The 127564-nt window shown below is 45.4% G+C and overlaps 3 protein-coding genes and 1 long non-coding RNA gene across 14 annotated transcripts in view; 3 read left to right on the top strand and 1 right to left on the bottom strand.

Moving 5' to 3' along the window:
• Positions 1 to 7065: 7065 nt before the first annotated feature.
• Positions 7066 to 81150, top strand: Ppp3cc (protein phosphatase 3 catalytic subunit gamma). 4 transcript variants are annotated; one of them, XM_021181836.2, is made up of 14 exons: positions 7068 to 7346; positions 31133 to 31330; positions 31886 to 32010; positions 41552 to 41663; positions 50897 to 51042; positions 52616 to 52755; positions 56911 to 56988; positions 57069 to 57163; positions 61278 to 61403; positions 62529 to 62597; positions 72913 to 72994; positions 73553 to 73650; positions 78103 to 78132; positions 79882 to 81149. In XM_021181836.2, the coding sequence occupies exons 1-14, from the start codon at positions 7298 to 7300 to the stop codon at positions 80079 to 80081; spliced, it is 1548 nt and encodes a 515-aa protein (XP_021037495.1). In that variant the 5' UTR covers positions 7068 to 7297; the 3' UTR covers positions 80082 to 81149. The 4 variants fall into 4 exon arrangements, with proteins under 4 accessions (XP_021037497.1, XP_021037496.1, XP_021037495.1 ...); XM_085828746.1 differs by lacking the exon at positions 7068 to 7346 and adding an exon at positions 7381 to 7507; XM_021181838.3 differs by lacking the exons at positions 78103 to 78132; positions 79882 to 81149 and adding an exon at positions 74029 to 75183 and having other exon boundaries at positions 7066 to 7346.
• On the bottom strand, positions 42091 to 90462 carry LOC147001909 (uncharacterized). Of its 4 annotated transcripts, none has more exons than XR_015044678.1 (5): positions 90341 to 90462; positions 50808 to 50987; positions 50213 to 50389; positions 49794 to 50102; positions 42091 to 42901 (listed from the first exon to the last, which is right to left on the bottom strand). It is a non-coding gene; the product is annotated as an uncharacterized LOC147001909 (long non-coding RNA). The 4 variants fall into 4 exon arrangements; XR_015044677.1 differs by having other exon boundaries at positions 42091 to 42951; positions 49794 to 49954; XR_015044676.1 differs by having other exon boundaries at positions 49794 to 49954.
• A 229-nt stretch (positions 90463 to 90691) lies between these two features.
• On the top strand, positions 90692 to 118367 carry Sorbs3 (sorbin and SH3 domain containing 3). 3 transcript variants are annotated; one of them, XM_085828745.1, is made up of 21 exons: positions 90692 to 90825; positions 94948 to 95092; positions 95341 to 95413; positions 96805 to 96998; positions 98993 to 99056; positions 102475 to 102513; positions 102935 to 103028; positions 104487 to 104577; positions 104791 to 104877; positions 104979 to 105032; positions 105748 to 105834; positions 106294 to 106355; positions 106867 to 107009; positions 107241 to 107293; positions 107379 to 107425; positions 107599 to 107713; positions 111202 to 111327; positions 113042 to 113350; positions 114056 to 114156; positions 114406 to 114512; positions 117614 to 118367. In XM_085828745.1, exons 1-21 carry the CDS (start codon positions 90722 to 90724, stop codon positions 117673 to 117675), a joined length of 2157 nt encoding a protein of 718 aa, XP_085684871.1. In that variant the 5' UTR covers positions 90692 to 90721; the 3' UTR covers positions 117676 to 118367. The 3 variants fall into 3 exon arrangements, with proteins under 3 accessions (XP_085684871.1, XP_021037489.1, XP_021037493.1); XM_021181830.3 differs by having other exon boundaries at positions 95296 to 95413; XM_021181834.3 differs by lacking the exon at positions 90692 to 90825 and adding an exon at positions 92427 to 92630 and having other exon boundaries at positions 95296 to 95413.
• Positions 118368 to 121130: 2763 nt separating this feature from the next.
• Positions 121131 to 127564, top strand: part of Pdlim2 (PDZ and LIM domain 2) — a 13249-nt gene continuing 6815 nt past the window's right edge. For 2 of the 3 annotated variants that reach the window (XM_085828743.1, XM_021181942.3), the window contains exons 1-5: positions 122028 to 122147; positions 123536 to 123630; positions 124349 to 124500; positions 127086 to 127155; positions 127259 to 127410. In XM_085828743.1, coding sequence (XP_085684869.1) covers positions 123538 to 123630; positions 124349 to 124500; positions 127086 to 127155; positions 127259 to 127410 — 467 coding nt within the window. In that variant the 5' untranslated portion in view covers positions 122028 to 122147; positions 123536 to 123537. Of the gene's footprint in view, positions 121216 to 122027; positions 122148 to 123535; positions 123631 to 124348; positions 124501 to 127085; positions 127156 to 127258; positions 127411 to 127564 lie in introns of those variants that run through there. The other variant, XM_029469364.2, reaches the window with a different exon arrangement.

Raw genomic sequence — 127564 nt, 5'->3', positions numbered from 1 at the left:
TGGTAGCTCTCAATCATCTGTAATGGGAGCTGGTGCCCTATAAATAAAATAAATAATTCTTAAGAAAGGAAGGAAGGAACAAAGAGAGAGAGAAAAAGAAAGAAGAGAAAGGAAGGAAGGAAGAAAGAAAGAAAGGAAGGAAGGAAGGAAGGAAGGGAGAGAGAGAGAGAGAGAGAGAGAGAGAGAGAGAAAGAAAGAAAGAAAGAAAGAAAGAAAGAAAGAAAAAGAGAGAGAGAGAGAGAGAGAGAGAGGGAGGGAGGGAGGGAGGGAGGGAAGGAAGGAGGGAGGAAGGAAGGAAGAGAAAGAAAGGCAGGCAGGCTTGTTTGAGTCTTTGTTTCTAAAGCATTCTTCAGTCTTCGGCTTGTCCTTAGCTGAGATTTCATGGCTTCATATAAGTAGAAACTGAAGCCAGGTTAGTTTCACAATGCAGTAAGAAACAGTGACTCCCTGTGCTTTTGTTAAATTAAAAGGGCTGCTATCATTTATTTCTTAGAGGTCATTAATTAAGATGTATGCAGTGCTTAGGGACATACTCTAAGTCTCACAAGCCCTGGGATGGCAACCTAAATTTAAAGTAATTAATAAAAAATCCAGTGAAACATGAATCCCATCTGTTTTTTCGAAACAAGGTTTCAAAATACAGCTTACTCCTCTCCTAAGCCCTTTTTGTTTGTTCTCTTTTTGTTCCTTCTTTTCTTTATTTGATTTTTTAAAGACAAAATCTAGCAGAGCCCAGGCTGGACTCCTACTCAGTGTGTAGTGGGAGATGACCTTGAACTGATCCTCCCAGCTCCTTCTCTAAAATTGTGGGCGTATATACCTGCCATACCCAGTTCTGGTTTTGACCTCTTGACCCTCCTGCCTCAGCTTCTAGGGGCGGCTGTGACTACAGACATGCACCACCACAAATAACTGAATGTTAATCTTTGTCATTTCAAATGTATTTGCCAATTTTGTCCCATGCAGAAAGTAGTAAGAAAGAGAGACACGGGTTGTGGTTAGCTCAGCGAACCTTGGTTGTTAGAGACAGGATCTCACTGTGTAGCTCCCTCGGGCTGGCTTAGAATGTGCAATCTTTTTTTTTTTTTTTTTTTTTGGTTTTTCGAGACAGGGTTTCTCTGTATAGTTCTGGCTGTCCTGGAACTCCCTTTGTAGACCAGGCTGGCCTTGAACTCAGAAATCTGCCTGCCTCTGCCTCCCAAGTGCTGGGATTAAAGGCATGCGCCACCACCGCCCCGCTAGAATGTGCAATCTTTCTCCCTGTTTCCCATGCTAGAAATACAGCTCTCGCCTTCATTTGTTTTTTGTTTTCTTCCTGTGTATCCCATATTGGTCTTGAACTCATGATGTAGCTAACACTGGCCTTGAACTCCTCCTTCATCTCCCAGTCTCAGCCATTTAGGTGCTAAGATCATACTATAGGAGCACACACAGATACACACACACACACAGAGACACACACACACACACTTTTAATTTCAAAACATCATCTCATTAAGTCATCCAAGCCTTCCTTCAACTTACCTTGTGCCCTAGGATCTCTTTGAACTTTCTAGTTTGCCTGAGGCTCCCAAGAATCTGGGATTATAGGTCTGAACTAGCAGGCTGGTCCCATTCTTACATTTTATCACCTCATGTATTCTTATTCTTGTTTCTGTGCAGTGTGTGTGTTGTATACATGGGAATGTATACACATGGGTGCCAAAAGAAGACATTCTTATATTGATCTGTTGTCTCCCGCTGAACAAGAGCTTGCCTGCAGTTTGGGCTAGTAAGTTCCTAGGATTTCCTGTGTCTACGCCTCAGTGTTGAGGTTTTATGTAGCATGCCCAGATTTTATATGTTAGAAATTTGAACTCAGGTCCTCATGCTTGCATAGCAAATTCTCTAACCCACTGGGCTGTCTCCCCAACCCTTGATTTTTTTTTTAATTTGATTTTTTGGGGTTGTAGAGATAGGAACTCATCTTGCTGGGTAGCTTTGGCTGGCCTAGAACCTCCTGTGTAATAAGCCTCAAATTTGTGGTGATCCTTCTGTCTCTACTCCTCAAGTGCTGGGATTGCAGCCATACACCACTATGTCTAAAAACATCAGGAACTTTTTTTTCTTTTTTTTTTTTTTTTTGGTTTTTTGAGACAGGGTTTCCCTGTGTAGCCCTGGCTGTCCTGGAACTCACTCTGTAAACCAGGCTGGCCTTGAACTCGGAAATCTGCCTGCCTCTGCCTCCCAAGTGCTGGGATTAAAGGCGTGTGCCACCACTGCCCAGCTCTGTTTGACATTTTTTTCAACTTGTATTGCCCTGCTGGTTTTTGCTTTTTGCCGATGTTGTTGTTTGGTTTGGAGGGGGTTGGGTTTGTTTTTTGAAAGGCTATTCTTTATCCTGACACATGAGATGCAAATACTTCCTCTTAGGCTTTCTCATTGTGTTTATCTTTTTCAAGTAGTCACACATAGTCGTCTTTAATTACTTTAATTACTTTTGTGCTTAGAAAATCCCTACCTGAAATCACTGAGTTGGTTTTATATAGGGAAGTGTGTGTGTGTGTGTCTGAGAAGTAAATCTAAGATTTCTCGCATGGGAGGTAACTCCTGAGTCTCATCCCTAGTTCCATTGTCTGTCATTCTGGCACTGAAGTTCCAGCTTGGGGCCTTGTTGTACTAGTCAAATGCTCTATTACGGACTTGTTTCGTTTTGTCATCTGAGACTGGATCTTACCTGGCCAAAGCTACTTGCTAAGTAGCCAGGAAGTCCTTGAACTACTGGCTCTCTGTGCTAAGACTAGAAATGTACACCACCACACCTGACTGGACTGAGTTTATTTTGTTTTGTTTTGTTTTTGTTTTTCAAGATGGGTTCTTTGCTCTGCATAGCCCTGGCTGTCCTGGAACACTCCATGTAAACCAGGCTGGCCAAGAATTCACAGAGGTCCACCTGACTCTGCCTCCCAATGACTGCAATTAAAGGTGCGCACCACCACTGCCTGGCTACATTTATTTTGAGTTGATAAATGTGCACATGAAAGGAAGAGATCAGCATCTACTGGCATTCATTAGGGCGAGATTTTTCATGCAGGATAATTTCTTAATTTTATATAGATTTTCCCCCCTCTCATGGTCTTCATGTAACCACCTCCTCCCTTATAAAAACAAGGGTGAATTTGTGTCGTGTTAAAATTATATCTTAGTATTTAAAATGGAAACACAAGTTTTCTTGAGGGCTGGGGGAGTTGCTCAGTTGGTGGAGTGTCTCATTAGCATACACAAGGCTGGACTCCATCCTTCGGCCACATAAACTTGGTGGTATGCCAGCACTCAGGAGGTAGAGACAAGGAGAATCAGAAATCTAAGGTCAGGACTTTGAGATACTCGGTGGATAAATCATGTGCTAACAAGCCTGATGGCCTGTGATCATTGCACAGGACCAACATTAAGGAAATAGAAAAACAACTCCTGCAAATTCCATATGTGTGCAGTGAGACTTGAATGTATGAGTACATATGCAATAAATACATGTAATTCAAAATCTCAACAAAGGTCTGGAGAGATGGCTCAGTGGTTAAGAGCACTGACTGCTCTTCCAGAGGTCCTGAGTTCAATTCCCAGCAACCACATGGTGGCTCACAACCATCTGTAATGGGATCCGATGCCCTCTTCTGGTGCGTCTGAAGACAGCTACAGTATACTCATAGACATAAAATAAGTAAATCTTTTTTTAAAAAAAAATCTCAACAAAATAGATTTATAAATAAGTCCAGGGCCTGGAGAGATGGCTTAGGACTGGAGAAATGCCTAGCGGTTAAGAATATGTACTGCTTTTGCAAAGGACCTGAGTTCAATTCCTAGCACCCATGTTAAGTGGCTCTTAACTGCCCATAACTCCAGCACCAGGGATAGTGTCCAACATCTCTGGTTTCTGTAGGCAGTGGCACATACAAATAATTTTAAAAATATAACAATGAGTCAGGCATGGTGGCACACATCTTTAGGTCCAGCACTTGGGAGGCAGAGGCAGGCAGATATCAGTGAGATGAATATGTGTGTGTATACATATACATATATATATATATATACACATATACACATATACATACATACATACATATACATATATATTCCTATTCCTTATGGCTTGAATATGAGGCATATTTCTTTTTTTTTTTTTTTTTTTTTTTTAAGATTTATTTATTTATTACATGTAAGTACACTGTAGCTGTCTTCAGACACACCAGAACAGGGAGTCAGATATTGTTCAGGATGGTTGTGAGCCACCATGTGGTTGCTGGGATTTGAACTAAGGACCTTTGGAAGAGCAATCGGGTGCTCTTACCTGCTGAGCCATCTCACCAGCCCGAGGCATATTTCTTACACCTTGAACTCACACACCACACAAGTCTCTTCACAAAGGACTGTGACCATGACATATAAGCTGAAATAAACCGTTTCCTTCCCAAGTTGTTTTGGGTCATGGTGCTTTATTACAGCAAAGAAACCTAACTAAGATAATATCCCAATCGTCCAGTTATACTTCACTCAGACTCTGTGTACAAGAGCATATGAAATTATTTTAAAAGGAGGTAACTTTGTTATTCTACTAAGCAATGAGCATCTTATATAAAAAGACCAACCTAGACACAGGATATAGTCTCCACCTTTAGAGTCTAATGGAAAAAGAACTACATAATAAATATTCTGATCCTCCTGCCTCCACCTTCTGAATGCTAAATTTTTTATGTCATGGAGGTGGTTCTAATTTAAGATCCAAGTAGGTAATCCAGTGTAATGGCACACAACTTTAATCACAGCACTTGGAAAGCAGAGGCAGGTGAATTTCTGTGAATTCGAGGCCAGCCTGGTCTATGGAATGAGTTCTAGGACAGCCAGAGCTACAAAGAGAAACCCTATCTCGAAGAAAAAAAAAAAATCCAAGTAGTTGATAGACTTTCCATAACTAATATTGAATAATCTATTGTTTCCTTTTGGGTTAGAGTTTCCCAAAGCTTTTTGGTTTTAGCAATCCTGTGGGTGTTAGCATCTGTTTCCATGTCTGTTCAATGGAGGTATAGCACTCTGACTGCTTCTTAAATAGAGAACTCTCTTAAAATATCACAACTGTTCTCATTGTGGAAGCCTGAAATCAGACTCCGTGAAAACAAAACCAAATTCTATTTAGTCTCTGAAGGGCTCCTGCCTCAAGTGTGCCTTACTGTGAAAGATTAGGTCAAGACAACAGGAGACAAGGTAGGGTCTGATTCTAGTCCATATGCTAGACCTCCTTTCTGTACACAAATCTATATTAGGGGAGACTTAGTCTTGACCCTATAGTCTCTTAATTACCCCACAGTACTTCCTGCAATGCCTGGGCAAGGTGGTAAATAGCAATAATCCCATCATTCGGGAGGTGGAGGCAGGAGGATCAGTAGCTCACCGTCATTCTTGGCTATGTATCGAGTTCCAGGTTAGTTTGAATGACATAAGACCTGTTTCTAAAGACAAAACACACAAAATCCCCAAACCAAGCCAAGCCAAACCTTTCTACAATGATGAAAATGTCTTATCACATTCAATAATGCAGCCAGCACTTGAAGTTTGGCTAATACACAAGAGGAAACTGAACTACTAAAATTTAATTTACAGTGCCACATGTGCTTACTTATTGGCCATTGTAGTAACTATGAAGACTGGTTGGCCTATAAATTGTACATGTTTCCTTGGATTTAAGTTTCAATATTTCATTATCATTGCTAAAAGAAAAAAAAATTAAAATACTTTTTGCCTGGCCAAGTCCTGTCCTCAGTGAGAAAGAGGCTTCTAATTAAGGATCGATAATGGCCAGTTTTTAACCTAAAAATAAGCCAGATTGTGAAACTTGACTATGGGATTGCAAGTTCCCATCACTGCAAAAATAAAACAAAATAAAAAACATATGAGGAGGGGGCTGAGGAAAATGGCTCAGTGAAACACCAGCATGGGGTTCTGTTTGAATCCCCGCATTCAAATAGAACCTGGGTACAACCTCAGCGTTTGTAACTTCAGTGCTATGGGGGAAAGGGGACAGGCAGAGGGACAGGTGAGAGGATTTGCTGGCCTTCCAGTCTAGCAGGCATGTCAGCTTCAAGTTTAATGGAACCCTGTCTATTAAATTAAAGGTAGGAGCACTAGAGGATGGCACCCTACCTCGACCTCTGGCCTCCATATGTGCTCGTATGGGCCAGCTCACCAGCACACACAAATACAAACACCTCGTGCATGCACACACACCTACTCCACACCACACATACATGCTCACGCACACTCACACACAGCGCGCGCGCGAGCGCGCACACACACACACACTACACAGGATAGGGAGGCAGGTGCGGTGTCACTGTACCACAGTGGAATAGATGCGTCCAAGTAGGCAGGTGACAATATAAGGGGACATCGGTTAGAAGTCAATTCCCTTCCTCAAGGAAGCCTGGGCTAGCGTCCCAGAAGGCAGTGCGTGACTCTGCTGTCTCATGTATGCAGAAAGGGAGACACCGCTTCTCAGAAACGGGGTTCCACCCTCCCAGGTGCTGAACTGGAGTAGGATGGGCGCGGAGGTACTTGGGCTGCTAGATACAAGCTGTATGCAACAAACATGAAGTTGACAGGGGTTTCAAAGTTTGGGGGTTGGTGAATGGGAGAGGGTAACCTGAGAAACAGGGTAGAATGGTTAATTTCCAATGGAGACAAACTGGGTGGAGGACCCCAGTGGTAAGGAGAGAGCGTTCATGAGAAGAAGATAGGGGCTCTCTCTGATGGATGAGAGGGACACAGACTCGGTGGCAGCCACCAAGAATCAGGACACCTGCCTGGTCCCAAGGTCGCAGCTGCTTCCGCGGTCCCAGCGGCTGGTTTGAGAAGCTACAGGTCAGGGTTGGCTGTCCAGAGCATTTGCCCCCTGCGAGGCGGACGGCGGTCAGCAGTGAATCCGGAGCTGAGACCCGAGATCCGCGCGTGCGCAGAGCGCGGCGGCGGCCCGCGAGGCCGCCGGGAAGTTGTGAGCGCGGAGGCGCGCACGCGGGGCCCCAGCCGCGCGCAGCCGCGGTCTCCCTAGTTGTGTCCCTCAGCCGCGGTCGCCGTAGCTCTCGACGCGGTCGTCCCCGCCGAGCCGCGGGCGCCGCCGCAGGGAGGGAGCGGCGCTGCGGCCGCCGCCGTCCGAGGACGCCCCGTATTCCGGGGCCCGGCACGGTGGCTGCCCGCTCGCCGAGCGCAGCCCGCCTAGGAGGAAGGCGGCGGCTTGCGTCCAGCGGGCCGCCGGAGCCGGGAGGAGACCATGTCCGTGAGGCGCCCTCAGTTCTCCACGACCGAGCGCGTCATCAAAGGTGCCGAGCGCGCCGCGGGGAACGGCCCTCGCCGGGCGACGGCTCGGGGACTCGAGGAGCGGGGATGGAGGCAGCGGCGGGAGGCGCTGCAGGGCGCGGGGAGGACCGGGCGGCTGTCCGCCGGCGTCCCCGGTGACTGCTGGACGGGTACCTAGCGGGAGGTGGGTAGAGCGACCGCGCCCGCCATCCACTCCCGAAGCATCCAGGCGGTTTCTCCTGATTCCCCATTTTTTTGTCTCTCATCTGGGGACACCGTCTGGGGTTGTGTGAGCAGGGAGTTCGCTTGACTCACCCAAGTCATGCCTTTCCTTAGGCTCAGCTCTTTTTTGACAGCTCCTTACCAAACCCTTTAAAAAATTATTTTTGAGGGGTGTGGTGGGTATACTGTGCACGTTTGGCTCACTTTCTCTACATATCCCAAGTCATTGCTTTTATTAAAAGAAACAAGATGATAGTGACACAGTCTTCTTAAAGGGGCTTACAAGTTTTGGCTATAAGGACTTGGTGAATAATAATCTCCCAGATGTCTCTCATTATATCTGATATTCATTGTTGTTCTAAGGAAACACGAAAGTGTTTCTAAATCTTCTGAGTTTATGATATAGTTTCTGCCCTTTACCCAAAAGGACCTGTCTAACATAACCACTGATTCGTATGCTTCTATTGTCCGACTTCTAAGACCCCTCCATAATAATAGTTGGTTTGAAAGCACTGTTTTCTAAGAAGGTGCTATGCATAGACCAGTTATTTCTGAGTGAGGTGGTTTTCACCATAGTGGGAAAAAACAACTAAAAATTCTTTCCCCATTTCATTTTGATATTAGGAGAAAGGAAACTAAGATTAGTAATGATAATTTTTTAAAATAAGGGGGAGTCTATTGAGTGCTCAGAGAGAGGAGGATAGTATTAGTGTCATAAATGTTATCTGCCTTGGCAGACAGTAGATGGTGGTACTTTTGAGACTTATTTCCTCAGAATTTGGAATCATTAGAGATTTAAGTCAATTGTTCATAGAATGGACTTAGTCCTTTAACAGCTAAAGTGTCATGACCATCTTCGTGTAAGGCTTTATAGCATTTAAGCCATGAGGAGGATCTGAGCCTCTTAATACACAGGAATCACTTCTACAACCTTCCCTGGTGAAGCAAGGTCATCCTGGACATTAACTTCTGAACTGTACGGGTAGCACCGGCCCATGCAAACTAACTGCGCAAGGGCAAGGGTGTTGGCGGGTTCCTCCCACGTTAAAATGACTTCTCGCCACTCTACCATTGTAGTGTTTTGTCTTTCTTTTCCTTCCCATATTTTTCTCTTATCAAAATATGCCTATTTCTCAGCTGAAGTAGACAGGGGAACCAGTTAAACCTGAATCCCGAGTCAAGCCAGGATAAATGAGGTCTGCGAGAGGCTTACTCGGCGCTCTCCTCAGACCCGCAAGAATCTCAGAGTCTAATCTCCTTTTGTACCAGCTTATTTTCACCAGATTGCATCAAGGACATTGTAAAATGACCGTGTCTTACACTTAAAACGGAAGTGAAATGAAAGGCACTTGAAGTACAGGTGTGTTTACTTACAGCTGAGCGAAAACCATCGATAGTCTGTATGATTGGATACCAACTTGTTCTTTAGCAGAATTACATATTAACACATGCTGTGTAGGAAAGGACCGACTCGTGTCGCTCTGTGTGTGAGTGACTGAGCAGAGTTTTATTCTGTTGTCCAGCCAGGCAAATTCGTGGTTATTTCACACTGCAGAGTCTGCAGTGGTACACACCCATTTTAAGGCTTGGGGGGGTGGGGTGGGGGAGGGGCACTCTCTCTATAGTCCTGGATACCCTGGAGCTTCAAAGATCAGGCTGGCTGCACACCCACAGAGCTCCTGCTACCTCTCCCTCCTGAGTGCTGGAATTAAAGGTGCATGCCACCACTGCTCACCATTTTGTCTTTTTAAATAAGATTTATTTTATGTATATGAGTATCGTGCCTGCATGTACATATGTGTACCATGTACATGCCGGTAGCTCTCAGAGGCCAAAAGAGGACTGGATCCTCAGGAACTGGAGTTCCGGGCTGTTGTAAGCTGTCACGTGGGTGCTGGCAACAGGGCCTGAGTCCTCTACAGCAGAAGCAAGTGCTGCTCGCCAGCCCCAAGCCTAAATCACTTTAATAAAAGGATCTCAGATACTTGCAATGTGTGACGTCATCTCACATATAAAAACTTTAGCATAAGCACTTGACTTCAGCAGTGTTGGATTCTGTGTAACATTTTTCTTGGGTTTCCCAGAGTTGGAAATAGTTTTAAGTCTCTTACCAAGTGGGGTGTGAGGCCAAGCATGGTGGTAAATGCCAGCAGTCTTAGCACTGGAGAGGTGGAGGCAGGAGGATCTAGAGTTCAAGTTCCTCTCAGCCCAAACTGAGTTCAAGGCCAGTCTGGCAGCTCACGGTCCTGATTTTTTTTTTAGATTTATTTATTATTATACATAAGTACACTGTAGTTGTCTTCAGATGCACCAGAAGAGGGCGTCAGATCTCATTATGGGTGGTTGTGAGCCACCATGTGGTTCCTGGGATTTGAACTCAGGACCTTCTGAACAGCAGTCAGTGTTCTTAACCGCTGAGCCATCTCTCCAGGCCACGGTCCTGATTTTTAAAGAGAAAAAGAAAAAGAAAAAAAAAAAAGGAAAAGGAAAGCAAAGCAGAGCATGGCAGACAGGACTGAGCAGGAACCGTCCATTGTCTCGGGCTCCAAGCCCCGAGCTGATGCTCTCTTGTCTGGACAGTGATCTGCATTCATTCACAGCTGCAAAGCTTCACCAGAAGTGATGCCACACCTCTTATTTTTGGTCCTGTTATTTCCTGTTCACTTTAATGCCTGCCTAATTGTTTTGTGTGAGCAAATCTTGGAGAAGAGTGAGCGGGTGGGCGTGATTGCATTTTAAATGTCCTTTGAATGCAGCGTTCTGAAACTAAAGGAGGTAGAAACCGTGCTTTACTCCTGCTTCTGGGCCTTGTTTGAGGAGCTGCCTTTTGTGTAGGTATTAGTGGCTTTGTTGTTGTTGTTGTTGTTTGGTTAGTACCTAAAATAAAGGGTTTCACTGTATTTTTATCCTTTGGTTGTGAGCCTTGGCCTTTAAGAGAAGAGCTCTCTCTCCAGCCCAGCTTGCCATTATAATATTGTTTGTTTGTCTGTTTGAGACAGGGTCTCACTGTGTAGACATGGATGGCCTAGAACTCACTATGCAGATCAGGCTGACCTCTGCCTCCCAGGGCTTCAATCAAAGACATTCAACACCACACTTATTACTTTGCTTTTTTATTGACACTTTTTCTGATTAATAATCTCATCTGTAATAACTTTCTTGTCTAGGTCATATAAATGACGTAACAATTGTGGAAATGTAAGATAATATTCAGAACCATGAGAGCAGTTTTATCATCAATCCCCTGCCCCATCATCTTGCTCTATAGCCCTGGCTGGGCTCCAAACTGCTGTAGTCCTCCTCAGTGCTGTGATTACAGGCGTGTGCCACCCTACCAACTGCACACTGGATCTCCAGCTACGTCGAAAGTGGTTAGTAGAGAACTCGTTAGCAGCTGAAAAATGGCAAGGGTAGGAAGCGATGGAATTATAATGAGATTGAACAAACACAAAACAGCCCTCGTCCTAGTCAAGATCCTCCTGTTCTGAAATACAGGGGTTATGGGAGTGGAATCCTGTCCTGAAGGATGGAGAGTGGGCTTCTGTCCACTGTCTGGTGGCTAATTTCTTCTGCAGCGTATTTTATGCTTAAAACCTCTTAGAATTTCACTAGTTCACTAAGCGTTGTTAAGTGTCATCTACAGTGTACCCTAACTGTCCGTTAGTTTCTCTGCTTTGAAAGTCATGCGTTGCCGGGCGTGGTGGCGCGCGCCTTTAATCCCAGCACTTGGGAGGCAGAGGCAGGCGGATTTCTGAGTTCGAGGCCAGCCTGGTCTACAAAGTGATTTCCAGGACAGCCAGGGCTACACAGAAAAACCCTGTCTCGAAAAACCAAAAACAAACAAAAAAACAAACAAACAAAAAAAAAATTAAAAAAAAAAAAAAAAAAAAGAAAGAAAGTCATGCGTCTGAAGCTCTAGAGCAGAGGCTTTGAGCTGCGGCGTTGCTGCTGGTATCCGCAGCAGAGAACTAGGAACTCAAAGAACTGAGTTATGAAATCTTTTTGTTTGACCTCTCCACCCCAAAATTTTCAAGTTTCTTTTCTTGTTTGGGGATTTTTTTTTCTTTTTCTATTCGTGTCTTCCTCTTTTATGCCATGAGAGGTTTTATGTTTTTTTTTTTTCTTTTAAATGTAGTCGAACCCTGCAAATCCTGAAACTTGGAAGGCAGAAAGAAGAATAAAAAACTCTTCATGGCTGAACCAGCTGCTTTTACTACTCTCCTGTATTCCCATGTTGTGGGAATTTTGAATTAAAAAGAAAGCAAATCACACACGTCAAAGCGTTCATTAGACAGATTTTATATTTTAGCATAAAGGTTGTAGTTTGACCTAAAGGCTCCCATGAAGGATGCAAAGGGCACGGGCACCATTTAAAAGTCTTTCTGCTCCTTCACTGGCACTTTAAGTTTTCAGTGGGGGCAGCACAGTACCAATCTTGAGCAACATCTTCATATGTGAATTGTCAGTGTGAATAAGACTACAGTATGTGCTCGAGCTTGCCAGCAGGGTTTGGTTTGTGCTTGACTTGCAGGTGTAGTCAATAAACTGAAAACCCTAAGACACCTGAAGTTGTTGCCACTGAGATTTACATTGGAACAGAGCTCAGACTGCTGAAAGGACAGCTACTGAACACTTTTCTTCTTTGAGAGTGGATAAGGTGTTCTTTTTCGCCTGTGTTATTGATTGTGGCCAAAGCTTTATATTAGACATTTGATGGCACAGCTTTCTACAAAGCAGTGTATTACTTGTTTGTTTGTTTTCAGTTCTGGGGATGGAGCTGCGAGTTCTTTGCATGCTGGGCAAACACTGGGGCACTGAGCTATGTCCCCAGTCTAATAACCTACGATCACATTTTACTATGAAGTCTTCAAATTACCAGATGAGTTGAGAGGGAAATGCTAAGGGCTCAAAGTGGCAAATAATTAAAGCCCTTCTTAGGCCATACTTGGGAGTAGAGATAGAACACTTTTTCATTAGGGTGACATTTTTGGAAAAAAAAATGAATTTTTAGATGTACATCTGTGAGAGAATTCTCAGCTAATTGTGCCACTTGTAGTCATTTTGGAGTGTTGCTGCTACTTAACGGCCAGATGACTAACGGAGGTGAAAGCATGTCTCAGTCCATTACTGCCTTCATGGTACAACCACTTACAGGAATCTCTGATTACTTCCTGTCCTGCCTACCACTTGGCTCAAGTGACCTGCTAACAGTCGTTTAGCTCTTCTCCTTTTCACTGGGGAGCCAGTCCTACCAGATGAGGTGAGCTGGACTTTTGGCTTCTGAGTAACCTGCTCCATCTCCTCCCTCTTCCCTGTCTGTTGAATGACCTCTTGCTTCAACTGTCCATTCACCGTGCTGCCTCCAGGGCCTGTGACTAATGTAAAGGACTCTTCTACACTCAGAATCTTTCATGAGTACTTCCTGCCTAGAGAATAGGTTCTACATTGGTGAACAGTAGCACCCTGCAAGCTAAACTGATCTAACCTTTCCACTTCCTCTTCAGCATTGCACATCACTATCTCCAACCTACTTAACCACTGCCTGTAGGCCTCTTGGGTGGTTTCCATCTGTGAAGAATTTGTCCTACACCCTGCCTCATCCATTTATCTTTCAAGACTGAACTGAGAGAACTTCTGTTATTTTTTTCCCTCTATTAGATGGCTGTAAAGAATAATGGTTTTATATCATGGGCTTCAAAGTCAGATGTACCTGGATTTGGATTCTTCCTTTTAGTAGGTAGCTGCATGACCATGGACAAACCAGTTCGACAGTGTGCTTGTCTAGAAGAAGGCTTATGAAGACTAACTTATATGGTAATAGGAAAGATTAATAGACTGTCCAAAGTGCAGTGGCAGGCACATGGTAGGTTCTGTATATGTGTTAGATGCTGCTTGCTTGCTTGCTTGCTTTCCTCCCTCCCTCCCTCCTTCCTTCCTTCCTTTTCTGAGACAGGGTTCCTCTGTGTATCCCTAGCTTTCCAGGAAACGCACTCTGTGGACCAGGCTGGCCTCGAGCCCAGAAACCGCCTGCCTCTGCCTCCCGAGTGCTGGGATTAAAAGCGTGTGCCACCACTGCCCAGCCTAGATGCTGCTACCACCACCACCACCACCACCACCACCACCACCACCATTGCTGCTGTTATTTCCTGTGAACTCCTACTAACAATTTTACTGCTTTACAAATTTAAAAACTGTATTTATTTTCTATGAATCTATAAATGTATGAGCATTTATCTGCATGTATGTATGTGCACCATGTGTGGCCAGAAGAGAGTGTTGGGTCCCTTGAAATGGAGTCACAGATTTTTGAGCCACTCTGTGGGTGCTAGGAATTGAACTCAGGTCTTCAACTGAACTGCAGACGCAACAAGTGCTCTTAACCACTGAGCTTTTTCTCAGACCTAGTTTTTAAAACATTTGGGCTTGTTTTCCTGCTGGAAGTAGTATACATAGTTCAACGGTAGAGTGCTTACCTGGTATTCATAAAACCCCGTTCATTCTTCAGTTCTACTCTCCTTACTCCCAAAATATTCCACAATAAATTGTTCTTTTCAAGGGCAATACTTGTGTATCCTTAAAGCTGAGTGCGGTGTCTAGCACCTGACTGGGTGCCTAGGGTTTAGGTGCAATTGTAAGAAACTTTAGGTTTTGGATAATAGTATAGGAAAGAGCATGTGCTCTCCTCACTGTAACCTCCTTGGCTTTGTTAGTTACAATACAAGCTAGAACTGTCCTCAGCATTTATATGGAATAATGTATGTGAAGCACAGTTCCCTTTGTAGGACCTTAGTGAATGCTAGCACTTATGTAATAGCTTAAATCATTCACTGAGGTGTGTAGTTCATTGTAGAGCTTGCTTAGCATATTTGAGGTTCCAACCGAAGGTGTGTGTTAATTGTAAATCTTGATGAAAATTACAGGAAACCTGTTCTTTGTAAACTGGCCCATGAAATAGTTAGAGAAATCTATTGTTTTCCAACCTTAGTCTCCTTAGCTTTGTAAAGATTTAAAGAAATGATGAAATTTCCTTTTGTAGTATACATAGAATTTTGGAAATCTGTCTATTTATAAGCAAATATTGATGGATTCTTACTATGTTGAACAGGTTTTTAAATACTGCTTAGAATGTACTCACACAGTATAGCACTTGATAGCCTCCCCAAAATGTAACAGAACATTAGAGCCATGGAGCTGCCTGTGACTAATGCCCATGAGAAAGTGGATGACTAAATTAGACCACATCTGGTGTGAAAGATTTGCTCCCACACCCTGTAAATTGATAATCTCTTAAACTTTATGATCAGAGGTTAAAGAAATGAGACTTAATTTGTGGTTTTCTATGGCTACCTAGGTTTTGTAGAAGTTTAAAAGTAACATGGGGTGGTTTTAATGGGTGCAATTGTAAGAAACTTTAGGTTTTGGATAATAGTATAGGAAAGAGCATGTGCTCTCCTCACTGTAACCTCCTTGGCTTTGTTAGTTACAATACAAGCTAGAACTGTCCTCAGCATTTATAAGGCATAAGGTGGGTTTAGCTGTACAGAGCTATTATAAAATTATTATCATTATTATTATTATTATTATTATTTTGTTGTTGTCACTGTTGTCATTGTGTGTGCAGGTGCATGTGTTTGTGGGGTGTATATATATATATATCTGAGGTTCACATCTATGTAGAGGCCAGAGCACAAGCTCAGGTATTCTGAGACAAAACTACTATCAACCTTCTTTTTTTTTTTTTTTTTTTATTATATGTAAGTACACTGTAGCTGTCTTCAGACACTCCAGAAGAGGGCGCCAGATCTCATTGTAGATGGTTGTGAGCCACCATGTGGTTGCTGGGATTTGAACTCTGGACCTTTGGAAGAGCAGTCGGGTGCTCTTACCCACTGAGCCATCTCGCCAGCCCTACTATCAACCTTCTTGGTAACAAAGTCTCTCTTTGGCATGCCACTTACCAAGTAGGCTGGACTGGCTTGGTCAGTGAGCACTAGAGAGCTTCCCTAGTCACACACAGAACTTCACATGAATTCTAGTGATCAAACTGAGGCTCTTGTGCTTGCAAAGCAAGCACTTATTGACTAAACCCAGGTCGGTTATTTTGACTATCCTGCATTGCTATGCAAAACATGGTATCACTGTAGAAGTTATTGCTTCTGTGATCTGGAGCTGCCTCAAAAAAGTAAATAGTACTAGCACATGACCCAGAATTCCTCTGCTGGTATATACGCAGAGAAACCGAGTCATTCTGACGCAGGGATGTGTGGACTCCTGGGTTCAATGCAGGGTTATTCACAAAGCAAGTTATAGAGTCAGCATAAGTATCCATAACCATAAAATTTACACACACAGTATGCATTCATCTTTAAGGGGGAAATCCTGTCATTTCTGACAACATGGATCAATCTGGAGAACAAAATACTAAGTGAAGGACAACTACCGCAAGGCCTGCCCTCCGTGTGGAATTTAGTACCGTTTGTGAGAGAAAGGGGACTCTTCTGATGTGTGTTGCATAACAGGACAACTGAAATAAATTAGCAGTGTTAATTTATGTGTTTATTTGTTAGTGGTGGTAGTAGGGGTGCTCACCCACCGGCCAGGCCATGCTTTTGGAGGTCAGAGGACAACTTGCAGGAATCAGTTCTTTCCTACCTTGTGGATTTCTAGAGTGGAACTCAGGTCATCAGGCTTGGCAGCTAGAGCCTTTACCTGCTGAGTCATCTTGTCAACTCTTGTCTTTGGCTTTTAGAGACAAGATCGTACTATGTATCTCAGACTAGCCTTGAAGTTGATATCCTCCTGCCTTCTCTTAACTCTGCCTCAAGTGCCAGAGGTGTATACAGGCATGCAGTCACAAAGATGGGAGACCACTTCTAGCAATCCCAGTTCTTAGACAGACAAACACCCTGTCTAAACAACTTCATCTACCCAATATCCTGTAACACTCAAATGGGACTTTTTAAAGATCTGTTTTATTCTGTAGGTGCCAGTAAAGTCCAGAGAGGGTAGTGAATCCCCTGAAGTTAGAATTGTAGATGTTTATAAGCCACTCAGTGTCGGTGCTGGGAATGGAACTTGGGGCCTCAGCAAGAGCAGTATGCATTCTTACCCACCGGTCCACCTCTGTAGCCCCTGCTTTATATTTTATTTCTTCTTGAGGTGGACTCTCATTAGGTTGCCCAGGCTGGCCTCAAATGCATTATCCTCCACGTGTATAAAGTACTCTTAAGCCCTCTAGAAAAAAATTACTGTTACTGTTGACTGTCTGAGTGAGTGATTGGCTATGCCCCGGGGGCCTGGTCAGCTACTTTGTAGCTGTTCTTTGACAGTGAATTCTGTGAGCATCAGAACAGGGGGAATGGTCTCTAAGAGCTCCCATCAGATCACTGAAGTAAATTTCTTATTCCAGTAAGTTATGAAAGACTACAAAGAACATGTAATCTTCAGTATCTAATCTAACCTCCTTAGCAGTAAATAGCTCACTATTGGAAAGACAGGTGACTAGATTAGGAAACAAACATGCAAATGTAGGGCCGGCTTGCTGGCTTCAAATGGAAAGGAAGCAGAGTTGTTTGTGGTGAATAGACATAGCCATTTAAATCAACCCTACTGTCCCATGAAGGTAAGAACATACAGTAATCTAAACATTGTTGCTATAGGCCAGTAGCTTTTCAGGTTTATCTTTGTACCTTAGGCTTAAAGTGGTCATCTCCAGTGTAGCCTTTTCTTATTTTTTCAGGTCTAAGTGGATTTTACGCTGTTTAGGTGCTGGGTGTTTAGTATAGCAACATGCCAGCCTGAACTTGGTGGCAAAAAGGTTGTAGAATTTCTTTCATCGTGCTTTAGTTTACGAACTTAATTTTAAATTTAATTTTCATTTTGATAATTATATACAAATGTTACAAGAAAATGTATAGAGCCCCCCCCCCACCCCTCTAAGTCCCTCTTTGCCACAGTCTCAATTCTTTTTTTTTTCTTTTTTAATATTTTTATTAGGTATTTTCCTCATTTACATTTCCAATACTATCCAAAAAGTCCCCCATACCCTTCCCCCCACTCCCCTACCCTCCCACTCCCACTTTTTGGCCCTGGTGTTCCCCTGAAGTGGGGCATATAAAATTTGCATGACCAATGGGCCTCTCTTTCCACTGATGACCGGCTAGGACATCTTTTGATACATACGCAGCTAGAGACATGAGCTCTGGGGGGTACTGGTTAGTTCATATTGTTCCACCTATAGGATTGCAGACCCCTTTAGCTCCTTGGGTGCTTTCTCTAGCTCCTCCATTGGGGACCCTGTGATCCATCCAATAGCTGACTGTGAGCATCCACTTCTGTGTTTGCTAGGCCCCGGCATAGTCTCACAAGAGACAGCTATACCTGGGTCCTTTCAGCAAAATCTTGCTAATGTATGCAATGGTGTCAGCGTTTGGAGGCTGATTATGGGATGGATCCCTGGATATGGCAGTCTCTAGATCCTTTTGTCTCAGCTCCAAACTTTGTCCACAGTCTCAATTCTTAAATACCATCACAGTCCTATATGTTAAACAACAGGGTGACATTGGCATAAATCCAGAGGTGGCTATTTTTATGATGCCGTGCTATTTGTGTATATGTTTGTGCCTGCATGTGTGTCTCTATGTGTGTGTGTGTGTCTGTGTGTCTATGCCTTGCCTATAGACCACCACAGTGAAGGTATTTATCAGTGGGTTGGGAGCCTGGCTCAGTGGTAAAGGGCTTGCCTAGCATTTACATATGTAATAATAAAATGCTATTCAACAGTGCCATCAATATAAAACTTCTTGCAATATCTCTCCTTTATAGCAGCACAAATAACATTCCTCACCAAAAATTCATCTTTATAGTTCTAGCATGAAACATCTGTAAATCTGGTTTTATTAAGCTTTTGCTTCATGAGTTGGAAGTACTGTAAGTAACATAACAGAAACTGACAGGTGGTTAAAAGCTTGGTTTCCTGTGGAGTTAGAAGAAATCTTGAGGGAACACAAGGGTGCCTTGCCCACATTCTAGAGAAGTTTTCAAAGCCCTGGTTAATCTAAAAATGTAACTTGAAAAAGAATATACAGTACAGTACCATTTATGTAAAAAAGATATTGGTGTAAAACTTCAAAATTCACATGACTAACAAAGTCTATAAACATAGGAAGGGTACACTGTCTTCAGGTTCCATCTGACCTGTGGGGGGAAGGAAGAGGTAGGAAGGGTACACTGTCTTCAGGGTCCATCTGACCTGTGGGGGGAAGGAAGAGGTAGGAAGGGCACACTGTCTTCAGGGTCCATCTGACCTGTGGGGGGAAGGAAGAGGTAGGAAGGGTACACTGTCTTCAGGTTCCATCTGACCTGTGGGGGGAAGGAAGAGGTAGGAAGGGTACACTGTCTTCAGGTTCCATCTGACCTGTGGGGGGAAGGAAGAGGTAGGAAGGGTACACTGTCTTCAGGGTCCATCTGACCTGTGGGGGGAAGGAAGAGGTAGGAAGGGTACACTGTCTTCAGGGTCCATCTGACCTGGGGGGGGGGAGGAAGAGGTAGGAAGGGTACACTGTCTTCAGGGTCCATCTGACCTGGGGGGGGAAGGAAGAGGTAGGAAGGGTACACTGTCTTCAGGGTCCATCTGACCTGGGGGGGAAGGAAGAGGTAGGAAGGGTACACTGTCTTCAGGTTCCATCTGAGGTAGGAAGGGCACACTGTCTTCAGGTTCCATCTGACCTGGGGGGGGGGGAAGGAAAAGGGAGGAAGGGTACACTGTCTTCAGGGTCCATCTGACCTGTGGGGGAAGGAAGAGGGAGGAAGGGTACACTGTCTTCAGGTTCCATCTGACCTGTGGGGGAAGGAAGAGGGAGGAAGGGCACACTGTCTTCAGGTTCCATCTGACCTGTGGGGGAAGGAAGAGGGAGGAAGGGCACACTGTCTTCAGGTTCCATCTGACCTGTGGGGGAAGGAAGAGGTAGGAAGGGTACACTGTCTTCAGATTCCATCTGACCTGTGGGGGAAGGAAGAGGGAGGAAGATAGATTAGTATGGGTTGGGTTTGGTTTCCTCTTCATTGAGATGGGGCTGGAGAGAAGACTCAGTGGTTAAGAGCACTGGCTGCTCTTCCAGAGGTCCCACGTCTGATTTCCAGCACCCACATCACACAGCTCACAACTGTCTAACTCCAGCTCCAGGGGATCTGGTGCCTCAGAGGGGCTGGACTCATACACTCCCACATACATATGATTAAAATTAAAATTTTGAAATGGGTTTGGAAAGATTGAATATTTTATATTTACACAGTTGTCATGTGGCATTTATATTCTTTGCTGTTCCACTTTATGTCAAATTGTATTTTAAAAGTAGTTTATTTTAAATATCCTTAGGAGGGCTGGAAAGATGGCTTACAGGTTCATATCACTGGCTGCTCTTACAGAGGACCCAAGTTTGATTCCCAGCACTCACGTAGCAGTGGTTCACAGCCAATCACAGCCCAGCTTCAGAGGATCCAGCTCCTTTTTCTGACCATTGTGGGCTCCAAGGACACCCAGAGTACACATGCATACCTCATACATACAAAATAAATGTATTTTATATACGTGTGTGTGTGTGTGTCTGGAAATTTCCTTTTCTCCTCTTTAGTATATCTATTTTTAATTTTTTTGTTTTGTTTTTTCGAGACAGGGTTTCTCCATGTAGCCCTGGCTGTCCTGGAACTTCTTCTGTAGACCAGGCTGGCCTTGAACTCAGAAATCCACCTGCCTCTTCCTCCCAAGTGCTAGGATTAAAGGCGTGCACCACCACTGCCCAGCTTTATTTTAAATTTTTGTACAAGAGTTAAAGGATTTTCTTTTTTTTTTAATTTTATTTATTTTATTATATATAAGTACACTGTAGCTATCTTCAGACACACCAGATGAGGGCATCAGATTTCATTTCAGGTGGTTGTGAGCCACTATGTGGTTGCTGGGATTTGAACTCATGACCTCTGGAAGAGTAGTCAGTGCTCTTAACCACTGAGCCATCTCTCTAGCCCCAGGATTTTCTTTTACTATAATAAATGACTTTGGAGCTGCCTAAAGCTTAGGGTTCTGTGGCCATCACTAGTTGTCTCCTCTCCTTGTAGACCTACATGCTTCACTCTGTCTGTCTGAGCACGGCCTGTAGTTTTCTACACATGTGTATTTCACATTTGTGTTTATAGTTTTTGCTGTTGTCGTTTTGTTTTCAGATAGACTCTTAGGTAGATAGTTGGCTTTGTACTTGCTACATATGCCAGGTTGGCTTCAAACTTGAGGTGATCCTCCTGCCCCTGTCTCCTGCCTCTGCTTTCCAAGTGCTGAGATTACAAGCATGTCTGTACGGTTGTACGTGGTCTTTTTATCTTGTTTATGTGAATTATTTTATCTTACTCAACTAGAATGTAAAGAGGCTCCTGTGTTAATCTTATATATGCCGCATGCTACCACACAGTGAGATAGATAGTAGTAGATAAATATTTACTTAACTATAATGTAATTATTTCTTTGGTTAGTATTTTTCCCTTGGCATTTTAGAATTTTTACTTTAAAAACCTCTCTAGCTCATTGTCTACCAAAGATTCCAGAGCTTCACTTTAAACAAATATCACTGTTACTGAGAAGTCTAGTCTGGGTACAGACACATAGATTCATTAGGTATGTAGTGTTTATGTTAGTAAATCTTGCCAGCCTTTTAACAGGATGATACTGATGACTGGACTTGAACTGTTAATCTCCCGCCTGCTGTAGGAGATAGAGACTTCGATGTCTAAGCTTCATAAAGAAACGGGGTGTGTGACCTTGCACACCAGCCGTCCATAGCTCTTCTTAGTAAGGAAGCAGGTGATGGTAGTTGTGGCTAGAGCATTTCCTCAGTGCTTGTTGCATTTTTGTTGGTTTGTTTTGAGACAGAGTCCCACGTAGCCCAGGGTAACCTCTAGCTGTGTAGCTGAGGTGGTTGAGCCAATCCTTCCACTCTTAACCATGCCTGATTAAGTTTGTTGCTTTTAAATAAAATCAAGGAGGTCAGCAATCTGAGTCTGGAAGTGAGTGACAGAAGAATAAAATGCCCCGCCGCTTCAGGGAAGAGGGCAGTGGGCTTGGGGCCTGTTGCACATAACCAACATTGACACCATAAAGGTGTCATGTGGTTTAGTATTTTTATCTTGGCTCTTGGTTCTCTCTTTCAGACTAGAGCTTCAAGTTTCTTACAATATTTTAGTGCAACTCAGGGGTGAAGTGTGTTAAAAATAACTTGATAATAGTTGATATCCTGGACTTTTGTTTCAGTCTCTGAAGAATTGGATGCAAGTCAGGTTTATGATGTCTAACCCTTCCCTCTTAATGTATTGTGTATGCTTCCTTTTTTTTTTTTTTTTTTTTGGTTTTTCGAGACAGGGTTTCTCTGTGTAGCCCTGGCTGTCCTGGCACTCACTTTGTAGACCAGGCTGGCCTTGAACTCAGAAATCCGCCTGCCTCTGCCTCCCGAGTGCTGGGATTAAAGGCGTGCGCCACCACGCCCGGCTTGTGCTTCTTTTAAGACTAGAATTCTTGGAGGTTTATCTAGAACTGTGTCAAATCCCGTTTCTTTTGATAACTGCATCTTGCATCTGTTCTGTCTGCATAGTTACTGCTTACCTCAAACTTGCTGATTGATCTCTCTGGTTATCTTCATTCCAGCCCACAGCAGAATGCTCTGATTTGTGTATTAGGAAGAAGGGATCTGGGAGATGGCTCAGTGGGCAAAGTGCTTGCTATGCAAGCATGAGGGCCAGAGTTTGATCCTAGCACTCCTGTGGTACCTCGTGCCTGTACTTCCAGTGCTGAGGAGGTGAAGGCTGGTGGGTCCCTGGCATACATGCACACACCCAAGGAAGCCAGAAGAGGGTGCTGGGTCCTTTGGAACCTCCCTATTTGGGTACTGGGAACCAAACTCTGGTCTTCTGAAAGTGTTCATAACTACTGAATCATCTCTCCATCCCTATCTGTTCATTTATTTTTTTTAAGACAGGGTCAGACTTGGAGACAGACTTGCTGTTTAGTCCAGGCTGGCCTTAAACTTTCTCATTCATTCTGCCTCTACCTCAGCCTTCCCAGTGCCAGAGTTACAGTGTATGTCACCATTCCTGACTAGGAGAATTTGGGGTGATGGGAATGCTTCATATATTGATTTTATACACACACACACACGTATGTATGCATGTATGTATATACACATATACATATATACACACATACATACATAAATACATACATATATACACATATATATGTGTGTGTGTGTGTGTGTGTAAAAATTAGGCCAGACACAACAGTGGGTAGCAGATAGCTTAAACATCAATAAATTCATCTTTAAAATGTGGTTGTGGAGGCTATACAATAAAGTTAATGCAGATTTCATGCAAATGACTTACTTTGGTTAAAATGAGATTATGGAATTGATAGGCTACTGAGAAATTTAACTGAAAATCTGAAAGAAAAGGACAAACAGCCCCTTGGTAAGTGAGATTAATAGTTTGTTTTAGAAAGATAAGATGTACTTTTAAATATTGTCTAGGTTGAAATGCCTTCTTTTAAAAGGTATGCTTAGGGAGAGCACTTGTAATGTGTATGATGGGGTTCCAGATAGCTTTAATATGTGAGTTTATTTTTAGTCATCTATATTTAAAGAACTGTAAAATTAGCCATATGCATGAAAAGTAGGTAAAAGATACCAAAGTCCTCACTGATGATTCATGAATGAGCAGAGTAGACTGGCCAGTAAATACAAGCTTACAGCTTGCAGGTACATTATTTCTTTATTAGCAAAGCAAATCAGCAGGGAGCCTTTTAATATTTCACAGCAGCAGACTACCTAGGTGATCCTGGCTCTGTAAATTATATTGTTATCAGTATTTATTTGTATAAGAAAATTTGAGAAGCTTGCTACTAAATTAAAATATCTACAGTATAACTGACTGTAAAAACTGTATTTCAGCAACACAGGTAATTATGTTTATTTTATTAGGTTACCAGTGGTCATTTTAATTGGGAGGCTTCTAAGAGATTTGTGTATTTTTTTTTTTTGCTCCTTAATTTTAAAAAATAGTTTTCTATTCTCTATACTGTGTGTGTGTGTGTGTGTGTGTGTGTGTGCTTTGCGTGGTGGTGGGATCAAATGCAGAGCCTTGAATATGCTAAGCATGAGTTCTACCACTGAGCTGTATCCCTAGCCCAATATATAATATCTGTGATTTTAAGAATTCTTTAGGGGCTAGAGAGATGGCTCAATAGTTAAAATCTCTTACTGTTCATGCATGTATACACACACAGCGTTGTTGTTGTTGTTGTTGTTTTGAGGCAGCATCTCTTTATATAACCCTGGCTATCTTGCCTCTGGTGCAGGGATTAAAGGTGTGTGCTACCACCTAGAGCTTTAGTTTTCCTTTTGAAACAGAATCTTTCAATAGCCTTGAGCTCACCAAGCAGGTTATGCAAACAGGACAGTATGCTCTGGAACCCTATCTCTGCCTCTAAGGCACTAGGATTATGTGTGCCAACCTTTTTTATATGGGTTCTAAGAATTGAACTTGAGACCTTGTGCTTGAAAGGCACTGAACCATCTCACTAGCCTTGTGGTTTGCTTCAGTAAGTTAAAGAGCTCAAGCTCACTACCACCTTGAACTGCTTTATAATTTTCTAGTCTTACAGAAATTGTGAATTTTCCTATCTTCTGACATCTGTCAATACTCTCATTCATAGGTAAATTCCAACTGAATTGAATATTAATAGTATTACTGTTCATTGACAAGCTTACAATAGAGTGAAACACAAGTCTAAAGTAATGTCATTTTGACTTAATAATGACTATATTATATAATTTTAAAAGGTATTTAGCAAGAATTCATATCCCTTTCATCAATAGCTTCCTTAAAATATAAAGCCCACCACTGAAGAACACCAGGAACATAGTATAGTGAAAAATAAACTTTATTTAGCTTATTGTAAAAGGTATTTTCACCCCCTAAAAGCTGTGAGCGTGTCGAAAGGAGTCAGAAAGTCTGCAGAAGGTATACAGGAGCTGAGGTCAGGTTAGTAGTCTGCTCAGGGTGCTTCCAATCTAATTCGAATGGTTTTGCTGAGTGGTTTTGCTGTAATTCTGCACAGGCTCCCTTGAAGTTGTAGATCAGTTTTTGGACTGGGATACTGAATGTCTGGGGCCCTCAAAAAGCAGTGCTTGAGCTTGGGTGACCTGGACTGTACAGTGGTGTTTGCTTTGGTTCAGTTTCTCTGCTTGCAAGTCAGTGGTTTGTGGCTTCTGTTTTCTTTCTCTGTCTCCACCTCTGATCATTCTTTAGTTAAACCAGGGTATTTACCACTTAAGGGAGGTAAACCAACGAGATTTTAATAGGTTGTAAATGCTTATCAAGCCATTTGTGATAGATATTTTGACCTCAAGCACTGGCCTATTTCCTGGATGGTGATTTGTTCTGCCATCTGGTTGACAGAGGCAGCACAGTGGCATTGAGGGATCTGGAGATGACACACTGGGTTATCCCATACAGAATTTGTATTTAGTTTGAAATAATGTTCCATATATGTCCTAATCAGTTTGGATCTTCCTTTTTATTTGTTCATCTGCTTGTTTTGTTTAGGGAAAAATATTACGTGTGTGTGCTCATGATGTGTGTGTGTGTGTGTGTGTGTATGCATAGGCACACCTGGGTGCCTGATGTGTGGGGCATGATGTGTGTGCATGCTTTATGTATGCATGCATGGGTGTGGGACATTCATGTGGAAGTCAGAGGACAACTGTGTGGAGGCGGGGCTCTTCCACCTTCAAGTGTGTTCCTGAGATAGAGCTCTGGTCACCAAGCAGGAACATGAAGCGCCTTTACCTGCTGAGACATCTTACCAGTCCACAATTGCTTACAATTTGATTGTCATTGTTTACCTTTACAAGTGTCTGAATAATAATTCTAGTATTTAGTGATGGTCAAGGGTAAAGGTCTTTGTAGTACTAACAATAAAGGAAGGGTGGGAGCCTCTTGACATTCTAGAATCTTGACCCATAGGGACGAGAACAAGATAGACAAGAGATTTACTTTTTTTGCTTGCTCAGTTATCTTTCTCTCAAACTCTTAAAAAAGAAAAAAAAAGGTTAGACTTATTTCACATGTTTCAGGCAGAGAGATTCAGAGGAAAGTGGGTATTGTCTGAGAAGGAAGCAGTTATAGGCAGGCACTCATCATGTACTGCTGCTAGGATAATAACAGTTGTCAGGTTTTAGGTAGACATTTGCCACCTGGGCAGCAGCAGGAGAGTGTGTAAACAGAGTTGTTAGACGTTGCACCGCTCTAGTGTTAAGTTGACTCCAGTGCCTACAGTTGCCGTTGACTTAATGTGTTAGAGGGAGGGTCTTGTCTTAGACATGAAGCTGAAGGCTTTGCTTTGGGTTTTGATCACCTGTGATGTATGTTGTGGGTTGTTGTGCTTACTTTGTTTTATGAATCATCGTGCAGACAAGTTGTGGTTTCTCTTTTAATTTTTTGAAAAAAAAAAAATTGATGATTTACATCGTATGTGCTTTGGTGTTTTGCCTGCATGTGTATGGGTGTCAGGCCCCTGGAGCTGAGGTGACAGATAGTTTTGAGGTGCTATGTGAGTTCTGGGAATTGAACCCATTTCCTCTGAAGAGCAGCCAGTGGTCTTAACCTTTGAGCCACCTCTCCAGCCCTTAAAGATGTATTTTATTTTATGAGTATAAGTATTTTGCCTGAATGGATGCACAATACACATGCACCACATGCATGCCTAGTGCAATGGGTCCCCTGGAGCTAGAGCTACAGACAGTTGTGAGGAGCCATGTGGGTGCTGGGAATTGAATCCAGGTCCCCTAGGGAAGCAGCCAACACTCTTAACCATTGAGTTATCTCTCCAGCCTCTCTCTTTTAATTTTAAAAGACAGCCAGTGTGAGTTTCTTGTGTATTTGTGGGGTAAGGGGTTCATCTCATGGTAGAGCTATACTTCATGCTCTGTGTGACAGAAGAGTGTCTCTGTAGGCTGGCATGCCTGTGACCCTTGCATTGTGGAGGCAGAGAAGGAAACCAATGCAATGTTAAAACTAGCCTGGTCTGTGTTCTGAGTTTAGGCCATCCAGGGCTATAATATCAGGAGACTCTACTCAAAAGACAGTCAGAAAAGCAAACCACCACCAACCGATCAAACCAAACCAAACCAAAGAGTAAGTATTCGTAATTACTGAAAAGCTGGAAAAAGAACATTTTGACTTGAAGAATTAGTCAAGGGCCTGTATTAGTTTTCTCTCCTTTTTCAGATAGGGGTAGACATTAGTGGGTATTGAATTTAGAGCTTCACTTATACCCGGCAAGCACTCTACCTCTGACGGCCTTTTCACTTCCAGTAAATGGCCATAGTGCCAGCGAGGCTCCAGCTCTCACAGGCATACGCCACTCTTGGCTACGGGTGGAAGCCGCTTTACTTCCCCTTGAACCTGGGAAGCTTGAGATGCTCGAATGGTCTGAGTTGGAAGTGATGTGATGTGGCCAAGAGGCTGTTCTTTCCGGATGCTTGTCCTTGGAACTCAGTCACATGAAAGGCCACCTGCGGGTATTCTCATCTGATGACTGCCCTGGGCTGTCTGAGCTGAGGGGTTTGGGGGAAATGGAGGTGGGAGGATGGGGGGGGCAGTCCTGCTGTGCCTTCTCTGAGCTCATAGTACTGAGTCTATACATGAGAGAGCCTATACATAATTATTGTTTTAAGTCACTATGTTCAGGGTAACAAATCAAAGATTGTGGGAAAGAAATATACAAGGAGTTTAGCAGAGGGTGGTCATGCTAGAGCCTCAGCTCTTGGGAAGCTAAAACAGGATTGTCTAGCGTTCAGGGCTGGCCTAGGCTACATAGAGATGCTGTCTCAAAAGCAACAGCAATACAAGGATGTTGATAACAATATTAACTTATACCAGTAAGTAAAAATTTTAAGTAGTCTACTTAATAGTAAGAAAATAAGGGGCTGGAGAGATGGCTCAATGGTTAAGAGCACTGACTGTTCTTCCAGAAGTCCTGAGTTCAATTCCCAGGAGCCACATGGTGACTCACAACCATCTGTCATGGGATCTGATGCACTTTTCTGGTGTGTGTCTGAAGATAGCTGCAGTGTACTCATATAAATAAAAAATAAGTTCTTAAAAAAGTAAAATAAAGAAAATAAATAAACGGATACACGTTTTCCTTAAAGAAAAGATCTGTCTTCAAAAGAAAACAGTCAGTTCTGTTATAACCAATGTCAAAATGGTCCCAGTGTACACACATGTAAGTAAAGATGATTAAGAACAACAACAACAAATTGTAGGCCTGGGGAATATAGCTCATCAATAGAGGCTTCCTAGAAGGAACAAGGCCTTGGATAGAGCCCCAACATTGCCAAAATCTAAAAGTCAGCAAGATTTAAAAAAAAAAAAAGGAAGGTTCCAGGTGAGCTGGTACATAACTGTAACTGTGTAAGTATCAGTACAGCAATGCTTCAGCTGGTCTGTGAGGGGGAACACCCTCATTATGTAACTTTTAAAATCATGGCTTCAGATTGCTTAAAACCTTCCTCTTTAGACCAGTTTGATTTTGAACAACTAGAAGTATACAGATTGAGCACACAGTATTAAAGCTGCCAGCCCCTCCCCACTGCCTTCAGGCTAAGTAGTCTCTGGGCTTCTTATTTTCTCTGTCTCTGTCTCAGGCTTTTCTTTTTTAAACTTTAAATGTTGAAACTTAATCCCCAGCCCTCATGCATGCTCCGCCAGCCCTCTTGGATCATGCTATACACTTCATGAATCTTAACTGCTTTTATGATCTTATAGGGACTTAAAAGATTGGTTTTGCTAAGAAGCACCAACTCGTCACTGTAGGTGCACAGTAACTAAAAGCTGAATAAAACATTGGCATCTGTGACTTTATTTTGTCTGTCTCTTCTGTTATGTTAAACTTCAGGTCTGATTCCTGCTCAGCTGCACATAGACATATTAATTACTTAAGGAGTGTCCATCTAAAAACTGCTAATATAAAATTTGTTAGCCTTAAATTTGCCTAACCTGTCTGTAAAATACAAGAACGAAGACACAGGAATCTAAGGTACTTTTTTTAAGTTCCAGAATTTTGTAGGCAGATCACACAGTGATGTTACTACTCTGCCAAGGAGGAGCAATTATCCCATGAAGGAAACTAAGGCAGATTCCTTATGCAAAAATAATCTCTTGATGAGAATTCTATCACCCTCCTCAAGCAGTAAAGACTCTTATGTAGCCAGCAGGACCTTGCAGGATCAACCAAAATAATGGTCAACTTGACCATCCTGGTCAAGGTTAGCTGTTTATCAGTCAGGCAAACACACCAGCTGTGCAACACCATCCCTTCTCCTCATTTCTCTAAGACTCAGAGTTCCTTCCAGAAACTCAAAAGCAGATCTTAGGTTACCAGACTTTTCTGTACTTCCTAGTTCAGCCTTGATTTGTCTCTTCAATTGACATTGGAGACAGGTGACCAAACCTAGTCTATTGTGAACCTTCAGGTCAGGGATTTTGTCCTAAACTCCTACAAAAATCTTGCACATCAGCTTTCTATTTAAATATAGACCTTTTACTACATCATCATCATCATCATTTTCTTATGTTAAAACACATCTCTCACTTCAAAGGAAATAAGAGCCATATATGAGTGACCATGGTCTTTGCTGTGACCTGACATTTGACAAATAGCAACTGAAGAAGGAATTGTTTGTTTTGGTTCCTAGGTTGAGGTTGTAGTATATAATGGTAGGGAAGCAAGAGTGGCTCCAGCTGCTGTGGCCCTGGGTGCCAGCCCACACGATCCCCTCACTCTTGAACTTTGCTTAGCTGTAAAACCATCACCACGTGGACAGTTGTGCTGGCAACTCAAGATAAGGCTTGGGTCCCTTCTGCAGATATCGTAGCCTCTGTGCCCGTGGTATCTGAACTGGGAAACACTTTCTCTAGGTGGTTGATTTTTGAGTGTGGAACCCCTTCAGCTGCATTCTTTCTTCAGCCCCTTCTTTCAAAAGATTTTCTACTTTAATAAACTGGGGCTATTGAGTCCATTTCCTGTTGGCCCAGTACAAATGGGAGGGTCTTCTTTAGTGATGCTAATCTCATACAGTAGAGAAATAGGGTAATAGCCCCACTTCTCAGTACCAATTTTCATATAGTCAGGGTTTTATAGAAGAAGCAAACCAATAAATGTGCATATTTCTGTTATAAAAGGAGATGTATTAGGTTGACACATGTAACAGGGCCCAGTGGTGACCGTCTGTATGGTGGAGAGCCAAGAACCCTCTAGTTGCTCTGTCCATGAAGCTAGATGCTTTACATAGTACCAATCTGGCACTGAGGCCTGGAGCGCCTGAGAAGAGGCAGTGCTAGGAAGCTGAAGTAGCAAAAGATGCCCCTGCTGAGAAGTCATGAGGGAGGCTGCAGGTGCACACTACCTTTCCCTTGGACCCCTTTATTCTGGATTTCCTGTTGGAGAGTGCCCACTGACTTTGAGAATAGGTTTTATCCCCTCAGTAAGGGCCCTCTGGAAGCACCTTCACAGACATACTGAAAGGTCTGTCTTTCTGGGTGTTTTTAAAGTCTTCAGATTGCCGAGATGAATAACTCTACACTCCAATAACATTTCAGCATGGAAGAGGTTATGTGGACTTTTTATAGTTGCAGGAGGATCAAGATATGGAGCCGGGCGGTGGTGGCGCACGCCTTTAATCCTAGCACTCGGGAGGCAGAGGCAGGCGGATTTCTGAGTTCGAGGCCAGCCTGGTTTACAGAGTGAGTTCCAGGACAGCCAGGGCTATCCAGAAAAACCCTGTCTCGAAAACCAAAAAAAAGAAAAAAAAAAACAGATATCGAGTTATCAGGTTACAACAAAGTTAATAAGTCTTAGATGCTATATGAATGAGATTCTTAGCTTTGGGGTTGGTGGAATGTAGCAGCCTGCTAAATTAATTCATTTCAAAGGTTTGCCTCATAGTTGAGAGTTATGAGAGGTCAAGCATTGAAGTGGATATTAATGGCTTCAGGGTCCTATGTTGTCCAGTTTGCCCTTCCACTATCTTTGTGTCTGAGGATGACCTGGAATGTCTGTTCCAGCTGCCTCTACATTCCAGGTGATGATGGGATTCGAAGTGGGAGCCACCAAGCCTGCTTTGTGTGATACTGGGGGTTGAACCCAGGGCTTCGTCTATTCAAGGGAAGTACTCTACCAACTGAGCTCCTTCTTCAGCCAGCTGTTTCACTTAGACAGATGTATTTGTTGCATTCATTTCTTCATCTATTCATTCAGTGGATGTGTATGGATGTAGTCATGAATGTACAGACAACCACATGACTTGAACTGTGACCATTTTAAAATTAGAATGATCAATTCTGCTACACAGCTTCTTAGACTTTTTCACATTCTAAGACTGTGCAGTTATGATTGCTTATTAGGCTTAGTTTATTTTAAGAAGTGTGACTGTGCTTAAATGTTATCGGTACATTTAAATATTTGAAATTATGTTTCTCTTCCTAGCTGTCCCCTTTCCTCCAACCCGGCGGCTAACTTTGAAGGAAGTTTTTGAGAATGGGAAACCTAAAATGGATCTTTTGAAAAACCATTTAGTAAAAGAAGGTCGGGTGGAAGAGGAGGTGGCCTTAAAGATCATCAATGATGGGGCTGCCATCCTGAAGCAGGAGAAGACCATGATAGAGGTGGAGGCTCCGATCACAGGTATGAAACACATGTGTATGAAATGCACACGTGTGCGTGGCAGCCCTTAGGTTTGTGATAGTTTGAGAAATGATTACCAAAGGCCAACTGAAATGAGTGTGATAAATATTTCTCTAATTTTGAAGCAATCTAGGGATTTTGACTTTTGTTCCTTAAAAAACAACATTAGGGTCTGAAACTTGGTGGCTAAGAGCACATCCTGTCTTGTAGAAGACTGGAGTTTGGTTCCAAGTATCCATATTACATGGTTCAGAGCCACTGTAACTCCCAGCTGTAGGGAGAATCCCACACCTCTGGCCTCTATGGACACTTGCACTCAGCTACACACACCCCTCTCCCCAGACAGATGCACACATACACACAAAATTAAAAATAAATCTTTTTTAAAAGAAGCATACTCTTAACTGCTTCATATTGACAATAGGGGTATTGAGTTCTGATTGAGTAGCTAAGTATACAGAAGAGCAGTGAAAAGCAAAGTGATTAAACTGAAGTCCTGTTGCCCTGATGCTTCTTCCTAACGCACAGTTTCCACCTCATGTCTTTCTTGCCTAGTGTGTGGTGATGTTCATGGACAATTCTTTGACCTGATGAAGTTGTTTGAAGTTGGGGGATCACCTAATAATACTCGCTACCTCTTCCTGGGTGACTATGTGGACAGAGGCTATTTCAGTATAGAGGTAAAATTAACATGGCTGTACTGCCCCTATTGTATGATCTTCTAACAGATCTGCTCTCCATTCCTTAGTAGAAAAGATTAAGATATGAATGCTGATAGAATTTATCCACTTTATTACCTTTGACATTCAACTAATAGAGAAATGCTTTATTTTTTCAAAAAAATCTATCCTTTTAACCTGTAGAAAACCTGTTATATGGAAGGCTAATTAAGCTAATTTTGAAAATAGATATTTGCTAAGGTTTTCTCCTTAAAGATAACTGTCTAGGGTATAGAGACATACATAGCTTTTCATTCTAAACAATGTCTGAGCTAAGTACCTTAATACTGCAGCCAACGCTTAGGTTAACTTCCTGTGGGAACTAGGCACTGCTGGCTGAGCTACTGCAGGAGGGACTCTGGTCCCGTTGCACATGGCTGGCATTAATGTTCACTAGAAGGCAAAAGATGAAGTGAAGCCAATAAAAACTGACAGTTTACCTTTATGTTTTAAGAATTAAATGATGGAACATGAGTAGGATTAAAAACAGGTATGTGCTTTTGTGGGTGAACATAAAATGATTTTAGGGCCCAATACAAAGGCTTGAGGACCATGTAATTATAGCACATCTGTGTTTACGATGTGCTTCACAAATAAAAGATCCTGTGTGAAGAAGTCTTCATAATCAAGTTTGTAATATGCCCTAGAAAGAATAGGGGGTGACAAATTCTGTAGTGCTTTAGTGCTTTACACTGTGTGCTCTTCATAGTGTGGGGATTTCACTGTATTGGCTGCTCCTGGTAGAGAAAGGTCTCCTCCTCTTTCTCCTCTTCCTCCTCATCCTCCTCTTCTTCCTCCCCCTCCTCCTCATCCTCCTCTTCTTCTTCCTCTTCCTCTTCTTCCTCCTCTTCCTCGTCCTCCTTCTCCTTTTCCTTCTATTGTTTTTAAATGTAACTCAACTGTCTGACTCAGTTTTCAAAGAAGAGTCAGTTCTGAAGACCCCAGAAGAATGAACAACAACATATTTTTATTTTACTCTTCAGTTAAGTAGCAGTATAGGGAGCTAGAGTGTAAGTCAGTGCCAGAGTTCTTGTCTAGCATGCCAAGCCCTGATGTTAACTCCTCACTCTGAAAAAACGGTGTGTGTGTGTGTGTGTGTGTGTGTGTGTGTGTGTGTATAGAGTAGGCATTCTAAGTCAGAAAAGTTGAGTTTTATCTGTTACTACCCCAGACTCATTAGTGCCAGATTGAGAAGGACACGGGATACTGCTATAGACTATGACATTTCCCTGCTGAGCCTTGTCCTGCTGCTCATGCTCACAGTGAGCTCCCATGGATAGCCTCTGGGCAGGGACTGGGATGGGTGGAAGGCACGCCTTGAGATGTGTCACTGAAGACCTTGCCTATTGCAGTCACGAATTGACTGCAGGGCTGTGCACTTCAGTAGATAGTGCTAATGGGTGGGTGTTTAAAAGTCAGAAGATAAAGAATAAAGAGTGTTTTCAATTATCTATTCATTGTTTTACTTAATTAAATATATTTTTGTTGTTTTGGGCTTTCTCCTCCTCCTCCTCCTTTTTTTCTTCTTCCTCTTCTTCCTCCCCCTCTTCTTCCTCTTCCTCCTTCTTTGTATTATTATTATTATTTCTTTTTTTTAAAGATGTATTTATTTATATGAGTACACTGTAGCTGTCTTCAGACACACCAGAAGAAGGTATCTCATTACAGATGATTGTGAGCCACCATATGGTGGCTGGGAATTGAACTCAGAACCTCTGGAAGAGCAGTCAGTACTCTTTAACTGCTGAGCCATCTCTCCAGCCCTATTATTATCCCTTTACATCCTGACCACAGTTTCCCCTCCTTCCTCTCCTTCCAATCCCTTCGTTTTTGTTTTTGTCTAAGTATTTCCTTTGGTTTAGGTTGGCCTCAGAGTTGCTGTATATCTGAGGATGACCTTAGTAAACTTCCGATCCTCTTGTGTCCATGCTTCCATGATCCTTACATAGTGCTGAAAATTGAACCCAGGATTTTGTGCATGCTAGGGAGATACTCCACCAACTGAGCTAATCCCTAGCCCCAGGGACAATGTATTAAACATACACTTTAGTGCTGGAGAGATAGCTCAGCAGTTAAGAACACAGCCTGCTTTTGCATAGGACCTGGGTTCAATCCCTAGCACCCATATCTTCAAATGGCTCACAACCATCTTTAATTCTTGGTCCAGATGATTCTGGCCTCTGTGGGCATATGGTCTCATGTGCACACAAGAACAAATATACAGAATCTTTAAAAATACAATCTTAAAACAAATAGGACAAAATATTTTCTAATTATTATGACTTACCGTTAATTAAAAATGGGACTTTATAAAGCTTTAATTTTAATTTTATTTACTTTAAGTGGTAGGGATTGTCCCAGTGTGAAATCTACCACTGAGCACTATCCCCAGGCTTGGATTTTTGTTTTATTTTGGAGGCAGATGTCTTTGTGTTCCCCAAGTTGGTTAGTTGATCTGTCTTTCCTTCCCCCCATCCTTACCCCACCCCCTCTCCATGGTTTTTCTCTGTAGCCCAGACTGGCCTGGAACTTGGTTGGTCATGAATTTCTGCTCCAGTCTCCCAAATAGCTGAAACTACAGTCATATGCCCTCCTCTAGCTCTAGTTCCTGGTTTTTAAATAGTTTCAATTCATTGACTCACATTCTAAAATCCACAGTGAGTTTTGTACCTCTATGCTATTTCCAGGAAATTTCATGTTACATGGTTTTCCCTCCTTTATTAGTATATTCCTGAGTAACAACTTTATAGCAGGCTGTAGAATCCACTCTAGAATGAGATTCAGGTAGAGGTAACTCAGCAGTAGAACACTTGCCTAGAGTTCCATCCCCACTTACACACAAAGAGAGCAAGATTCGTGTTCCCTGGAGGAGCTAGCAGTCCTATAGTACAGGCTCTCCTTTCAGCGGGTCTTCTAGTATAATAGACGTCTTCCTATAATCAGCAGTAGGAATCTTCATATTAAGACCTTTCCCAGGAGGCTAGTGGATGGCCAGTGGAGAAAAGCATGTACTGTTCTTGCCCAGGACCCAAGTCTGCTTCTTAGCACAGATATCAGGCAGCTCACAACTGCCTATAACTCTAGCTCCAAGGGATCCAAATAAGTCTCCTTTGGGCACTTGCCCTCATGTGCACATACTTAAAAACACAGGCATATACATACACACATAATTAAAAATAAATCTTAAAGACCTAGCCAAGTCTTCTAATATATAGTAGGCATTCAATTTTAATGAATATTAATGTAATTTAATTGTAGTTTGCATTTGACTTTGTTATTATTTTTTTTTACTTGATTGGTTTTTCTAAAATATAACAAATGGATTGAAGGTTTTAGATAACAGCGGTGGTCTAATTGTTTTCTTTTTAAGATTTTCACTTATTTTTATGGGATAAATGTTTTCCTGAATGTATTCAAGTGCATGCCTGCTGTCCAAGAAGGACAGAAGACAGCACCAGATCCCTGGAACTGGAGTTACAGGGGCATGGGACCCTCCATGTGTGGGAACCAAGTTCAGGTTCTCTGCAAGAGCAATAAATGCTTTTCACTGCTGAGTGGTCTCCAGCTACCACTCCTCCCAGGTTTTTGAGATAGCATCTTATTTAGCCAGACCTGAAGCTTGCTAACTAAGGCTGACCTTGGACTCCTTAAGTGCCTGTCTCCACTCCCAGGTGCTGGCTGACATCGTAAGCATAAACCACCACGTCCAGAGTATGTTTAGCTTTTGGATGCAATCATTTTTATTATTTTCAAGTTTTTAATTTGTGCGGGGTGGTGGGGGGGAGGAAGAGGGGAAGGGAAGGAACTCGGGAGGGAGGGAGAGAGAGAGAGAGAGAGAGTCCATTTATGCAATGCATTCTCTTGGAGCTCGATTACAACAGTTTTGAGCTGCAGATGGCTGAGTTGGGCAGTAAGCTCAGGTCCTCTGGAAGAACAGCAAGCACTCTGAGCGCCTCTCCAGCCCCTGTCTTTTTCTATTTTCCCCTCTGGTCCCCCCACGCCATCGCTACATACTGTACTCCTGAACTATTCCCTTACCCTGTCTTTTTGTTGTTCTTTTAATTTTTTTCTTATATGTATTTTTTTAATACTGTAAGTCCTTTTTAGATTTAATCATTTATTTTATGGGTATGGGTGTTTTACCTGCATGTATGTCTGTGCACCATGTGTCTGCACACAGAGGCCAGAAGAGGGCGTCAGATCTCCTGGGATGGGAACTACCTGTGATTGTCAGCCACCACATGGAATCTGGGACCTGAATCTGCTCACCTACAACAGAAGGACTGCTAAGCTGTCCTCCTAGCCCCTTGTATGCATTTTTAAAAAGAAAATTAGCACAATAATGGATATTCCTTCTATGATTCTTTTCCATTCAACATCATATTAAAAACATTTTTGTCATTAATTTTTCTATGATGATACATTAGTGGCATAAAGTCCATGGCTTGCTTTACCGTTCCTTTAGTGTTGGGTAAATAGGCTTATAGAAGGTTGCTCACTGCCTTTCCCCCTCCTCCCTCAGGAACAAAACCCCTGTTTTGTTCCAAAAAGTAGGGCTCTGGTGGCAAGGGGAACTTTCAGACTCAAGAAAGGAAGCCTTTTATCCCAGGCCAGGGAATAATTTCTGATTGTTCTGACCTTGTTAAAGTAAATCCTGCCACTTGTGATCAGCCTCAGGATAAGCACAGGCTCATTCTGCCTGGTGATGCAGAAGACAGTTCTCTGGTGCTATTCTTGGCTTTTGTGTGCTTGTCTGCCCTATGGACAGCTTCCTATGTGAAAAGACTCTTGGGAAGAAAGGTAAAGCTTTGGGCTTTGCCTTATTGTGTTTGATGCAGAATCTCACAAAGCCCAAACTGGCCCTGAGTTCATTGCATAGCAAAGGGTGACTCTGAACACCTACCTTTGTCTTCCCCAGGCAGCCGGTGCAGCCTAAAGCTTTTGGACATCTATTCCACCCTGTCAGTTAAATGTGGATGGGTGTCCCAAGGCAGCCATTTTATGGCTGTGAGGACTGTCCTGTGAATCACAGAGGAATGAGTAGCAAGAGCGGGCCTGGTTTCTGTGACAGTGTTGAGGCCATCACTGAACATCTGTGTCTCCACCTCTTATTTAATTAGAATGCTAATTGGCTTTGTGGCTGTGTCTTAGATTTTAATTTTTAAATTATATTTTCTGTGTGTGTGTGTGTTTATATGCATGTCTATAGAAGTCAAAGGACAACTTATAGGAGCCAGTTGTCTTCACTATGTGGGTCCTAAGAGTTGAACTCAGGTTGTTGGGCTAGCAGTAAATTCCATAACCCACTGAGTTATCTCTCAGGCCCAGCTAATTAGATTTTGTATCACTATACTGAAAATGGCACAAACTTATTTTCCATTTTTTGCTCTGTACATTGCTGAAGTTAGTGTCTTGTAGAATATTCCTTGAATTTACAAAGATATTTTACTGTATGGGGTGGATGGGGTGGGTGTATATGCTGCAGTGTTCAGAGGTCAGAGGACACCTTTGTGCAGTTTGTTGTGACTTTCCACCTTTATGTGAGTGCTCTGATTGAACTAAGGCTCACAAAGCAAGCCCTTTACCTACTGGTCATCTCATCCAAATACATCGTTAATGGCATGACAGACTTTAAATCAGATTCTTAAATGTAAGTTCTTGATTTTCTACTGAGAATCTTGTATGCTAGTTTCTATATAATTTGTTTACCATCTATGAAATTGAAATCAGTAAGGGATAAAGGGAGATAGGAACAACTAATTTAGATGGATCACTCAGGGCAGGCCTTTCAGAGATGAGGATATTTGGGTAGAAACGGGAATGACCTTCAAGAGAAAGCACAGCTGAGTGGGAGTCCCTTGTGCACAGAGGGCACAGAGAATGAAAGCTCAGTGACAGGGACAGCCCAGACAGTAGCAAGGCTGGGCGGACGGGGTGGGGCTGAACCACAGAGAGGGAGGAAGAGCTGCTGCAAGCAGACAGACAGACTGACAGGCAGACCTTGCAAACCATAGTCAGGGAGTTTAGATTTGTTCTGGGTGTGATATGAAGCACCTACATTGTTATTTTAATTGCTATTTTTTTCTGATTTGGGAGGCTTTGGGAGGAGTAGCACTGCCATATTTGTGTCTTACAACAATTACTCTGACTGTTAATGTAATCTGGGACTGCTGGAGCCTAAAGACAGGCACAGAAACCCCAATTAGGAAGATTATCTAGTATATATATATTATCTGGTATATGTCAAGTCCTTGGATCTAAAATGCTTGAGACCAGGTGTGCTTCTCCAGAGGTTTTCAAGTATTGAAGCATTTGCATAGATTTTGCCAGAGGAGCATGCCTTATCCAAGAGTAAAATCTTGGAAGTGCTCCAGAGGCAAATCTTTTGGAGTATCGAATTGGCATTCACAGAGGTTCGGATTCTGGAGTATCTCGGATTTTGGAATTTGGTAATCAGTCTGTGATATGGATAAGAGATACCAGTAACAGATTAGGATGGACAGATGGAGAGATAGACAGATACACAGACACAGACACATACAGACACGCAGTCTCTCTCCTCCTCCTCCTCCTCCTCAGATAAATCTAAAGGAGAGTACCCACCTTATCTGCACTCAAGGGTTTTCACCCTTCCTGTTTCCTCTATAGTGTCAGGCTTATTAAACTTTCCCATGTTTCTTAACTAGATAAGCATGCATTTCGTATACTCCTGACTTTATAAAGGGCAACATCCCATACTCTTTTCTATACTCTTTTTTCATCTAACTCAAAATGACTCTGAAACAGTTTACATGGTTCTTTCTCATTCCTTGCTATAGTGTCGTGGCGATGCTTAGCATGTGTGTGTGTGTGTGTGTGTACGTACATACGTACGTACTTGTGTTCATTGTCGGTATTTTACTATGATAATGTTGTGAACTTTTGCATTGTCTTTACCATGCAATTTACGTCTTGTCTTGTCTTTTGACAAGGTTTCTCTGTGTAGCCCTGGCTGTCCTGGAACTTACTCTGTAGAGCAGTCTGGTCTTGAACTCAAAGATCCTAAGTGCTGAGATCAAAGGCATGCACACCATCCAGCTTTTTTTTTTCTTTTTAGATTTGTTTTATGTATGTGAGTATTGACCAACATGTACGTGTGCAGCCCATGTATGTGCCTGGTAGCCCAGAGGTCAGAAGAGGGCATCAGGTACCCCAGAACTGGGGCTAATAGATATTTGTAAATCACCATGTGGGTGGGTGCTGGGAACTAAGCCCAGGTCCTCTGGAAGAGCAATGAGTGCTCTCTCTTACTGCTGAGCCATCTCTCCAGCCCCAGTGCTCCTTCATTCTTACATGATAGAAACATGTCTGTCTGGATCTCTAGTCATTGAAATTTCTTACCTACAGCCAGGCATTCTTGTTAAACTTCATTTTAGCCCTCATTCGTTTGTCACTTGTTGGGTGCTATGTAAGATTAGATCTAAGTTTACTATTTTTTTGAAATGGCATCTAACCCCAGAGCTGTTTCATTAAAAAGCTCATTACCCCAGGGATCTACTCCACCCTGTTTTTATGAGTTGAGTTTTTATACTGTAGTGTAGGCAAGTCTCCAATTCAAGGCAGTTCTGCTCTAGCCTACTCGGTGCTGGGGTTCCAGGATGAGCTGCCATGCACAGCTGTTACCCGGTGATTAGAGATGCCGCCTTATTGTGTACAGATGTTCATATGAACTTGGATCTGTTTCTGGACTACTGGAAGATTGAGGCATGCGGCAGGGCACAAGGATTTTATTTTATTTATTTTATTTGAGCTGAAGTTTTATTATGTAGCCAGGTTAGTCAAGAACTTCTTTTTTTTTTTTTTTTTTTTTTTTTTTTTTTTTTTTTTTTTTTGGTTTTTTCAAGACAGGGTTTCTCTGTGTAGCCCTGGCTGTCCTGGCACTCACTTTGTAGACCAGGCTGGCCTCGAACTCAGAAATCCGCCTGCCTCTGCCTCCCGAGTGCTGGGATTAAAGGCGTGCGCCACCACGCCCGGCTCCTAGAACTTCTTAAGTACTCTAAGCTAGCCTTGAATTCATTGCTCTTTTTGCCTGAGTACAGGGGTGACACGCCTATGCTACTTCATCTGACTCAGGACATTATGCTTTTGATTCTGTATTGGGTTTTGTTGGTGGTGGTGTTTTGTTTTTTTGTTTGTTTGTTTTTTGTTTTGGATATAATATGTCATGTGACCTAAGCCTTCGACTCACTGTATAGCCGAGGTTGACCTTGAACTATTGGTTCCTCACTGATTCTTCTGCTTTCATCTCTTAAGGGCTAGTATTATGGGTATGGGACATTATGTATGTTTATGGGTCCTGGGATCAAACTCAGGACCTTGTGCACGGTAAGCAGGCACTCTACCAACTGAGCTGTATCCCCCAGCTTTTTGTTGCTGCTGTTGTAAATATTATTGGGGGAGGGGGTGTTAGTCTATTTAGACCATATAGTTCTCAAAGACACAAAAACCTTTAGTTTTAAAATAAGCCTTAAAGCACTAGAGCTGGGCAGATATCAGCCCTCTATGCTCTTTTGTCTACTCCCCTGTCAATAACCCTGAGATATCACTCGTGTGTTGTGCCTGGGCTACTCCTGTTCTAACAGGCTGGCCCTCATGGCCGTGCTCTCACCATTCATCTCCCCCACAGCAACTTCTGCCTTCTCCCCCTCCTCCTTGTTGTGGTCCCTGCCTGAGCCTTCTATCTGCCCTGCCCCTCTCTCTATACAGCCCAGGCTGTAGGCATCTTTATTAACCAATCAGAGATAACTTGCAAGCAAGTTTTATACAACTAAAGCTGGCGTATGTAAGGATCTGTTCTTCTCGGAGCAGTGAGATCTTGGGGTATAGAGTTTAGCATTTGAATATCAGCAGCACCAGAACAACTGCCGTACATGTTTATTTATGTATTCAATTGTATATCCTATCTTGCTGAATTCTTTTACTAAGCTACTTTTTATCATTGATTTTTCAGGGGTGTTTTTTAGTTATACAATTATATTGTCAGCTTTTAATTTTTCCTTTACTCATTCTAAAGCCTTTACTTGGTTTCATTTGTCTAGTTATATTTGCTAACACCTTTATTGTAGTGCTGAATAGTAACAAATAGTTAATATTTTTGCCTTGTTCCTGGTCCTAGTGTTTTTCCATTAAAAAATAATGATGCAGATTTTACAACTATAGTATGTATGTGGGTAGCTTTGCCTAGAGAGTCCTCAATATTTAGATACTTAGAGATTTTTTTGTTTTGCTTTTGTTTTTGTTTTTTTGTTTTGTTTTGTTTTTTGTTTTGGATACTTAGAGATTTTAAAGAAGGTTATTAATTTTACCAAATTTAAGGATAACATGCAAAAGCTCAAAGATTACATTTACAACTTGGGACTTACAGTGAGATATACCATATAGCACTTCATTTGGATTTAGATCAAATGTGTTTATGTATTGCCATGGTCATGAAGAACACTTATCCTCTAATTGTGTCTCCTAGTGTGTGCTGTATCTATGGAGCTTAAAGATTAACCATCCTAAAACATTGTTTCTGCTTCGAGGAAATCATGAATGCAGGCATCTTACAGAGTACTTCACCTTCAAACAGGAATGTGAGTATACATCGCTCCAGAACAGTTAGTTATTTCAGGTGCTGCCACACTCAGTTAAGATCATACCTTCAAAATGAAAAACTCAAACCAGGCTTGGTGGTTCTTGCCTGTAGCTCAGCGCTCGGGAGGCTGAGGCAGAAGGATCACCACAGCTTTGAAGCCAGCTTGGGCTATAGAGTAAGACACTGTTTAAAAGAAGATGGAGAAGAAAAGGTAAATGCTTTACATTGCTTATCAGAGAATGAGTGTGTTTAGCACACACACCCCACTATACTCACATGGTAGTCTCCATTTGACAAGGTTATAATTGAGTCATGTTTCTAGTAGCTTCACTAGACATAGGACAGGTTATAATAGCTGCCTTCCTCCCAGTATAGCTTGAAAGGAAAGGTCAGAATTATTAAAGGAAATTGTAATCCAGGCTTGATAGACATATCTGTAATCCCAGCACTTGAGAGGTGGAGACAAAAGGATTAGGAATTCAAAGCCAGCCTTAGCTATGTGGTGAATTCAAGGTCAGTTTGAGCTATATGAAACCCTGTCTCAAAAAAAACAACAAAAGAGACAGGATCTTCAGATCATTCCAGCCCCAGAAACTTCCTGAAATAAACACACCATCACATAATAACCAGGAAGGGTTTCAAAGTAGATTTACTCTTGGTAGGGATTTAAATTGGTGTCAAATATTTGGACAGCAATTTTGAAATATTTGTGAAGATTGGTTTTGTATTTGTGAAGTATACATTCTCTTCTCTCAGTATTTTGACTGCTAAAGCAACTGTCAGGAGTTTAGTGATTCCCACAGGGCTCATGTCACAGCAGAAGTCAGGATTCTCTGTAGGTTTTGCTCAGCAGGGACCATGGTATGTGAGGATCGTATTAGAGTCTTCCTCTGAGGCTAGTAGTCGTTTAGAGTCCTTGCAATGATGGATTAAAGTGTCCTTACTTTCTTCTAGCTCCCAAACTGGGGGTGAGGGGTGGGGAATGTCACTCTCACTCTCAGTTTTTAAAGATTGCTTTCAAGTTTTTGACATGGTTCCCAAAGGTAGTTCCCAGTGTTGACGTTGGCTTTCTTCTGGCCCAGCCTGGATGAGTCTCTGACTTCTGCAGTCAGAGCTGGAGGAACCCTGTGCTCTTTAATGGTTGGTGTGATCAGGCCAGGTTCATCCAGAAGACTCTTATCCGTCCAGTGAAGTGTAACAGCGAGAGAGAGGCTCATCGTAGTCAGAGTCCACGGACTTGAAAGATATACAAAGTGGAAGCCATTGGAAGTCATGTTACAATTTGTCTAGCACAGATGGACAGAAAACAGTAGATATTTGCTTCTTAAGGATGCTCATTGCAGTGTTAATTATAACAACAAAAAATAATTAAGATGTCAATAAAGGGCCAATTAAGTACAATATACGAGATCAGAAAGGGGTGTAAGAGTACAGAGTTAGGAAACTTTATGGAGTGCAGTCTTTGCTTTCACCGTATTTATGTGGATTTCCAAGGTGGATCTCAGAGCTGCAGGCTTACACAGCAAGTGCTTTACCTGCTGAGTCATCTTCCTGGCCCCGAAAATAACCTTTATAGCAATGCTAGGCCACTGTTTAAATAGTAAGGGGTCTGTGTGTGCTATATGGAGAGATGCTTAGATGTGCTATTAGCTGAGAGAAACCATTGGCTGACTTGCACATTGTGCACAGAAGTCATTGGCACTAGTGTTACTTCTTGTGCTGGGTCAGAGGGTCTTATTTTAATGCTTAAAATATTTGAATTACTTTTTGCCACTATTTTGAACTACTTCTGTAATTTTTTTCAAGCTGTTAACTTAAAAACAATGCAGTTGCAAACCAAGTGTTTAAATGGCTTTTATTTGTTCCTTCCCTTCCCTTCCCTTCCCTTCCCTTCCCTTCCCTTCCCTTCCCTTTTCTTTTCTTTTCTTTTCTTTTCTTTTCTTTTCTTTCTTTCTTTCTTTCTTTCTTTCTTTCTTTCTTTCTTTCTTTTGTTTTTTTGCTTTCTGCTTTTTGTTTTTTCTTTTTTGTGACAGTGTTTCTCTGTGAAACATGGCTATCCTGGAACTCAAGCTGTAGATCAGGCTGGCCTCAACCTCAGATATCTGCCTGCCTCTGCCTCTCTGCCTCTCTGCCTCTCTGCCTCTCTGCCTCTCTGCCTCTCTGCCTCTCTGCCTCTGCCTCTCTGCCTCTCTGCCTCTCTGCCTCTCTGCCTCTCTGCCCCTCTGCCCCTCTGCCCCTCTGCCCCTCTGCCCCTCTGCCCCTCTGCCCCTCTGCCCCTCTGCCCCTCTGCCCCTCTGCCCCTCTGCCCCTCTGCCCCTCTGCCTCTCTGCCTCTGCCTCAGTGCTGGGATTAAAGGTGTGTGCCCCCACTGCCTGGTTTAAATAACTATTTTTTAACATTTATCTTTTTATTTTGTGTATGTGCACGAGGAGCATGCCATGCTTGTGTGGAAGTCACAGAGTTGATTTTCTCCCTTCTACCATGTGGGTCCTGAGGACTGAATTTAGGTACAGGCTCAGCAACAAGAGCTGTGTCCCACAAGCCATGTCTCTGCCCCATATACAGGTTTTGAAGCTCTCCTAGCAATCCAGGTGTATGCAGTTGGTTAAGAATAACTGCAGGGAGCAGGGCGTGGTGACGCACACCTTTAATCCCAGCACTCGGGAGGCAGAGGCAGGCAGATTTCTGAGTTCGAGGCCAACCTGGTCTACAGAGTGAATTCAAAGACAGCCAGGGCTACACAGAGAAACCCTGTCTCAAAAAACCAAAAAAAAAAAAAAAAAAAAAAAAGAGGCAGAGGCAGTCGGATTTCTGAGTTTGAGGCCAGCCTGGTCTACAAAGTGATTTCCAGGACAGCCAGGGCTATACAGAGAAACCCTGTCTCAAAAAAAAAACCATAAATAAATAAATAAATAAATAAATAAATAAATAACTGACTGACTGACTGCAGGGCCAGTGAGATGCTGAACACTTGCTACTGAGTTTGACGATCTGAGCAGTCCCCGGGAAGCAAAGATCTGATTCCTGCACATTGTTGTCTGCCTTCCACATTTGTGACATTATATGTGTGTGAGCGTGGACACACAAGGTATGAAAGAAAAGCATGACTGTGCCAGTGTCCCTGAGAACTCTCAACTCCTTGACTATTTGAAGATTTTAAAGTACTTTACAGTTTCTCTAACATATACTGGTTTTGCCTAAAAAATTAAATAATATATATAAAACAGGTGACAACGGACCTGGGATCTGCTGGATGGAAGTCAGCTACTTGCACTTAGAGTTAAGTGAGCAGCAAGGACATGGCCTGCAGGTGCCTTGCTCTTCCTGAGGTGTCTGTGCTGGTTTCTGTTTGACAGAGGGTCTTCTGCATTGCCCTGGCTATGCACAGCTCATTAGTTTAGGCTCCTTGTTTGGCTTGGTTTTTAAGGGACATTTACTATAATTTCCCGCCCTGTTCTCCCCTTTTAAGCCACAATTTTTATTTGTTCTTTTATGGGTTTGGTTCTGGAGAGTGAAGCAGATTTTGTTTGTGATCAGTATAATTGGTCCGGAGTATTTTTAGAAGATAGAACAATAGGCTCAGGAAATGCTTTTAAGTTTATTTTGCCCAGAATTCCTCACCTCATGTCTCTTGTCTGCTGGCTCTCAGTGTGCTCCTAGCTATATTCCAGCCTAGTCACTCCGTCTGCTGACATACTAATGTACACATATAAAATGTTATTCCTATATGAGGAAAGAGCATGTATGTGTGTTCACTGACAAGCTGATCTCGTCTGTGGGCCACTGTGGCTTTTAGAATCAGAACCATATAATTACTGCTAAGTGATGCTCAGTGGCAGAGTGTGCAGCTGCGGGCTTTTAAGGAGTATGGTTTTCTTGTCTCATATCAGTTTTATTTATTTATTTATTTTTGAAACAGTTCTATTTTTACTTTTTGCTTTAAGAAAGAGTCTGAGTTCCCCAGGTTGGCCTTGAATTTTTGGGCCTCCTCTTAGCCCCTACATAGCTGGGATCACAGGCTGATGTCACCAGGGTCACCAGGCCTGTATCACATTTATTCTTACTTATACTGAGAGACTTATTTTTCAATTTCTCTTGTTTTCTCTAAAGCACAAGAAAATTTGAGGGCTGGAGAGATGGCTCAGCGGGTAAGAGCACTGACTGCTCTTCCAAAGGTCCTGAGTTCAAATCCCAGCAACCACATGGTGGCTCACAACCACCCGTAATGAGATCTGATCCCCTCTTCTGGTGTATCTGAAGACAGCTACAGTGTACTTACATATAATAAGTAAATAAATCTTTAAAAAAAGAAAATTTGAATAACAAACAAAAAAAGAATAACTGATGTCTTTTGGGAAGAGGTGTTTTTAAGACAGGGGCTTGTTAGACTACCCAGGCTGGCCTTGAACTACCTCAATACCTACTGCTGGCCTCAAACAATTAGTGGGCCTCCTGCTTCATCCTTCTGAGATTACAGGCATGTGTTACAGAGCCTGGCTAATAGTTAACTATCTGCCTACTGTCTCTTACTGTTGTGTACTTAGAAAGCACGAAGTGTAGCAAGTGTCTTGACCCCATCTCATAGTTTTGGGTCCAGATATCTCAAGAGGATTAGCTTGTTGTTCCCCAAACTTCTTTTTGATAGCTTACTGATGAGTTCCAGAAACTCTTGTAATTTTCTAAAGGAAACAGTACTGTTCTAAAGAAGGAACACTGTCCGTCACAGTGTTTGGAGTAGCAGATTGGTGTGGTTAGATTATGGCATATCCATAAGTCAAGAGCTGTATAGTTTGTTTTCTTTTTAATTACCAAGCTGTTATCATAAGAAAGACAGAATTTTATCTTATCCCTGGGGATTTCTCAGCTAGGCTAAAGAAATTGGTTTGCTAATGGCCTGTACCGTTAGTCCTCAGCACAGGTGACAGTGGACCCTGGGGACTTGGGGCCAGAGAGAGAGGAGAGGGGGAATCTTTAGTGAATGCAAATGAGAATTAAGAAAATATATGCTCAATAGCTAGGTTATGGTCTCTTATACATGCTGCTGACTCTCAAAACTTCCTGGAATTCTTTTACAATTTTGTTTTATTGCTGGCCATGGGTGGGGTGATGTTTGCCTGTAATCCCAGTGTTTAGGAGATGAGTTAAGATCAGATTGGACTATATGAAACCTTTTAACTACATTTTGTTCCATCCTGTTGTATTATTGGCAAGAGTTAAACCTTATATAAATGTCTATAATATAGGCATTAATTTTTCATGGAAATAAAGCTCTTTAATCAGCTTATTTGACCTTTTGGAATGATATATTTTAGTATTTAAATTCTATTTAATTTAAACTTAAAAATAGTGGTGGGCATAGTGGCACATTGCCAGTAATCCCAGCATTCTGGAAGCTGCTAGTTCAAGGCCAGGTGGAGCTTCATAGCAAGATCCCATGTTGACAGTTCACAGAATGAGGGTATAAACATTTGGGGGAGCACTTGCCCCGCATTCTTAAGGCCTTGGGTCCCAACCCCAGCACCATAGTTTGGAAGAGTCTGAGAGGATAGTTAAGAATGTGGACGTGACTTCTCTGCCACTGAAGCTTGCAGTTATGAGCACTGCGCCCAGTTTTCTCCCCTTTTATGTAATTGTGTTTATATTTATATGTGTGTGTTTGTGCCTGCTGCTCTCAGAGACCAAACAAGGGCATCTAATATCCTGGAACTGGAGTCACATACCATTGTGATTCACCATGTGGGTGGGTGCTAGGAACTAAGCCCAGGTCCTCTGGAAGAGCAATGAGTGCTCTCTCTTACTGCTGAGCCATCTCTCCAGCCCCAGTGCTCCTTCATTCTTACATGGTAGAAACATGTCTGTCTGGATCTCTAGTCGTTGAAATTTCTTCCCTATCGTGTGGGTTTTGAGGATTGAACCCTGGCTCTATGATAGAGCAGACAGTGCTCTAACATCTGAATCACCTCTCCAGTTGCCTTCCTCAGTTTTTAAATGAACATGGGAATGTACCTACTTCCTAGGGATTCTGTGAAATGATGAGTTAACACATAGTTATAGCTATTGTGTGCCAGGTGTAAATACACTTCTATCTCACAGCATCATGACTCACAGGGCTTATCATTCCCATTGTATAGTCGGGAAAACACATGGAATGGAAGCCTTTGCTCAAGATTCCAAGCTAGAAAGCTAACAACCAATCTAAGGACCAAACTAAGAGAGTTAGGTTACAGGTCATTTCTCTGACAACTGACGCGCTCAGGCACTTAGCTCACGGATATATACTGTGTGCACTATACATAGAAGTGTACTTGCTTGCCTTTAGTCCCAGCACTCGGGAGGCAGAGGCAGGCAGATTTCTGAGTTTGAGGCCAGCCTGGTCTACAAAGTGAATTCCAGGACAGCCAGGGCTATACAGAGAAACCCTGTCTCGAACCCTGTCCCCCCCCCCCAAAAAAAAGAAAATATAGGACTATAGTTACTGTCTCTAGTCTAATCCCTCAGGGAATGGTAGCATAGGAAGGCCTGTTTGCTCACAGACTAATGTCTTGCATGTCTTTTCACCTGATTTGGCTTTTGTTCTCCTGTTTTGGTTTACAGAATGGCTTGGTACTCTGTGCATACTTGCTGTCTCCCCACAGATCTGGCATCTGTTTGGAAGTAAGCTAAGGACTTTTTCTGAGTCATTATTAGGATGAAAGGCATACTAGATGATGGTGTGGACCATGAATGCCACTTAGACTCTTACCTATATTCTAGTTTAGGATTCTTATAAAGGAATTTTAATTGACATTGGTAACAAAGGTGATTCTGCTTTGGATTTTTAGGAGGAAATATCTAGCACTGACCACATGTTAAAGATTCTTTGTTTGCTTTTATTTTGAACAGATGTTATACTCACAGCTGGATCTGCTTTTGAAATAGCAAAGTGAGGCTGTAACTGTAAGGAGGTGCATCCCTGCACAAACTGAGCTCATGTTAAAGTTAGATATGCTATTGAATACAGTCTTAACTGCCTCTGTGCCAGTGTGAAGAGAGCTCTCGGATTCCATTAAACCCAAACCTGAGTCCCTTAGTATCAGCCACAAAGAGAATGTCTGGATTGTTATGAGAGGGAGGCCTTCTCACCTTCATTTATACTTTCCTTTGTTTTGTTTGTTTGTTTGTTTGTTTGTTCGAGACGGGTTTCTCTGTGTAGCCATTGCTATCCTGGAACTCACTTTGTAGACCAGTCTGGCTTCTAATTCACAAAGATTCATCTGCTCCTGAGTGCTGGGATTAAAGGTGTGTGCCACCATGCCTGGCTCCAGTTTACAGTTTCCTTTAGGAATCTCTAGTCTTTCTCATTGCCTGGATCCAGCACTCTGGTCCAGATTAAGAATCATTAGCCTTCACTTTATTCCCTAAAGCAAACACCAGGCTTTGACTCTAAAGTGTGCTTTTCTCTAGAAGTTTACAGATTATAAGAAGAAAACATAGTCAATACCATCGAAATAATAATTTGCTGGCTACAGCTCTGTTCTCTTGTAGGTGACCTAATCTTCACAGGGCCTTAGAAGAAAAGGAAGTCACTGGACTGTAGGGTTTCCTATATGTATACTGTCTTAGTCTTCTCTACCAGCATTCACTCTAAAGGCACAGCTTGACTTTAAATCCAAGGCCAACTGTATAATCTGTTTTGTATTACTCTAACAAAAGACCTGAAGCTGTGAACCTTCTAAAGAAAAGAGCTTTGTTTAGCTTATAGTTTTGGAGGCTTCAGGGTATAATACCAGCATTGGTTTTGAATTGATGAGGACTTCATGTTGGGAGAACACATTAAAGAGAGAGAAAACACACAAGGCCAAAGATTAGAGAAGAGCCCTACTGGAAGAACTACTGAGAGTCTCACGACACATCTTCCTTCTGAGGGCAGTGCCCCCAGTGACTTCCCACTAGGCTCCACCTGTTCAGGTTTCTCTTCTTAAAGGTTCTACACTGACTGGTAACATCCCACACTGAAACCCACACATCCCTTAAGAGATACATTCTAGTCATAGCCACACCATAACACCAAGAAGGAAAATTCTGGTTTTTTTTTTTTGTTGTTGTTGTTGTTGTTTTGTTTTTTAAAGCCCATCTTTAGAGTTCTTACCTGTTACTTCATGTCTTTTTCTTCCTAGTGAATTGTGGCACACCTACAATCTGCCCACTTAGAAGTATTTCCTTATATCATAGTTCCAACTTGACAACCACATCAAAATATAAAATGCAGGAGCTAGAGAGATGGCTCAGAGGATAAGAGCACTGGATTCCCTAGAACGGAATTTAAGGAGAATTGTAAGCTGCCGGATTCGGGTACACCTAGGTAAAGCTTCCAGCACCCACATCACAACAGGTAGCTCCCAAGTGTCTGTCATCCAGGTCCAGGGCCTCTAATGCTGCTTCTGGCCTCTGAGGGCACCTGCACAGTGCACATAACTTAGGTATGCATACATACATACACAAATAAAAAATAAATTCAAAAATGCAAAACAGCTTTTACATAGACTAGAGTAGTAATAATTTACTTACACATTTTTTAATGTAAGGGCTGGAGAAATGAAGCTCTTAGTGGCTAAGAGCTGCTCTTCAAGAGAGGACCCAGATGGCAGCTCACATCTCTTCTGAACTCCAGTTCCAGGGGATCCAGCACTCTTCTGGCTGCCTCCCCAGGCATGTGCTCAGTGCATGAACACACACACAGGCAAACTACTCATACACATAAAAATAATCTTTTATAAAACAGAAAAAAATGAGCACAAAGGTTTCTGATACAGAAATAGTTTTCAGTACTGTGGAGACAGTTCCACATGGGGTGGGGCTGGGATCTACTTTGCCTGGGAAGCCCCAGGGATCAGCAATGCCAGCATTGTTCGTAAATGCTTAATGGCAGAATTTGAGGATCTTAAAAGGACCCTCAGGAGCCTAAAGCCGTAACCTTCCTCCAGGTAAATGATGCTCACTAATAAGACGTGGGCAGCCACCTGCCTTATCAGATTTCCGGGGCAACTGAGCTAGAAAGTTAATCTAAGGACCTACTTATCTTTAGAAAGGGAAGAGTCTTCGGTTAGCCCTTGTGTGCAACTCTGAAAGGACATTTTCTCTGGGCCAGGGTCTTCAGACTTGCCTGTAACCAGCGGCTCCCCAGCTGGCTTCACCTGGTTAGTCTCTTCCGTATGGCACTGTTCATCCCCTGACTTTGTCCTCTTTGGGTAGGTCGGATCAAGTATTCAGAGATGGTGTACGATGCGTGCATGCACACTTTCGACTGTCTTCCTCTTGCTGCCCTCTTAAACCAGCAGTTTCTCTGTGTACATGGAGGAATGTCTCCTGAAATTACTTGTTTAGAGGACATTAGGAAAGTAAGTAACTTTTTACTATTTTTATAGAGTGTGCTTTTAAATTTTTGTTCTTTATGTCAGCCAGTGACTCTCTATATAACATATAGCAATTGCTGAGGTTAAATGAAAATACAGTCAGAGGTAGAAATACGGGACTGACTCATGATCTTGTCACTGTCAGAGAGCTGTAGTAACTCTTGGAGAAACATTCTTTCTCTTTTTAAAAATTAAAGTTTTTGTTTCGTTTTTTGAAACAGGGTTTCTTTCTATAATTCTCGCTGGAATTCACTCTGTAGATCAGGCTGGCCTTGAACTCTCAGAGATCTACCTACTTCTTCCTCTGAGTGCTAGGATTAAAAGTATGTGCCACCACTGCTTGGCCATAAAATTAAATCTTAATAGTTAAAAGCATGCTCTTCTACAGTAGAACTCTGAAACTTTAAAAATCCTATTTGTATATTTTAAACAAGGTCTCTCTGCAAAGCCCAGACTAGCCTTGAACTCAAGACAGTTCTGCCTCCTCCACTGTATGGTATAATTACGGGACTTGTGCCACCATGCCCAGCTTTAAAATTTTAAATTATATTCCAGCTTGCAAAGAAAGAACATGACTGTGAAGCCTTGCCAGGCCCCTTACCCATGGAGTACATTCTTTTTGTAAATGAGGAAATTTGACTGAGTGCCCTGAGCTCTGGCAGCTGTGAGGCGCACTGACGTTTGCATCCTAATCAGGATGGTTGGTTGCTCCATCTGCCGTACACTACCTTACGTGGTGATTATTCCCAAGACTGAGTCTTCATGACTGAGGGAAAAGGAGCAGCCTTGTGCACTTGCACTTCCGCACCTTGATCCCCTCAGTTCCCACAGGGATACAGACTCAGAATTTCCTTGAGTTCACAGCGGTCTCCCAGTGAGCGGTAAGCCTGTGTGCTGGCTTTTAAGTACCCACCCAGCCTGTCGCCTTTAGTAGATTTTGTATTTAACCACTATGATCAGCTGTAGTAAAAAGCTCCCCTCTGACTCAGCAGAAGCCCTCTTCTTGACTCTCAGATGTTCTGGAGTGTTCAAAAGCAATTATTTATATTCTTTGATTTTTTTGTGGGGGTGTTTTTAATTAAAGCAGCAGTAACTGAAAAAGTAAGTTAATGACAAATATTAAAAGTAAGTTAATGACACCACTCATAGAATGGAAAGAATAAAAGGCTTTTTACAAAAGAAGACATCTCTATTGGAACGAAGTGAGCAGTGGACAGGATGCCTGCCGGGCTCCCTGCCCTCCTGTAGCTCTGCTTCCCATAGAAAACTGAATTTAACTTTAGTCGTCACAATTTTTTGTGGAGGCTGATTTCACATTTGAGTTAAATTTCACTAGATTAGCATGGGAGGAGAGGCCCTTTTCTACAGGAACAGAGATAAGATACTTGTACACATTTATTGACGAACTCTCATTTTCTCAAGGGACCATCCTTGGGGCTCACGGCCTCATCTGCAATGCTTTCCTGTAGGGAGAAGGGGACTTTTGATCTGCTGCTTCCAAAAGCCTTTTACTTTCCTGATTTTTTTTCTCTTCTTTTGGCCCTTGTGTGTCTTCTAGTTAGATAGGTTTTCTGAGCCTCCTGCTTTTGGGCCAGTGTGTGACCTGCTGTGGTCTGATCCCTTAGAGGACTACGGCAGCGAGAAGACCCTGGAGCACTATACCCACAACACTGTCCGAGGCTGCTCCTACTTCTTCAGGTAAGCTGAGAACACAGTGAAACAAACTGGGCCCCATTTTACTTTTTCAGTTTTTCTTTAATTACATATGTGTCTGTGCACATGAGTGCAGGTCCAAGAGAGAGACTAGAGGCATAAGATCCCCTGCAGCTGGAAATATAGGCAGTTGTGAACCACCCAGCGTGGGTGCTGGGAACTTAGGTCTTCTACAAGAAGAGCACACTCTTAACCACAGAGGCGTCTTTCTAGCCCACTGTGATCCATTTAATGGAATTATTATTTTTTAAATTAAAATTTTTTTTCTATATGAATGTGGTATCTGCATGTCTGTCTGTCTGTGTACTAAGTGTGTGCCTGGTGCCCTCTGAAGTTAGAGGAGGTATTGTATCCACTAGAACTAGAATTCTGGAATCACCATGTGGGTGCTAAGAACTGAACTTGGGTCCTCAATAAGAGTGGTCAGTGTTCTTAACCACTGCACCGTCTCTCAAGCCCTGGTTTTATGAAATTAGTCTTGCCCCCACACCTGGTATTATGAAAGTTTTCTTCTCAGGTCTCAAACAAACAGTAGAGACTACTGTCTAGTCTCATTCTCTGTGTTCTTATTTCTCTTTTTCCTCTGTCCCCTCTCTCACCTCCTCTCCTCTTCCTTTCATTTTGGTGTTGGAGAGCAAACCCAGGACCTTACACATCCTGGGCAAGTACTTGTTCAATTCTTAATAGCAGGAAAGCTTTAATATGTTCTTAGACATGAGATCCTAAGAAGTACAGATTAGTGAACACAGTTAAAACCTCTCCCAGTATCTCACTGTTATAAGCTCTTTAAACCTCTTGCTAACTGGCTAAGATAATACAGTAGTTAAATGATACATATGTATAAAAGAAGCCTTAATCTGCCCCTAAACATTTTTTTAAAATAATCGTTTTGAATTCTACTCTGCCATCTATCTTTCTAGTGACTTATTTACTGAAACAATTTAACTTTTCCCTCTTATGATGTTGCTTAAGGACTTAGCATTATTGGCCAAATGTCATTTGTTACAGTTCCTGTGGTCACCTGCCAACATCTCTTACAACACAGGCCTTCCACCCAGAAATTCTCCTCCTAACACTTGGCTTGCAGCTATCCCCATACTCACCTGAGTTCCCTGCATCCCAGTCCATCCTCACAGAGCTCTTATAGCATTGGTGGACACACTTGGCAGAAAAACAGATGCACCCGAGCCAGCCCATACGGAGCAGGCTTGCAGCTGACATTAGAAGTCATGCACTGACTCTTACTTTCAGTCTTTTTTTCTCTTTTGCTTTATGTGTAGGAGTGTTTTGCTCACATGTATGTTTCTGTACCACATGTCTTCCTGGTAACCATGGAGGCCAGAGCCCCTGGAACTGGAATTACAGATGTGGGTGCTAAGAACCAGACCCAGATCTTCTCCAAGAGCAGCTCTGACTCTTTTTTTTTTTTTTTTTTTTTTTTTTTGGTTTTTCGAGACAGGGTTTCTCTGTGTAGCCCTGGCTGTCCTGGCACTCACTTTGTAGACCAGGCTGGCCTCGAACTCAGAAATCCGCCTGCCTCTGCCTCCCGGGTGCTGGGATTAAAGGCGTGCGCCACCACGCCCGACCCAGCTCTGACTCTTAATCACTGAGCCGTCTCTCCACCCCCACTCGCAGTTTTGTTTCTGTTTCTGCACTTTTCTGTCAGCAGTCTTTTTCAGTGTTGATAATGGTATCACGCAAAGTGCTGTCCAGTGTCCATGAGCAAAGCAGACTGTAGTGTAACTTACAGAGATTTGTCAAGTGTGAGTTGTGTTCCTGGCCATGAGTTCAATGTTAATGATTCAATCTTACATTTACATAAAATATCATTATGCAAGTAAACATTGGAAACACTTAAGTGGTTGATGAAAATATGGCCAGAGGCTCCTAGGAATCTTAAACCTCATACAGAACCTAGGAACAATGTCTCATGGCATGAATTCTTGGCCGTGGGCTCTACCAGAATTCCACAGCCTCCTACCTCATTCCTAAGGCCTTCTCAAAACTGCTTCACAGTCTATGAATGGCTAACAGACCATTCATTGTTCCTATGCCAGTCAAGAGGGGGACTTCCTGTTCCGAAATTGTGATAATGTCATATATAGGTGATCTTAAAATTATACATTTTCTACTGAGCATAGTAAAAAGAAAATTGCCCCCTTTTTCTCAGACAGGATCCCATGCATCCCAGGCTGGTCTCAAACTTACTATGTAGGAAAAGACAGCCTTGAACTTCTGCTTCTTCTGTCTCACCTCCCAAGTACTGGGGTTACATGCACAGCGTCCCTAGAATATGGTGTATAGGGGTTGAACCCCAGAATTTGTATGCTGCACAAGCAGTAGACCAGCTTAGTTATATCCCAATTCAAGAAAGAAATACTTTCTAAAAGATAAGTAAGTAACAGCTACAAACTCTCGTGATAATTTTATATCCTAGTTCTTCCTGGTTGTCAAACAGAAGTTTAAAAAAAAAAAAAGACCATTTTAGGAGTATATGCAGATAACATTAGAGTATGGTGGTCTATAATATTTATATCTAGTCCTGAGATAGCCATGCACAGTACTATCTTGCTATTGATATTACATATAAAGTTATAAGTAGATTCTTTTAATTTTTCTAAAGGTTTGATGATTTAAGAAAAGCATGCACTAGGGCTGGTAAGATGGCTCAGTGGGTAAGAGCACCCAACTGCTCTTCCAAAGGTCCAGAGTTCAAATCCCAGCAACCACATGGTGGCTCACAACCATCTGTAATGAGATCTGACGCCCTCTTCTGGTGTGTCTGAAGACAGCTACAGTGTACTTACATGTTATAAATAAATAAATCTTAAAAAACAAAAAAGAAAAGCATGCACTAATTTTGTAGGTCCTACTGTATACACATACATGCATATATGGAGTTGTGATACATCTTCGTATCAAAATACCAACATTTTTGACCCTAATACTAGTAGTGTTAAGGTAAAATAAATTTAAAGATGGAGAAATTGTTTCTATTCTAAGGTGTCTTCTTCAAGTTTGATAGTAGTGTAAAATAGAAATCACTGGTTTCTGAGCTTTTATTTTTTTAATCGAAATTGAATATAATGTACTCGACAGACAGACATAGAGTGTTTTTCCTCTGGGCGGGAGGGGTTACTCATCAGACCTGCTTCCTGTCCTCTCAAGGATTCTCAGAGAGGCCTGGGTTTAAGATGCTCTGAGAAGGGAGTTTGGGAGGGAGGAGCTGGTTTCTGAGCTTTTAATAAAAGTTCAGTGGTAGGGCTGGAGAGATGGTTCCGTGGTTAAGAGCACTGGCTGTTTTTCCAGAAGACCTGGGTGGAGGCACAATGTTATTGTGCAGTGTTTGAAGATTATCCTTGTATTTTTCAAGTCCTGATTTCTCTGCCTCCACGTCTGGTTGCAATCCTGACGTGGCATTGTAAATCTTACTGTAAGAATCTCCTCCTGCCTCTGTGATGTGATGCTCCTTATTGATTCTCTGGTCTGTCAATAAAAGCTGATCAGCCAATGATTGGGCAGAGGAGGGAATGGGGCTGGACTTCCGATGCCAACCAGGGGAGGGCCGGGGGAGGGTAGAAAGGGCGATGGGAAGTGGGATTCACTCTGAGAAGAGGGAGGGTGGAGGAGACCTTGAGAACACACCTGGAGCTGAGCGAGCCAGAACAGTGCTAAAATACAAGGATCTTGGGGGGTTGGGCTGGGAGGGAGCCAGAATATTTTAGAGGATAAAAACAGATTAATATTGACCAGCTATTGTGGTGTAAAGCTTGATTAAACAAGACTTACAGTATCATCTCATTGATTTGGAAGCTAGTCAGGGTAAAGAAAAAAAATATCACTCTAATGGCTCTACACCTAGGTCCAGTTCCCAGCACTCATGGGGGTTCGTGATTGTCTGTAACTCCAGAGTCGTGGGATCTGCCACCCTCCTTTGGCCTCTGTGGGAACTAGACCCTCAGATGGTGCACATCCATACAAGCAGGCAAAAGCCTCATAGACATAAAGCAACTCTTTAAAATTGCAGAGTCCATAGTCTCTGTAATCTTAAAACAACTCTCAGATAGGCTGTTCTGTTTCTTCCTATTATAACATAACTACTAAATTCCATATTTAGGTTTTTCTCATTTTCTTTTTCAGTTACCCTGCAGTTTGTGAATTTTTACAGAACAACAGTTTACTTTCAATAATCAGAGCCCATGAAGCCCAGGATGCGGGGTAGGTTGCTCTTAGACCTCGCCTTCCTGCAGATTTTACTTTTAGTGTAAAAATGCCTGAGTTCATATCTCCTTTTTCAGGTACCGAATGTATAGGAAGAACCAAGCAACTGGCTTTCCGTCACTTATTACGATTTTCTCTGCCCCTAATTACCTAGATGTCTATAACAATAAAGGTAAAGAAGTCCAGCAATATCTTAGTGTGAATTGTTAGTAACTGTGAGCTCTACTTTAATTTTGTGTTTTATTTTATTATTGTGTTCATTTGCTTATTTTTATTTTTTGGCTCTGTGGATGAAACCCAGGTCCTTGTGTTTGTGAAGCAGGCACTCTACCCCTGAGCTATATCCTGGACACCTATTTTAAGTACAAAATTCAGTCAGATAAGAAGGTCTTGGGTAAGGGGTGAGGCTTTGTAGTAAAGCATGTGTTTAGCATGGGGACGGCCTTAGCTACAGTCTCTGGACTCTTACTCTGCTCTGCATCAGCTCCACAAGATCCTGACATCTCTACCTCTCTCTCCCCAACTCCTCTTCTGATTTGTTCTGTTTTGAGACAAGGTTTTGCTATGTAATGCAGACTGGCTTTGAACTTGGGGTCCTCGTGCTTCATCTCCCAAGTGATAGGGTTGCAGGTATGCACTACCATACCTAGATGAAGAGGAGATCTTATTGGAAAAAAGGTCAGTAAGTTTAGAATGTAAGCTGCTGCTTGTCCTTCATCTCCTGAGAGGTTAGGCTCTTTGGGAGCATATTTGTTTAGTATTTTAAAATGGGATCTCATTGTACAACCCAGACCAACTTCAAACTGCCCATCCTACTTTGGCCTCCCTAGTGCTGGGATTTAAACATCCACCATCATACCTGGCTCTCCATTAGGTAGGTGGTTGGTTGGTTGGTTGGTTTGGAGACAGGATTTCTCTGTGTAGCCCTGGCTGTCCTGGAACTCACTCTGTAGGCCAGGCTGGCCTAAATTTAAAGATTCACCTGCCTCTGTCTCCTAAGTGCTGGGGTTAAAGGTGTGAGCCACCACTGCCCCAGTTTTGTTTCATTTAAATCTGAGACTGAGAGCTGGAGAGATGGCTCAGTGTTTTAAGAGCACTGGCTGCTCTTTTTACAGGACCTAGGAGAAGTTTCAGGGGATCCAACACTGTCACACAGACATGCATTCAAGCAAAACAACAATATGCATAAAATTAAAAATAAGTTGTTTTTTAAAAATCTGAGATTGTCCTTCAGTGGTTTTTCTTTCTCTTTTAATCTTGTGCTCTGTTAGAACCTAGAGCCTTACTCTTGTTAGGAGGTATTGGGCGCTGAGTTCCACTCCCAGCCCTGATCACTCACTCCATAAAAACAGGTCCTCCCTCCCCTAGCCTTAGCTTTATCAACTGCTCCAGGCTGTCCTCTACTCCTGACTGTCCAACTGTGCTCTGCACCGCCTCTGCTGTATTCTCATTTCTTTTCCTTAGATTTCATGGGTATTAGCAGCTTGGGTTTTTTTCTAGTTTCCTTTCTTATCAAATATACATATTTTGTTTTAAGCATCCTCAAGGATACTTGTGCCCCTATGCCTCATTTTGTGAGGCACTCTCTTCCTTCTCCCTTTTTAGCGCCACTATTGAGATCATCTGTGGAAAGCCTTGGGGCTCCCAATGTGCTTAGCTGAGACCTGCACTCACATATGCACTTACTAATACCTTACCAAGAAATACCTTTATTTTATTTTGTTTTATACATATTTTTTGAGACAGAGTTTCTCTGTGCTGCTCTGGCTGTCCTGGAAATTACTATGTAGACCAGGCTGGACTCAGACTCACAGAAAGCTGCTGCTGCTAACTTCCAAGTGCTGGGATTAGAGACATGTGTACCACCACCCAACAGTTTACAAATGCCTCTTTAGTTCTGAGAAGAACTCTCGCACCTTCTTCCTCCTATGGCTGCTTTTCCTGTCATTTGTTTTCTTATTTTTTTGAGACCTAGGCCAGATGACCTTTGAATTTGCTTTGTTGTCTACAATGGCCATGAAATTCTAATCCTCCTGCCTCCATTCCAGAATACTGGAATTACAGGCATGTGCCAAGTCTGACGTCTGTGGTGCCAGGCCTCTTGCATGTTAGGCATCGCTCTGCACCCTGAGCATCTTTGGAGAGATCTTTAGGCTCATTGGTACCCAGGTTGTATCTTTGTTCCCTGATGACCTAAAACATCCTTAAATTGAGATTTTATTATTTCTGTCTCCCCACCCCCTTATCCCCTGGAAACATACATCAAAAGTTTCTTAAGCTTCCATTTTTAATCATCCACTATTGAGACTAACTTCTTTTTCCTGTGAGAGGATTATTGATATATTCATGTCAGCTACATAAAATGCACACAGCATGAAAATAATGGAGGTGTACACATCAGGTAAAGTTAGGCTTTCAACAACTGGAAATCCTGTTTTTGTGTTCTTTATAGTAGTCTGCCATATTCATTTTAGACCATTAGTAACTTAAAGTTTAGAACACTAGTCTATCCCACAGCAAGGAAACAGGAACCCAATGTGACCTTGGTCTGTCATTTTTAAAGAATTGTGTTTCATGTCTCAGTAAGAATAATTGAAAGAAAGCCAGGTGTAGTGGCACACACCTTTATAATCCCAGAACTTGGGAGGCCAGAGGCAAGTGGATTGCTTGAATTGAAGACCAGTCAGGGAATTCCAGACAGCTAGAGCTCATGGAGGGTGGGGGGGTGGGGGGGCAGAGAGAGACAGAGAGAGAGAGAGAGTGAGAGAGAGAGAGAGAAAATAAAAACAAAACAACAATATAAACAAAACAACAAAAAACCCTAACCAAACAAAAAAGAATAATTGAATAAATAGTACAAATAGCAACAGACGAGACAGAATAAGGAACTTTTAAAAAACTATAAAGAAGCCTTTTCCCCAACCCCCTCAGCAGTAGGTGAGGGGCTGCCCCTCACCTAAGGCAGGAAGGTGGTGGCTGCAAAGACACAAAAGTTTCTAGCCAGATGACACAGGTCTCTGATCCCAGCACTCAGGAGGCAGAGGCAGAGGCAGGAGGATCTCTGTGAATTTGAGGCCAGCCTGGTCTACAGAGCAAGTTCCAGGATATCCAGAAGTACACAGTGAAACCCTGTCTCACCCGCAGTCACAGGTCTCTGGTGTTTGTCAACTCTGGGCTCCAGTTTGTTATACAAAGTGGAAAGTACACGCTGAGGTACAGACTCTGAAGAGGATCAGACAGAGCCAAGCAAAATTGGTTATCTCAATAAAAACTGCCCAGCTTGAGAAAATCTGAAATAGAATACTATGCCGTGTTGGCCAAAACTGGTGCCCATCACCAAAGTGACAATAATATTGAATTGGGCACAGCGTGCAGAAAATACTACAGAGATGCATGCTGGGTATTATTGACCCAGGTGATGCTGATATTATCTGAGGTACCAGAACCAGAACAGATTGATGAACAATAAACAAGGAAAGCTTTGTCAGAGCTCATTTAAAAGAAAGTATACAGAAAATCAGTAGGTATGCATCTATGTGACATGGTTACTGTCAGCTGTTTATAAACACTCAGAATGCTGAGAATAGAAGAAACTTGTTTTGTTTTGTTTTGAGACAGGGTTTTTCTGTATAGCCCTGCCTGTCCTGGAACTCACTTTTTAGACCAGGCTGGCCTCAAACACAGAAATCCACCTGCCTCTGCCTCCCAAGTGGTGGGATTAAAAGTGTGCACCACCACTGCCCGGCTTAGAAGAAACTTTTTTAATTGACTGAGAAGATTTTGCATTCTACCCTTAAACATTAATTATAAATTATTTTGCCATTTATTGCACTGTGAGTTGATAACTTCTTGGAGTGTTTATAAAAAGCTCTAGCTGTGGCTCATGACTTGCAAAGGAGTCTCCATCTGTTCAATGGGTAATATTGCTATTTGCCCTTAGAAGTTGGGACTGTTAACTGTTTGGCCAGTAAATGGCAATTACAGGGAGTTTTCTATGTTGAATCTAAGTTTCTTCAGTAGCTAGTGCACAGTAAACCCTTGGTTTTTCAGAGCAGTGTCTTCTGTGTTTTGATGATGTGAATTCCCCAGGTGTCTTTGTTCCCTGTGATAATTAATCTCCCAGAGAATGAACCCTTTAAAATTCTTTAAACTTGTCAGGCTGTCCTGAATTTACAAATGGAAAATAAGTCATTGAAAAGTCACTGTAGTAGGCTCACAGGGACAAAGCACAAAGCTGCTATGCTGGGGTTCTCTGTGCCCACATGTCTTGTGTTTTTACTTTTTAGCTGCAGTGTTGAAGTATGAAAACAATGTCATGAACATCAGGCAGTTCAACTGTTCTCCACACCCATACTGGCTCCCAAACTTTATGGATGTTTTCACGTGGTCTTTGCCTTTTGTTGGAGAGAAAGGTAAGAGAACCCCTGTGTGCATCTGAACACCAGCTCTCTTCTGATGAGACACCTTTATATTCCCGGAGTTTATTGCAAATGTGTGCTAATTTTGTTTGTTCTCTACAAAGATTTTTAAAATTTTTACTTATAAAAAATTTTTACTTGTGTGTGTGCATGATGTGTATGTGTGCAGTACTGGGTGCAGGGCATGTGTGTGGAGAGGGAAGAGGACTACTTTGTGGAGTGGGTTCTCTTCTTTCACCTTTACCTGAGCTTCAGGGATTGAGCTCAGGTCACCAGATTTACATAGGAACACCTTGATCCAGTGAGCCCTATACAGAGATTTTTAAATGACATTAATCTGTTCATAAATGTTAGTCTATTATGGTTTTTCTTTATCTGAAATATCAATTTAAAACAACTGTCTTGTGTGATCAAGATCTTAAAGTAATATGGCCACTTTTCTGTCTCTTCAATGAATTATCAGTGCTAACAGAATGTAGACTGAACTTGTTACAGAGTTTCATGTGCACAACTGCACAAGTAAGCAGTACAAACATAAAACACAGTTACACAACTGACCTGCGCAACCCAAACAGACCCACAAGTGAGCAGTAGAGACATAAAGCAAGCCCTGTGGGTGGAGGCCTGTTGTGATTTTTTTGTAAAATGGAAAGTTTTATATGCATATCTGAGCCAAAGGTTCTGAACAGCTATCTAATAAAATCAAGTAGTTCTGTGATAGACTCCACAGATTCTTATCCAGCCAGGACAAGTATGGACAAAAGTTCTCTCTGGGGCTGGAGAGACGGCTCAGTGAGTAAGAGCACTGACTGCTCTTCCGAAGGTCCTGAGTTCAAATCCCAGCAACCACATGGTGGCTCCCAACATCTGTAACGAGATCTGACACCCCTCTTCTGGAGTGTCTGAAGACAGCTACAGTGCACTTACATATAATAAATACATTTTTTAAAAGAAAAAAAAAGTTCTCTCTGAACCTTGTGGTCTACCCTTGGTTCTATTTTCATAGCTAATTATAATGTGATAAGTTGTTTAGGTCTGTGTTTACTTAATGTATTTTAACTTAAGCACATCCAGAAGTGTCCTATTAACTGTGCACACACTGTGTTATTTGCCACTTAGTGACAGAGATGCTGGTCAATATTCTCAACATATGCTCGGATGAAGAAATGAACGTAACCGATGAAGAAGGTAAACTTCTTACTCAAATCGAAGCTGATGGCTTCTGAGTGAGATTTCTTTTATTTTTATTGGGTTTGGTCTTACTAGAAAAGAGTTATGTTCATTGTAAAAAAAAAAAAAAAAAAAAAGTTTGCCGGGCAGTGGCGGCGCACGCCTTTAATACCAACACTTGGGAGGCAGATATCTGAGTTCGAGGCCAGCCTGGTCTACAGAGTGAGTTCCAGGGCTATACAGAGAAACCCTGTCTCAGGAAAAAAAAAAGTTTGATAACTATAGGAAAGCATAAATAGGAAGAAAATAGTCACTATTGTTCTGCCATCTCAAATGTCTGCCATCAATGCCTATGTGTAAACTGTCTTTATCTTTACATAGATCTTTTTTCTTCTCATTTTTGTCATTTACAAAAATGAGGTGACATGCTATCATGTCTTTATATCTATTTCTTGTTTTCCTTTATAGTCTAGTTTTTCATGGTTACATAGTTGTCCACATTCATCAATCACTGTGCTAACCAATATTATAGATGTTGTGGGTATTATATTTTCCCCCACAACTTTAGCTTTTAAAACTGCTACAATTTGTCACCAGATGGAAGAGGCACACACCATAATCCCAACATTTAGGAGGCAGAGGCAGATGGATCTCTGTGAATTCAAAGCTAGTCTTGATCTACAGAGTAAGTTCCAGAGCTACACAGAGAAGCCCTGTCTTGAAAACCAAACTAAAACCTGCTAACAGTTTCAAATTTTTATAGATAAATCACTGCTCATTCTATCAACAGACAGACTTTGTTATATGCCTGATGTGTGCCAAATACTGTTTATGCCTTTCTTCTTAATAAACATACATTGTACTATGGAAGACAAACAAGAAATAAATACAATGCAGCTACTGATGCATGCTAGGGAAGAAAGTAGTGCTGTATTAGTAACTGAGAGTAACATTTACTTGTTTACTTTTATAGGTTAAATGTCTAGAAACTGCAAATATATCAGTATTTAATGCTTAATCTGATACAGATAGCATTTTTGTTTGGTTGGTTGGTTTTTTGTTTTTTGTTTTTTTTTTTTTTTTGAGACAGGGTTTCTCTGTGTAGCCCTGGCTGTCCTGGAACTCACTCTGTAGACCAGGCTGGCCTCGAACTCAGAAATCCACCTGCCTCTGCCTCCCAAGTGCTGGGATCAAAGGCGTGCGCCACCCCCACCCCCACTCCCACCCCAACCCCATCCCCGCACAGATAGCCTTTTAAAGTCTATGTTACTCTGTGTCTCTGTGTGTGCTACATAGTTCATAATGCTTTTCCTAGTACTGTTTATTTTCTTATTGCAGTTTACACACATACACACACACACATACTACACACACACACACACACACAGAGTGCTATAGCTAGAACCCAGACATTGTGTAAGCTAGACAAGTGTTTACCTCTGAGTTGTATCCTAAAATTTTAATTTGTACTTTTATGATGACTAATAATTACATTTTTATGTCTATTGACCATATTATTTTCTGTTTTGTGAATGTAAATTCATATATTACTAGTTTTTCAACTGGATCCTACGCATGTTTTGCTTCCTGTTTGATATGTAAGAGATCTTTGTATTGTGTCATAGGATAGTAATGCTGGTTATATGTGTAGCTAAGTGCTTTTTTTTCCCTTCTGATTTCTATCACTATTAATTAGTTTGTTTCCTTTAGAAGAATTAAGTTTAAGTTAATTTGTAGCCAGGTGCTTCTAGTGTGTTGTGAGTGGTTTGATCTGAAAGGTATGCTCTAACTTGTCTGAGGATACAGGAGGTTTTGGGATATGGTGTCACATGATCACAGACCTCCAGTTCATATTCTTTGCAGGTCTATGTAGTTCACTTAACTATTGCATAAAGTGTTGTATGGTGGAGAACACATAGCTCCCACTGGGAGTCTAGAGGGGATTCCAAAACATATTTATTACTAGATTGTACTGGGAGATTATAAACAGATGGATTATAGCTTGTGAGTTTGTCTTCTGGATAGGAACTTGGTGAATGGGGCCTGTCCTTTTGAGGAAATCTGAGAGGAACTTTAAAAAGAATGTAGGGAAAGTAAAATATTTAAAAATGGATTTAATAAAGTTTATATGCACATCTAAATAGAAATTGAAATGGTTGTAAACTATGATCTGTGTTTAAAAAAACTTCTTGGGCTTGTGAGATAGCTTAGCTGACGAAGTCTCTTGCTGATGGGGCTGATGGCCTGAGCCCCATCCCCAGGTCTCATGTGGCAAAGGAAACCTAGTTCTCACACATTACCTATGACCTGCATACACAGGCTGCACAGTGTGCACTTGGTTCTTTCTTCTCACCAGGTGGGCTCTAGGGCTCTAACTCGGTCCAGCTTTTTGGCAAGCACCCCTACCCACTGAGCTGAAAATTTGGGTTTTTAAAAAGTAATACATCCTAAGGATTTTTACTTCAGCCCTGCCTGTTAAGACATCTAGAAAAGTTGGACAAAATGTTTTTTGAAGTTGGTTGGTGGCAGTGCACGTCCTTAATTCCCAGCACTGGGGAGGTAGAGGCAGGTGAATGTCTTAAGTTCGAGGCCAGCCTGGTCTGCAGAATTCCAGGACAACTAAGGCAACAACAGAGGGAAACCCTGCCTAAAACAAAGCAAAGCAAAGCAAAACAAAGCAAAACAAAACAAAACAAAGCAAACAAAACAAAACAAACAGTGTTATGAATAGTTTTAAGTCCACATGAAAGCAGACAAACTAGTAAAGAATTACAAGGTGAGAAATGAAAAGGTCAGAAATGCAGACAGAAGAGTTAGTGAGACCATGTCTTGAGGTCATTCATGAATTTCAAAGGAGTGGGTAAAAGGGTTAAGAGTAATTTTTATAACCTTGTGTACTAATCTTAAAAGACTGGGCTGAGGACTCCCGAGGAGGGTATATATGACTGTAAGTTTCTGTTCTTGGGACCTCAGAGCAAGGGTGAGCCAGGAGGAGATATACTATACAGTCTCTCTTCATCATCTCAGCCTTTGGCATGAAGTAGTCCCTGGTAGAAAGATCTCTGAAATAACAGCATACAAGATCCCAGTAGGCAGTCTGTCAAATACAGTGCATGGATGACAAGCAAAAATAAGCAGGCACATGGGGAGCTAACAGCAGAATGAGGAAGAGAAAGGGTTCCCAGAACAGGGCTGGCAGGATGGCTCAGTGATAAAGGAACTCACTGCATAGGCCTCACATATTCTAGCTTTGACTTCATAGAGCTAGTATAAGTCTCTGCCCACTGTGTTCATACTGTGGCATGATCCTCCCCATTACACATACTCAGACATGCATGCACATGTACATACACATGAGCGTAATAACAACAACAGAAATAAGATTTTAAAAAGTTCCAGCCAAGCATGTTGTCATACATCTTTAATTACACCACTTAGGAGGTAGAGGCAGGTGACTATGTGTGTATGGAATATAGAACTTCTGGGCAGTCCCAAGATACATAATGAGACTGTCACAAACAACAAAGAATTTTCGCAGGGCTTGGTGACGTACTCCTTTAATCCCAGCACTTGGGAGGCAGAGGCAGGCGGATTTTTGAGTTCGAGGCCAGCCTGGTCTACAGAGTGAGTTCTAGGACAGCCAGGGCTATTCAGAGAAACACTGTCTCAAAAAACAAAAAAAAAAAAAAAAAAAAAACAACCAAACAGACAACAACAAAGAATTTTCTGAAGCAGCAGAAATTAAATACAGACCCTCCATAGCTCTCAGGCATTGGCTTTGTTAAGCCAAACTTAAAGCAAAGCAAAACCCTTAATTTGTTTTTTTGGGAGATTGGCTGGCCTGGAACCCACTGGCTTGAAACATCACAGAGATCCTCCTGCCTCAGCCTTTTGAGCCCTAGGATTAAGGGTGTACCACCATCCTTGGCTTAATTTAAGAAAGTAAAAGACCAGGTTAAAAATGTTGGTAGAGAATTGTGAAATAAAAGAAAGTGTAGCATATTTGATAAAGCATCAAAGGTGAAATTATAGCATTGAAAAATAAGATGACGGGCTGGTGAGATGGCTCAGTGGGTAAGAGCACCTGACTGCTCTTCCGAAGGTCCAGAGTTCAAATCCCAGCAACCACATGGTGGCTCACAACCATCCGCATCGAGATCTGGCGCCCTCTTCTGGAATGTCTGAAGACAGCTACAGTGTACTTACATATAATAAATAAATAAATCTTTAAAAAAAAAAAAAAGAAAAAGAAAAATAAGATGACAAATTAGCAAGTTTGATACAGTGAGACATGGACTAAGTGACCTGGAAGGTAGGTCAGAGCAAAGCTAACTGAAGCATGGTGAGAAGGGAGTGCAGAGTCAGCCAAAAGCCTCAGAACACACGCTGCCCAGCCCAGTACATGGTGCCCGGAGTACCAGAGAAAGCAGGAAAGGTAGTCTCTGAAAGGTCCACATAAAAGCAACTTCAAGAACTGAGAAGACACTGAGCTGTAACTGAAGAAGCCCTCAGCAGAGTAGGACAGACACCGACAACAACTTCTAGCCTCTTGTAGTGAGGTCCACAAGGTGGAAGATGGATCTGAAAACAGCTTCCAAATGGGGGTCGCCCCTAGGGAAGCCGCCGAAAGACAGGTTCTTCATGGAGATAGCGGAGCAGGGGCTGGAGTAACACACCAATGTGTGAAGACTAACACTCAGTACTCCAGAGTCCAGCACACAGCAAATGTGTAAACAAGGAAGGCCAAATAAATATTTGTAGATACCCCCCAACCCTCAAACTTTTTACTAAGAAAATTAGCAGGAAATATATACTAAATAAAATTCTAAAGGACAGTATTTAAGCAGAAGGAAAACTCAAGAAAAAGTTTAGAAACACAGGAAGGAATGAAGAGAAGTAGAGAGCGCATGCACAGACAGTGTGGACATGGATTCTTGTCATGCTTGAACAAGCAGAGCATGTGCTAGTACTATATAAACAATACTGGGATGAATGCATTCAAAATGTACAGGCCTGAAAATTCTGATCACCCCAGCACCTCTGCATACATGATAAGCCAGTGTTCTGAACTATAGCCCCAGCCTTTAGCCTTATACTTCAGTACGTAATAAACTCATAGTGCAATCTCTAGGTTCAGCTGGCTTACAGATACAGAAGTTCAGTCCATTATGATTATAGTGGGAAGCATGGCAGCATCCAGGCAAGCATGGCACTGGAGGAGCTGAGTGTTCTATCTCCTGTTCCAAAGGCCACTAGGAGAAGACTGACTTCCAGGGAGCTAAGATGAGGGTCTTAAAGCCCATGCCCACAATGACACACTTCCTCCAACAAGGCCACACCTAATAGTGCCACTCCCTGGGCCAAGCATATTCAAATCATCACATCTCCAATAACTCTAGCTTGTATCAAGGTGACATAAAACTAGTCAGTACAACCTAGCCTTGATTGATTCTACACTTCATAGGGAAATGGCTAAAGACTTAAAGAACTCCACAGGAGGGATTGCTCTATAGATGTCAAGATTTAATATAATGCTATAGCAATTAAGATGATCAATTCAACGGTAGCTAAGCATTGAAACACAATAGAGAATCCAGAATTAAGCTATATGTATATGGATACTTGATTTTTATCAGAGGTGGAATTTTACAATGGCTTTGTTTGTGTGAGACCTCAGTGTATAGCTCTGGCTATCCTGGAACTCACTATGTAGACAAGGCTGGCCTTTAACTCACAGAGATCCACCAGCTCTGGGATTAAAGGTATGTGCCACCATACCTGGCCAATAATGGCATTTAAAATACTTTGTAGATATTCACTTTTGAAAAAAGTAAATCCTCGTGGGATTTATTTTGTGGATCCAAAATACCTATTTTTGTGACTATATTTCATTCTGATCTGAAAGGTGCGGAGGCTGGGGGTATGGCTCTGCAGTGCAGTACTTGCCTAGCATCCTGTGGTCCTAGCTGCTTCTCTAGCATCTCTACATCACAGCAACAAACAGGCCAGTAACAGCCAAGCAGTGATGAATTCCTATCTCTCCAGCTCTCATGACTGTGGCAAGAGAATCACAGGCTGAGGCCAGTGTGGGTTATGTAGTGTGTTGGAGGTTAGCCTGAGCTTCATAGAGAGTCCCTATCTCAAGAAACAAACAGCAGAAGTTTTTAAAAACTAAAATGTAGGGAGTGGGGAGATGGCTCAGTGGTTAAGAGCACTGACTTCTCTTTCAGAGTTCTTGAGTTCAAATCCCAGCGACCACATGGTGGCTCACAAAAGGATCTGATGCCCTCTTCTGGTGTGTCTGAAGACAGCTACAGTATACTCACATACAAAAAATAAATGAATAATCTTAAAAAAAAACTGAAATGTAAAACAGTGGATTTTGTAGTATGTATAATACAGAATTACCTTGATAACTGTGCAATGGGAAAAAATCCTTTAAACGGGATGCAAAAAACACTAGCCACCAAGAAAATTATTAATAAATTAGATAAATTGAAAGCAAGAGCTGGGACTGGAGAGATGGCTCAGTGACTAAGAGCACATACAGCTTTTGCATTCACATGGCTGCTGCCAACTCTGGTTCCAGGGGTCTTATCTGAAGCCCTCTTTGGTCTCTGAGGGACCTGAATGCACTCACATACATGCAGGTAAAACACTCATGCACATATATTAAAACTAAAATAAGCTGGGTGTGGTGGTGTACACCTTTAGTCCCAGCACTTGGGAGGCAGAGGCAGGCAGGTCTCTGAGTTGGAGGCCAGCCTGGTCTAGAGAGTGAGTCCCAGGACAGCCAAGGCTACACAGAGAAACCCTGTCTCAGAAAAAAAAAACAACAACAACAAAACCAAAAAAACTCAAAAATCTAAAATGAAGGTAAGAGCTTTTGCTTATTCAGAGATTTTGTTCAGCATGTGAAGTGGCAAGACATCCAGAAGGATGGGATATTTGCAGTACAAGCAACAAACAGCACATTGACAAATGACTGAATTACTTCCAATTAGGATGATGTGGCATGAATAGGCACCTCAAAGAATTTCCTAATGGCTAACAAAAATATAAAAATATATTCAGCCCCATTAGTAAGCATGAAAATGCAAATTAAAATTATAATAGGATAATACTCAATACTTATCAGATTAGTCAGACTTAGATGAGCCATATCTAGTGTTAGCCAACAGTACATGGAGTAACGGAGTGTCCACACACAGAGGTAAAATGTTATAGATCCCACTCTAATAGACAGTGCTAAATGTTGTCCAAAGTTAAACATACCCATGCTCTAGAGATGAGCATTCTAATGTCCTAGGAACATGCCAGAACTGTGCATATGTGCACCAAAGACAGATACATACAGAAATACATACAGAGCCTCACATGCAATAGCCAAAAGTTAGAAGCAACACAAATGATTACTGTTGTACAGGAATGAATTGTTGCATAGTTGACCAGGCCTGATACAACATACTTTTAACACTTGGGAGGCAGAAGCAGGCACATCTCTGTGAGTTCGAGGCCAGCCTGGACTACTTAGTGAATTCTGGGACAGTCAGGGCTATGGAAAGAGACTGTCTCAAAAACCAAAATAAAACAAAACAACAACATGGTGGCACAGTGCTATGGTGGGACAGTGTGTGATAATGAAAATGGGCCATGGTGAAAATAAGAGTGTGTCTTACTGAGATAATGTCACCCCAGTGCTCAATTGTCCAACTATATGAAACCCAAAACCTAAAACTTGGGCCACTGAGATGATTAATTCAAGGGTTGATGAACCCACTGCCAGGCCTGAGCACCTTAGTTCAGTGTCTGGGACCCACATGGTGGAAATAAGGAAACAATTCCTGTAAGTTGTCTTCTGACCTCCTTGCTGAGTGCACACAGAGAGGATAAATAAATATAGCTTGTTAAAGAAAACAATAAAAGCTGTAAGTGCGTCGGGCGTGGTGCACGCCTTTAATCCCAGCACTTGGGAGGCAGAGGCAGGTGAATTTCTGGGTTTGAGGCCAGCCTGGTCTTCAGAGTGAGTTCCAGGACAGCCAGGGCTACACAGAGAAATCCTGTCTCGAAAAACCAAAAAAGAAAAAAGAAAAAGTAAGTGCATTCATCCATAAAATTAAAAAGACAGGAAGAAGAAAGTCCTAGTGAAAGGCAAGGGACTTATGTCCTTTGGACCGGAGAGGCCACAGTGGTGAGGTTCTATGGGTTGTGAGCAACACTGGCATTGCCCTGGGTGACTAGTTTTACGGGTATGTGCCTTTTAACAAATCATGTCATGACTAGTTTGCGTTGCATAAATACAGAAAACGTGTGCTTCACAGTAAAAAGGTAAAAATTACATGTCTGCAAATGGAGGAGGTCAAACTTTTGGAAGCTGAGAAAACATTCATTGGCAGTGGTCAGTGGGGAGGGAAGCAATTTAGAAGATACATAACAACAGCCCTGAAAATGCCAGGACAAAAATCTGCTAATGTGTATGGTAACTTAAAAAAATAATATTAAAAAAAGAACCCCAAAAGATCTTCTCATGCTGTAAGAAAAACACAACCAACGTTAAGATTTGTCCAGGGATGGAACAAGGTCACAGGTGATCTTTAAATTTGTTAGTGTGCTCACTTAGTCAGTTTGAGAGCACTAAGCCCTGTTTAGTGCTAGGGAGTGCTGACCATCAGTACTAGTTCCTAGAACTGAGACTAGAAGAGCAGACAGGGACACTGCGCTCACTCAAGGAAAATAGGTGAGAACCTTTGAAAAAACGGTTAAAACTCTGCTTGCCATGGGATACCTGTCCCTCTTCTAAGTCTGGAAGCTGATCTCTAAATGTAAAGGCGTTCTGGACTGTAGAGGACGACGGAGAACTCATGTCCCTAACAGAGGACCAGCATGCCGTGCTCAGAGCCGTCAGCTGTCTTTTCCCAGCCCTGGAAGTTTGTGATTCCCTCCGGGTCCTACCCATGAGCAAACACCAAGGACCATCAGACCCCTAAGCAACGGCCTTACAAGACAGAAGCCACAGAAAACAACTTGAAGTCCTGAAGGCTTAAACTTTAAACCTCTAGGAAGGAAAATGTCTACTGACAAGTGAGGCGTGCTAGCAAGTCAAACAGCAGCACCGTGTTCCTGCTGAGAGATCTGTGAGCTATTCTGTCCCACAAACAGTATCTTTGTGCTATTTTCATGCTGGGGGTGGGGTGGAAAATAGTAGATGGGAATTAATGAGAAAGGGTAAACTATTAAGCAATGGAAGAAAGGACAAAAACGGAATCTGTATTTAGTCTCAGGGAGCAAGCAGTCTCTGAGCTGCTCAGCTAACAGCCTGCATTTCACACTTGGATTTTTTTCTCTTCCATGTAAACTCCCATCATCCTTCCATGTGTCTGTCTTCATCTCTTTATTTCTTGGTGTCTCTTCTCCCTGAAGATCACATTTCAAGCTGTCCAAAAGGTATCCAACTGGAATGCACTGCCAGCTAAGTTCTTGCTGTCTGCTCTGCCTCTGGTGATTGGTTAGTCATTTTGACTTGGTAGTGGGCAGCTTCCCATGACTTTGCACCCTCCCCCTCAGTGGGAATGGCTGTTTTCTGTAGACCTGTTGTGTGATTTAGCAGAATGGAGAGGTAGGAGAGAGGAGGGAAGCCTATGTAGCTTTGTCTGACTTTTGGATGCCATTGCCTGGTATATGCCTGAATCTTAGCTTTCATGTTTGGGCTATTTCCTAAATCTTTAAGAAAAGGCCATAAAGTCTTACATTAACTTACTTTAACAGTGTTGCTTTTTAAAATACCTTACCCATCCTTGTAATCTTTGTGGCACAGTTGTTAGGAGTATTCTGAAGAAACACAGCTGGCTGGTATAAGGGAGGAAGACTGTAGAAAGAGTGTGGCCTTCCTAAGTTCAGGACTGCTGCTGCCTTTGGCAGACCAGACCCCGCATCCAAAGGTGGCGCGTAGCATTCTCAAAGGAGACCTTGGCTTGTAGGAGCAAGTGCTCGATTGCTGTGAGCTTTGTTTGTGTCTTTGTGTTTCATTCCTCACCATGTTTCAGAACATGAAACGTCCTGCTCCCCATAGATGGCTTGGAGTCTTTCTGTGACCCCTTCATTCTCCCCTTCATTTCTTCTCTCCTGTTGTTTTCTTCTTGTTCCTTGAAACTTCCCAGGATTGTTAATTGTTTTTGTTTTTTTTTTTTTAATTTAGGCTTTGTTTCTTTCTTTTTTTTTTTTTAAGTTTTTCTTTAATTTAAACATAAAAGCACTCCGTCTTGCATTTGAAAAAAAAAAAATCTGTCCTGTTAACCATATCACTTTAACCCACTTGTTCTTTGTATTTTCTAAGGAGCTACTACAGGTCGAAAAGAAGTCATCAAGAATAAAATCCGAGCCATTGGGAAAATGGCCCGGGTCTTTACGGTTCTTCGGTAAGGCTCCATCATTACACTGTGGGATGAGGGCGTTCAGAAAGGAGGTTACATGTTAGCTTTCAGTAGTGTTTCCAAGGCTACAGTCTGGTGCTGGAACTGCAAGTCTGCCGGTTGAGTGCAGGTTAAACAACCTCCATGTGAAAGTGACAGCATTGAGAACATCCATGTGGTAGTGGTGTAGATGGAGAGGTTTAGTGTGGATTTTAGAGGCAGACCCCCATGTTCAAACTCTGGCTTTACTTAGCTGTGTTGTCTTGGGTTTAATGTTTGGGTCTTAGATTTCCTTGTCTATAAGCTAGAGATTAAAATAGAACCTAGCTCACATGTTGTTAGTGAGTCAAATGGGAGAGAGTGTGGGGACGTTGCCTGGCTACCAGTGTCTCTGGTTGAAAAAGGACTGGTTAATTTTTGTGTCTGAAATGTATGTAGAAACCTGGCCAGATGAAGGTGGGGCCTGTCTTCCTGTCTCTGTCCCTGTTGCCTTCCTTCAGGTCTCACTGTGTTGCTGTGCCATGGCTCCCTGGCATTAACCAGGGCTTCCATGTTCCTTTGCAGGGAAGAGAGTGAGAATGTGCTGACCCTCAAGGGCCTCACTCCCACAGGCACACTCCCACTGGGGGTCCTCTCTGGAGGAAAGCAGACCATTGAGACTGGTGAGTATGAAGATGTCCCTTCCTAAGAGCTGTGCCCCCATTACCAGGAGTTGGTGACTTTGTTTAGAACCTGGTGCTAGAGCAATGGATATTTACCTAGGGAAAGAGGAATCACTGTCCTTATCCTTCTTGTACACAAAATAATTCAAAGTAGATAGTAATTTACGGGAAAAAATGTGGAGAGTAGGTATTAGAGTAAGCAAAGTCTTCAATAAGAGACTTTTATTATTTCAATAAAAGTAATGCTCTTAAAAGAAAATAGAGGTTATTAAAATTAAATTCCCCTTATGAAAATACATAATTAAGAGAAGGAAGAGGCAAGCCACAGAAAAGATTTCTGCACTACCTATGTCTGACAAAGGCCTTGTTTCAAAATAGACAATTTATTTCACCAAAGAAGATGTGAAGATGGCCAGCAAACATGTATGAAGATGCCCAGCATAGTTACTCTCCTGGAAGATGAATATGAAAGCATAGTGAACCACTTCTGCATACCCATAAGAATGGCTGGAATGTAGAAATCTGACAAGGTCAAGAGTTGGTGTGTCTATGGAGGCCTGGACTAGAAGTAGGCTAGTGGGCTTACAGATAGACTCAACACATTGGCCAGCCGGTAGCCAATAAAGCTGAAGACACTTGGACCTATACCCTGCAACTCCACACCAAGGATATCCAAGAGGAATTAGCATGCATGTCCACCCGAGGATATGCATAAGCATGTTTGTTTACTGTGGTTTTATCATGGTAGCTCCAGATCAGAAGCAGCTCCCCTGCCTGTTGGTAGTGAATAAGTTATATTATATTGATACAGTGGGCTACTGCTCACCCACTGGACCTGTTGCATTGAGGTCAAAGCACAAGCTTAGCTCCTGTCCATCAGTAAGAAAGAGTGTCATTCTGAAAGCCAGTGATATTCTTGAAGAGTTCCACATGCTTTGGAAATAACATATAAGTAATCCCTAATTAAAGCACTGATTCAAACCAAAAATAAAGAGACATAAAATATACTGGGGCCAAGCCCAAAAAGGAGTGAAGAAACTATATATGTGTGTATATATATCCCAAGTTACTACACCTATAAAATTCTCTTGCTACCTTTGATTTGTAGATTTGCTCCTATGAGATCTAGCAAAAAAATTATATTAAAGCAACTTTGTGGATCAATAAATTTTTAAAACTTCAAGTAAGGAAGATAGGTAGACATTTCTCTTTTTTTCTTAATCCATGTTACTTCCTATTAACCTAAAACACCCTCATCAGAACTGTTCACAGAAAATCTCATATGACTAATTAACAAGTAAAATAAAAGTAGTTAAGTATCTTATATTTTTAAAAGCCTGCACATTTCTTTAGAGATAGGCCTCTAGGAGGTCGACCATCCTTCAGTGGATAGTTCACAGCCCTGTGAAAGAGACTAAGTAGATTCAGTGAGTTATTAAACAACAAAAAAGGAGAGGACATGGAGATGGTGGGAGGTGGGTAAGATCAAGATACACTATATATGTACAAATGAAGATCCTGCAACCATGGAGTTGAGGGTGCATTGGAAATACTTTATGGACCTGAGAGAGGACTCAGTGGGTAATAAAAGATACTTATTGCCAAACTTGATGACCTGAGTTTGGTCCCACATGGTGGAAGAAGAGAACCAACTCCTGCACTCTTTAACCACCATATGTGTGCTGTGGCATGCTCATGAACACACACACACACAAAATGTAATAGAACATAATGAAGGGGCTAGAGAGATGGCTTAGCAGTTAAGAACACTTGCCATTCTTACATGAGGCCTGAATTTGGTTTTCAGCACCCACATGGTAGCTCACAACCATCTATAACTGCATTCCAGGATCTGACACTTTTCTGATCTCTACAGGCACCATCCATGCAAATGGTACACATATATACAAGCAGAAAAAAACCAGCCATATACATAAAATAAAAATCAACCTAAAAAAAGTTAATAACCACAGTCAGTGGTAACTAAGATAGGTTTGATGATGATGATGATGATGAAGTCAGTAGATAGCTGGATGTGGTTCCATGCATGTAATCTCAGCACTTGAGTGGCAGACATGGGAGGAGCAGGAAGGAGTTTGATATTCTAGCTACACAGCAAATTTCAGGGATGGCCTGGCATATATATGACCCTGCTTTAAAAAATTCATTTTAAGGATTAATGAGAGCTTCAGTGTCTGTAATAAAGCTCTTGCCTGGTGTGCATGAAACTTTTGGTTTGATCCTTAGGACTGGGGAAATGAAAGAAAGGAAATTGTTGATGAGATTTTAGAGAAACTAGGCCCATCCTGTGCTGCTTAAGGGAATACAGTGATAGAGCTATTGTAGAGAGAACATTGTGCCAGTTCTTCAGATGACTAAATAGAGTCACTATAGATTCAGCACTGCCGGGCTGGTGAGATGGCTCAATGGGTAAGAGCACCCGACTGCTCTTCCAAAGGTCCAGAGTTCAAATCCCAGCAACCACATGGTGGCTCACAACCATCTGTAACGAGATCTGGCGCCCTCTTCTGGAGTGTCTGAAGACAGCTACAGTGTACTTACATATAATAAATAAATAAATCTTTAAAAAAAAAAAAAAAAAAAAAGATTCAGCACTGCCACCCTACACGCCCCCCTCCAATGAGAGAAATAAACTTGTATATCAATGGTCACACATGACACTTTCAAAAAAGCCTCACATGGCATTCTTCAGAACACCCTAAAGTAGATGTGACTTCAGTGTTCATCCATTGGATAACAAAATAAGGTCTATACAGTGGGATTCCACACAGCCATAACAAGAAGGAATGTACTCACATGCATCATCAAGGCTAGCCTAGACTACATAGTGAGTTCCACGCCAGCCTAGCCTACATAGTGAGAGCCTGTCTCAAAACAGCAAAAATGTTGACATACACACTTGAAACAATGTTATAGGAATTATATGTAAACAGTTTCATAATATTTTTTCTTACCATGTCCCTTGGTACATACAGACTGCATCTTAGTAACCAATACAAAAGACAGTTCGGTGAGGGCCCCAAAACTTTAATACTGGAGGTCTGTAGAGATGGCTCAACAATGAAGATTACTTTCTTTCCTCGCAGGGGCCCTGAACTCGGTTCCCAAAACCACATAATAGCTCAAAGCATCCTTACCTCCAGTTCCAGGGGGTATGACATCCTCTTCTGATCTCCACATATGCAGGCAAAACATTCAGACACATGAAATAAATAAATCTAGAATTTTTTTTTGAAATGGGATGCTGGTATATACTTTACCACACACATTCAAACTCCAAGTAAACCACCACTCTCCATAGAGTTTTAGACAGAACTCTGGTTCCCACCTTCTCACAGCTGCAGAGGCAGCACCCTGCTCTGTGAGAGGTGCTGTCCCTCCTTGTGTGGCTTGTCTGGCCCGTCTGAGGTCAGGGAGGCTACAGCAGTGCTCTAACAGGAGCCTTCCTAGGGGCCATTGCAGGCACGTGGGTGCTGGCCGCCAGATCCTGCTCTTACATTGCAGTGGGAGGTGAAGGAGCTTCGCAGCTCGCACGCTCTCTCTCTCTCTCTCTCTCTCTCTCTCTCTCTCTCTCTCTCTCTCTCTCTCTCTCTCTCTCTCATAGTGATGAAGGAAGCCTCGAGGTGGTCTTACTGCTGAGTGGCCTTCCTTCCTTCCTTAGGAAAGTTGCCCTTGGAGGAGCTGGCAGGGCTCTAATGGGATCTCATTGCTGTACCCTGGAACCATTTCATGTGTTACAGCTTGACTGCCTGACAGAAAGTGGCAGGGGGAAGTTTCCCTATTGGTGCTCATTTTAATTGCTTCCATTTCTGGCACCGAGAGGGAGAAGATGGCTTTCTTAGTAATTGACCTGCTTTCCTGCACAAGGAAAAGAAGCCATCTGAGTTGTTAGCGTGAGCAAATGCCATATCCCGCATCTCAGATGGGTACAAATCAATTAGAGTTCAAATCAGTGCCTAGTTGTTCACCTCTAGACCAGAAGTAGCTCTTCACTTATAACCTATTTTTCTCCCCTTCCAAATGCTAGAGCTATTCAAGTACTGCCCTATTCTTTTATTATTGTAATTATTAAATGGTTAAGGACAGTTAGGTCATGCGTAAGTCATTTAACAATACTAAGAAGCAAGATTAAATAGGATTTTAAAATAGGACTGAGCAACAGCTCGATTGATACAATCTGAGCAGTTACAAGCTCAAACATGGTTGTGATATTAAATTATCTGATTTGACAAGTCATTTTGATGTGTGATGATCACAAGACACAACCAGCAGGAGTGTTAGAACTGTTAGTGCCTCCCCACCTCATGCGCATGCTCCTGAGGTAATCCCCTCCCTTCTCTCTCTGGGTGGGACCCTGGCTGCCTTGCTGTCGGTTCACTCATCCTTTCTCTGTCTTCATTTTTTGTATGCACTGCTCCTGCCTTCTTACAGCCAAACAAGAAGCCGCAGAGGAGCGGGAAGGTATGGCCATATCCCTCAGCCGGAACACCCCTGTGTCTGTTCACCAGCCTCCAAGCTTCATCGGCATGTCGGAACTCACTAGCATCTGCAGAACCCTGACAGGAAAGGAGAGGGTGGCCCTCAGGGTGGCCACATGCCAGCCTGTTTCTCAGATGGCCATCACACAGCCTATGTCCTTTGTCAGTTTTATGTAATGACTGAAGCTTGTGCAGCTGGTAATGACAGAGGTCAAATGATTTAAGTGGTTCCTTACTTTATTAAGAGAGTTACCGCCGGGCGGTGGTGGCGCACGCCTTTAATTCCAGAGGCAGAGGCAGAGGCAGGCGGATTTCTGAGTTCGAGGCCAGCCTGGTCTACAGAGTGAGTTCCAGGACAGCCGGGACTACACAGAAAAACCCTGTCTCGAAAAAACAAAACAGAGAGAGAGAGAAAGAGAGAGAGAAAGAGAGAGAGAGAGAGAGAGAGAGAGAGAGAGAGAGAGAGAGAGAGAGAGAGAGAGAGAGTGTTACCTGGGGCTGGAGAGATGGCTCAGGGATTAAGAGCACTAACTGCTCTTCCAGAGGTCCTGAGTTCAGTTCCCAGCAACCACATGGTGCCTCACAGCCATCTGTAATGGGATCTGACGCCCTCTTCTGGTGTGTCTGAAGACAGTGTACTCACATATATAAAGTAAATAAATAAATCTTTAAAAAATAAAAGTAAATTTTAAAAAGAGTTACCCAATAACTCAAAGGTTAGCAGGAGTTTCCCTAAGGCATTTCAGTTTAGGGTATTTTGTTTCTATGGAGACATTTTAAATCATACTGCTTATGAATTTTTAGATTAAAAACCATTGGAATTCACAAACCTGCACTGTAGATTTAGTAATCTCATTAGATAAGGTGATTCAAAGGGGAATTCATTCCTTGGCAATACAAAGTTGAATCTGGTTGGAACAGCTCAGTGGTAGAATGTTTATCTAGAGTATGTAAGGCCCAGGGTTCAAACCCCAGTACCACAATAAAAAATTTCAGTTTAATCAGATGGGAAGTGTCTAGAAGCTATGCTGATGTTTTTCATCTGTGTTCAGCTCCTAGCTGTGAAGATAAAAAGCTGTCTTGAACAGATAGGTCTCCTGTCACTTGTGCATGGCTAATGCCATGTTTGTGCTTAAAGCAGCTATCTGTGTGATAGGATGTGCTTTCCTGGTGTTGCCTTTTCTAGAAGTAGGCAGGGTTTTCATAAGAAACACGACTTCAAGTGTTCGGAGGCCAATTAACACCTAATCCTTTTTATTTCTGCCAGACTTGTTATACTTTTCTTTTTCTTTTCTTCTTCTCTTCTCTTCTCTTTTCTCTTTTTATGATTTAGTTATTTGTTTTACTTATCTGAGTATACTATTGCTCTCTTCAGACACCCCAAAAGAGGGCATCGGATTCCATTACAGATAGTTGTGAGCCATGATGTGGTTGCTGAGAATTGAACTCAGAACCTCTAGAAGAGCAGCCAATGCTCTTAACCACTGTACCATCTCTCAAGCCCCAAGACTTGTTATTCTTATGCTAGTTTTTACCACACTTGAGCTGCTTAGAAGCAGTGTTTGTGGACAGAGCTGATTTAGTCACATGTTGCCTGTCAGCAGATGTGTGTTCTGTAGCTGCCTTCCTGTGTGTTCCTAGGAGATTGCTGTGTGCTGGGAAGCTTGGTTAAAAAAGCTGCTAACTTTGCCACCTCTCTGAGCACTTCCTACCCCCTCCTGTCTTTCTGCAGCCATCAGAGGTTTTACAATTGCACACAGGATCCGAAGTTTTGAAGAAGCCCGAGGTCTAGACCGAATTAATGAGAGAATGCCACCCCGAAAAGAGGCTTCATATCATCATGATGCAGGGAAGATGCACTCACACTCGCATTCGCATCCGCCACACCCACAGGCGTCAAGAAGGACCGACCATGGAAAGAAAGCCCTGTAATGACTCAGGGCCCCGTGCAGCACAGATGGGTCCCAACCCTATGAGCAAATCATACTTATTTATACTGGAAATGAAACAGGAACAACTCAAACAACTTAAACTTGGAGGTGCATTTGTAATTCAGTCGCATTTATTCTGTAAGAAAAGTGACCATTTTATAAATTCTTCTAATTTATGTTCAATATATATATATATATATATATAAAATACTTTTGTTTTATTTCCCTCCCCTTGTCCTAATTTTAGGTACGAATATGATTGGTTGGTTGTGTGTATGTGTGTGTTGAAATCTTATGCTATAAAGGGGACCTTCCCCTAATAATAAGGGCCTTGGAAACCTTCACCCTAGATTTCTGACTCATACTCCTAGTTAGCCCTCCTCTTGTTTGGGGAGGTGATTTTTTTTTTCATTTACGACATAACTCAAAAATGTCTTTCAATAGCCGGGCGTGGTGGCGCACACCTTTAATCCCAGCACTTGGGAGGCAGAGGCAGGTGAATTTCTGAGTTCGAGGCCAGCCTGGTCTACAAAGTGAGTTGTCCAGGACAGCCAGGGCTACACAGAGAAACCCTGTCTCAAAAAAAAAAAAAAAAAAATGTCTTTCAGTTTTTCCCCTTTCTGCTCAGTACCAATCTCAATGGCTAAAATTGCTTCTCTTCTGAGGGAAACTTGGACTTCCAAGAGAACAGCCCAAACCTAGTGATTTTTAAGGTCCAGGTGGAACTGCCTCCATAATAATTTACTTCCTTTCGGTTTCTGAGCTCTATGATTGTAGAGTGTGTGTGGGTGGGTGTGTGTGTGTGATACATAAGATTGAACCCCCTGCCTTGCACATGCTGTGAAAGCCCTCTACTGCCCCTGGGCCTCCACTCCTGGGTTCATTTTCATGTGTTCTAATAAAGTTCCTTTTAAAAGTAATAATAAGGGTGGGCTAGTGAGATTGCTTAGCCTGCTTACTTAAGTTTGATCCCCAGGAAGAAGAAAACCAATTTACAAAAGTCATCCTCTGACCTTCACACAACATTGTGGAACAAACAAAATAAACAAGTAAATGCAATAAACCTTTTAAAATAATAATACTGAGAGGTTTTCTTAAAGTTGCTTAAAGTCCCCTCTTCAGCTGTTGCCAGATTCTTTGCTTTCAGTTCCTAACCCCAGATGAACCAACCCATCTGCAAAGGACCTTAATGGCAGCTGCTTTCCCAGCATTCTTCTGTTTTCACTGTCAGTATGTCTGAAAAAAAATTCTCAGATGGTGGAACGGGCTCCTGTGCACTGAACCTTGCTAGGCGGTCAGATGAATGAAGGCCTCTGCTCCTTTTTTTTTTTTTTTTTTTTTTTGGTTTTTCGAGACAGGGTTTCTCTGTGTAGTCCTGGCTGTCCTGGAACTCACTCTGTAGACCAGGCTGGTCTCGAACTCAGAAATCTGCCTGCCTCTGCCTCCCAAGTGCTGGGATTAAAGGCGTGTGCCACCACGCCCGGCTAAGGCCTCTGCTCCTACAGTTAGTCAGGGAACTCCTTCCCAGTGTCAGGTCATTAGGCTGAGCCTGGAGCCTTGACTAGCATAGTTTGGAACCCAAAATTAGGGATTCATATTTAATTGCCCCTTAGATTTTTATTTTTTTGAGATAAGAGTCTGATTTTGTAGCCCTCACTGGCCTGGAAGTCTCTCTATAGACCAGGCTGGCCTTGAACCCACAGAGCTCCAACTATCTGCCCTGTGAGTACCCGGATTACACAACCACACCTGGCTTTGGTTGTAATTTTTGAGTCAGGGTCTCATATAGTCCAGGCCAGCCCTACACTTATGAAGCTGAGGCTGTCTTTGACCTCCTGATTTTCTCCTTTCCCTCCCAAGTGTGGGTGCCACTCCTTGTTGGGCTTTTTAACTTTTGGTAGGTGATGAGGGTTGTCTTATGTGTCTGTTGCCTTTGACCCAGTCTGGTTGTAGGTGCCATGGTCCAATGTTCACTGATGGGATTTCTAATGACTGCTGGAGTCTGGGTACCCTTGATCAAAGCTTGGAAAGGGTAGATTTGTTAGCCCTCTTTGGTACCCTGTGGGATGTGGGGGTCTAGCACTAAAAACTAAAAGCAAGTATCTCAGACAATAATATAACACGTTGAGAGGTTCAGGGGAAGCAGAAAAAAACAACAGTATAACTTTTACTTTTTAAAAAGCTGATTTTCATGGGGAACATGAAAGGTTAGCTTGCCTATCTGTGGGTGTTTTGGGGGAGTGTGTCAGGGCTATCTGAACTTTGGAACTAGAGTTAGATGTGGTTGTGAGAACCCCATATGAGTGCTGGGATCGAACCTCATACTTGTTATGCTGAGTAACGAGTGCTCTGAACTGCCAAGCCATCTCTCTAGCCCCACCTGGTTTTTGTGGGTTTTTATTAAAAAATACTTTCGCTAACATTTTACAGTTTGTCCATGACAGATCAGAGCATGTTTTGGAACCTTCCTGCATGGACTGCTTTGTTCATTAGAGAGAAGAGGTGTGATGGTGACGGCCCACGGTCCCAGCACTGGGGAGATGGAGGCAGGAAGGTCAGTATGTTTAAGGTCATCCTTAGCCAAGGAGATGGCTCAGAAGGGAGAAGAAATACTTGCCACACAAGCTTGATAACCCGAGTGTGACCCATGGAGCTGACTCAGGAAAGTTGTCCTCTGGTTTCCACACAGGAGCCCTAGCATATGCATGCTTGCACTCACGAACACTAAGCATGATCACAATTAAGGGCTAGTGAGATGGCTCAGCAGGGGAGACACTTGTCTTCATGTGGGATGATCCAAATCAGATAATGGGAACCCGAGGGTGGATGGAGACAACCAACTCACACTAGTTGCTCCTCTAGTCCCCACATGCACTATTGCATGCATACATAGAGTAATCAAATGTAAAAAGAATTTAATAAAATGATTTTGTAAAAAATCCAGTTCCAGGAGATCTGATACCCCATCTTGCCTCTAAGGCATTCTACACACGTGTACAAACCCTCACAGATAGACATATCCTTTTAAATTTAAAAGAGTAAAATTATTTAAAATGTTTATCTCAATGGAAGAGTATTTGACTAGCATGGGCAAGACCCTGAGTTCAGTTTCCAGTACCACATATAGACACTAAATAAATAAAAACAGACCTATTTGAAAAAGGGAAAAAAAGAAAGAAAGAAAATTAAGCTGGGCAGTGGTGGTGCACACCTTTAATCCCAGCACTCAGGAGGCAGATAGAAGTGGATCTCTGAGTTCGAGGCCAGCCTGGGTTAGATGACCCCTGTCTCATGGGAGGCAGGTCGAGGAGGGCACTCTGGAGGAAGAAGGGTCTTTTTTTTTTTTTTTTTTTTTTTTTTTTTTTGGTTTTTGGTTTTTGGTTTTTCGAGGCAGGGTTTCTCTGTATAGCCCTGGCTGTCCTGGAACTCACTTTGTAGACCAGGCTGGCCTCGAACTCAGAAATCCACCTGCCTCTGCCTCCGGGGTATGCCACCACTCCCGGCAAGAGAAAGGGTCTTAACTGTCAGGAGAAAACCTGAAAGAGGGGAAGGAAACTCCAGAGGAAGGTCGTCTTCATTGTCATTTTTTTGTAGCTTAAGCTTTCTCTCCCCCAAAGCCCAGTGGTAGAAATGACCCTTTCTTTGGAAACCTCACCTATGAAAGTCACAGTAGATCCTATTGTGACACAGTCCACTGGTGGAGGCCCCGCACTGCTAAGGACCCATAAGAAGGCAGAAGTTCTGAAAGTCCCTAGGAACCAGAAATAGTTCAGACTTAGTCTTAGGAACGTGTTGAAATAACTACTGTTTCTTCTCTTTAAACTTCATTAGAAGTTTTTCACATCTTTTCAGATTTAAAAATCTGAACACATTTTCCTCCTGGTGCCTCCATTATATTTGCCCTAGACCAGCTATCTCTGCTTAGGGCCATAACTCCTTTTTTAAAGTAGTTGGTTTTTTGTTTTTTGGTGTTTTGTTTTGTTTTGTTTTAATGTGCATTGGTGTTCTGCTTGCATGTATGTCTGTGCCAGGGTGCCATGATCATCTGGACTTGGTGTTATGGGCAACTGTGAGGTGCCATGTGGATGCTATGAATTGAGCTGGGTCTTTTGGAAAAGCAGCCAGTCATCTTAACCACTGAGCCATCTCTCCAGCGCCAAGAACCCTTCTTTCTTTCTTTCTTTCTTTCTTTCTTTCTTTCTTTCTTTCTTTCTTTCTTTTTCTTTCTTTCTTTCTTTCTTTTTCTTTCTTTCTTTTTTTCTCTTTCCTTCTCTCTCTCTCTCTCTCTCTCTCTCTCTTTATGATTTTAGAGCTTTATTGTAGAAAGGCAGAGAGAAAGAAGGTAGAGAGGCCAGCCATGGCCACGTGGAGAGAAGGGGAAATGGAGGGAGACAGGGCTAGAGATAAGAATAAGAAAGGTAAGAGAGCTTAAAGAGCCCAAGAACCCATTTCTTAAAGCAGTTTTCTAGGCATGTCGGAGCTCCTTTGCAAACTTCTTAAGCACTGTTTTAAAATGTTTTAAAACTTCTGAAGCAATGTTTTAAAACAGACAGGGCTTCCCAACTGTGGTTAAATATATACATAAGAATAAATAAAAATCCGAAAACTCGTCTGATACAGAGAGAACATCCTGTTTCAATCTCGGTGATCTGATTAGAGTCAGACTCCTATGTGTGCATCCATGGTATGTATGTGCATGGGTGGGCTGCTTCATAGTCTGAAATTATGGAAACAGCTTCAGTTTTGTCTGAAATCTCAAGGTGACACCTTGATGATTGATCTTGATGACATTGATGACCAAAGTATACATGGCTTGTCTCATGACGTGGCTCGTTGCCTAGGAACAGGGGTGTCAGACTGTCCAGGAATGTCAGCATTGCTCCTGCCTACCACTGTCTTTTATTGCATCATCTCTTTCTCCAGAGTAGCTTACTAGCCAGTGAACAAGTTCCTCTCACTAGTGAACATTTGGTTTTCTACCCTGATAACTTAAGAATGATTTCCTGCCAGGCGCGGTGGCACACACCTTTAATCCCAGCACTCAGGAGGCAGAGGCAGGCAGATTTCTGAGTTTGAGGCCAGCCTGGTCTACAGAGTGAGTTCCAGGACAGTCAGGGCTATACAGAGAAACCCTGTCTCGAAAAACAACAACAACAACAAAACAAAAACAAACTTCAGTACAGGGGACAGAGAAACCCCTATTGGTTCAGTCAATAGAAAAATCATTTGCTATCATTAAGAGCAAAGGTAGGATTTCTGAAAATGGAGTCGCTTCAAGGCTTCTTCAGCCTTGGCATTATCCCTTAGTTCCTTTTCTCCGTGTGGTTTTCAAACCCAGAGTCTGAGGCAGCTGGTGTAATATAAGAAAAATACTCAAGTCATGTGAGATGCAGCTGGGTGCCCCGCTTTACAGCCAATTATGCAAGAACTCTCTAGTCTACAAATGCAGAAGTAAAAATCCCTTCTCTCTGCCTTATGTAAATCTTCTAGCTGATCTCCCAAGCATTTTCTGTATCATATCTATAAATATCTATAAAGTTCACACTCTAGAAAAACAAGCCCATGCTGGCCAATCTCACTGGTCACTTACTTATACTAGTTTAGGAAAATCCTGCCCCACATTAATGTTTTCTTCACATTAATGATCATTGGGTTTCTCTGCCCAACGTTTGTGCTGAAAATGATTTCCTAACCAGTAAAGACTTGCTGAGGTAGCACTCTAGAACCCCAGTGTTTAACCTAGCTGTTACGGTAACAGTGGAACCCAGGCAGAAAAGAATTCCAGAGCAGGAGTGGACCTAGAACTCAGGGTTGGGTATGAGGCTCCAATGTGCTAGATTGTGCGGTTTTACCTTATCTGACACCCGTCCTGTCTTTCCTGTAGCCTGTTAGATCAGTGTAAAGAGCAGCCAAGACAGCAAGACACTGAAGAGGGTTTGGGTCACACAGAGGAATCTCTTTCAATTCTTGCCATGGTCAGAAGCTCATAGGAAAGCCGTAAGAAAGAGCAGATGAGTGTAGAGAAGAAAGCCAGTCTGCCGAAGGACAGGAGCAGCGCTCTCATCTGGATGCCAGCAATGTGCTGTGCTAACAATAGGGCTCTGTGCCATTGGCAGTTTGAGAGAGGGAAACTACATGACATTGGGACTTTGGAGCTGTCCTGCCTCTATCTAGCCAGCCAGAGTGAATGGGGTCAGTGTTAACGGCCTTCATCTATGCAGTCACAAAGGTAAAGATGATACTGGGAGCATATTCCCTCCTGGGAGGCCTTGGCCTCACGCCTCAGCAACTGTGGCAAGACGTGCTAAATAACACCTTTGTTTGAGCCAGGGTTATGCATCGTCAACAATTTCATGCCAAGTCTAGGAGGTTTCAGATCAAGCAGCAGGGACGTGGACCTGGACCATCCCTCCGTGCAGCTCTGAAGTAGAGCCAAGCACACTGCCTGCCTGTAAGTCCCTGCCCACATTCCCTTAACCCCCTTTCACAGTTCTCCAAGTACCCTCCCTGTCTTTCTGGTTTGGGGCGGGGGGGGGGTATATCAAAGTGAAGTGCACATGACTAGATGTAGGTAGCCAGAACCTATGGTTTGGGGTGATAAAGATATGATCTGGGCTGGGCACATGACGAAGCAAAAGAACCACTGCAAATTCGAGGGTTGCCTGGTGTCACAGTAAATGGCAGGCTAATCAGGGCTACATAATGAAAGCCTGCATTTAAAACAAGAGAAAAGGGAAATGTGTTTTTGTCTGTCCCCGAGCCTTTGCAAAGATGCCATCAGGAGCCCCTTATGTTCATTCCTCCCAGCATCCTAAGCCAGAGCTCTTTTCCCCATCACCTGACCCTTCCTAGAGGATTGGCTCTCTGTGTCACTTGGTAGATGATGAAGCAGTCAGACATGCCAATATAGATGGTTGGCTCCCTTGAATGATGGCCTATTCTCCTGTACTTAGAGGTTACCTGCATTCTCCTGCTTTCTGCTTTGTTAAAGACAATCATAGAAATGCTACCTCTCAACAGGAGACATTAGTCTTTGTGAATAAGTTTTATAAGAACTTTCTTACTATACACTAGAAGTCCTCTTAAGATTAAAAGAAGCAAATGCTCTTATAAGTGAAGGATAACTTCATTGACTCCCTGAGTCTATTTCCTTGAATTCTTAGTAGACGGACTGATCTTTAGGCTCTGACCCAGTTAGTAATTCCAGCGGTGAGGGAAAGCCTAGTTTCTGATGTCTGGTCTGATTTCTGACAATGCCAGTAAGTCCCTTCACAAGAGAGGATCCCTCAGCCTTGGTTAAAGCTCAGACGGCCTCTGATGAGTTTCTACTCTCCCACCCGCCCACCCACCCTCCTGTAAACCCTGTTTCCTTTGCCTCTTACCTCTTCCTGAAATTTTGCCCACCATGATCTCCTGCTCTAGACCCTCTGCAGCCTTTCCAGCAGAGGCCCCTCCTTGAAGGATTAGAAGGATGATAACCCAGAAAACAGTCTTTGCAAAGCACAAAAATACATTTTACAATAGTCATTTACTAAGTTTTCATATGATCTGGGAAAAGTCAGAAGCTCAAAGGGAATTGATGAAGAGCTGTACTCCTAAGCTTAGCAGTACCAGAGCAGCCTTGGAGTCCTCTGCAAAGCAAACAGATCCCAAGGGGCTGGGAATTCACAAGAGCAGATAAGCATGGCTGCACAGCTTGGGGGTGGAGACAGGGGAAGGCTGAGGCCCTGGACAGGGACTTGGAAAGATTATGGCAACAGAGGTGGAAAGGTTAAATCTAGGTCTGCCGGATCCAAATAGCAACATTGACATCAAATACAGCTACAGTGTGCAATTTTAAGACCAGAAAAATGAGCCCGGATTTTTTAACTGCACAAAAGCCAAGTGAGCATTTTATGTTGTTACCCCAGTGACATCCTGAGTTAACAGTGGCCTTATCCCTTAGCTAAAGCCCCAGTGAGATGAGGTAATGTTTGCCCTTATTTACAGAGTCGTGGGAAGCTGTTTCAGAGCCTAGGAAAGAAGGATGAGACACTGAGTCACACTGACCCCTGCTAGATTGAGATCTAATCCCTACTTTGTTGTCTGCTCTGGGTAATTAGATGTCCTCACTCCTCCTCCTCCTCTTCCTCCTCCTCCTTTTCCTCCTCTTCTGCTTCCTCCTCTTCCTCCTCCTCTTCACTTTTTTTTTTTTTTTTTTTTTGGGTTTTCGAGACAGGGTTTCTCTGTGTAGCCCTGGCTGTCCTGGAACTCACTCTGTAGACCAGGCTGGCCTCGAACTCAGAAATCCGCCTGCCTCTGCCTCCCAAGTGCTTGGATTAAAGGCGTGCGCCACCACGGCCGGCCTGTTCACTTTTTAAAAGATCACAACTCTTAAGATTTTATTTGCAAAACTTACTCTTGATAGTGCATTGGTCGCTTAGAGGTAAATTGAGTCTTACTGCTGATACAGTGGAGACAGACAGTTTATCATAGAACTCAAGGAGGCCAGAAGACAGGCTAGCCTTTGTTTAGATACCAGCACTCTATCATGGTACCCTCTGGCCAGCCAATCAGCTCTCTGACTCCCTTATCTCAGTTTCCCTGAGCTGGGATGGAAGGCTGAGGCAGACCTAATTTTCCAGGCCCTGGTTCTTTGCCCTTGTCTGTGGCTAAGCTGACTTGGCTTCCATTCCCTCTGAGGCCATCCCTCTGTAAAGTCTGCTTTCTCAAGACCTGTCACCTACTTGCTCCTTTCATCCTTTTGTAAGAACCAAAGGAAGCCTGTCTAGGTTGGTCCTTCTCAGGCATTCCTGTCTGGCCATGGCATCTGTTTGTTTATCCACGAAAAGGGACGCATGCTGGATGTGATGTCAGTCAGTGTCCAGGCCTCCTGGAGGACAGACTGGATAAACTGGGCAGGAACTGATTCTTTTCACTGCCTTTGGGGTTTAGATGCTGAGAAACATGAGATGCCCATGATATGTGTGCTATGAAAATATTTGCTCAAAGCAGGCCTGAAATCTCCAGCCTCTTGTTCTTGTGGGGTTTTATATACCTGTCCTTGCTTCCAGGTCCGACATTGACCTGCCTTGACCCTGCCCTGTGGCGTTTTTTATTGTTGTTGCTTCCCTTAGAGTTCCTTCACTTTGCAGTGACTAAACAAAAAAAAAAAAAAAAAAACAAAACAAAAAACAAAAAACAAAAAAACAAAAAACAAAAAAACCTCAGACTTCCAGATAGACCAGTGTGTAAAGAGGGCCCTTGGAGCCCCAAAGTGGGTCATTTCACTTCCCTCCCTTGCTTGCCCCTGTTCTCATGAGTGATTGGCATAGGTGGGCCCATTGATAGAGCTTAGTTGGCAGTACTGCCAAAGCTGGAATCAGGAGATGGCCCCAGGGATGAAACAGAGTCGAGATCTGTGCTAGTATATCATCTATGGTGACTTGGCTTCAGCTCCTCACTGCTGGGTTGGTTACGGACTCTAGAAGAGTCCGTGTTGTGTTCTTGGCTACTCCCTTCTGGTCTGTAGAAAGAGAACACTCTTCTAAGAGCACAAACCAAAAAGGACATGAAAGCCTACCTCAAGAATGTACTGAAGTTTGTCCTAGGGAAGGAACTAGCTGGTGCCTTTCTACTAAACGGGAAGGTCAGGCCTGCAGCAGAGATGTCAATGTCTCATCCAAATGGTAGACTGTCCTCGACACTAATTGTGACTAATTGGTAGTCACTTGACTAATGGTACTTTGAGTTGGTGGCAGAAGACAAGAGGACTGTGGGGCTGAGGGGTGGGGAATGTGCATAGGACAGAATTGGCTGCCTGGGGCTGGGTGGGGCTCCTGGTGACTGGGATCAGATAGCTAGGAAAAACAGAGCAGTTACGTAACTGTGTTTACATGAGCTCAGGTGGCTGTGGCAGCCATGGCAGTCCTTGACCCAAGGCCATGCTGGAGGGGTGCAGGCAGCCGACTACTAGGGAAGGAGGTCCCTCTTGAGCAGGAGGGTGTGCAGGAGACAGAGCATGGCATACTGACCAGGGCTGCACTATCTGGGACAATGTTACCTGGCTCTAATGTGCCACTGGATGCTGCCCAGGTTGAGGCAGGCAGGCAGCAGCCAGCCTCAGCTAGGGGGAGGGGTCAGGAAACCAGACACCTGGCTCAGTCCAGTCGCTGAATTCTTGCTAAATTTTTCTCCCTAATCTTCTTAAAAGAGGAAGAATTCTCCCTAAATATGGGCAGAAAAGAGGGCAGGAGATTATTTAAGTTTCCTTGGACTTACCTGCCCTGCGGTCCTAGCGCCTCGTGCCTCCTGTGTTTTGTAAAGCCAACCGAATACTTGTGAGCTCCAACCTGAGAGGTGGCGAGCCAGCCCCCGGCCTGAGTGGCAAAGCAGAGCTGCAGCAGCTCAGCCCTCCATTGCCACCCTCCCCATTCCTCCCAACCTGCATCCTCCAAGACTGTTTACTGGACTCCCCATCCCCATAGAGATGGGACTGGTAGCCAGTCCTCAGCTCCCTTGCCCACAACACTGTGCCTTCTCTTGTGAGAAACAGGAAGTTGGGACCTTCGGCAGCTCAGCGGCACCCTCTACATTAAATATTTATCTTGGAGTCCAGGTCAGAGCCTTAGAGCCTAAGAAGTTCACTGCTGGTGAAGGGGGATGGCCAGGATTCTTGGAGTGGGAAGATCTTCAGCTTCATCTTTGAACAACAAAGAAGACAACGAAAGTGATGTAGCCCTTCTTAGTCCCAAGGACCCTAACAGGTGGGAAAACTTGAAAGAGGGACATGGGTAGTACTTTTAATCCCCTGGGAGAGGGGGAGGCTGCTTCCCTGGAATGGGTGGATAATCAAGTGGCAGAGGGGCTGCATACAGCTGCCTGACCTCAAAGAGGGTCTCAGAGCTCCTCCAATCCTCAGGTACATTCTTACAACCCACTCCATCTCTCTCCCTTCAGCTTTCCTACCTCCACCCCTTCCACAAACACTGTGTACTGTGTAATACCTACATCTGTTAAAAATACCTCACGTATGCGAATCAGAGCCCTGTTAGCAGGTTTACATCTCTGGAAGCCTATGAAACTGCTTCCTGAAGACTCCCCACCCATGGGAGCTCTGGCACGCTCATCTCTTGAGCTGTCCTTGACCTAAGTTTCCCGGGAGGTGGGGGTGGATTTTGTTTGCGGGCACTACAAACAGTTCTTTCCCCACAACTGGGAAAATGTGAAGCTAATAAGAGGTGAGCGTGCTAGGGGCTGTGATATGCTGGGAACCACTATAACTCCAGGTGGCTCAGGCACCAATCAAACTGCAGTAGGTGGTGTCATTTACCATACTCAACACCACGTTGCAGTGGACCAGAAACCGTTTTTTTTAACCGGTTGATTTTGTTGGGGACTTGGGTTCGCAGTGAATCCTAGGCTAGAAGTACTCCAGGGTTTCCATTGTCAGTAAACATTTGCCCTGGAACCTACCAGCAGAAGACTGGACGAGGAGGGGAGGAGGGAGGGTCAGAGAGAATGGGGAGCCAGTGGGCGGTGTCCTTCAGATCCGCGTCAGCAGTCAGCACTGTAGGAACAGCGGAAAAGCAGGATCAAAACAAATACGGTGAATGGGAACACAAAGACCCTCTTAACCTCATCCCCGCCCAAAGGGCCCCACCCTTATCCTCTTCAAGGCTGTGGCACGTCCCGGGAGCCGGTCAATTCCCTCCCCCAAACTTTGCACGTGTGTGTGAGCATCCTCACGTTTGCCAATACGTAGAGTTTGCAAACGCCTGGTCAGTGCGCTTAGGTCTAACAAGCATGAACTCTCTCTCCCCAAGCGGGTGTTGCCTTGTTCCTGGGCCACCATGACTTATCTCGGTCCCAGCCTTTCTGCCTCCGGGCCTGTCTCCTGCCTCTCCAAGGCCGAGGGCTGCGTATCTAATTCCGGCCCCACCCGGGCTCTGGCACTCAGGGACCATTCGGTTAATCACTCCTGCCCTGTGTCCTGGCTCTTGCGGAGCAGCTAGCTTCCCACACCCTGGAAATGTCGCTGGAAACTCTGAGTGGCCCCCGCCAGCCCTCCCGCCCCTTTCTGACTCCAGCTTTGCTGTGGGGGCCAGGGAAAGCATCTGGGAAACCCAGCGGGCTCCCGGGGGACCTTCGGTGGCCCCTCCCGGCACCGCCTCCTGGACGGCCCGGCCCCTTGGGCAAGGGGCCACAGTGTTCCCGTGGCGCGCCGCCCGGACAGAGGGCACTCGCGGGAGTGAGGGAGGGAGTAGCAGGCATCTCCACTTTACTCCAGCATAGTCCCGGCTCACAGTTCAAATCCAAGTCCCAAACTCCTCCCGCCGCATTCATCTCAGGGTCCTGCCTCCTAGCGCGCCCCCTTGGCCGCCCTCTTCCTTGTTGGGCGCCCAGCCTGGCCCAGCATCCTGACCAGTCACGAGGGCCGTGACCACCCGCACTTCTCCCTGCCCTCTTTCCCCGAGGGCTCGCCGCGGCTGCTCCAGGCAGAAGCGGGCTGGGATGCTCCTGCCCTCCTGGGCAGCCCCAAGCCCCCCCACCTGCTCGCCGGGGGATTCAGGTAGGTTCAGCGATGCAAAGGGGCGGGAAGGAGGCAAGACACAGCCTGGCGTGGACCGGAGCAAAGGCATAGAGTCCCTCCCTCCGTGTCCTGGTCTCTTGAGGTTGTACAAACCAGAAAAGGTGAATTTGAAACCCCCTGACCCTGTTTTAGTGGGGAGCTATAGTTTGATAAGACCCGGGAAGGCAGAGAACGACGTCCTCACCATCAAGGCCTCACTCAGATGGGAAGGAGTCCACCAAACCTGGACGTTCTTCATTCTTCCAGGGGTCTGCTGGAATGCAGGGGCTGCCTGGATTCTGGGAACTCAGCAGAGGTGTCCGTTTTATGCTAGACAGATACCAATTCCCCAGGAGGCCTCTGTCTTCCTTAGGTTCTGCCAAATGTCTCCAGGCAGCCTGCTGGGAGAAAAACCAGGACCACCATGGGGGGCCCTATCTTAACTTCGACTATTCCCAGGAGCTCAGTGGGAGGGGAGCCGATGGAGGTAGCCTAGGGTCAGTAGCTCCTGAAACAAGGTGGTGATGGGGAACTGGACCTTTTTCTGCAGAGAGGACACTTCTGGATTTGCTGGGAGGGTGGGACACAGTGACATTAGGGAAGGAAAGCCTGTCAGCTGATGGGTGCAACTGCTGATGCTCAAGACAGTTTGGCCTCAAGCCCTCAGCCGGGCAGGGAGGGGTAGCACACAGCCCGTGTGCCCGGGCTTCCTGGGTCATCAGTCTGCCTGGCCTCACTTTCCCCTGGAGGAAGTCCGAGAGAGTCAGCAGCGGTGGGGGCGGCGGGAACGGGTGTGTGTTTGTATGGTTAGCTTTTTGGTAAGAGCTTTAATTGAATCCAGCTGGTGGGCTGCACCTCAACCTCCCCTCCTCACACACAAAGTCAGGGATTGGCTGGGTCCCCAAAAGGCTGCTCAGATGTCAGAAGGAATCCCCACAAATACAGACCAGAGACTTACTGACCCTAACCTTCCTCGTCTCCTTGTCCATGCCTGAGCAGGATGTGAGCACAGAAGATAAGGCACTGCAGGCCTCCTCTGTACCCTTCCCACAGCTCCTGTGCTGTGCATATGACCGCTTGCTGCACACAGTCCTGACATTCCCGAGCTCCTCACATGATCCACCCTGCCCTCCCCCACCCCATCACATTCACAGCACTGAACATATCCTACCACACACAGGACACCACCTGGGATATCTGGTGTCCTTTCTTGGAACCCCCACAAACCCCACAGGCACATACAAGCCTGATTTGGCCCAGTCCAAAAGGTGATATAAGTCTATCCCACTAGTGCCCCATTCAGCCATAAAGATGAAGAGCTGAAGATCCTATACCCCAGCTCTCTAGACCCTAAAATCCCTTTGTGCCCCTGAACCATGAGTGCTCTGTCCTCTTGCACTCATCTATGGGTGTGCCCTTTTGCTCACCCATCTCCCAGGTGCCCCGAGCTCCCTACTGCTGACCCCCGAGTGAGGCAGAACCGACTGGCTTGTCGGGCAGATGCTCTGAGTCGGGAAGGACCTTCCCTTCAAAGCCAAGCCTGTGGGTACAGGAGTGTTGGTTGGTGTGCAGGAGAAAAACCTCCAGAGTTCTGCACCACCCCCAGGGCAGAAGCAGGTCCTCTGGTGCTGCCATCTGCTGCTTTCCTTTCCATTCCCCCAGCTCTGTCTCTGAGTGTTCTGGAGCCGAGATGTGCACAGGAGGCCAGCGGGCAGCCCACATTCCCTAGATCTCCCTGCCTGCCAATGCTCTCCCATGCTCTCCCTGGCCCTGGTGGTAGGGATGAGGGCACTGCTGCTGGCTGCTTCGCAGTGGTCAGCAGGTCGGTGGCCTTGATGTTGACTGCCTTTGTGCCTGTGTGCACGCAGATGCTACCCAGGGCAGAAGCATGACAGAAGAATGGAGACAAAGTCCTCTGTGCTCAGGTCCTCTCTGCTAGCTGCCCTAGTTCTCCTGTGCCTTCCCTCAAGGGGAGCTGGCTATCCTGGCACGGAGAGCCCCAGAGGGGTGGTCAACAGGCTGCAGGCCTGCTCCTGGCCAGCCTATCTTCCTCCTTGCCTGGCTTCCCCTCCCCCACTCCCACCCAGAGCTCGTGCCCCAGGCCTAACAAGCAGTCCATTGTGCCTCTGGGAGTCAGCACTGGCAGCCTGCAGGCGGGTGCCCAGAGCTGCCTGTTTCCTGGGTCCTTGAGCTCCCACCCAGCTGGCCATAATTCCCTCCCACAAACCTACCTTCCTCCCCCACCAGTGGGTTGAGTCAAGAGGTCCCAGGCAGTCCAGCCCAGCAGGGCTTTCCCTTCCTTCCTCCTTCTCTGCAGAGTACACACGAAGGAGCAGCTGGCACATCCTGCGTCCTCCAACCTTGACCCAAGCATGCAAGGCCTCCCTGCTGGGCTCAGCCTGGATGATTTCATCCCTGGTCACCTTCGAGCCCATATAGGCTCATCCTCCTGGGGGACAAGGGTGAGTGAACAGCGAGGAAAAAGGGACACTGATGGGCCAGCAGTTGATGGGACACTAGTGGGCCAGGTTGGGGGAGCGGTGGATCGACAGTATAAGGAGGGAAGGCAGTCTGAAGGAACGTCCCCAGGAGGCCATTCCTTCCCAGTGGAACTCCTATGGAGCCTCTGGGCCCTGAGCTTGCTGCTCCTGGCCCCTCCCCACAGGTGCCAGTGATCCGGAATGGTGGCTCCAACACCCTTAATTTCCAGTTTCATGACCCTGCGCCCAGGACTGTGTGCAATGGCTGCCCCCCACCCAGGAGAGATGGTTCCTCGAATCCAGGTGGGTCTGCTTGGGAAGATCTGCTCTAAGAACCTTACGCAGGGGATGGGGCAAGTTCCCTGTGCCACATGGAAAGGAACTGGATCTTTCAAGGCCATGAGAAGGTCTCCAGGGAACTGTGGGTTCAGCTTAGGGTTCTCTGTGATCCTGCAGATCTTGAGAAAGGAACCTTGAAGAGAGAACAGGCGCCTGATAACAGCCCTTCCCTCCCTCTTGACAAGGGAAGGACATGGCCCTAGGGGCCAAGGGAACTGTAACAGGGCCAGCAATTCAAATGGGAGGGTGAGAAGTGTTGGCTTAAGAATGGACAGGGACTACCCAGTGTCTGGCCCCCACCCTCCGCCACACACACTCAGGCTTCTCATTCAACCCAAAAGAGCATTGGAGATGCAGCTTAAGAGCCTGGCTGCCATCTGGGTGGACCCTAAGGTCCCTGAGCTCCTGGGGACTTCTCCGTACAATCCAGCCCTTTGAGAAATGGCATCCTTTCCTGAGCATTCATTCCACTGAGTCAGGCATTGTGCAAAGGACCTCAGTCACTTAGCAAGGAATTATTGAACACCGGACAATACTGGACAGACATTTCACAAGCCTAACCCCCATTGAAACCAGCCAACCAGGGTCCAAGCAATCAGGGTCCGTTATGGGCATCTTCCCAGTGAGGATCCAGTCTCAGAGATGCTCGGAGTAGATAAGGTTGCATTGGGATCCACACCCTTGACCATCTGGCCCTGAAGCACGTGTGCTATTATACTAAACTATTTAGAAACTAAATGTTCTGTGGGAAATATGGGGACAGAGGACACATGCCTGGGGAATGAGTTTCTGACCTCTCTGGGGGCTGTTGTCTGTATGTGCTATGTCCAGTGGCACAGACTAGAAGTCACCGTGTCTTTGCTGAAATTATTCTCCTTCTATACAAGTAGAAACCGAGGCACCACCAGGATAATTAATGGGCCTAAACTTAAACAGCCAATAGGTGGCTGAGCTGGAGTCTAAATTTAAGTCTGTATCCCCCATCTGCCTAGCCCAGCCAATCCCCTACAGCCCAGAGTCAGCCTTGCCACACCCTAACTGGGATGCCCCTAGCATCTGCTTCAAGAAATCTTCCCCAGTCCTCCCTTCTGCAAACTCTTAGGACTGTCCGAGGAAAACAGAATGGGCTGGGGATGAACACAGATTGCTCCAAACAAAATCCTCTTAAAATTCATTTTAAGTAATAAACAAGCGGAAGCCCAGGGTGCTGCTGCAGATGTGGTTTGTGGAGTCCGCATCATCCAGTCTAATAAGTAGGATTGAAACTTTGGACCCACGGGGGTTGATGTTCAGAGGAGACAAGATCAGGTGGGGACCCCTGCCTTTCAGCTAATGACCCTACACTCCTCTCACAGACCCAGCATGGTATCAGACCTGGCCAGGCCCTGGTAGTCGGCCCTCTATGAGCCCGAAGCCACCTGCTTCCCAGCATGCCCAGAACTGGTCAGCCACATGGACCAAGGACAGCAAGCGACAGGACAAGCGCTGGGTGAAGTACGAGGGAATCGGGCCCGTGGATGAGAGCGGCATGCCCATTGCCCCCCGATCTGTGAGTCCAGGGCTGAGGGTCCCAGATAGAGGGGGCCCAGAGACCTCCCAAGCTCTATCTCTAGGAGTATAATAGGGGTGGGGCACAGAGGCCATACCCACACCTTGTGTGTGGAGTCACATAGATGTAATATGGTACAGATCTCAGAGATGGAAAGCCACCACTTTAAGGGCTGAACTTAGTAGGATACCTCTTAGTTTTGTATCCTGAGGGCCCTGCCTAGCATTCACAGACTAGCTGCCTATTTACCAGCTGAGTGAGAGGAGATTGCCATGGCTGGCAGGGAAGGATCCTGTATTCTACATTCCACAGAGGATTAGCGGGGCCCTGACCTTCCGTGCTGGGCCAGCCATATTTCCTCACAGTCATGGACCCTTCCTGCTTTGTAAGGTCCAGACGTGATGGGTTATGTGAAATGCCCTCTCTCCCTACACTGTTACATGTGTTCATATAGAAAATGTAGATGCCTTAGGAATAGACACAAGACTGCGGAGATAGCTCAGTCCATGAACTGTTGGCCATACAAGCCTGAGTTCTTATCTCTGAAACATCACACACACACACACACACACACACACACACACACACACGCACACACGCAGCTGGACATGGTAGCACATGCTTATAATTCCAGCACAGAGGATGCAGAGGCAGGTGGATCTCTGAGTTGGAGGCCAGCCTGGTCTACGGAATGAGCTCCAGCCAGAGCTACACAGAAAAACCTTGTCTCAAAAATTAATAAATTTATTAATAGACAGTGCCTGAAGAATAGTAACTGAGGTTGACCTCTGGCCTCCATATGCATGTGCATGCACATACACATACAAACACACCTACACCCACACAAACATGCACTCGAGAATGTGCTGTGCATGCCCATACAGATATGAAAACCACGAGGAAAATGTAAATCAGTCTCCATCTCCTGATGGAGGGTCATCATGCTCTACACTGACGAGAGTTCCCGCATGCGTTGAATTCAGACATAACATGCCACATGACGTTGCTACAAAAGGAGCTGGGGAGAAGGCTCAGTTGACAAAGTGCTTACTGCATAATTAAAGCTAGGTGCTGTAATATATGTCTACAATCCCAAAGCTGGGGTTAGGGGGTCACAGGTAGGTCCAATGGCGTCCTGGCTAAGCAGTCTAGAGGAAACAGTGAGCTCCAGGTTCAGTGAGAGATCCTGTCTCAAAAAAAAAAAAAAAGATTTTTTTTGAGGGACAGTGGTGCCTTTAATCTTAGCACTCAGGAGGCAGAGGCAGGAGGATCTCTGTGAGTTCAAGGCCAGTGCAGTCTACATACTGAGTTCTAGGCCAGCCGAAGACTATCTAGTGAAACATTGTCTCAAAAATTAATATAGAATAAAAATAAGGGGCTGAAGAGATGGTTCAGTGGTTAGGAGTACTTGTTCCTGAAGAAGACCAGGGTTGGAACCCCAGAACCCACATGACACCTCACAACTGTCTATAGCTCTGCTTCCAGGGACTCTAATGCACTCTTCTGACATCTAAGGATATAAGCAAAACATTCATACATGTTAAAAAAATTTTAGAGTCAACAAATAAAAATTAATTAGGTAGAGGGCTGGTGAAAAGGTTCAAGTGGACAAAGGCAGTTACCACCATCCCTAATGACCTGAGTTTGATCCCAGAATCCATGTGGTAGCAGCAGAGATCCTACTCCTGCAAACTGTCCTCTGGCCTCCGCATGTGTGTGTGGAATCTGCACATTCCCGTGGTGTGCAGTTGACCCCTGGCCTCCACACGTCCATCCATGCACTGGGATGTGTGCCTGCATACACACAGATGCACACACATGCACACACACACACACACACCAGCACCAGCACCAGAGATAGTCCCCAGACCCCAGCCATCTATAGGGATGTCAAGGTGCCCAGAGTTGGTTTGTCACTGGGGAGGATGGGTGAACAGGGAGGCCTGAGAAGAGTGAGTGAGCAGAGAGACCTGATTTTAATTTTCTGATCTCAGAGTGTTGACAGCCCCAGAGACTGGTATCGAAGAATGTTCCAGCAAATTCACCGGAAAATGCCAGGTTAGACACCCTCCCAGGGCCCAATAGACTCCCAACTATCTGGAACCTGTGGGCGGGATAGAAGAGGATTGCTTTGCTTACGAAATGAAAGTCTTCTGACTCCTCTCTCCAAGCTCTCATGTGAGTGGTCCTGGAAACAGGCACAAACAAACAAACAAACAAAAAAGTTGGTGCCTGTAACTCCAGCACTCAGGAGGCAAAGGCAGGGGGAAACACAGACTTGAAGGCCAGCCTAGGCTACAAAGTGAGACTCTCTCAAAAATCTAAAAAAAGAAAGAGGGCCTGGGGGAAAAAAGAGAAGAGGAAGGGAAGGAGGCAGGGAAGGAGTTTCTCTGTTCTGAAGCCAACCATGGCCTCCAGAATGTAGTTGAGTGGACAGCGACCAGCTGAAGTTTCCCCATGTCCTCTGGGGGCTTCCTGAGATTTCTCTGGACTTCTGGCTAGGCTGTGGCACCACCCGGAGCAGTGGTCTAAATGCAGCCAATCCCGAGCTGCGTATGAGCGCTCTACAGGCCACGTGTGCATTAAGTCCGTGCTTGCCTATCTCTGAGGACTTCCTGTGCACTGAGCATTGTTCTAGAAAGATGCACAATACACAGATGGCACCCAGAACAGGTGAGGAAGGACCCTGTGAAGAGGTCCTTGAGCTTCTTAGCCCAGAAAGGGTGGGGAGGAGGAATGTGGCCAGCAGAGGGCGCTCCAAAAACCCAGGCGGGGAAAACACAGCCAGGGAAACCCTGGATTGGGGTGAAAGGGGATTCAGGATGGGAATCACAGTCAGAAAGGTCATAGGGTCAGGTCTTGGGAGGCTTTGGGGGTTCCTAAGAGGGCTTTGACTTTTATTGGACAAGAAACCTGGAACCTCTGAGCAATTCTGAGCAGCAGAGTGAAGAGTTCTAACCAAGAGGACTGGGAGGATCTCCCACACAGCTAGACACAGAAGAGATGGTGGGAACAAGGCTACCAATTCCCCTGATTGGCAAGGCTGGGGGTGGGAGTGGGTAGGAGGCCATCAGGAAAGCTCTGCTCTTATCCAGTCTACACCTAGCAGTGGCCCAGTCCCGGGCACTGGGATGGAACGGGATGGTAGATCCAGAGACATTCCAAGTATAGCATTGGAATCTGCTGATAATGGAACATAACATGACAGAACAGCATGAGAGTGACTTTAAACCTGAGCAAGCTGAAGGATGGAGCTGCCGTTTGGCCCCCTTTTTGTCTTTCAGATTGGGCCTCATGTATTCCAGGTTGGCCTTGAACTCACCATGTAGCTGAGGCTGACAGACAGCTCTCAGTCTTCATGTCTCAGGGGTCACGGGAGTGGGCCTGGCTTTGGTGCTGACATTTGTTAGAGACAGGGAAGATAGCAGAGGAAGCAGGTTTAAGAGGCATTTGGAGCCTGGCAAGGTGGCACATGACTTTAGTCCTAGCACTTGAGAAACCGAGGCAGGAGTTCAAGGTCAGCCTGGTCTGCAGTGAATTCTAAGACAGCCAGGACTAGAAAATAAGTCAACCAGAACAACGACAACAAGGACTAGAGGCTTTTGGTTTTCCAGGCCTGCCACACCCAAGGGAAACAGGCAGCAGAATGTCATGGGCTAGGTCAGGGGTGAGGTCTAAAGCTGTACATGAAGTACCTGGGGTGCTCAAAAAGATGATAGCCTCCAGTCCTAGATAGTTCCGACGTGTAGCCCTGACAGATAGCTGTCTTTAGAGAGTGGCTCCCTGCGAGAACAGGTCCCTTGTATGAAGCACCATACCCAAAGCCACGGCTCTAGGGCCCCATGGTGGTGGCTCTATCGGGAAGCTGAGGCAGGAGGATTGCCATGAGTTCTAAGCTAACCTAGGCTATGGGGTGAGGTCCTATGACTCAGTGGGCAAAGGCTTCCAAGCCTGACGACCTTCAAAACCACCTCGTGAAAGGAGAGGACTGACGTTTGCAAGTTGTCCTCTGACCCTCATACACATGCTGTGGCACGCATGCATCCTCACACATACAAACACAAAAGGAATTTTTCTAAAACACGAACAAACAAACAAACAAACAACCCTGAAGGGGCTGCAGAGTTAAGTGGCTGCTTTTCTAGAAAACAAAGACTCAAGTCCCAGCCTCTGCATAGCAGTGTACAACTCTCTGTAACTCCTGTCCCAGCAGATCTGGCCCTCTTTTGGCCTCCATGGGGAACCAGGCACACATGTGGTTCGCAGACATACGTATATATAAAATATAAAATAAGTGTAAAAGTATGACAAATTTAGGTACAAGTAGTCATATTTGCATATACCTGCAGACAGCCTCTCATAGACCTTATGGCACCCCTCAGATTACTTATATTTAATATAAGGTAAATACTGTATTAGTAGCTACATATACACTGTACTGTCTTGTTTAGGGAATAATGGCAAGAAATAGTCTGTGCACATGTGCAGTGCAGAAGTGATTTATATTCTCAAAGTGGACCTGGTTGAACCCATGGATATAGACCCTGTGGAAACAAGGCTGAATGTGTTTGAAAAGCTTTGAGACTAGCCAAGATCATACAGGGAGCCGGAGAAACAGTCCTTAGGATAGAGCCCCCTCCCCCCAGGGCATGTGGGTTCAGAGAAGCCCCACTGAGGCGAGGAATGCAGCTGAGAGACTGGAGTTCCTTCCAGAGAGAGACAAGGAGAGCCAAATAGTCTCCCTGCGGCCAGCTGAGAGAAAGGAGTTTCAGAAGGAAGAGCTGTGACGAATGCTACCACTGAGTCAAGCTAGATGATCATAAGATCGTAAGGGAACTGACCATAGGCTGGGTGCCATGGTCAATGTGGTTGGGGCAGCAGTGGTGAGCAGCAGGCCTGCTGGGAAAGAGGACTGAGGGCTGGAGAGATGGTGTATGGTTGCTGTGAGGAAAAGCAGTCACCCAGCAGCAGAGGAGGGTGAAAGCAGGAGGGTGAATGGTGTTTGGGTTTTAGAACCTCTTACTTGGCTCCTCCTCCATCCTGAGCCCAGAAAGTCCTGAACATTGGGAGGTGTGGGAGTGGACAAAGAGTGAGATAAGACATTTGAGAAGAAGGTGCAGTTGGAGAAGGGAAGTGGGGAGAGGCTGGCATGGCCAGGACAAGCCTACAGAGGTCAGGAGAGGGTGTGTGTATGGGGGTGGGGGGGGAGGGGGGGATAAGCAGGAGAACCTAGAGGGTGTGGTTGCCGCCCATTTGGCTCTCCCAGGCCTAAAGGCTGCCAGAGGCAGGCATTTCAAGCCCTCCCAAGGGCTGCCTTCCTAATTCCTTCCCTCCCTCAGGACATTCTTCAGGCCCTGACTCAGCCCTCAGCCCCTGCTCCAGGCAGAAGGGAGGCTGGGAGCAGCTAGGCAGGCTCCTAGAGCACCCTGTCCTCACTCTGTGTTCCGTTGATGACCTAGTCCTTTCTGTTCCCTAGACCTGCAGCTGGACTGGACCTTGGAAGACCCACCCAAAGGTGAGTGAGGGGTGTAGGTTCATTGGTTGGAGTGTAGAGATGTGTGGCCTGGATTTGGGGGCTTCCTGGGTGGTGCGATCCCATGAAAGAGTATTTTAATGGGCACCTCCGGGAACACTAAGTCCCCTGGTAGACAATGACTAAGACTACCTTCACTGTCCAAAAGAGCCCTTGTTTTGCCATCTGCTGACCAGGTTTCCCTGGGCCTCTCTTTTCTTATCTGTGAAATGGGGATATCACCTGTTCCAAAGCTGTTTTGAAGAGTTTGTATCGTAAATCTCTTGGGACAACGCCCATGTTCTAGCCCGGAATCCACCTCTGTCCCTGTGAACCTGTTATCCAGGTGTTAGAATGGAGGTGGGTATCACAGCCTAAAGTAACTGCCCAACACTAGTCCTTGTCTGCCTTCATTCATCTCCAGTGGTTTCCGCACGTGCCTCTTCTGCAGAACCCAGGCATCTAGGGACCCCGCAAAGACCTGCCTCCAGGCCTGGCACAACTGAGACTTCTAGCGGGTGAGCTGTGGTCAAGACAATATAGAGACTAGTGTCCCCTTGTGGCCAAACCAGGCACAGTCTGGGAGCAGACAGGAAAGGGTCTAGAGGTGCTCAAAGGGAGCTCCACAGCTGCAGATATTCCAGCTCAAAGGATCAAAGGTAGCTAGGAACAGACTCACTCCTGTTGTGTGTCAGGAGCCAGACCCTCACAGATCCAGAGAGCATACGTGGTGTGTGCCCAGGGGATGAAAGCTGTTAAGGGCAGCTTGGACAGGTGGCCCTTCCACTTTAAAAACAGAGAAAACCTATAGCATGGGTGAACCCAGTTTTCTGTCAGACTGTGGCTCAGACGTGCCCTCCAGAGAGGAAAAGGAAGAAATTCCTTCCCCTGGGCTGAGTATTCAAGGGGTGCCAAGCAAGACTCTGCTACACCTTGGGGGACCTGGAACTCTGCTCTATGGTAAAGTATACCAGCTGTACTTGCCTTTATGGGATCAAATTCAGTTCACTAGCACAGCTGTTGCTGACCTGTGGCCTTTGTCATAAGTTCAAGTCAGGGTAGTACCACTAATCATTCCACCTTGAGCTCCAGTGTCAGTGTCTCCATCTTGTAAGTGGGGGTGATGGGGGTGACTGGGAGGACTAAGAGAGTAAGTGTTGTGATTGGCATATGGCAAGTCTTGCCAACATGCTAACACACAGGTTCCCATATGATGAGTGCTTCCTTCTATTGCAAACAGCACATTCCATTCTCATGATCACCTTTTTATTATAGAAATGAGAACAGAGTCCTAATTATAGGCAACACATCCTCACTCTGTCAGACATGCCATCATTTGATAAGCTCCATTCAGTTGTTCCAGACTAAAACCAGCGGCTGGAATATGAAAGCTAGCCAAGAGAGAAACCCTAGAGAAGAGTTAAGGTGGACAGGGCACCCCAGTGGCTGAGGCGGCCACACAGGGTTTATCACTTCTTCCCAGCCCCATGGACCCAAGGCTTAGGGACTGGAAACACTTTGCCCAGGTCTCCTGAGTCAAGATGCTCCCAGGTTTCCCTTGAAGTTGTTCGTTGTCTTACATCCTGGGCCATAGTTTATAAGATCACTTGGTTAGAGCAGCCTGCAAGCCAGCTGCACAAGTACATACCATACCAAACACACACACAGGATAGGTTTGCCCAAGGCCACAAGAGAGGTCATGGCTATCTACAGAGCAATGTTTGTATAGGCCTTCTGCTGGACACCTAGCGCATGCTCCCTGACAAGTCACTCCCATTTTACCGGTATCGAGCCCAAGGTTCCATACAGCTTGCTATAGCTACAGGGTCAACTGCACAACTTCCACAGTAAGCGGGGAGGTAGGTTTCCTCAGTGTGAATGACAGAGATAGCACAATCCCTTCTCCTTTGGTTACATTCTCACCCAGGTCTCAGTTTTCTAAGAGGAAGCTGACGTGGTGTTTTCTCTTTCTTCAGAAGAAACTGGAGCCACTCTGAAGAGACATCTAGAAACACCTTTAACTATAATCTTAGACCATCCTCTTCAGGGTTTCATCCCCCACATCAGGTAGGCCATTTTGTTCCCCAACCCCATCCCCAGCTGCACATTCTCTGGCCTCACCTATCTGCTGACATAGCATAGACCATTCCGATTTCAGCTTGCATACTTTATAAGGGATTCATGGGCATATCAGGGAAGACAAGGCCTGCCTGCCTTTAGACTCTAGAGACAACCCTAGTGTCCCTCTACTCAAGCTGATGGCCACCCACATCTGTGCAGGTGCCTAGACATCGAGAGAAAGTAGAGAATGTCTGGACAGAAGATTCCTGGAACCAGTTTCTGCACGAACTAGAAACTGGGCATAAGGTGAGCACATGAGCAGGTTCCTCTAGGACTGGACACACCCCTCATTTGGAGCCTGTTCCAAATGGGTTCATCCCCTTTGACATACCCTTCCCACCCTACAGCCTAAGAAACCACTGGTGGATGACCCTGTTGAGAAGCCTGCACAGCCCATTGAGGTGAGTGCTCCTAGATGGCATGGGGGAAGGGTACTGGCGTCAACAGTAAACAAGGGTGGCTCTGGGCAATGTGATCCTAGTAGCCATGGATAGAGGCCATAGAGCCAAGGCTCCGACTTGCCTTAGGCAGATACATTTTCAACTCTATCCCTAGCACCAAGGACAGTGCCTGAATGTAGTAGATGATTCATAAACAACACACAGAATAATATAAGCATTATCAAAGGTACTTATGAATTAGAGCTGAATTCAGCCTGGTAGAGAGAGTTCCTCTAGGAAAAAGTGTAAGCAGAGAACGGGGAAGGGCGAGTGTGTACCTGAATATACGTGCATGCGAGCACCTGCTTGGCTCTTTGGAATGAGTGTGTGGTATGTGGTTGCAGCAAACCAGGGCCATGGAAGGCCACGGAAGCCAACAGAAAGGAATTTGGCAGGCCCTCGGGTTCTTAAACAAAACATTGTCCCCACCCCCATCCCTTTTCTTCCAAAATTAAAAAGCCCAGAAAATACTAAAGCACTTCTGACACCCTGGAGTCCTGGGTTAGGGACTATGACAGGAATGAGGTGTCACCTTCCCATTACCCTTGAACCATGACTGCAGGCATCAGGCCCTGATCCTCCTCCCTGAGGCCTGCCCCTGACCAGCCTGTCGCTTCTGACCTCTGACCAACTGTCTCTAATACAGTGCACTTCCCAAGAGGATCTTTTCCCCCAGGTCCTGCTAGAGAGAGAACTGGCCAAGCTGAGCGCAGAGCTGGACAAGGACCTACGGGCCATTGAGACCCGCCTGCCGTCCCCCAAGGTACTAGCCTCCAGAGGGCTTTTAGAAGGAAGGCTTTAGCAGGGGACAGAGGGAAGCAGGCAGAACTGGAAAATGGCGACTTTGGGCAGACTTCAGCCTTGTCCGATCTACAAAATACTGGGTGTCGACTTTCTAAGTGACCCCTGAGAACCCTTCCTGGCCAACTCTGGTTCAGTGTATCGGCTCCGGTCCCCACCCCCCTACCCGTCCCCGCCCCTAGTCGCAGTTCCAGGGATCCCAAGACCCGACCTGGCCCTGGCTTCCCGGGCCGGGCCTCCTTCCTTGGCGCCTCCTCCCTGCGTGAAGGCTCGCGGCCGCCTCTAGGACCCCGCGTCCCGCCCCTCTCCGGCCTCCTTCCCTCCTGAGCTGCGAACTTTTCCGGAGGAGGTGGTGTCACTGGCCTGGGCTGCCCTAGTCCCGGGGTCCCAGGCTCTGATCACGTCCGGTGTCCCTGCGCAGAACTCTCAAGCTCCACGACGGCCCCTTGAGCAGCTCGGCCTGGAGCAGCAGCCCTCAGCCCGGTGAGTGGTAGAGGCGAGGGCCAGAGCAGAGGGTCTGTTCCGGGGGAGGGGACGTGGCAAGGGCCCGGAGAGGGGGCGATGGCCCTGCCCACGGTGGAGGATGGGCGAACCCCGGAGGAGGGGCCTGAAGATCGGAAAAGTGCCCGGGGCATCCCAACCGCACCTCTGCTGGGGCTTGTCTGCCCTCTGAGGTCACCTGTCCTAAGCCAAGGAGGACTCTAGTGGTAGTGGCGTTGGCGGCGTTGGAGGTGGGTGGTGGGACCAGAGGTTCAACACTTCCCGCGTTTCCTCCCAGAGGCCTCCGCCTCTCCTAATTCAAGGCCTCACCCTTCCCGGCCCTCTGCTACACGGGAAATGGGACATCCTGTTGAGATCCCCGGACCTGGGAAGACGCCTTGGAAGGCAGGGGACGGGATCGGGGTAGCCAGAGGGCCTGGGAGGTAAGATATGACTACCAGCTCTGAGGGATGTAAAGTTCTAAACAGGTGACTCACTGCCTCTGTCCCTGCAGTCTGTCCTCAGCCTGGAGGCCCAACTCACCGCATGCACCTTACTTCAGTTCTTCCCGACCCCTGAGCCCCCACAGAATGGCAGATGGAGGAGGAAGCCCCTTTCTGGGACGTAGAGATTTTGTCTACCCTTCCTCAGCCCGAGGTAAGACAAATCCTGTTTTTGTTGGCCCTGAAAGGCCGCCTACTGGTTCTGGAGTTCTCTTACAGCTAGCTATGTGGTGACCCAGGAAAGGGAGGGTGGGGACCAGGAAGGTCACAGAACCCTTTGCTTCCCTGTGCCTGACCTGGGTGGGTGGGTGGGGGGAGCATAACCCATCCCAACCCGATCCCCTCAGACATGACCTCCCCAAGCTGAGGTGGTGCTTCTCCACAGAGCCTAGCGCCTCTGAAAGGGGTAGCAGCCCTGCGAGAAAGGAGGAGAAGAAGGTAAGAGAGTCCCTAGGGTCAGGGAGTGTCTGGGCAGGTCCCTGTCTGTCTGAGGTAGCCCACTCTGTTCTCTCTCTTCTCCCAGAGGAAGGCCGCCCGGCTCAAGTTTGACTTCCAGGCACAGTCCCCCAAGTAAGTGGTTTTCTCAGCCCTCCCCACTCCACCCTGGGCAGTCTGAACTGTGAGGGTTAGGGAAGGTCCAGGCTTCCATGGGCGGAAGGCTGGAGGGGGAGATGGTACACCAGGCAGTGTCTGAAGAAGAAAGTCTCCAAGAACCCAGTGCTGTACACTGCTCTCCCCTACAGGGAGCTGTCTCTGCAGAAGGGTGACATTGTCTATATCCATAAGGAAGTGGACAAGAACTGGCTGGAGGGGGAACACCATGGCCGGCTGGGCATCTTCCCAGCTAATTATGTGGAGGTGAGTGAGAGAGATGGGTAGGGAGAGACTTAGAAACTGCAGACTCCAGGTTTCTTGTAAAACATTGAGGGGGTCTCTGCTATCTGTCTTGAATGTCCTTGGCCCACATGTCACCTGGTCCAGGGTTCAGACTGTCTCACAACCCCGGGGGAAGGGTGAAGAGACCCTCATCCAGAAGCCATCACCCCATTAGGGCCCTACATTTTAGCTATCAGACTCTATCTTTCTAATCTGGTCTCGGCTGACCAGAATGTGAAATGGATGACAGTTCACTAGCAAATGTGTCATGTCTTTCAGGTGTGTTCCCTCACACTGCCTGGAGAGTGATAATTATCTCACTTTAGAGATGAAGGCTCTGCGCTAAGACAAAAAGTCGTTTCTTAATGAGACCTATAGGTTATTTTTAGTATCTGTGTCTTAATTTGTAGCAAAATAAACCTCTGGCATAAAGTTGCTCATACTATTCCCTTGTATTTTAAAAATATCTATTCTTGGAGCTGGAGAGATGGTTCAGTGGTTAAGAGCATTGTCTGCCTCCGGAGGACCCAGGTTCAGGTCCCAGATGGCAGCTTACAACTGTCTGTAACTCCAGATCCAGGCTGTCTGACACCCTCACGCAGACATGAATGCAGGCAAACTACCAATGCACATAAAATAAAGAAATGAAATAAACTATTAAAACATATAGGTTTAGTCTTGTATGTGTGGGTACACACCTCCTATGGTGCACAAATCTGGGGTGTCAGCTCCTGCCTTCCACCCTAAGGCAGGCTTTCCTATTTCCTACTGCTCAGCTCCTGACTTTTCTGTGGGTGCTGGGGTCTAAACTCAGGGGATCAGCCTTCTACCCTCCGTGAGCCTCCTGACATCATCCTTTTTCTAATGCTCATGACTTAATGATTGTCCTCATGAGTAAAAGTTTAGCCTTTTTTTCCTTTTTCTTTTTCCTTTGACAAGAGTGGCACAGCAGCCCAGGCTAGCCTAGAATCACTATGTAGCCCAGGCTGGCCTCAAATTTATGGTGATCCCCCTACCTCATGTTAGTCTAGTTGATCAATAATAATAGTATTTGATACTGTTAGGTTTCCCTCTAAACACAAATAAAAATAAATACATAAATAAAATAAAAATAATTAATTTTCTTGTTTTAGTTTTGTTATGAGACCAGATCTTATTATGTAGCCCTGGAAGGTGTGGAGCTCACTATGTAGAGGCTGGTCTTGGATTCACAGAGATCTGCCCGGCCTCTGCCTCCCAAGTGCTTGGCATCAAAGGTGATGGCCACCAGGACTGACCAAATTGTGATTATTATTATTTATTTTTATTTTTATTTTTTTTGGATTTTCGAGACAGGGTTTCTCTGTGTAGCCCTGGCTGTCCTGGAACTCACTTTGTAGACCAGGCTGGCCTTGAACTCAGAAATCCGCCTGCCTCTGCCTCCCAAGTGCTGGGATTAAAGGCGTGCGCCACCATGACCATCATTCTTATTGTTCTTGTTGGTTAACTTAAACTCTTTTCTCATTACCTTCATGCTGTCCCTTTGATAACTGGGTAGGCTGTTGTAATTTAACAGGGATTACAGATTCTGTCTACCCATACATCCTTTCTGTTTTCAGTGCAGTTTTACTGAGTATATACAGTCATCTCGTCCAGCAGTCACCTACAGCTTAGTGTGAAATGGTTGATTAGCTTATTGGTTTTTATGAATAGGGTTAACCAAGAAAGCATGGGGATTCGGAGCCCTGATGGGACCAAAGGGCAGGAGGGACCAGGACACTTAAACCAAGGGCCACTTGGCCCTCAGCAGTGGTAAAAGATGCAATAAATTGATCCAGACCTAGTGGCACATGATTTTAATCCTGGTGCTTGGGAGGCAGAGCCAGGTGGATTTCTGTGAGTTCAAGGCCAGCCTGGGTTACTTAGTGAGTTCTAGAACAGCCAGAGATAATATAGTGAGACTCTGTCTTGAGAAATCAAATCAAACAACAACAATAATAGTAAGTCCTCAGCTTTAGAACAAGTCGCTCTACAGAACCCTTGAGAGACCAGGGTAGAGAGAGGGAGAAGGGCCATGACTAGTTAACAAAGATGGTCAATTTCCAAGATGGTGGACTTCTTCCTCACCCTCCTGACTTGAGACAAACGCCTAACAGCTTCAAACACATGCCTTGTAAGCCCTTGTTCCCTCCAGCAGGCCCAGATAATGGACTGGTTCGGTAAGTTCGAGGCCAGGCCATGTTACACTACAGTTGTGGGCCAATCAGACATCCTAGCTTTTCCAAACTGGCCAACCCAAAATCAGGAAAGGAAGAGCCTTCAGATGCCCTCCAAAGAGACTGAACTCTTCAGCTTCTCTTGCAGAGGGTCTTAGTCTCTGCAAGCCTGCTGCATATGTGTGTATTTCTTCAGCCCCAAGAAACACCTTTCCCAACAGCTGATTCTGTTTGCTACTGTCCACGGGGAGCTTGATCTGCTGCTGCTGCTGCTGCTGCTGCTGCTGCTGCTGCTGCTGCTGCTGCTGCCTGGTGCGCTCAAGATTTTTCCTGCTGCTAGGCAGTGGTAGCGCACACCTTTAATCCCACCTAGCATGTGGGAGGCAGAAGCAAGCAGATTTCTGAGTTTGAGGCCAGCCTGGTCTACAGAGTAAAGTTCCAGGACAGCCAGGGCTATACAGAGAAAGACTGTCTCGGGAAAAAAAAAAAAAAAAATCCTGCTTTTTAATTCTTTAACTAGCAGAGTAAACAAACCTGCTAAAGACCTCTAGACTGTATGTCTTAGTCACTGTTCTATTGCTTTGAAGAGATCATGACTGAGAACTTTTATGGAAGAAAGCATTTAATTGGGGTCTTACAGTTTCAGTCTTAGGTCATTATCATATGGCAGGGAGCATGGTGGCAAGGTGCTGGAGCAGTAGCTGGAAGCTATATCCTGATCGAAAGAGAGAGAGAGAGAGAGAGAGATTGAGAATGAATCACCAGGACTAGGCCTGACTTGAGCTTTTAAAACCTCAAAGCTCACCCCTAGAAACACACTTCCACCAACAATCCAACAAGACCACACCTCCTAATCCTTCAAACAGTGTCACTCCCTAGTGACTAAGCATTCAAATATATGACCCTATAGGGATCATTCTCTCACTCAAGCCACCACACTGGATCACCTTCATTTGTCTCTGTGGCCCACATCTGTAGCTCTGTAGTTGAACTGGCTTCTATCTTAGCACTCACCATCCTGTTTTTGCCTGTCCCACTGCACATCAGTCCACTGGAAAGTCTTCCTCCAGGAAGCCTTCTTGGATGACCCCTCTCACCCATGCCTGCCTATACTCATACTGCCACCCGCTAGGCTGTATCTGGTCAGTGTGTAGATGTGACATCTGACCAGGGGCAGCCTTGTCCATGTTGTCCTCTGCATGGCTCCCTCTTCTGGGAGTGTGGGTGTGTATCCATTGCTACCTGGTCTGAACTTTGCTCGCACCATCCCTTCAGGTTCTGCCTGCAGATGAGATTCCCAAGCCCATCAAGCCGCCCACATACCAGGTGCTGGAGTATGGCGACGCGGTAGCTCAGTATACCTTCAAGGGAGACCTGGAGGTGGAACTGTCCTTCCGAAAGGTGAGGCCAGGCAGGGCATGGTAGAGTGGGGCAAGGGAAGGCGAAGGGGAGCCTGCAGAAAGAAATGAATATATTTTTTAAAATGTCAACTGTACCCAGAATTTTAGTTTTCTTCATTTTCTCGGGATAGGTTACCCCTGATCTTTTATTCTTTAACCCCAGTACTTGTGACTGAACCAAGGGTCCCTGTCACACAGGGCAAGTGCTCTATTACAGCCCTCGTTTTATTTTTAATGTTGAGGGGGGTCTTGCTAAGTTCCCCAGGCTGGCCTTGAACTCATTCTATAGCCCAGGCTGGCCTAGAACTCACTGTATAGTCCAGGCTGGCCTTGAACCATTTTTTAAAAACATGAATGAGTGTTTTGCTTGTGTGTATGTATGGACGTACCACATGCATGCAGTGCCTATGGAGGCCAGATGTAAGCCCCAAGCCCCTGAAATAACAGTAACAGATGGTTGTGAGCCTCTATATGGGTGCTGGGAATAGACTTCCTGGTCCTTTGCAAGAACACCAGATACTCTTAACTACTGAGCATCTTTCCAGCCGCAAGGCCTTGAGCTTGTGATAGTCTTGCCTTAGCCTCTCAAATAGCTGGAGTTATAGGCCTGCTGCATGGCTTGGCCAACTTGTTCTACTTTTGAAAGAATGTTACGAACAATGTCTTGCTCTGTCATTCAGGCTGGCCTAGAATTCACTGTGTAGGCCATGACGGCCTGGAATTCCCTGTAGTCCTCCTACCTCAGCTGCTCAAATACTAGGATTACAGTATGGTATGAGCCATCAGGCTTGACCCTACCGTTGTTTCTTTAACCACCTGGTTGATGATGGTAATCTACATTTTAAAAGGACTAGAAATAAGTTTTGTGTGCAAAGGGCTCTGTATCAAACATGATGCCCTACGTGTGTACATACATGTATGCATGTGTGTATGTGGGTTCTGGGATGTTACTGAGAAGCATGTTTGGGGCTATAGATTATGGTAAAGAAAGTATGAAAAGTTTCTGTGCGATGAGGGACTGACCTTCCTTTGATTGAATTGGGGGTGGAGGCCTAGTGAGTAACCCTAGGAAAGACTTGGGTCCACAGATATGCAGAAAAGGGGTGGTGGGTGGCTGGGAAGGAGAGGACAGGGCAGTGTGGGGTGGGGACATCCTTCTTAGAGTAGCCTGCTGACATGCTGTCACTTCTATGCCAACCTCCATCAGCTTGTCCTGAGAAGGCCTTCTGCCCTGGGAATGAGGGAATGAGTTGTGGCGCCATGTTACGATCTGTCCATTGCTACGTAAAAGACCACCCTGGATTCTGGGTCTCAACACAGTGGTTGGTCTTCCCATTTAACACAGGAGGAAACCAAGCTTAGAGGGGCAGAGCAGCTTGCCCAAGGCCACATAGCTTTGACTTCGCACTGGGGAATTGTAATTGGGGTTTGTAATTAGCGATTGGCAGTAGGGATTGATAGTGTTGTGAGCTTTTCGGGGGGTGGGGGGGGGAAGCTGATCCAAATGCAATGCTGCCTGCTATGGGGCGAGTTAGTCTTCTACTTGTTCCTGACTCCTCTCTTTTTAGCTTAGATAACCTGCTGACCCTTTCTGAGCCTGATCCCTCATGCATGTTAAAGTGTTAGGCCTGAATGAAGTGACCTGGGTGAGCCACCCTCAGGTGTGTGATGCTCAGGAAACCCCTACTGACAAGAACTTCTCTCTGACCCCTCAGGGGGAACGCATCTGCCTGATCCGCAAGGTGAACGAACATTGGTATGAGGGGCGCATCACTGGCACTGGACGCCAGGGCATCTTCCCTGCCAGCTACGTGCAGATAAACCGGGAGCCCCGGCTCAGGCTCTGTGACGATGGTCCCCAGCTCCCTGCATCACCTAACCCGACAACCACTGCTCACCTAAGCAGCCACTCCCACCCCTCCTCAATACCTGTGGACCCCACTGACTGGGGAGGTCGAACCTCCCCTCGACGCTCCGCCTTCCCCTTCCCCATCACCCTCCAGGAGCCCAGATCCCAAACCCAGGTGAGGTAGCCTGCTTCTCACATTTCCTATCCTCTGACTGGTCCACACTGGTAATCCTTCCTGGACAGCCTCCAGAGAAGCAGGAAGCTCGGCAGAACTTAGCCTAGCCCCATCTTGCTTTGGCCCTAACCTCCTTAAGGTTGTTCTGATCTTTGATCTTCCAGCGCAGGGAGGGAGGTATGGGCAGGCCCAGCTAGGGTGGCTGGCTAGACCTGACCCTCCAAGATGTCACTTTTTCAGTGTTGATCTTCAGCAAGGTATAACACTAGGTATCAGGGCTCTGGTATTTGCATGCTATATGGCCCACAGGCACAGAGCTTGTACTCTTTGGGTTTAGTCTCCCTGTATCGAAAAGCTAACAGTTCCCACTGTGGGAGACTAATGGGGTAGGTTTGAGCAGAAGTGGTTGGCAGCCCTTCACTGTGCTCTTGGCCCTGGGTCCACATGTTCACCCAGCACGTCTCTCAGAGCAGGTACAGCTGCTCCTGGCTCCTGCTGAGGCCTGGTTTGTCCTTGCTGGAGCTCAGAAGTCCAGCCATTCACATTGCTTGGGGCCTCTGAAGTGAGCTAGTCAGATCCACCCTCCTGGGCCTGGGAGCTTGATGAAAAGCATGAAAACAACTCCTCAGACTATGGGACCCCTAGCTACTATGTCTCCCTCATACCTCCTCCTCATGCCCCTTCTTTCTTCCTCTGAACCCCCAGAGTCTCAATACCCCCGGACCAACCCTGTCCCATCCTCGAGCCACCAGCCGTCCCATAAACCTGGGACCCTCCTCCCCAAACACAGAGATACACTGGACTCCGTGAGTACCAGCTGGGGAGGTTTGCCTTGGGAGGGAGTTGTTGGCAGGCAGTACTAATCCAGGGTCCTACCATTGCCCTCACCTATAGGTTGGGGAGACTACCAGGTAGAGCTAGTCTCTTGGTGCTTAGGTGATGGGGACAGGGCACTGGAAGTGACAGCTCTTTGCAGAACTTCCAGCAGGTCTGGGAAGGAGCCCGAGGCCTCTGGCTGCCATGCTGCCATGCTGCCATGCTGCCATTTCCCACAGGTACCGGGCCATGTACCAGTACAGGCCCCAGAACGAGGACGAGCTGGAACTTCGAGAGGGGGACCGTGTGGATGTCATGCAGCAATGTGACGATGGCTGGTTTGTGGGTATGTAGTCTGTGGAGGAAGACGGCTGGCCAGAAAGAGGCGTCTTAGAGTCTCCTGTGGGACTTCAGTGGCAGTGCTGAATCAGTAAAGATTTATAGCCAACACCCCCACCAACCTTCTGAATTGACGGCGCCTTCCTTACTGTCCTGAAGAGAGGCTAGGCTCAGGGGAAGATGCCTCAGCTGTGTGCTCTGCCACAGAGTCACACTTGGGACCAGATTCCTGACTCCGAGGTCCCTGCTTCTCCCCTCTGCATACCACTGCTTCCTCAAGCAGGTCTCACACCCTAGTGTCCTCTCCCCTGCTCCCACCCCACCCCACAAGCTGAGAAACAACCTAAGATGTCAGCCAGCCTGGCATAGGCCTTTAATCTCAGCACTCGGGAGGCAGAGAGAGACCAGTTCTCTGTGAGTTTGAGGCCAGCCAGGTTGACTTCCAGGACAGCCAAGGCTATCCAATAAAACCCTATTTCAAATTCCCCCCACTTCCAAAAAAGATCTCAGCCATTCACTACTGGCCCAAGACATTGTACTTCAAGGACTTAAGACCTAAAGCCTCATGCTGATCTTGTCTGGTGCCCGCTGACCCACTTTCCAGATTCCCTAAAGTGGGCACGCCTTGTATACTCTTGGCCAGGGAGAGAAGAGAATGGCGAAAAGCCCTGACTTCTAACAAGCAGACTTTGGGGCCCAAAGGATTAAATCGCTATCTTGGCAGAAGTCACTGGGTAGTATAGTCCTTTCTTTCTTTCTTTCTTTCTTTCTTTCTTTCTTTCTTTCTTTCTTTCTTTCTCTTTCTTTCTCTCTTTCTCTTTTTCTCTTTCTTTCTCTTTTTCTTTCTCTTTCTTCCTTCCTTTCTTTCTTTCTCTTTCTCTCTTCCTTTCTTTCTCTTTTTATTTCTTTCTCTTTCTTTCTTTCTCTTTTTCTTTCTGTCTCTCTCTTTCTTCCTCCCTTTCTTTCTTTCTTTCTTTCTTTCTTTCTCTCTTTCTCTTTTTCTTTCTCTCTCTTTCTTCCTTCCTTTCTTTCTCTCTCTCTCTTTCTTTCTCTTTCTTTCTTTCTCTTTTTCTTTCTTTCTCTCTCTTTCTTCCTCCCTTTCTTTCTTTCTCTCTTTCTCTTTTCTCTCTTTCTTTCTCTTTTTCTTTCCTCCCTTTCTTTCTCTCTTTCTCTTTTTCTCTCTTTCTTTCTCTTTTTCTTTCTCTCTCTTCCTTCCTTCCTTTCTTTCTCTCTTTCTTTTTCTTTCTCTCTTTTTCTTTCTTTCTCTTTCTTTCTTTCTCTTTTTCTTTCTCTCTCTCTTTCTTCCTCCCTTTCTTTCTTTCTTTCTTTCTTTCTTTCTTTCTTTCTTTCTTTCTTTCTTTCTTTCTTTCTTGTTTTTTGTTGTTGTTTTTTCGAGACAGTGTTTCTCTGTGAGTTCCTGGCTGTCCTGGAACGTACTCTGTGGACTAGGCTGGCCTCAAACTTAGAAATCTGCCTGCCCCTGCCTCCCAAGTGCTGGGATTAAAGGCATGTGCCACCACTGCCCAGCTAGTCTTCCCTTTCTAATCTGACTTTCAGCGGCTCAGTGCCAGGCATTTTTCTCACACCATGGGAGTTAGAGGTCCTCGCTGCTTGTTTTACTCATGCGTTGTAGAAACATATTAACCTCAGTGGGGGGTTTCGACCCCCACCTTTGATCATTCAGTTCCCAGGTAAAAGACACACAACTTTTATATGTATAATAAAGACAGCATTAGATCTGGGCCGATATTTACTCTCTAAGCTATTAGTATCTACTTCCCTATCAATAACCCCAAGTTATAATAGCTTGCCTTGATTCATCTGAGCAGCTCTTACTCCAACTGGTCAGCCCTCATGGCCAGTTCTCACAATCCCTTACCTCATGGCATCTTCCTCTCCTCCTCTCTCTTCTCTCTTGTGTTCCTACCTCTGACCCCAAGCTCAGGAACCAAAGCCCCACCTACATCTCTTCTGCCCAGCTATATAGGCTATTAGCATCTTTATTCAACCAATGGTTTTAACCTAAGGAGCAAGGCTAGCATCCCTTGGTGTACAGGAGGATTTTCTCATCCCTGAGGGCAACCAGACCTTGAAGGACAATATTTAGCATTACAACACAGCAATATGCTGGGTAGTGGTGGCACACACCTTTAATCTCAGTACTTGGGAGGCAGAGGCAGGAGGATCTCTGAGTTTGAGGCCAGCCTGGTCTACAGAGTAAGTTCCAGGACAGCCATGGCTACACAGAGAAACCCTGTCTTTGAAAAACAACACAACACAACAACAACACAGCAATAGACCAAACCTCAACACTCACCCACCTTTGCTTTGACATTTCTTTTATACTACATATGAAGTTTTGTAGACTTCTATTGACAAGAAGAAAACACGCCCTTTCAATAGCAGAAGCCGTAATGTTATGGGGAATGGCTTGGACCTGTGCCTCTGATATTGTATCCAGTAGCCACATGTGGCCAGTTAAGTGTAGATTAGTTTTAAAAAGATGGAAAATAAAAATCCTAGCCCCGCCGGGCGTGGTGGCGCACGCCTTTAATCCCAGCACTCGGGAGGCAGAGGCAGGCGGATTTCTGAGTTCGAGGCCAGCCTGGTGTACAAAGTGAGTGCCAGGACAGCCAGGGCTACACAGAGAAACCCTGTCTCGAAAAACCAAAAAAAAAAAAAAAAAAAAAAAAAAAATCCTAGCCCCCTTTTCATACTAGTGCGTTTCAAGGACATTCCCTTCCGCACCCCAGGACACAGGTTTCTCCAGCAAGCCAGAAGCCAGCCAGCTCTACCCCTAGGCAGTCCAGTGGCCATCTTTGAAATGAAGGTGTTCTATTATATCAGTGGATTCCTCCCTATAGAAGATCTGTGATGATCCATCATCTCAAGTCCTGTTTTGTTGCTGTTGTTGTTTTTTCAAAGAAGCACGGAGTTAGTGCTGTGTGCAAAGTTGTCTTGGTTGGTTGGTTTAGAAGTGCAGCGTTGTTTGTACCGCTAGGGGGCATGAATGAGGCGAGGCAATCAAGCCCTTTCTCTGCGAGCTAGCAGTTCCAGGTACTGTCAGCGGAGGGCGCGCCCTAACCCGCGTAACGCCTTCTTTTTCAGGTGTCTCCCGGCGAACTCAGAAATTTGGGACGTTCCCTGGAAATTATGTAGCCCCAGTGTGAGTGGTCTCCATGGCAGTTTGGAGCCAACGAGGATCGGGTGGGGAGCAGTAGCAGTATGGGAGGGAGAGAGGCCCTCCATAGCCTCCTCCCCAGGACCTGTGCTCCCAGCTTCTGCAGAGACCCCAGCAACTTTCCCTCCAAGCCTCCTTGAAGTCCGATTCCCACCCCGCAAGTCACAGGCATTCCTTTGACAGCCCCTTCACCGCCCCTCAAATACAGACATCTGCTTTCATGTGGAGACTGTCTCCAGGCCTTATTGAGACCAGACCCCTAAGCCTCCAACCCCCCAGCATGTCCCCTAATGGGGACTGGCTCTCGCTTCACCCCCATGGGGTTCCTCTAATAAGGACCAGCCTTCTACCCTGGTGGAGACCAAAGGCCTCCTCCCGTTTCTCACCAGCTTGCCTGCTACCACTTTGCCTTCTGGCCTCCAGCTGGGCCAGGAAGCAAGGTGGGGAACACCTCCTTGGCCTTGAAGGCCCAATGACAGGCCTTGCCTCAAGGTCTTTCTTTCTCAGAGCCTCCTGAACCCCTGGGTAGGGCCTCCTCATGTACCCTGCCGACTGACTGAGGCACACAACTGCCCTGGCTTATCAGAAGATTCATTTACAGGGAGACAAGCTTGCTGCCCTAATTCCCAGTGTCCAGATCCCCTCTGGAAGAGACTATAAAATAAACATGGGTGCCAGGGACCTGCCTGTCTGCTTCATTATCCTTTGGGTGGGCATAGGGGGAGAGGCTGGGATGGGGGATTCTGTCCATTTAGGAATGTGGGATTTCTTTCTGTCATGGGTTGTAGTCGGAGCTCGGTGAGCAGGGGTGACAGGCAGAATGGAGCAGCTCCAAGCACTAGAGGTACTAAGAAGTAATGCCAGCAGGGACAGGGCCGGGCCTGATGGGAGAGTTCAGGGTTGGGGGCTGAGATGTGTTCTTGATTCTGGAGCTGTTACCACGAGGTTGCCAAACTTGGTGACATTTCTAACTATTCCCCACTAAAGTTTTCCTTCTCTGTGCTCCGTTGATACACCAAACCCTTGTGGCTTTCTTCTCTGGGATCAAGTCTTTGTGCATTCAGTTTGGGAAAGCTGGGAGTGGGTGGGGCAGAGGTGGTCAAAGTAACTGCTCACCCAGGGCTTGGTGGCCTCTGGGGACATTAGCACATCCTGGGCCTGGCCTTTCCTCCAGAAAAGGAAAACTCCATTCTGTGTCTTGTTGAGTCAGAGTCTTACTCCGTGATCCAGGCTGGCCTGGAATTGGAGGTCAAACTCCTCCTTCAGCTTCCACCAGAGCCACCTCAGCCGCTGATAGAAAGCACCATTCTTGGCTGTGGCTGACAGTTGAGCAGGCAGTAAGGTGCTACGCATGTGTCACCCAACCGAGACAGTACAACTGGTGACAGGAGAGAAGCTCAGAAATTCAGAGGCCGAATCCTCACTGAAGGCTGGAGTCAGCTCAACCTTATCACCGCCTGCCTACCAAGTGCCCTGAAATCCCTGTCCAGAGGCCCCTGGAGCAGGAGAATCACATCGGACTTGGGGAGGGACTAAGGTTGGGCTGCCTCTATATTCTTCCTGGTACTCTTGGCTCCTTGACCTGTCACTTAAGGTGCCCTTATCTGAGGCAGGGTTGATGACAGGAAGAGTGATGCACCAGATCTGTCAGGACTGGGGAAAGCCTAAGTGCACAGGGCAATGGCCTGGCCCTGGCTGGTTCCTTGAGCCTGGGTGTGGCTTGGACCCTAGCCAGGATGGTTAAACAGCTGCTTGCAGAACAAGACCTGCGTGCCACCGTGCCCTTCTCCATTCAGTCGCTACACCCAGGACTCATCTTGTCCTGGCTCTGGATTGACAAGTCCAGCCCATTCTTGCCTAGAAATAATGACTCTCTAGGGCCCTGGTGGCCAGCTTTTGATCCCTTAACCTAGTGTTTTATATCCCTTGGTGCCCTCATGAAACAGTTCAGGGTTGAAAGATTTTTGCCCCACTCCTGGACAGATCCAAGCCTCTTTGATGAGGCCCTGGAACCTCCCTCACAGCCACCAGGCAGGTCTGTGAGGTGCCCACTTTGGCACCTCGACCTGGTGAAGAAAGAGATCCAGAGGCTGCTGGGGTGGCCCACCCATCAGACAGCTGAAGGGTGTGACTTGTACCAGGCACAGGATCACTTAGAGCAGGACAGGTCCTTTCTGCTAGTCAGTTGGCTTTGCAATGGGATTTGTGGATACTCCATGCAGAGCAGGGAGAGTTACAGACGAACCTTTGTGTGTTTACAGAGCCTGTCTGAGGCGCTAAGGACAGTATGGCACTGTACTAGTACACAGTAGGTGCTCAATAAACACTTAAGATTGTTTGAATCGTTGATTGGATGAGATGGAGGTGAATTCTTTTCTATTGTCTCCCCTCCCTACCACATCCTTCAGCCTTTCTGCTTTGTAATCCTTGAACTTCTCCTCTGGGAAATCAGGTGTTTAACAGGAGAGTAAGATCAACATTACTGGTCGGGGGATGAGAGGGGGGGCCGAGGCCCCCAAAGAGCTGTGGAAACTGCTTTTCCTGGCTTTGTTTCCCAGTTGCTGTGGTAAAACACTGTCAGAATCAGGGTTTCTATTGTTGGGATAGAACATGACCAAAAGCAACTTGGGGAGAAAAAGGGTTTTTTACAGTTCCACAACCCAGTCCATCATCAAAGGGACTCAAGGCAGGAAGTCAAGCAGGAGAGGTGGGGCTTGATCTTCAGGGCTTGCACAGCCTGCTTTACTTAGACCACCCAGGACCACCTACCAAGGGATGGAACCGCCCACAGTGGGCTGGGCCTTCCCCGCATCAATCAGCCATCAAGAAAATGTTCCCCCAACAGACACGCCCACAGGACAGTCTGAGGGAAGCAATTGCCCCGTGAGGTGAGGTTCCCTCTTTCCACAGAACTCTAGTTTGTATCAAGTCGACAAAAAGTAAACAGCACACCACTCAACACCACACACACACAGTTAAAGGAAGCCATGACACTCAAGGATCGGACAATGTGAACCCCAGGCAGTGCCTGCCCTACCCGAGGGCTGCTCAAGAGGTTTTCAGGGAACTGAGGGTAGAGCTTAAAAGGGAGAATACGTACAGTACTGGGGCCCTGTCTTCAATCCCCAGCACCAAACCAAACAAACATAAAAGGCTTCCAGACTGCTGCGGAGGGAGAGCAGGTGCAGCGGGCAAGGGGCCCCTCCTGGAGGCCCCTGGAACTAGTCTGTGGTAGAGCCATTTACCTGCCCAAGGAGAGACTATGGGAGGTGGGGCCAGGGAGGCAACCCGGCTGGCTGGAAAGTGCAGGGACTCTGAGGCTCACCGGTGCGCGTCGTAGGTGAGGAGGATGGTGAGGGTGGCGAGGGCAATTCTCTTGGGGAACTCGGAGAGAATGACTCACACCCGAGGCAGGCAGGTTACAGCTGGGTCCACAGGTGTGCTCTACGCTGTGCCAAGTTGTAAGAGCAACTGAAGAGGCAGGAGGCAGCTGCGTGGGCTCTCAACTCCCCAGGGCAAGAGTTGCCAGGTATAGCTCTGGGGGACCCTCTGGTCAGATGGCTCCTCCTTCCTGGGCCTGCACCTGCTTCCCCCCCACCCCGTTGCCCTGAGTCATGGAGTCTGGCATAGGAATTGGGCAGACAGGGTCCTCGGTCGTGCTTAGAGCTGGCCCATGCCAGGCAGACTGGTGGGAGAGGAGGTGCCTGGTGACCCTGCCAAGTGCTCTCTATCTCCTCTGGGTCTGGGCATGTCTCCCTGCTCAGGGCAGGCTTGCGGGGTATCTGGGGCTAAGTCACTGCGCTGGCAGTACAAAGCCAGGGGTATCTGTCTGGGAAGAGATAGGAGGGCGGAGGTGTGGCCCAGGTTTGAGATGTGTGGGTATCGGTATCGGGACTGTATCTGCACCAACATCGGAGCCAGGAGTGGGCAGAAGAGTCGGACGGACCACAGACAGGTCCATCAAGCCAGCGGTTGCCTGACCGAGGTCTGGGGACCGCGGCATGGAGGGATCTTTTCCTATTGTGGGGTGGGACGCAGTCTCTGTATACTGCGCACCGTGGGGGAGGGTCTGTCATTTGAACCGACCCCCTGTACTTAGGGACAGTCCGGAGGATGTGGACACCTCGGAAGGGTCTCAGTCTAGAGGCGGTTTTCAGGAGGGTCTGCTCTCCTCGCTCGCCCACTTCCAGCTCCCCCACAAGGCGCGGGCCAGGTGGCGGCGCCCCGGCTCGGCAGCGCAGAGGAGGCGGCTTCCCGGGCCAGGGGCGGCGGCAGGGGCGGCCCCGGGATCACATGGGCGGAGGCAGGTCTGGGAGCCCCGGGCGAGCTCTCCCTAGAGTCGGACAGACGGCTGCGGTGGAACGGCGGCGGCTCCTCGTCCTTACTCCCTCCGTTCTTCCCTCCCTCCTTCCCTTTCCTGGCGGGCCTGGCCGCCCAGCCCGACAGGCAAGCGGCAGCCAGGTGAGCGCGCGCCCACCTGCACCCTCCGCGGGCCACCGCCCTCGGCCATCTCCTCTTCGCCCGACCCTACCCTCGGCCCAAAGCCCCTTTTCCCTGAAACCTCTCTTCGACCTGGATACCCCTTGGCTTGGGTTCTCCCCTGACCCAGACAATCGTCCTCTAGTCCCAGTCCCACCCCCCCCACCCCCACTCCGCCCCGAGGTATTTTGGACTTGGGAAGCAAGCTTGAGAACTGGTACTGGGGACAGCCAGACTGACAGCTAGGCAGTTCACGCAGCACTGAGTCCACTGGTCGGCTCAAAGGTCTGAGAATCTCAGGGTGTTCGCAGTCTTTCTGTGATCAGCCTGGGACACCGTAGCTGGGCCTGGGTGAAAGGCAAAGCCAGTTGCCTGGGGGACAAGACAGTCGAACTGCTGGCCTGGACAGCCCCCCCACCTCCCAGGCCTTGATGTTCTTGAGATATTGGACATACTTGCTGACCCATATCTCCCCAGGGACAGCCTGAGGATGGGTGCTGGGCTGGGTGGTGCCCAGGCTGGCATTGCAGCTTCCTGGCTGGGTTGGCTCCTGGCTCCAGACCTAGAGGCTCAGGAAATCCTAGGAGGGCCTGGTCCACAAGGACACTCCCTTGTGGGTCAGAGGGGGCTGTGGATGAGAAGTTTGTGGCCAAACTGGCAGCATCATGAACTTGCCCTGCTGGCCAGTACCAGGGTGGCTGTGGCTGTGGGTGTGGGTGTGCTTCCCTTGGCAGATGAGCCTTGGCCTCCTTTCTCAGGCTGCTCACTAGGGTGCAGCAGGCCCCTAGAGGAGGCAGCAAGCTTCCTCTTGTTCATCTGAACCCAGCTGTTGGGGTCGGGCAGGGAGCCAGGTAGCCCCCCTGAAGACTTTGGACTGACACCTGCCAGCCCCAGCCCCGGCTAACTTCTTGCTGTCTGGTGGGGCCATCCTAAGGCTTGCTGTCCTCCTGTGTGGGAAGCAATGCTCTATACAGAGTGTAGAAAGTATTTTGTGCTCTTCGTTTAGGGAACAGGAAACAGGTAGTGAAGGGGTGCGGGGTGCGATTACTCCTACCACCTGCTAATTCCTTCCCACAGTTCTCCACCAAGCACTTGTATGGAAGTCTGACCTCTTGTCAGTGGGACTGCTGCCTGTCTTAGGGGATCTACTAGTCTGAAGACCCTAGAAGGGGGAACTCAGAGTCTTCAAGGCCTCCCAGGGTGGGGGGAAGTGAAACTCTTAGAAGAGGGAGGGACTTAGTCACTTCCTCTGTCACCACCCGCCAGGCCCAGGCCCTGCTGGGCTTCTCTGAGACCTGCCACTGTCTTCTCCCTTTGCTTTGGGGTGTACTGTGGAAGTGGGCCCCACCTCCCGGTTTTCTCTTCCTCAGGCATGGCGTTGACTGTGGATGTGGCGGGACCAGCACCTTGGGGCTTCCGAATTAGCGGGGGCAGAGATTTCCACACACCCATCATTGTGACCAAGGTAAGGGCTGTTTTTAGGAGATAAGGAGCTAGCTATCCCCTGAAAGGGGGTCTTGTTCCTCACGGGTACTTTCCCCAATTTGTTCTGGAGCCTGGAACCTTCTCTGGGCAATGTTGGCCAGGGGAACAGTCGTGCTTTGTGGCATGGGTATGTGAGGGCTCCTTCAGGAGGGCCATTAGAAGATGAAAGGAAGGGGACCAAGGACAAGGCCTGCCCTTTGCCCTAAGTCTCAACCCTCACACCTGCCATTTAGGGTCGTTACACAGGGCAGGTGCTTCTGCCTGTTCTTGGGAGCTTGCTAGTTTCTTTTTCACCCAGGCTCGGGCCCAAGTCCTGGCTGGAGAGCACTCAGGGCAAGGGTGGTGTTTAGGCAGCCACCTGCAAGGTATGATTTGCACAGGCAGGGTTCTCTATCCAGAAGTATTCCCAAGCTCCGCTCCTGACATTCTGCCATCACATTCCTTGGGAGGCCCATGTTTGAATGCCAGTGTATGGGGGATTTGGGGGGAGGTTGCCACTCAAGCCTGTAAGGGATTAGCTGAGAAGCTGGCAAGACCAGGAAAGACAGAGAAAAAGGTGGTAGAGGTGTACTGTCTTGTTTCTGCATTTCCTGGGCAGCAGAGGAAACCTTGAGGACCCTCCTGCTCCAGTCTCCTCAAGTATACTCCTATTCAGGGTGGGTATTCAGCAGCCAGCATCTGGCTTCTCATCTCTTTAGGTCACAGAGCGGGGCAAGGCTGAAGCAGCTGATCTCCGGCCTGGCGACATCATTGTGGCCATCAATGGACAGAGTGCAGAGAACATGCTACACGCAGAGGCCCAAAGCAAGATCCGACAGAGCGCCTCACCCCTAAGACTGCAGCTGGACCGGTAGGTCTTCTACTTCCACTGGCAGGTCTTGCCACCTTTCCCTTTTCTGCACTTGCCCAATGCCAGCCAGGCAGCCATCCTCAACCCTGCCTACAACCCCAGTGCAGTCCCATCCCAGCCTTCCCAGGCTCCTCTGGCATGTCCTGAGCTCTGGGACTATGGTAGGGACAAGGAAGATATCCCAGTGGCCCATAAGTATCCCATAAGGGCATAGGTGGGCACCGGGCTGGGCATGCAGCCATAGGTGAGGTGGGGCAAGCTGGCACTGGCTACCTGGAAGCCCGGGTTTGACTGGTTCCCAGCAGTGTGAATGGTACAGGGTGTGGGCATGGAGTGGTTGAAGAGAGGCAAGTTCTGGGCATGGTGTACCCTAGCCTGGGTCTCTAGTACCCTTGTATTTGAGAGATGGCTTTTTTTTTTTTTTTTTTTTTTTTTTTTGTAAATCCGGGTAGAGATGGGGATTAGGGACTCACAGCTCAGCAAAGCTCATTGTCCCTTCTTCTCACTGTTTTGGACTTTGCCATTGAACATGGGTCCCTACACTCATAAGGAGTGTTGTGTGTTGAGGGGAGGGGCAGGTGGAACATCACAGTGAGTCAGAGTTCAAGAATGCTGGGAGATCCCTTGGTCCAAAGGCTCTCTGGGCAAGCCAGCAAAGGCGTTGATCTCTCTCTCTCTCTCTCTCTGCCTCTGTCCCACTGCCTGACTTTTTTTCTGGCCTCGTGTCTGCAACCCTCCTTCCCTGAGGGCCCTGCTACTAGGTAAGACTGCAGAGGCAGGATGCCATGGTACTGGCCCTCTTCATTCCACTCTGTCCCTGAGTGTTTGTAAGAGAGAGAGAGAGCTAGAGGAGGAAAGAGGGTGGAGGGGGCCTCATGGCATCTGGGAATGGGACCAAAATCTACAGGAGGTGGCAATCAGGGATACCTTTGCTTACTGTTAGGTCTTTCCTGAAGGAACCTGGCCACTGGGGAATGGGGGCCTGGCCAGCTCCGCACCAGGCAAGCCAAGGCTCTGGGTGTCTTGGTTCTTCTACCAAGACCCTCCTCAACCTTCCTCCCACTTTCCCGGGAACCATTCAGAGGAACCTCAGCAGCTCTGAGGCAGGAACTCCCCTTACCCTGACCCTGTACCACTACCTCAGTCTAGGAAGGCAAAGGCTCCTGCCAGCCCTCTAGAGAGGTGACCAGAGGCCCTGGGAAGTAATGATGGCAAGCAGGAGGTGGCTTTGAGGGTGCTCTCCTCTCCATCACCTCTCACCTCCAATGGTCTAGACTCCTGTCAGCTCTCCTGGGAGAAGTGTCAGAGAGGGTCCACTTGGGTCAGGTGCTGGGCCTTCTTGGAGCTTCAATCTCCAGAGTCCATCTGTCTGCTTGTTTAGAAGGGAGGGGAAACCTGGCTCCGCCCCCTTGTTTTGCTGGGGAAGAGTCTGAGAAAGGGATTCCCAGTGACTTTCCTGAAGATACTGTGTCCAACCATAGAGCAACTGATAGGGACAAGCCTATCAGTGAGGAAAAGTAGGTATTTGGCTCAGCCAACAATGGCTTTAGGACTTGGGACAACTCATTTTCTTTTCTTTTCTTTTTATTATTTATTATGCTTTTATTTTTACCGATTCACTTTACATCCTGCTCATTGCCCCCACCTCCTGGTTAGTCCCTCCCTCATATTCTTTCTTTCTTTCTTTCTTTCTTTCTTTCTTTCTTTCTTTCTTTCTTTCTTTCTTTCTTTCTTTCTTTCTTTCTCTCTCCCTCTCTCTCTCTTCCTTCCTTCCTTCCTTCCTTCCTTCCTTCCTTCCTTCCTTCCTTCCTTCCTTTCTTTCTTTCTTTTCTTTTCTTTTTTTGAGACAGGGTCTCTCTGTGTAGCTCTGGCTGTCCTGGAACTCACTTTGTAGACCAGGCTGGCCTCCAACTCAGAAATCCACCTGCCTCTGCCTCCCAAGTGCTGGGATTAAAGGCATGTGCTACCACTGCCCAGCTCTTTTTTTTTTTTTTTTTAAGATTTATTTATTTTATATATGAGTGTACACTGTCACTGTCTTCAGACACACCAGAAGAGGGCATCAGATCCCATTACAGATGGTTATGAGCCACCATGTGGTTGCTGGGAATTGAACTCAGGACCTCTGGAAGAGCAGTCAGTGTTCTTAACCGCTGAGCCATCTCTCCAGCCCCTCATTTTCTTTCTTAAGGCTTTGGTTTCTCCACAGTTTAAAAGACAAAAGGGGTTATTTACATGGAATTAGTCATGTTCCTCAGAATTGATCGAAGGCAGTTGCTGTTTCTGTGGCAGTCTAGATGAAATGGAAGAAAGGAGGGATGTGGGTCACGTGAGGAAGGCCTGATAAACTGGATTTATCAAGCATTCTGCTGAAACTCTGTCCTTTCTGCTATGGTGCTGAGCCCGAGAGGAGTGGTGGATTTATGGGAGTCATTTGTTTTGAACTTAACAAAGTTAAAAGTCCAATGGCCAAGTGTCTTGGAGACTTGGCTGGTCTGAAGGCCTGGGCCTAGGAACAGTGTTCAGGAAGGGTGAAGTCTAGGATCCCGTGATAGACCATCTCTTTCTTCTCTCTTGTCCTTCAGGTCCCAAACAGCCTCTCCTGGGCAGACCAATGGGGACGGCTCCTTGGAAGTGCTGGCAACCAGATTCCAGGTAAGCTGGGCCTTCCAGTCATGAGCTACAGCGCCCCCCAAGTACCCTCAAGGGTGCAGCCAGCAGGGTCATGCCAACTCTTTCTTGGCCCCTTTCTCCACAGGGCTCCCTGAGGACACACCGTGACAGCCAGTCTTCCCAGAGGTCTGCCTGCTTCAGTCCAGTCTCTCTCAGCCCCAGGCCGTGCAGCCCCTTCTCCACCCCACCCCCTGCCAGCCCAATTGCCCTTTCTGGAGAGGATGTGATTGGCTGTAGGTGAGCATGGCTGAGTACCCTGGCCAAGTGGGCCACCAAGTTTGAGCCTAGCCCCTCGGAGTCTCAGTAGTTCTGTGTAGGGGACCCTGGGCCCCCTCTTCCCTGGGGCAGGCTGTGTGGGCACTGCACCACATTGTTCCCCACTCCCCTGCTC

Source organism: Mus caroli, unplaced genomic scaffold, assembly GCF_978045245.1.
Source record: "Mus caroli unplaced genomic scaffold, Mus_caroli_1 scaffold_12, whole genome shotgun sequence".
Taxonomy (NCBI): domain Eukaryota; kingdom Metazoa; phylum Chordata; class Mammalia; order Rodentia; family Muridae; genus Mus; species Mus caroli.
The sequence above is the reverse complement of the archived record's forward strand: the minus strand, read 5'-3'. Positions and strand labels throughout refer to the sequence as shown.

Bases quoted from the DNA above. Each gene is read 5' to 3' on its own strand.
- Ppp3cc (XM_021181836.2), top strand. From the start codon at position 7,298: ATGTCCGTGAGGCGCCCTCAGTTCTCCACGACCGAGCGCGTCATCAAA. The intron at 51,043-52,615 runs GTAAGTAACTTT...TGTGTCTTCTAG, and splicing joins GTTTAGAGGACATTAGGAAA to TTAGATAGGTTTTCTGAGCC. The intron at 62,598-72,912 runs GTAAACTTCTTA...GTATTTTCTAAG, and splicing joins GAACGTAACCGATGAAGAAG to GAGCTACTACAGGTCGAAAA.
- Sorbs3 (XM_021181830.3), top strand. From the start codon at position 90,722: ATGGCCAGGATTCTTGGAGTGGGAAGATCTTCAGCTTCATCTTTGAAC. The intron at 95,414-96,804 runs GTGGGTCTGCTT...CTCCTCTCACAG, and splicing joins AGATGGTTCCTCGAATCCAG to ACCCAGCATGGTATCAGACC. The intron at 114,157-114,405 runs GTGAGTACCAGC...CATTTCCCACAG, and splicing joins ACAGAGATACACTGGACTCC to GTACCGGGCCATGTACCAGT.